Source organism: Phoca vitulina, unplaced genomic scaffold (genome assembly GCF_004348235.1).
Source record: "Phoca vitulina isolate PV1807 unplaced genomic scaffold, GSC_HSeal_1.0 scaffold23, whole genome shotgun sequence".
Taxonomy (NCBI): domain Eukaryota; kingdom Metazoa; phylum Chordata; class Mammalia; order Carnivora; family Phocidae; genus Phoca; species Phoca vitulina.
In genome coordinates, this window is record NW_022589726.1 from 2,712,944 (window position 1) to 2,835,641 (window position 122,698).

General features: G+C 36.5%; 2 protein-coding genes, 1 non-coding gene and 1 pseudogene across 4 annotated transcripts in view; 2 read left to right on the forward strand and 2 right to left on the reverse strand.

Annotated features, from left to right (window-relative positions):
* Positions 1-2,185: 2,185 nt before the first annotated feature.
* Positions 2,186-82,962, reverse strand: TBC1D15 (TBC1 domain family member 15). Of its 2 annotated transcripts, none has more exons than XM_032420388.1 (17): positions 82,752-82,962; positions 56,573-56,671; positions 55,974-56,048; positions 51,875-52,013; positions 46,442-46,652; positions 37,802-37,904; positions 36,257-36,454; positions 35,065-35,193; positions 34,428-34,531; positions 33,083-33,177; positions 19,091-19,207; positions 13,470-13,570; positions 9,100-9,199; positions 8,374-8,471; positions 5,500-5,616; positions 4,894-4,980; positions 2,186-3,613 (listed from the first exon to the last, which is right to left on the reverse strand). In XM_032420388.1, exons 1-17 carry the CDS (start codon positions 82,779-82,781, stop codon positions 3,392-3,394), a joined length of 2,025 nt encoding a protein of 674 aa, XP_032276279.1. In that variant the 5' UTR covers positions 82,782-82,962; the 3' UTR covers positions 2,186-3,391. The 2 variants fall into 2 exon arrangements, with proteins under 2 accessions (XP_032276279.1, XP_032276278.1); XM_032420387.1 differs by lacking the exon at positions 82,752-82,962 and adding an exon at positions 67,087-67,134.
* LOC116642680 lies at positions 47,418-47,520 on the forward strand. Its single transcript, XR_004301369.1, has one exon. It is a non-coding gene; the product is annotated as a U6 spliceosomal RNA (small nuclear RNA).
* LOC116642683 lies at positions 67,623-67,715 on the forward strand (annotated as a pseudogene).
* Positions 82,963-119,042: 36,080 nt separating the features above from the next.
* Positions 119,043-122,698, reverse strand: part of RAB21 (RAB21, member RAS oncogene family) — a 35,025-nt gene continuing 31,369 nt past the window's right edge. Inside the window, exon 7 of the mRNA XM_032420461.1 lies at positions 119,043-120,675. Coding sequence (XP_032276352.1) covers positions 120,533-120,675 — 143 coding nt within the window. The 3' untranslated portion in view covers positions 119,043-120,532. The remainder of the gene's footprint in view (positions 120,676-122,698) is intronic.

The window sequence follows — 122,698 nt, forward strand, 5'->3', positions numbered from 1 at the left end:
CCAGTCTAATTGCCCTACCCCATCCACCTTTGCCTCTAAGAGCAACACAATGTTTTTCCCTATGGCAAGATGGATAACCTAAAAAACAGGGCTCTATTTACAAGACAGTGAGAAAAATATTTGTAATCAGAACAATACTCAAAAATCTACAAGTTAAAACCCCCATATTATAAGAACCCAAGAGGAGAAGAGGCCGCATACATTGTATTATTCAAATGGCAGTGTATTCACATTAAAAGTACAGATAAGTATACATGTTCGGTATCAGGTAATGACACTAGATTCTGATGGAAACCTTTCAGATTCATTTTAAATTTAATCCTGTTTCATGTTTAGAAATAAAGTAACACTGGAAGTTTATCTTCAAAATGTACAATGGAGAAGGAAGTCTACATAAAATAGGCCATGACAACTGTCATCACTTTATACTAAAAATGGTGGCCCAAATAGGGCAAATCCACCTTAGAAAATCAAGAAACTACTTTTTTAAAACTCAGGGACTTGTCTACCTGACCATAAGTCAAAATGTTACCCTATGAAATACAATATATAATGGCAGTTCTCTAACTTCAGGGAGGCTCAGGAACCACCTGGATGCTTGCAGAAAATTAGAGAAACTATGTGACCTGTCCCCAAAAATACACACACAAAACTTCAAATATAGTAAGAGGTTCATACATCTTCTGAAAGTAAAGAAATCCAAGCTAGATGGACGTTACCTGGTTACACAGTGACACACAAGTCAGGTAAAGTTCTAAGTTCTTCAATAAACATTTTGGGTTACTTTATACAAACTACCTTTAATGATGGACAGAATTATATGAATTTCCCGTAAGAATTAGTCGGCATCCATAAAAATCCTTGGAAATGTCAGGTTCAGCAAGAATAACTAAGTATCCCAAAATGCTCTTTTCCTAACTTAAAAAAGCTCTAGTCATCACCAAGACTAAAGTTCCTAACATACAAAGAGATGAAGAATCCTACGCATTTGAGACATTCAAAATAGGGATGTTCTTAAATGCAAAAAGGCTTCCCACAGACTCTCATATCAGAAATGAAAATACTTTATACAGTTAAATTAGGAATTACTTAAATTTTAACATTAAATATCACATAATATAGCACATAATATTTTACATGTTATCAGGATACAAACAACATCTTGTGAAAACTGAAATAAATAAATCTTTAGGTTAGACTAACCAATTTACCTGAACTATTTTAGCAATCTCAATAGCTCAAGTTTATATAGCATTTGCTAACTGGATCTTGTAGACTCTCGTTAAGACTTTATCTAGCACTATGCTGTATTATTACTTCCCCATCAAAAATAAGCTAGATAGAAATTCAGGCTCTTCAGTATGTCTTAACAAGTAGTTTTATAATAAAACTTGACAAAAGTTCAAGTTACTAAATGTGTTAAGATTTTTTTAAACTCTGAAGTAGATATGATATTACATAGTGGGGGAAAAAAACTCCCCCAAAGCCCCTGTCCAGGAAGAACAAGAAGGACATCAAGATGTTCTAAGCAATTTCCTGAACAGCAGGAAATGAAAGGCTGGAGATCCCGAGTGTCTGATCAGTTTACTTTTTTTGTCTAAATAGGCTTACTCATTATTAACTGATGAAAGATAACACACATGTGATATTAAAAACTAAAATGTAATGGTTCTACTGTCATGATTGTCAGTTAATACTCAAGTAGGAAAAAAGTTCATTTAGTTCCCTAGTTTTCTGGAGGGAAAAAAAATCTATCTCCTGGACCATTTCAGAACTGCATAGCTTTTATTATTAACATCAATTGTAGAAGTTGCTTTCCCAAGTCAGACAATTATATCCTCCAAGACAACACTATGCCCAAGTCCGTCCTGATGAAAATTTGTTTTCGGTTATAAAAGGTCATGTTTCTTTCTCATGTCCATAACTCATTCCAATGATTGGGTTTTTTTATTGTTATGTTAATCCCCATACATTACATTAGTTTTAGATGTAGTGTTCCATGATTCATTGTTTGTGCATAACACCCAGTGCTCCATGCAAGACGTGCCCTCCTCAATACCCATCACCAGGCTAACCCATCCTCCCACCCCCCCTCCCCTCTAGAACCCTCAGTTTGTTTTTCAGAGTCCATCATCTCTCATGGTTCGTCTACCCCTCCGATTCCAATCATTGTTTCAATTACATAAAAATAGAAAATGTGCTGGGGGCCATCTTGGATTTTTTTCTTCCAATGAAGAAATAGCAGACTATTTCTAAGTGTAATTTAACTGAAAACACTACTTCAACTTCAAATTTATTTTAATGATATGTACAGGAGTTAACAAATTACAATTAAAACGGAATCAGTTATGTTAATTCCACATAACTTAAAATCATGCAACACTGCATGGTAAAAACAGCTTCATTCATATACAAAAAAGTATTATTTTGAGACTCGTGATAGTATATTGAAATTTTTGACATAAGCTTTTTGCAAAGAACATTTTATAAAAATTTAAAGACCTGATTAATCAGTTAATGCATTAGGAAAGATAATAAACACATTATTAGTAAAGTGAGATTACAAGCAATTAATTTTAAAATTACACCAGGTACAGCGTTGAATGTAGTCCCATGAAATAAATGTTTGGTTAAGAAAATAGTTTTGAAAAAGATCTCATATTGAAGCTATGTATTACTTTTGTCAAATCAGGTTATATAAATCAATAGTCAAGTTTATTCAGTTAAAGAAAATATGCCTATCCTTTCTTATACTCATAAATAAGTACTTATATAGTTTTTATATACAAGTGAAGAAAACTTCAATGTAAAAAATATACTGCCAATCCACTTATTATGGTTGAAATAGCTCTTTTTATCTACACATTAAATTGCATTGATGAAATACCCAATTTAAATCACATTCAACCAGCATAAATATTTAAGCTGAGTATTGTTGTAAACAATAGAGAAAAACAAATTTTTTATCTCATCACTTGGGTAACACAATCTACTTCTCAGCTTAGCATGCTATAGAAAGGCCCAACATTTAATTTAATCAAATCCAAAACCCACTAAACTTAGAGTAAACAAAGTGAATGTTTTTCAAAGTGCATAATTTCCAACTCTTCCACTTGTAATATTTATCCAATTCCAGTTCATCAGCAAGAAAATAAAATGTACTTGGCTATAAAAATACTAAGGAATGTTATTGAAAAGGAAAGGCTATTTGGTAGAAGTAACTACAAAAATAATTAGTTTAAATCTTTGTAAAGCTTTAATGCAAGAACATCAGTACACTTTCCATAAACCTTAAAGCATGATCAATACCAAGATTTTAAATTTCCACCTTTCAAGTACTTGAAAAAGGTTGCAACAAAGTGTCTCTTCAAAAATTAAGCAAGAAGAATGATCATGCAGGTGTTAATCTGCTAACATTTGGGGACACTGATATCTGTGTTGGGTCGTCATCTCTGGCTCCACTGGTAGCAAGTACAGGCAAGGAGTCACTCTGAAATATAGATGCAGGACAACTAGTCATGCCAACATTTTCATCTTCACCCGTGTCTGAATCTGGTGTTGTAACTTCACTGTCCTGAAGTCCCAGGATCTCACAAACTGCTTGTGGCAATTCCTGAATATGCAAAATTAAACACAAAACCATCCTTCACTATACAGGAAAAGTAATCACAAAATAACACTTCTACTTAAGACTACATTGATTCCAGAATCTGAACATTTACTCTAACAGTGTGATTGTTATGTATCTTCTCACACCTTCCTTCTCCACTCCAAATGAAATCCTAACCACTTTTTTCATAAGCGGTTCCATGATCTTCTATTCTAAATTAGTCACTCTCCACCCCACCCTACCACTCCCACAAACGTAAGTTTTCTTTCTTTCTTTCTTCTTTCTTTTCTTTCCTTCCTTCCTTCCCCCCTCCCCTCCCCTCCCTCCCTCCTTTTTCCTTTCCTTTTCTTCTTTTCTTTTTTTCTTTCTTTCTTTAAGATTTTATTTATTTATTTGACAGATAGACACAGCGAGAGAGGGAACACAAGCAGGGGGAGTGGGAGAGGGAGAAACAGGCTTCCCGCTAAGCAGGGAGCCCGATGCAGGGTTCAATCCCAGGACCCTGGGATCATGACCTGAGCCGAAGGCAGACGCTTAACTGTCTGAGCCACCCAGGCACCCCAAACATACGTTTTCTAATATTTAGCATTTATTTCATTCTACCTGTTATTATAGAATCTTAGGTATTAAATGAGATCTTATTTACACCATCTTTCTCCCTTAATGCACAAGGTTCCTTTAAGAAAGAAGTATCTGACATATTTTGAACAGAATAGCTATCAAATAAATGTTTGTAGAAGTGAACCAAAATAAGTATTTGGAACCATGAACAAATGACACAAAGACCAAATAGGAACTCTCATAAAATACATCAGAAGAATGATTTGGTTTGAATTCAGATCATAATACATCAAATTTGCCTTGTTTTTAGAAAGAACTAAGAGCCTGACTGATTCAGTTGTAAAGACACAGACTAAATACTATTCATTTAATTATTTCTGATTAGCATCTGTATTTAACATAAGATCCCAGGCTCTATTCAGACTGGATAATACATCAATACTTAAATTCTACAGCCTCGTTAGTTGTTGCAGAGACGTTTTCATTATTTTTGCCATTTTGCGGTCCTACGTTTCTTATCTAGCGTAATTAATTGACTGTTTTCAATTAAGTGCTATAAAATCCATAATGGTAAACAAAATCCTAGCTAATGCTTGGTGCCTGCCTTCAACTTGCTAAAATTGCCATTTATCTTACTTCTACGAAGAAAAATTCTTTCTTGACCTCAACCCACCAAATGCATACAAATAAAAAATCTTACAATTATTTAAAACACTGTATACCTTGCATTTTACCATCTGTAGAGAAATTGCTTCTGCCTTGCATAGTACATCTTCCACATCAATTTTCATGGACAATTCATTGATATGCTAAAATGAATCCATAAAATAAAATGATAATTGAAACTAAAAGCACTATTATATTCTACTATATAAACAATTTATTACCAGTTATATTTCACTGCAGATAAAATCCTTAAAATAAAAGTATTCACATACTACAAATAAGCAGGAAATTCAATATATCTTTCAGTTTTAAAGTTAAAGAATAACTAATAAGCTTATGGAACATTAAATCCAGCATCTGTCCCAAGTCTACTATCTCAAAGTTATAAGCAAAAGGCAATTATTTTTTTTAGAAAACTAAACTACATAAAAGAGCATTTGCTGAATTTCCTTTTCTTCCTAATTAGCCAGGTAAAAATAACTGACCAGTATGTATTCATTGAACTGTCATTCTCAGAGTCAGTTTAGTATTAAGTGTTATTGATATACTTTAAGTTTTACTCAAGGGACTCAATAAAGCTCCAAGGAAATGTTTTGTGTATTCGTACCACCAAACGAAGGAAAGAGCCAAAATATTAAAATCTAAATTAAAGGAATAACTACCTTTAGTATTTCATTAAAGCCATAATGCTTTTCCATTATTTGCTGCTTTTCTGATTCCAGAATAGCACAACAGAGAAGAAGATGGAAATTTTTACATGGCAGTTCAGTCCACATTACCTATAAAAAATAGAACTATTTAGTAAACTATATCAATTCTAAAATATTTTCCTCACAGAAACAATGCTGAACTCTGAATGACTTCTATGCAAAGCAGAAGTTGTCTAGATGGGGTAGACCACTGTTTTTCTAGTTAGGAAATGAGGAGTGGAGAAGTCTTACCTTTACCTACATAGTAACTAATATCAAGTTTAACATTATGTGAATATGATGAATTCCAAATGTGGCCCTTTAGGTAACTACAATAAGCAAATCACTGAGCCTAATTTATATGATAAATGATATTAATTAAGAAGCTTACACCCATGAGTTTAAGGTATAAGGTTAGAGGCATTTTCAGTATTTTCCTGACCTTTCAGTTTCTCACTTTTAAATCACCTTCAATCTCTGGAGAAATAAAAAAAAAAGCTAAATCGTGGATATAAAAGAAAAAAAATTCAGTTAATAGTGCATGGGATCAAAACTACCCAGAGATAGCTCTACATTATATTACATAACACAGAGTATCCCTGATTGTGACAAAAACTGAATCAACTACCCAAAATTTATATCCAAATGTATAAAACATCTGATCAATAGCTGCACTTCTTAAATAAAGATAATGACCTCAAATAATAATGTACATAACAATATCTTATCTGGAAAGCAAAAAAGACCCACATAAACAATACTATTAAAGCACACCTGAAATGTTTTTACTTCTTTCATCAAGAGTAAATCAAATTGAATAATTTTCAGACTAAATCCAATTTTTAATTACAATGCAATTAAGCTCAAAATTTTCATTAGAAGTTCAATTTATTTGGTAAACAGACTGAGGGTTATTCTAGCTATACAGTAATAATATTCTCAATTCATCCTTTAAAAAAGAAGTTGAGATACTTATTCAACCAAACTGATAAACTTTAAACTGTGATTCCACACAGAGAACAAAATGGTGGTTGTCAAAGGGAGATGGGAAGGTGGGCAAAACTGAAGGGGATTAAGAGGTACAAAATCCCAGTTATAAAATAAACAAGTCATGGGCATGTAAAATACAACACAGGGAATGTGGTCAATAGTATTGTCATAACTTTGTATGGGGACAGATGGTAACTACATGGAGAGCATCTCATGATGTATATAAATGCTGAATCACTATGTTTACATCAAACTAATAATACTGTATGTCAACTATACTCCAATTTATAAATAAATAAATTCTTTTAAAAAAATACAATGTTGTCAGCAACATATTTACTGGAAAATCAGGATGTGATAATTATTGTGCTTTTTTGCTTAATTATTAAACCACTAAGATTAAATTTTATAATGACCCCCAAAAATTAATTAACTACATTAAATGAAATAGGATTCCAGCTCAAGAACATATGAGTTTTACTTCTATTTCAAACAGAAGAAATCATCCCACAGAAAGCAATGATCCTTCAATTAGCACATCACCTTCTCTAATGGTAGCATGGTCGCCAGAAGTGTAGGAACCAATTTCCAGCTGTAAAAGCCTCAGAGGACACATGGGTTCCACTATATATGTCTATTTATTATCCAAATGGATTATTCCCCCCTTCCTTCCTTGGGAGAATTTCTGTAACCCCTTGCCTTTCTAAAGATAAGGTAGCAATCAGCAATTACACCAACATTCTCTTTTAAAAGCATACTGATCTGTTAACTTAACAATTAACATATTTTAGAAGAAAACAGTAATTTTCTGCTTTAATCAAGTTACCCTGGGTCCAAAATGAATAAAAGGATATACATTCATGAATATCCTCTAGAGTTGGGGACAGGGAAATGGGACTTGGGGTGGAGATTAAAGAAGATGTTAGCTATATCTTTAATTCTTTTTCTTGGAAAAAAGAAAAACTAGAAGTAAATATGGCAAAATGTTTACATATGTTAAATATGGATGGTGGGATATTTGTTTGTTTTTTAATCCACAATTATGTTCCATCTCCTCAACCCCAAGTAATTAGCTAAGGTAATCAGGTCAGAGTCCAAGCTGACTACAAGTGATTAAATGTGGCCTTTCCTATCTTTGGTGTGCCCATTCTGAAAAATAATCATCTCTCACCTCTTCTTGGGAATAATTTGGCAAAATCTATCAACAGACTTAAAAACTGACTAGTCTTTGATTCAGAGGTATCTAGAAATTTATTCTAAGGACATATTCAGAGGTATACATGAAAATTGGAATGTTAAGATACTTGCCTTAGTGTTAAATATGATGTTCATTGCAACATTGTTGGTGCAAACAAGCAAAATATCAGAAACTAATTAAATGGTTATATATTCACAAGATGTTTGCTGTATTATTCTTAGTCTTTTTCTCTACCTTAAAGTTCTTTAAAAAAGCAAAACACAAATCAGCTCCCTCCCAATACTTCAGACTACAAAGTGCCATCTCACCTGACTGTGTGTCAAAACTTCCTTGAACTCTATACAAATCTATACCAGAATGTGGAAGAGCCTCACATAAAGTCAAGCCTCCCAAGGAAAGAAAACAATTATGAATCATCTAGAAAAGTGGTTCTAGGAAACCCAGTGGCCCCAAATCACATGAGGATTGAGATTTATAAAAAATGCTCCAAAGACCAAATATTCAAGATCATTAAGTAAAGACCATAAAACCATCAGAATTTCATAACATACATGCTTTAGAAATTTCAGTTAGGCTATTATAATCCATTTATACTCTACAGAATAAAGTGTTTCTTTCCATAATAAATATTACATTTGTATAATAATTTAAGAACTTACCTCCCATAATCGAAGAATATCTAGAAAACTAAATTCCCTTTTAAATCTAATTAAAAGCCATCTGAAGCAAAAATAAAGGTATCCAGAGTCCTGAGATTCTATACAAAAAGGAAAAAAAAAACATATATATGGCTTACTCTTATGCTAATTATCTCAGAATACAGTAACCTATTTTAAACTCAAATTTTTCCATGCAGCTTAAGCTACTAGAAGTCCTAGAAATTTAATTGCCTTCTACTAATTCAAGGAAACAATTTAAATTTATTTAAAAGAAAACCATAAAAAAACAACAAATAATTCATTTTATGAATAAACTGTTTTAAGGCATTATACAAAGAAAGTTTCGTCCCACACTTTTATTCCTCATAGGAACTCAGGCAATAGTGATAAGGGTATATGTATCTTTAAGACAGTTCTTTACATTTTTTCTCTCTGTATATATTACCCTACAATTTGTTGGGTATATAATTTTTTTTTTTTTTAAAGATTTTATTTATTTATTTATTTGAGAGAGAGAGAGAGCAAGAGCAGGAACACAAGCAGGGGGAGTGGGAGAGGGAGAAGCAGGCTTCCCGCTGAGCAGGGAGCCTGATGCGGGGCTCGATCCCAGGACCCTGGGATCATGACCTGAGCCGAAGGCAGATGCTCAACGACTGAGCCACCCAGGCACCCCCTGAGCCACCCAGGCGCCCCTGTTGGGTATATAATTTGATTCACTAAACTTACCTAAGTAACTGCAAAATCCACTATCCAACAATCGAAGTAAGGTACTTAGTTGAATTAGCTGGGTCTTCATACCTTGCATTTGTTCTTCAAAATTTTGATGCTTTAAAGGGAAATAAATGTCACCACATAAATAATACTTAATAAATATTTTACATTACAAAATCACTGATAACCAAACCATGAGTTTAAGGACAAATGCTGGACTTATACCACACTGGTTATATTCTTAAAAATCACAACAAATTAAAAAGCTAAAGCAACATTAAAAAGGAGGGAAAGAGAATCCTTGGTCTCAAACTAAGGATTATTTTTTTCCTCTATTCATTTCACTTAAAGAAGAATGCAGAGCTATAGACTGATACACTGATTTCTTACATGAAATAAGGAAGTTGGTGAAAGAAACACACATCTGGGCAATAAACTTTTACTAAATCACTTCCATTGTTAAATATTTCTTCAAATTGTCATATAAAATAAATTTTAGCTGTAACATATATCTTATTTTGAAGAACTAATTTTAATTATTTCTTAAATTTGATGACATTAGGGAATCTCTGAAGTCAAAACCATTTCCATGACAATTCTAAAATACTGTATGCATTTTGTACTTTAAATTCTCCCACAATGGTAAAGGCTGTATGAGGAGTGCTATCGCAGTAGACTGAATACAGGGGCAGATATGAAAATCCAGCTGTCTTCCATTAAACTAGACATCAAAGAAAATGGAAAATGGAAAACAATCCCTCTTCTCAGTAAATTGTTTCTGTTTTGGAAAAGTTACTTTTCATTAAAAGATAGTATTATGTATGTTAAAGTATAAAAGGTTTATTGTTATTTTTAAATAACTAATAAATGTTTATACACTTCTCAGTATTAATTTTTCATATAGATAAACATCAAAAGATATAACCTACATAAACAAATGTTCTCAGAGTCCTCAATAATATCTAAGAGTGTGAAGGGGTCCTGAGATCACAAAGTATGACAACTGCTATGGTTTATATAATTTTAAATACTCTGCAAAGTTGAGTAGACTCCTTACCAAAACTTTAGTCAAGGGTTGTGAGATGGGTGGGGAGACCAAAATAATGTAAAGTCTCCTTAGATCATTCCAATCCCTTTTATCCATGTGCCCCAACCCCTCTATGGTAACCTACTGTGCTAATGCTTATAAAAAGCCTAAAGACAACATCTCTTCCCTCAAACTTCTATTTAAGTTTTGGAAACAAAGCATCATTCTTGGTAAAAATAAAATAACATTTTTAAAGCTACTGATTCTCGGGCGCCTGGGTGGCTCAGACGGTTGAGCGTCTGCCTTCGGCTCAGGTCATGATCCCAGGGTCCTGGGATCGAGTCCCGCATCGGGCTCCCTGCTCCTTGGGAGCCTGCTTCTCCCTCTGCTTCTCTCTCTCTCTCTGTCTCTCATGAATAAATAAATAAACTCTTTAAAAAAAAAAAAAAAAAGCTACTGATTCTCAAATAACTGATTTCTTGGGGCGCCTGAGTGGCTTAGTCGATTAAGCATCTGACTCTTGATTTCGGCTCAGGTCATGGTCTCAGGGTCATGGGATCCAGCCCTGCACAGCGGGGCGTATGCTTGAGATTTGCTTTCCTTCTCCCTCTGCCCCTCCCCCTGCACACTCTCTCTCTAAAATAAATAAACAAATCTTTAAAAAAAACCCTGATTTCTCCTTTATGCCTTAAAGAACTAGTTTACTAGACTGACACAAGCCTTTGGGATATTGTTTCTTCACATTTACCACATAGACCTGTAAGGGAAAGACAGAATCAACTCTTTGATTAACACCATCATTTTTATTATGACAGCCAAAGGTTAGAGTTGGTTTGGGAGTACCAACATGGCACGATCTGCTATAAAAAGAAGCACTCCCAAAATGACAGCTACTTTGGAAAAGTAGCTACTCTGGGAGAGGGGAAAATGAGATCAACAATGGATATACAAATGGCTTCAACTGTATTTGTAAAATAAATACATGTGTGCATACAAATACATACGTATGTGTGCATGTAACACATATACATGTATATATATAGATATATACATATATGTATATATCTATCTTTATATCTGTGTATATATACACGTGCGTATATATGTATATACACACACATATATACGGGGGAGGGAGGTGAGGAGAAGGAAGGGAAGAACTAAATTACATGGTGAAATGAATAGTGGGTATAAGAAAGTTCAGTAGATCATTTTGCTAATCGTTCCATAATATTTCTGTAATACACACATAGCCTATGCCTACACCTACATTAGATATGAGTAAATATAAAAAAAGTAAATCTATGGACATTAGATTCAGTCATCACAAAAGACATAAAAACTTACATGAAATAAAGCTGTGAAACAAAAAGGAGTCAAAGAGCAGTATAGATTTAAGGACACCAAGCCAATAGCAATGCAGTAAAAAATAATCATGCAGATTATTTTGATTGCAAAATATTGCCCTTTTATTCAAATCGAAAAAAAATGTGAGTAGACAATATATTGAGATTTTTTTAGAATAAAGACTAGAAAAATCCCCAGACTGTCCTCAATGGAAAAGGCAAACACAGAGAACATTTACAATGAAAAAGAAGAAAGAATTTGAACCTTCATACACAAAAATGACAAACAGACCGTAAAGTATATATTACAAATGTTCAGAAAAGTCTTTACATATGAGACCTAAATACATGCACAAGTATGTATGTACATATGCATGTAGGTGTACGTACATGGCATAAGCCAATTTTTTGAACATGCCAATACTGGCTCAATTTTATGAAAGTTATTATTGTAAAAATCTAAATGCAGTATGTTCATGTTAATTTTTTTGGAATACTTACTATAAGTAAAGGTCTAAACTAAGCACTGGGGAAATATTCATGTGTTTATTCTACAAAAATCTGTTGCACAAAAACCTCATGTTGGCATTAGGAAAATTCTGGAAGCATACCGGAAAACTAGTTAAACAAAGACATGACCTATCAAGAAACATACTAGCTCTAGTGAAAAGAGGATAAACAACAAAAACACAAGAAAGGCAGACAACAGTTTTTACACAATTAGTTATCAGTTGTACAGACCTTTATAACAAATGCCTCAGGTTTCTAGAGCACTTGGGAATAATTGGAACTAAGAAGGCAGGTAAAATCAATCAATCAAAAAGGTAAGGAAGACAAACTATGATATTAGCAGATTACTGCAATTAATAATCTTTCCAAAAATCTATAACATTAATTCATGTTCATGACTATGTACTCTGAATACTTATTAACAGTAAAAGATATTTTTAAACTTATCAAATCTTATCAAATATGCATTTGGAAAAGAAGTAGGAGAAGTGAGGATGAGTTGGAACCATGGATATAAGAGACTTGAAGAAATAGATAAAAGTGGGAAAAACTAGGGGGGAAAAGAAAAATTGGCAAGCAAGAGGGGAAGAACAGAAGTATGGAAAAAAGAGAAGGGTACTTCTTCTAAACTCCACATTTATATCCCAGAAAATGAATTAAACCCTGTATTACAGGGAAACCTTGCATATGATTACATATTCAAAATCTTTATCCCCTTGCAGTGAATACCCAACATCAAAGTCCAGCATCAAGTATATTAGTTTTTCTCTGAAACAGTACAGTGACCTATGTATTCAGGTCTTTGGATTTCATATGCCTTTATCTACTCTTAGCCCTCTGCTGTTTTTTTCTTTCTAACAGATTACTTGAGAAGACTATTCTATTTTGTTTCTCTGTTAATACTCTGTGCTATTGTCCCAGAATTCTGTCTCCAAGCTATTATCAATAAAATGTTCTTTGTAATAATATGTATATATAAACATAGTTCAACTCTAACAATCAAATGCTACTGAGAAAATAACAATGAATTACTAAGAAAGTGTCACTGTTACAAATAGTTCAAACAGATTCAGAAGAAAAATCAGTTACTATAATGACAAAATCCAAAATGTTCACAAAAAGTAAGGATATTACTTGGCATGACTAAGCTTTATCTCCAAAGAAGATATGAAAGTTCAACTACTTCATAAGCACTGAATTCATCTAGTCCATCAATATTCTATGACTCACAGCTCTTCTGCAGAACACAAGCATTTACTGATATTAAATCCTGATTATTCCTGTGCTACAGGCACTTACTATCTACATTTTGTATTAAAAATAATGTCCATATTTTCAAGCCCCTTGAAAAGGCTATTTAAAAAAGAAACAAACAAACAACATGGAGCAATTTTAAGTTCCACCATAATTGTCTAAATACAAACACCAATCTTATATAATAAGATTATACAACTAAAATTTTCAAAATTAGTTTGATTAAAGGAAGGAGCCCCTGTTCTTACCATTTGGTCCATATAGGAGGCAAAGCACCAAAAGGCATCCACTTCATTTTCCATCACATATAAAAGAGGGGAAAGTAAGTCACTCATTCCCTGAACATACCCTAAGAATAGGAAAAAAAAAAAAAATCATGTCTCTGAAAACCTAAGCTTTATGTATCCTTCTGTGCATATCACCACGATTTCACTTAAAATTTCATCTTTTCTTTGCTTTCAGAAACTGGTAGATAATGACGTTTACCAAGAAAAGAAAATAAACGAGGAGGAAGTCTAGCAATCAGTAAGAAAAATGAATTGTTTTAGACTGAAATGTCAAGCAGATAGACAGCTGCTATTATGTGTCTTAGTGTAGATACCATTACCAAGAGAGGGTAGTATTATTAAAAAATAATATGCAAAATTTTTATGATAAAGAGGAGAGATAAAGAGAAAACCCAGAGGAACATCAAAGGTAAGAGTATATACTCAAAGGACATTTGAGAAGGAGTAGTCAGAAGTAAGAAGGGGGGAAAAAAATCAAGGGAGAAAATTGTCATAAAAGTCAAGGGGAAAAAAATCTCAGGACCCAAGCAGCCAACAGCACCTAACTGCCATGAACAAGCCAAATAAAGTAAGAATGAAAAAGGGTCCAACTGCTTTAGCCACCAGATCATTGGTAATCTAAACCAAAAGAAGTCATAACAAAATTATGTACTTCTTTTAAGTACTCCTATCTGTGTTCTTCTTGCCTCTCTTTTCTTGTTACTCTATGCACAACTAATGCTAGCAACTGGGTTTAATCCAATTAATACTCTTTAACTGAAAATACCACTCTAACCACTTTTCTCTTGATGCTGCTATAATTTCTCAGTCATGACAATTATAGCCTATGATTAAAAAGAAAAACTGGAAAGTTAAAGACTCAGGCCCCTCACTTAAACAAAAAGTCTTGGTTTTGCTTTCCACCTGAATATGTCAAGCTTCTTATTTTTTAGTTCCACCTTATGAAACTCAATTTTCCTAACTGTTTAACAATTGATTTCAGATTTAAGACAAACATTCTTGAACCAACAAAGGGGCAAAAATTCAAACTATGCCTTCTTGCACATATTATCATTCAACTTTGGTAACTTTTATACATGTGTTAAAGTTACATAGAGGTTTTTTGTTTTTTTTTTCCAAGGTAGCTTGAAGTCATAGAAAATACAGTCTTTCATGTGTAAGTCCAAAGCTTACATTCTTATCATTCACAAAAATCAATGTGCACTGAAGCCATTAAAAGAGTATATATTTTAAAGGGGAAGAGGATATTTCTGCTAGAAATGATATGCCTCTGAAAACCACAATTCTACATCTCTCTTCCTATTTTGGAATAAAACTTTAAACTTTAACAAATGACCTCAGGAAGCATGTAGCCCAGTCTCTTGAGAAACCTCAGATTAGAGGTATAACACAGAGACAATTCAGATCACCTCAGGATCTCCCTACAAATAAAAGTTTCTCTCTATCTGTTCTGAGCCTCTGCCCCATTATCTACTGCTGTGTTCCTATCAACCTATGTCTACATGACACCCTGTGGAAAAGTATGGCTCTACTCACATTAACACGAAAGAACACTTGGGTTGCCATGGTGGGTATCCAATTATTACAGTACCAGGGATAACATTTGGAGACAAGTGCCAGAAAAAAATGGCATATGACATGATATCTAAATGTAATATTTCTACAAATTTATCACAGACTTTTTTTAAAACCATGCACACTTGTGATGATTAGTTTTATTTGTCAACTTGAGTAGGCCTCAGGATGCTCAAAGCCTGATTAAGCATTATTTCTGTGAGTGCCCTGAAGGTGTTTCTAGAAGAGATTAGCATTTGAATTGATGAACTGATGAAAGTAGATGGCTCTCCCCAGTGTGGTGGGCACCACCCAGTCCATGGAGGGCTTGAACAGAATAAAAAGATGGAGGAAGGTTGAATGTGCTCTCTGCCTGGCTTTCTGAACCGGGACACTGATCTTCTGTCTTTAGAGCTCATGGTTCTCATGCCTACAGACCTGAACTGGCATCTACACCACCGGCTCTCCTGCTCTCAGGCTTTCCTGGGTCTCCAACTTGGAGATAACAGATTGTGAGACTTCTCATTCTCAGTCTCCATAAACGTGTGAGCCAACACCTTAAAAGAATCTTTTTCTTTCTCTGTGTATCCATGTTAAAATATATTAAAAAAATATATATATATATATATATAAACAGAAATAAAAATAAATAAACATACATAACCTTAATGGTTCTGTTCCCCTGGAGAACACTGACTAATAAAAAACACTTTTAAGAAAAGAATAGGGGCACCTGGGTGGCTCAGTCAAGTGTCTGCCTTCAGCTCAGGTCATGATCTCAGGGTCCTAGGATGGAGCCCCACATTGGGCTCCCTGCTCAGCGGGGAGTCGGCTTCTCCCTCTCCCTCTGTGATCTGTCTGTCTCTCTCTCTCTCTCTCTCAAATATATAAATAAAATCCTTTAAAAAAGAATAAATAGGTTGGAAGGAAGACGAAATTGTTACCAGCACTTTTCTACATGACACTGACACAGTGAAAGCAATGACAAATATAAAGCATGAAAGAAATTTGATCTGAATTCAACAAACTGCAAACGAGTACTACTTTACTGGGTCTGACTGCATATAGTCTATAATAAAAATATTTCAAAGTATGCTATTCGAAAGATTTACAAAGCACCTTTCGTCTGGAAAAAAAGTGCTTTATTATAAAGTTATAATGAATAAAAATTTCTAAGAAACTAATTTAATCATTTAAGTCTTCAGCTTTCACATAGGATCACTACCATATTTCTTATACAAGTCTTAGCTGAAGCAAGTAGTCAAATTAATCTTCATACTCTAGTTGCTTTTAATCTTATTTTATACATGATGTTCTTTGGGGTATGTCATGAGTTGTGGGGGTGGAATTAATGTACAAATTCCTTTTAATTAAAGAAAGATTAAAGCTGTTTAAATTAGCATTCGGTGACACTAAGATCCTGCAGCAGTGCTGACTGATGCACATCTTAATCAGCACTACTACAATTTCTCAAGTAGTTCCCTAAAATTATTTTCATAGCAAGTTTGTTTCAGGGGGGAGGTATGAAAAATGAACTCCTTATCATCCTAGTGTACACTTTCTTCCACCGAAAAGAAAAATTTCACCTACATTTAGGTCAATTTCCAGGTTAACTGAAGCTTAGCCCTTAGAGTATCAAATAAAAAATAGTAATCTTAGGAGTTGGATATCATTTTTTTTTTAATTAGACATTCTCTGCCTTCTTACATACAGTATTTTGAGTATAATTTAATGTTTTATTGGTTATTTAGGATCATTATTATGTACATACACCACTTAAAAAGATTACCTCCCATAGAAACATCCTAAGTGTAAAGTCTTTGCACTAACTAAAAATTATTCTTCTTTGAGTTCTTCTTTCTGCTTTTGGTAATTTCTGTCTCCTTCCTCACTATTAATGAGATTGTATTCAATGTAAATATACCTATACCTCATCTATATGGGCTATGAAGCCAAACAACTCAATATGATATAGAATTACCTACAAGAGTAAATTTACAGCCCAGGTTACTTTGCCATGGTAAAAGACAAGAAATTTGGTGCAGTGCTTTATGAAAACTACCTTGGCTCCTCACAAGGCCAGAGTTCAGGAACCTTGGCTTATGTTTCAGATAACGTAAGTATTTGACTAGAAAGAATGAGGGATTAATATGGACAAATGAAGATAGCAATTTACCCAGTTAGCTGGTCTGGGACTATGCCCTGAAAAAACTAGCATTTAGGAACTCCAAAAAATATGCATGAATTCCTATCTCAAAATTATCACCTGAGAGTACAAGACAATGCCTCTTGTTCCCTAAGACAATGGTCCTAGTCCCTATAGTAAAATGGCAATGGGTCAGCGTGGCGGATATGTAGAGGTAAAAATGCCAGCCTGAAATAAAGACCTGGGTCTCTACCCCAGTCCAATATTTACTGCTTGTGCAACCTTGAGTCACTCTCTAAAACAATAAAACCTCACTCATAAAATTGGGATTATTTCCCCACTTCGTCAAAAGGCTGCTATTAGTAATGAGTCAAAATCAAGTATGACAGCGCTTTAACCTGTTTTCTTTTTCTTTTCTTTTCTTTTTTTTTTAAGATTTTATTTATTTATTTGACAGAGAAAGAGACAGCAAGAGAGGGAACACAAGCAGGGGGAGTGGGAGAGGGAGAAGCAGGCTTCCCGCGGGGCAGGGAGCCCGATGTGGGGCTCAATCCCAGGACCCTGGGACCATGACCTGAGCCGAAGGCAGACGCTTAATGACTGAGCCACCCAGATGCCCCTAACCTATTTTCAATGATCCAATTTGAGGTGTGATAGATAGGACTGGCTAAATTTTACATTTTAAAGAGAGATCTGTGGTTTTCAATTTACTGTCACCAAAGAGGCTGATGCCTCAAGATCCACAAAAGAGTTTATATCTTCCCCCTAACATATAAAAGAGGAAGAATTCACAAAGATACAAATGGTGAGGAAAATGTACCATAATTCAAGGTTCATTTAGGTTTAATATGCTAAATATCCAATTACCTTCTCCAAAAGCTGTCTCAAGCTCTATTAAAATAATCTGGAAAACACCTATTTCCATTATTCTCTACTTGGGAATCACTCACATGGTAGATAACTCAGAAACTTTTCCATTCCTTATACTTACTTAAAGGCTGATGCATAGAGAATTTCCTTTAAAGAAACAGCTTGAGTTCCCTTACCCCTTAAAATATTAATTCCTTATATTTTCTACTCCTTAAATCTTCATGCAATCCACTACTGCCCCTACCAGCCCGTCTTGCTATCCCATTTTGGTAGGAAACACACTTACCAAGAAAAGACAGTAAAGTTCTACATGGCCTAGATAATATTTATCTGCATGGCTTGTCCAAGATATCATCACATCAGTATTTTCCTTCACAAGGGAGGAAAGCATTTAAAACAAAGTTTCCCAAACTTTCTCAGTTCAGACTCCATAATGTCTTAGCAATTTTTTCTAAGGCACCCCTAGGCTCAAAGAAATAAACTAACATTTCCATTTATTAAGTACTTAGATCCAAACAATTTAGCAACTATTTATGTCCTATGAACGTAGCACATGTTGGGCACTGCACTACTTCTCAAATCTTAGAATCCAACTGAATACCACCATCCTCATTTCCTGTCCCTCATCTGTTTTCACACAGTACTTGCTTATCATGACAAAGCCAAAAGCCCTGCTCTGCAAAACTATAACTTCATCAGGAGGAATTTGGAGATCTAATGTTGAAACTCTGAACTACTTCAGCGAGGACTCAGAGCAGTATCCTTACAGTATCACTATCTTTCTCAAAAATTTAAAATATCCCACATTGCCCCACAGTATGCTGTGGCAACCCAGTGCTCTTCAGTGCACAATAGGGGAATCAACAGCCTTCCAAGTTTCCAGTCCAATAGAACAATCCCTATAGAAACTAGCCCACAGAGCTGTTACATATGCCTAACAGGTTAATAAATTTAAATTCTAAAATAAATATATATAAATCTTTTAAAATTAGGATATTAGAAGAGAACTTACCTAAGTCAAAATCATACATACAATAGGTCATCAAAATATCATGAAGCAAAATCAACCCTGGATTATCTTGGCCTTCATAAAACTTGTTTGTTCGATCTGTTCTGTTAACATCTTTTTCTGAGGAGGAAAATCATCATATATTTGAAAACTTTTCAAAAAAATTCATCAAATTCCATTTCAGATATGCAATAAAGTAAGATTTTCAAATATTTTTCAAAAATCAGTCCACTTCCTCATGGGTATATTTTCAAATATTTTTCAATTCTTATCTAAACATAGAAGTTTTTCAATAGTAGAAAACACTTTTAATTAATTTAAAGCAATGCCAATAATTCACATTAGTTAGCAATAAAAATGCTAGTCATGAATGCATGTGATAGGCAGTATTACCTGAAAATAGTAATAAAAAAAAGCTACTACGCAATCAAGTGTAATCAAAGAGATTTGTTTCATTCACATTTGCTTCATTCATTATCAACTTCTTTGTCATGTCCATAGTCATCTTCAGGACAAATAACTTCCTTATTCTCATATATAAACTATTCAGTTTACATATTAGTATAAACAATTTATTTTAATTTTGAAAAAATGAAAACCCACATTGTGCTAGAAATGATTTCATGATATTAAAAACAGGTTTGGAAACATCACCATGAGTGTATCCCAAGTTGTACTGACAATTCAATTCACAAACACTAATACCTATTAAATGCAGCACTCTATCGTGGAAGGCTTTACAACTAAAAAGGTATTCCCCAAACGAATCCCTCAGTAAATGAGGAAGAAATAATTTAAAGAAACTCAAAAGTGTTTAATCTACTCTATAATCAATTCTGTTTAAAAGTTATAACTGACCTCTCCCCCCCACTTTAAAATGAATAAATTGAAAACATTCTCAATACAGGTACTCCTGCTTTTCAAAAGTTTGCATTACACCACTTTATCTTTACAGAAGACCTACACTAGAACCTGTTTTCATTAACCAAAAGAAATCCAAAGATTTTCACTTTTACAAAAAAACGACAAAAAGTGAAAAGAGCATTCAGGGTTTGTTTTGCACTGAACGGTTACAGAGGCAGCACTCGCCCTGGGCAGCTAAAGGTGCCCCACCATGCTCCTTCCCCAGGACCTACACTCACACTCCTTCCCCAGGACCTACACTCAACATCTCAGCATCAAGCCACCACAGCTTTGAACCATGTCTGGGGCATCTGTGCTGTATTTTGATTGATTTTGTGTATCTGTTAGCAAAAAGCCTAAAAGAGGTTATTTTTTGAGTCTGGGAATGCTTAAAAAATCTTCCATATAAGTTAACAGTAATTATTTCTTTGCTTTACACCATTCAGACTTATGAAAGGTCTCATAGGAACACTCTACTTTCAGATAGCAGGGTAAGCCTGTACTTGTGAAGAGATGGGGAAGTATTTTACAACAGAGAAGAATCTAACAATAGAAAATGACATGAGTTTAGATTCTATAAGGGCATTTAAAAGAAAATATGAGAACAATATTATAGCTTTCTATTAAAATACACTATATTGGAGGAGCAAGATGGCGGAGGAGTAGGAGACCTAAATTTTGTCCGTCCCAGGAATTCAGCTAGGTAGGGATCAAACCATTCTGAACACCTACGAACTCAACAGGAGATCGAAGAAAAGAATAGCAACAACCCTCCGAACAGAAAAGCGACCACTTTCTGGAAGGTAGGACGTGCGGAGAAGTGAATCCAAGGCGATATTCGGGAGGATAGACGGCGGGGGAGGGGGCCTCCGTCAGCCACTAGTGGCAAGTGATAGAGCCGCAGAGCACAAAATCAGAACTTTTAGAAGTCAGCTCCGCTGAGGGACATCGCTCCAGTGGCTAAGCGGGGGGTGGAACCCTCATGGGACAGTGTGATCTCAGGACCCTCGGGGTCACAGTAAGACCAGGGGTGCCTGAGTGCGGCAGAGCTCCCAGGTATCGGAGCCAGGAAGCCGGCTGCAGAGACGGAGCCGAGGCGCGGGCTCTCAGCTCGGGGTTGCCATAAACCGTGACGCATGGCATAGTTGGGCCACTGCTCCTCCAGCAGGGACCCAACAAGCGGCAGATCCCGGGAGACTCCCCTTCCTCCCCCGGGAGAGGCGGCGCGGGAGCGCACCGCAGGGATCTGCTGGGTTTGGAGACTCCACACAGGGTCGTGTGCCAGAGATAGAAACGCTTGGTCACAGGCTGGGTGAGCACGGAGTGCAGCCGGAGACCGGGGAGACGGGAGTGACTGACTGCTTTTCTCTGGGGGTGCACTGAGGAGCAGGGCCCCGAGTTCTTGGCTCCTCCAGGACGGAGCTTGGGAGGCCGCCATTTTCACTCTCGTCCTCCAAAGCTGTACGGAAAGCTTGCAGGGAACAAAAGCTCCCGAGAGCAAACCCGAGCAGATTACTTAGCTTACTAACCAAGTGGAAATCAAAAAGGCTATTAATGAGGTGCAATCAAAAATGGAGGCCCTAACTGCTAGGATAAATGAGGCAGAAGAGAGAATTATGATATAGAAGACCAAATGACGGAAAATAAAGAAGCTGAGAAAAAGAGAGATAAACAACTACTGGATCATGAGGGCAGAATTCGACAGATAAGCGATACCATAAGACGAAACAGTATTAGAATAATTGGGATCCCAGAAGAAGAAGAAAGAGAGAGAGGGGTAGAAGGTATATTGGAGCAAATTATAGCAGAGAGCTTCCCTAATTTGAGGAAGGAAACAGGCATCAAAATCCAGGAAGCACAGAGAACCCCCCTCAAAATCAATAAAAATAGGTCAACACCCTGACATCTAATAGTAAAACTTATGAGTCTCAGAGACAAAGAGAAAATCCTGAAAGCAACTCGGGACAAGAGATCTGTAACCTACAATGGTAGAAACATTAGACTGGTAACAGACCTATCCACAGAGACCTGGCAGGCCAGAAAGGACTGGCATGATATATTCAGAGCACTAAATGAGACAAATATGCAGCCAAGAATACTATAACCAGCTAGGCTGTCATTGAAAATAGAAGGAGAGATAAAAAGCTTCCAGGACAAACAAAAACTAAAGGAATTTGCAAACACAAAACCAGCCCTACAAGAAATATTGAAAGGGGTCCTCTAAGCAAAGAGAGAGCCTAAAAGCAACATAGACCAGAAAGGAACACAGACAGTATACAGTAAGAGTCACCTTACAGGCAATACAAAGGCACTAAATTCGTATCTTTCAATAGTTACCCTGAATGTAAATGGGCTAAATGCTCCAATCAAAAGACACAGGCTATCAGATTGGATTAAAAACAAGACCCACTGATATGCTGTCTGCAAGAGACTTATTTTAGACCCAAAGACAACTCCAGATTGAAAGTGAGGGGTGGAAAACCATTTACCATGCTAATGGACACCAAAAGAAAGCTGGGGTGGCAATCCTTATATCAGACAAATTAGATTTTAAACCAAAGACTATAATAAGAGATGAGGAAGGACACTATATCATACGTAAAGGGTCTATCCAACAAGAAGATCTAACAATTGTAAATATCTATGGCCCTAACATGGGAGCAGCCAATTATATAAGCCAATTAATAACAAAAGCAAAGAAACACATCGACAACAATACAATTAATAGTGGGGGACTTTAACACCCCCCTCACTGAAATGGACAGATCATCTAAGCAAAAGATCAACAAGGAAATAAAGACTTAAATGACACACTGGACCAAATGGACTTCATAGATATATTCAGAACATTCATCCCAAAGCAACAGAATACACATTCTTCTCTACTGCCCATGGAACATTCTCCAGAATAGATCATATTCTAGGTCACAAATCAGGTCTCAACTGCTACCAAAAGATTGGGATCATACCCTGCATATTTTCAGACCACAATGCTTTGAAACTAGAACTCAATCACAAGAGGAAAGTCGGAAAGAACTCAAATACATGGAGGCTAAAGAGCATCCCATTAAAGAATGAATGGGTCAACCAGGAAATCAAAGAAGAATTAAAAAAAATTCATGGAAACAAATGAAAATGAAAACACAACTGTTCAAAATCTTTGGGATGCAGCAAAGGCAGTCCTAAGAGGAAAGTATATAGCAATACAAGCCTTTCTCAAGAAACAAGAAAGGTCTCAAATACACAACCTAACCCTACACCTAAAGGAGCGGGAGAAAGAACAGCAACTAAAGCCTAAACCCAGCAGGAGAAGCCAAATAATAAAGATCAGAGCAGAAATCAATGAAATAGAAACCAAAAGAACAGTAGAACAGATCAACGAAACTAGGAGCTGGTTCTTTGAAAGAATTAACAAGATTGATAAACCCCTGGCCAGACTTATCAAAAAGAAAAGAGAAATGACCCAAATCAACAAAATCATGAATGAAAGAGGAGAGATCACAACCAACACCAAAGAAATACAAACAACTGTAAGAACATATTATGAGCAACATATATGCCAGCAAATTAGATAATCTGGAAGAAATGGATGCATTCCTAGAGATGTATCAACTACCAAAACTGAACGAAGAAGAAACAGAAAACCTGAACAGACCTATAACCACTAAGGAAATTGAAGCAGTAATTAAAAATCTCCCAACAAACAAGAGCCCAGGGCCAGATGGCTTCCCAGGGGAATTCTACCAAACATTTAAAGAATTAATACCTATTCTTCTGAAACTGTTCCAAAAAATAGAAATGGAAGGAAAACTTCCAAACTCATTTTATAAGGCCAGCATTACCTTGATCCACAAACCAGACAAAGACCCCATCAAAAAGGAGAATTACAGACCAGTATCTCTGATGAACGGGGATGCAAAAATTCTCACCAAAATACTAGCCAATAGGATCCAACAGTACATTAAAAGGATTATTCACCACGACCAAGTGGGATTTATCCCTGGGCTGCAAGGTTGGTTCAACATCCAGAAATCAATCAATGTGATACAATACATTAATAAAAGAAAGAACAAGAACCATATGATCCTCTCAATAGAAGCAGAAAAAGCATTTGACAAAGTACAGCATCCTCTCTTGATCAAAACTCTTCAGAGTACAGGGATGGAGGGTACATACCTCAATATCATAAAAGCCACCTATGAAAAACCCACAGCGAATATCATTCTCAATGGGGAAAAACTGAGAGCTTTCCCCCTAAGGCCAGGAACATGGCAGGGATGTCCACTATCGCCACTGCTATTCAACATAGTATTGAAAGTCCTAGCCACAGCAATCAGACAACAAAAAGAAATAAAAGGCATCCAAATTGGCAAAGAAGTCAAACTCTCACTCTTTGCAGATGATATGATCCTTTATGTGGAAAACCCCAAAAGACTCCATCCCAAAACTGCTAGAACTCATACAGGAATCCAGTAAAGTGGCAGGATATAAAATCAATGCACAGAAATCAGTGGCATTTCTATACACCAACAACAAGACAGAAGAAAGAGAAATTAAGGAGTTGATCTCATTTACAATTGCACCCAAAACCATAAGATACCTAGGAATAAATCTAACCAAAGAGGCAAAGAATCTGTACTCTGAAAACTATAAAATACTCATGAAAGAAATTGAGGAAGACACAAAGAAATGGAAAAACGTTCCATGCTCACAGACTGGAAGAACAAATATGGTGAAGATGTCAATGCTACCTAGAGCAATCTACACATTTAATGCAATCCCTACCAAAATACCATCCACTTCTTTCAAAGAAATGGAACAAATAATCCTAAAGTTTGTATGGAACCAGAAAAGACCCCGAATAGCCAGAGGAATGTTGAAAAAGAAGAGCAAAGCTGGTGGCATCACAATTCCGGACTTCCAGCTCTATTACAAAGCTGTCATCATCAAGACAGTATGGTACTGGCACAAAAACAGACACATAGATCAATGGAACAGAATAGAGAGCCCAGAAATGGACCCTCAATTCTATGGTCAACTAATCTTTGACAAAGCACGAAAGAATGTCCAATGGAAAAAAGACAGTCTCTTCAACAAATGATGTTAGGAAAATTGGACAGCCATACACAGAAGGATGAAACTGGACCATTTTCTTACACCACACACAAAAATAGACTCAAAATGGTTGAAAGACCTAAATGTGAGACAGGAGGCCATCAAAATCCTAGAGGAGAACACAGGCAGCAACCTCTTCGACCTCAGCCGCAGCAACTTCTTCCTAGAAACATCGCCAAAGGCAAGGGAAGCAAAGGCAAAAATGAACTATCGGGACTTCATCAAGAGAAAAAGCTTTTGCACAGCAAAAGAAACAGTCAACAAAACCAAAAGACAACTGACAGAATGGGAGAAGATATTTGCAAATGACATATCAGATAAAGAGCTAGTATCCAAAATCTATAAAGATCTTTTTAAACTCAACACCCAAAAAAAAAATGATCCAATCAAGAAATGGGCAGAAGACATGAACAGACATTTTTCCAAAGAAGACATCCAAATGGCCAACAGACACATGAAAAAGTGCTCAACATCGCTCGGCATCAGGGAAATCCAAATCAAAACCTCAATGAGATACCACCTCACACCAGTCAGAATGGCTAAAATTAACAAGGCAGGAAATGACAGATGTTGGTGGGGATGCGGAGAAAGGGGAACCCTCCTACACTGTTGGTGGGAATGCAAGCTGGTGCAGCCACTCTGGAAAACAGTACGGAGGTTCCTCAAAAAGTTGAAAATAGAGCTACCCTACGACCCAGCAATTACACTACTGGGTATTTACCCCAAAGATACAAATGTAGTGATCCGAAGGGGTATGTGCACCCCAATGTTTACAGCAGCAATGTCCATAATAGCCAAACTATGGAAAGAGCCAAGATGTCCATCAACAGATGAATGGATAAAGAAGATGTGGTATATATATACAATGGAATATTAGGCAGCCATCAATAGGAATGAAATCTTGTCATTTGCAATGACGTGGATGGAACTGGAGGGTACTAGGCTGAGCGAAATAAGTCAATCAGAGAGAGACATGTAGCATATGATCTCACTGATATGAGGAATTCTTAATCTCAGGAAAGAAACTGAGGGTTGCTGGAGTGGTGGGGGGTAGGAGGGATGGGGTGGCTGGGTGATAGACACTGGGGAGGGTATGTGCTATGAGAGCTGTGAATTGTGTAAGACTGTTGAATCACAGACCTGTACCTCTGAAACAAATAATACATTATATGTTAAAAAAAAAAAAAAAAAGAAGATAGCAGGAAGGGAAGAATGAAGGGGGGGAAATCGGAGGGTGAGACGAACCATGAGAGACTATGGACTCTGAGAAACAAACTGAGGGTTCTAGAGGGGAGGGGGTGGGGGGATGGGTTAGCCTGGTGATGGGTATTAAAGAGGGGATGTACTGGGGCGCCTGGGTGGCTCAGTCGTTAAGCGTCTGCCTTCAGCTCAGGTCATGATCCCAGGGTCCTGGGATCGAGCCTCATATTGGACTCCCTGCCTGGCGAGAAGTCTGCTTCTCCCTCTCCCACTCCCCCTGCTTGTGTTCTGTCAAATAAATAAATAAAATCTTTAAAAAAAATAAAAATAAAGAGGGCATGTACTGCATGGAGCACTGGATGTTATACGCAAACAATGAATCATGGAACACTACATCAAAAACTAATGATGTGATGTATGGTGATTAACGTAACACAATAAAATAAATAAATAATAAAATCAGAACAAATAAAAAATAAAATACAGTACATCAGGTTCAATAAAAGCAAGTATATATCTATAGAACTGTGGATATGTTTTTCAAAGAAATAAAGAAAAGCTATATCAAAAAAAGCATAATAAATGTAAAATTTAAAAACATCAAAACATCAAAACCTGGGTGGCTCAGTTGGTTAAGCATCTGCCTTCAGCTCAGGTCATGATCTCAGAGTCCTAGGATAGAGCCCTGCGTCGGGCTCCCTGCTCAGTGGGGTGTCTGCTTCTTCCTCTCCCTCTGCCCCTCCCCCCCTTGCTCGTGCTCTCTCTCAAGTAAGATCTTTAAAATATAAAAAAAAAATAAAAATAAAAAACATCAGAATCTTTCATTCTCAAATCAGTCTTGATAAGCCGGTACATAAGTTTATTTTTTTAATTAACTCAAGCACAATTTACGTAGTCATAATGAAATACAGAATATCTGCCTTAACAGAGGTTTTAAACATGGTAAAAATTATTTGTACCCTCATGAACTATCTGCATTTCTTTCCTCTTGTAATATTTAGAAGTGTCATGTGAGGCAGAAAACAAAAAGGAATCAAAAATGATATATAAAAATATTTTACAAGGAAAGTACTTCTAGAAACTATTTCTAGAAAGAAAATTAGTACTTAAGTTCGAAAAAAAAAAAAAAAGCCCTCATTAAATCCAACTCTCCATCTAACTTGATATAGCTAAAGATGGAAGAAAACACAACCATGCCAACAGACCCCATTTTATATATGCCATCACTAACCTCAAGTGGGCCCCTAATGTTGCCTGGCAATCATGCTTTATTTTGTTCATCCATTCCTCATCCCCATTCATATAACTATTTTATATCTTTTCCTTTGTCCTCAAGCCTCCAACATGTTATCTCTTCCCAACTCTAGCTCTCAGATGAGGACCTTGCTTCCTATTTCTGAGAAAACAGAAGTTATCCAAAGAGAACTTCTACAGGATCCTGCTATTTTAACCACATAACTGCATTTGTATTCACACAGTCTCCTGTCCTATCACTCTAAAGGAGATTCCATGATGGTGGTTAAGTCTAACCCCTCCTCTGGTGCATGAAATCCACCAAGGATACTGCCCTAGTTAATTCTTGTCTCCCTCTCTAGTTTCATGAGTTTTTCTTCCTACTCGATCCATTCTCACCTAGCTTTCAACCATACTGTTGTTTCTCTCATCTTCATAAAAACCTTACTTAACCTCACTTTCCCATCTAACAGCAGCCCATTTTGTCTCCATCTGTTTAGAGTAAAACTTCAAAAAAGAGCTGTATATATTGTCTCCAAGTCCTCTCCTCCTGCTTCCTCCTGAACTCAGTCCAATCAGGTTGTCACTTCCACCACTCCACCAAAATTCCTCTCTAATCAAAATCTCCAGTGATCTCCTTATTACCTTGTGCAATAGTGAATCCAAGTCCTCAGCTCACTTGACATACTAGTCACTCCTTGAAATACTTTCTTCACTCAACTTCAAGGACAAACTCTCAGGATTTCCTCTTTTTTTCTCTGGCTCTCTTCGGAGTCTCTTTTGTGGATTTCTCCTAATTGTTCCTACTTATAAGTTAAAGTACCTCAGGGCTCAGTTCTTGGACCCACACTTTTCTAAACAGATCACTCCTTTGGCAATGTCATCTAGTCTCCCACCATCTATATGCTTAAGACCTCTAAATTTCATCTCCAGCCCCTATCTCTCCCCTGAATTCCAGCCCTATATATCTACCTCCTACTGTACATATTAATATAGGGACATCCATTAGGCATTCTCACACTTAAACATGTCCAAAACCAAGTTCCAAATATTCCCTTCCAAACTTGCTTCTCTCACAGTTTTCCATGTCTTAATAAAAAACCCACAACCCCATTCCTCCAGTTACTCACCTTAAAAACTCTGGGAGTCACTCTTGAGTCTTTGCTTCTCTTGTCTGACACTGATACACACACACACACACACACACACACACACGTTAAACTTTCAAAATACATATAGAAACCAACACTGAACTCTCCCAATCATTCACTCCATGCCACTCCTCCCATTCACTTGACTCTAGCCATACCAGTCTCCTCCTTGCTCTTCTTCAAACATATGGAGGCCCTGAGGCAGAAACAAGTCTAGACCATGCTGTTCCCCTCTGCTCAGAATGTCCTTCGTCCAGATAGCTGCATGGCATACACTGTTTCTTCAAGTTTCTATTCAAATCTCATCCACTCAACCGCTAGCTCTCTGTATCAAGCAACCATCATCTCTCACCTGAATTATAGCAATAGCCTCACATGATCTTTATATTTCCTCCCTTGCCCCCCATAGCTATTCCCCAGACAGGAGCCAGAGTGATTTTTAAAAGTCAGATTATATCACTCTCCTGCTGAAAACCCTCCAGTGGCTTCCCATCACACTCAGAGGAGAAGCTCAAGTCTTTATAATGAATTACAAGGCTCTACGTGATCTGTACCTATTCCTCTACTGTTTCTCTGACCTCATTAGTTTCTATATTCTACTCCCTAACCACATTTACCTTCCTGCTATACTTCAAACATGCAGAGACCCTGGGGTGAAAACAAGTCTAACATGCGCTGTTCCTTTCTACTTGGAATGCCCTTCACCTAGATATCAGCACAGCTCACCCTTCCCCCTTCAAGTTTCTACTCGAATATCATCTTTTCAGTAAAAGCCTTCTCAGGTCACCCAAGTTAAAACTACAACATCACATAAACTTCCTAACCATCTTGGCTGCCTTATTTTTCTATTTAGCACTTATCACTAACATACTACATATGTTACTTACCTTGTTTACTGTCTGTTCTTCCCTACAAGAATATAAGCTTCTTGAGGGTATTTTGTCTGTTTTGTTCACTAATAAATCGCCAGAGCCTAGGGGAGAGCCTAGTACATAAGAGGCACTAAGTAAATATTTATTGAATGAATGTATGAGTGTTTAAAATAATGAACATGATTTTCAAAAAGATTCCTGGTGATTCTAGCATACAGCCAAAGTTAGGAACCACTGCTCTAAAGACTGGGATTCCTGGGCCTTCTTATCTGCCTCTTTTTCCCCCCAGGTGACATTATCTATTCCCGTGGATATTTATACTGATAATACCCAAATTTATATCTCCTAACCAGACTGCTCCAGATTATTCAACTAGCCACTGGACTTTCCATTTGTAGGTGTCACCTTAAGGAATATATAAGTAACACCTAATTCAATTTCACCATACCCCATTCTCCTCATCTCCATAAGTGGAACCACCAACTGGCCAATTTCTCAAGGCAAGAAACATAGTCCCATCCTAAATTCTCTTTCCTCTTCATATCCTACATTCCATACATCAGAAAGTCTTACCAATTCTATCACCAAAATATAAGTTGAATGCATTTATTTCTCTACATCTCCATTACTACCATCTGTTGCTTATAGTTGTTCCCACTTATTGGTCTCCTTGTTCCTACTTTACCTTGACTCAATACATTTTCCGTACAGGAGAAATACTGATTTTAAAATATAAATAAAATGGTCTTACTTAAAATGCTCCAATAGTTTCTCTTCACAAAATCCAACTTCTTGGCACTAACAGCAAGATCTACAGCTTACCTGTAGTATTTTCTAATAAAGCAAATTTATACCAAAGAAAACAAACAAAAAAGCTTTTGGTAATCTTTCCAAAAAAATACTTTTGAGAAAAACTACTATAGAAAAAGAATGCTTTAAAACCAACTTATTATATATACTTCTACTGGTAGACCGCATGGTATAGTTGAAAGGCTACTGAATTAGGAATTAGACCTGATTAGGAATGAGTCTGGGCTATGAAACTACAAAGATGACTAAAGACAATTTACTAACCTTTTCTGGGCTTCAATTTTGTTATCTGCTAAAAATGAAAAAAAAAATTGGACTAAAGTATGGCTCAATTCAAATTATATTATGGGGATTTAAAACATCTACATTTTTCCTCCAAATTCCTGGCAAAGTGAGAATAGGACACAAGACAGATTGAGAATATCAGAGCCATTATCACTGCTGCCTGAGAAAAAAGGGAAGATGATATGGCATGTGGAAAGAAAAGGCTTGGGGGATGCCTGGCTGGCTCAGTCAGGCGGAGCATGCAATTTTTAATCTCCGGGTCATGAGTTCGAGCCCCACGCTGGGTGTAGAGATTACTTAAATGAATAAATAAATTAAAACTTAAAAAAAAGAAAAGGCTTAAAATACTGAATTACTTAATCTGTAAGATCCCTTCCAGTTCAAATATTTTATGTCCAAGCAGGAAAAAACAGTCCATTACCATTTTCCCTACTGAAAGAAAACAGCAGGAGACTTCAACTGGAAACTTCACTTAACCACATGCCTCAAGATTCCCAACCTTTTGCCTTAACCCGAGGAAAGACACAGTTTATTCTGGTATAATTTATTTTTCAGAAAAAAAAAAAAAGTTCTTTTACAATCAAAAGTACTGGGGCACCTGGCAGGCTCAGTCAGAGGACCATCCAACTCTTGATCTTAAGATTATGAGTTCAAGCCTTATACTGGGTATAGAGATTACTCACATGAATAAATAAAAACTTTATAATCAAAAGTACTATCACCAAAAAGATCGCATCGGGAGGGAAAAAAAACAAGACAACATCAGAGAGGAAGACAAACCATCAGAGACTCTTATTAATCATAGGAAACAAACTGAGGGTTGCTGGAGGGGAGGGGGGCCGAGGGATGGGGTAACTCGCTGATGGGCATTAAGGAGGGCAAGTGATATAATGAGCACTGGGTGTTATATAAGACTGAAGAATCACTGAACTCTACCTCTGAAACTAATACACTGTATGTTAATTAACTGAATTGAAATAAAAAAAAAACCTCATCATTTGTCTTTATGTCTACAAATGCTACCAAATTGGGGCGCCTGGGTGGCTCAGTGGGTTAAGCAGCTGACTCTCTGATTTTGGCTCAGGTCATGATCTCAGGTCCTGGGATCAAGCTCCACAATGGCCCTGAGCTCAGCAGGGAGTCTGCTTCAGGATTCTCTCTCTCCCCTGCCCCTCCCCTCACTTGCTCACGCTCTCTCTAAAATAATCTTTTAAAAGGGGGAGGGGCGCCTGGGTGGCTCAGTCAGTTAAGTGTCTGCCTTCAGCTCGGGTCCTGATCCCAGGGTCCTGGGATGGAGCCCCTCACTGGGCTCCCTGCTCAGTGGGAAGTCTGCTTCTCCCTATCCCTCTGCCTCCTCCCCACCCCCTCCACTTGTGCTCTTTCTCTCAAATAAAATCTTTTAAAAAAGAAAAAAAAAGCTACCAAACTGGTTATGTTGCACTTTCCAACTATAATTTAGAGATTTTCTTCTTCCATGGGAAGGTGGTATTGACCATGGTAGTAAAAACATCCCCCATCTTTATTTATGAAGCTATAAATAAATCCAAAAGCAATTTTCAGAATTTTAAAAATAAGTTCCACTACTATCCAAAGCTATCCTAAAATTACATAGTGGCTAGCTAACAAGATAGTTAAGAGTATTAAAACTGAATACTGCCCTTAACCATGTGATGTTGGACAAGTCACTTATGCTTTCAATGGTTCAGTTTTCTTTTGTAAAATGGAGATTATCAACAAAAACTTAGAGACACGTACAGCAGTAAATATGCATTCTCTCAATAACTTATACCAACCTGGCCTTTATCATAAGAGCTAGATAACCCAGTACTCACTCTTTGGAAATAAGTCTAATTCTTTTAATGTAAAATTCTGTCAAGCATCTCTTTTTTATGAAATAGTTATTCCTAGATAATAGTTATTCAATTCTCAAAAACACGGACAAAAATTTATTATCTGAAGTCATTTATTAAAAAAATGAAATGTATGCATATTTAGAGATGGTCTGGAGGGATATAAACCAATGTCTATTAACTATAGTTATCTCTGGATGAAAAAAAACAAAACTAAACTTTATTTTCTTCTTTTTGCTGATCTATAGTTCCTAATTTTTCTATTAATAAACACAAACTTTTTGTAATAAGGGAGACAATAATTTTTTTTAATGAAATTAATTCCATAAGCAAATAAACCTTTTTTAAATTCACATTTTGGAACTGGAAATGAAATATATCAGTACTTATACTGACTGACCTCATATTCCTATTGGAAAAGGAACCACCAAGAACATCAAACACACATTCTAATGTACTCTCCAATTCTGATTTCTCTTTTGAGCCCTATCTCTGCATATATCTTCACTTCTTCAATCTTATCAAGACTTCAGTGTAGACCCCTCTCACGCATTTCCAAAATTAGGAAAAAATTACCGATAAGACTTCTATAATCTCTTAACCTCGAATTTCTCTTCTCTTGTTCTTCGCTGACAGATTTCCACTGTAGTTTCATCCTGAAGTATTCGTCACTACAGAAAACAATTTTATACCAAAAAAAGCTATGAACACGGTATTTTTAAAAATTCTGATTGGGTTTTCCTATTAACAATATATCAAAGCATTTATGATGCTAGTGAAATGTGAGGTTATAAATATGATAGTGAAATGTTTAAAGTTACAATTCGTAAGTGAAAATAAAGGAAAAATTAAATAACCTTATACATACCATAAACTTTGCTTAAACGAATAATTTAGGTATGATTTTAAGAAAACATTCACCTCAATCCTTAATATACCTAAAATTATTCTAGTTATTAAATATTTTAATCATTAAAGTTTCTGAATAATTATAAATGCAAATCTACAAATTGCTGTTTATTTTTTTTTAATGTGACATAAGACTTCCATTTTCTAGCCAGTTTATTCACAAACTTGTTAATGTGAAATGTCTTAGAAGAACTGGCAAATTGGGGTACCTGGGTGGCTCAGTCAGTTAAGCTTCTGCCTTAGGCTCAGGTCATGTTCCCAGGGTCCTGGGATCGAGCCCTGCATCAGGCTCCTTGCTCAGGGGGGAGTCTGCTTCTCCCTCTGCCTCTCCCCTCTGGCTTGTGCTCTCTCTCTCGCTCACTCTCTTTCTCTCAAATAAATAAATAAAATAAAAAAGAACTGGCAAATGTGTTGAAAGAGAAAGGACTGTCTGGAAGTTTAAATATGCACATAATGATTCAGAGTGAGCTTTAAATCATAGGCTAGACTGATGAACTGGGAATAAGAAGGGTACCTGGAAAGTCGGTCTAAGTTTTCTTTTCAAGTCTGAGAAATTACTTAAAAATAGAACCAGTCTTCCAAAAAAAATGAAAGACTAGTTTATGTTACAAGAGCACCAGGAAAATAATTTAAAGGTAATTAACTTAAATAGTAAATATACTTATGGGACATTTTTATAATTTCATAATAAATTACAAAAATGAATAAATATGAATGATACATTTAAAAATCCCTATCTAGTTATTTTTCAAGTATGCAAAATGTTTTTACAAGGGAAGTGGAATTTTTTTTCCCCATCTTTCTATATATTCACCAACACAACTGCAGTGAGTGTTTGAAATGACTAGTTTGAGTAAGTACAGAGCTCATGATTTTTCAATTAAAAAGGTGAAAATAAAATTATTTTCCCATACCCTCATCTATTTAAAATAATCATCTAGACGCTCTATACTAATCTGTATGGGTGAGTTATCTGAATTTCGTTAATGAATACACAAAAGATCTTACTTACGTTTTTTGTTTTTGTAATTGAGTTCTTTCCTCCTTGGTACTGTCCCAAGGAAAATAACCCAAAAGAAATTTCCATGCTTGCTTTCTCAACACATGACTAAGTCCCTAAAGAAAATATGCATATTAAACACATTCGTAAAAAAGAATGCAATACTTTAAGTTCATAAAACTTGCATATAAATATACAGGGAAACTAATATTTAAGAGAGTTTTATACATAAAATAGCTCAATTCAGTGAATACTAACTTGTTTTTTACCTCTAGACTCTGAAAATGCCAGAAAGCTTAAACAATGCAGAGTATACAGATTATATAGAAGGCAGCAGGACTGATTAGTTTTTCTAAGTCCAATCCTTATTAGATAAGGCAACTACCACTGGGGTACATACATGCCTCCTTCACATTACTCACAGAACTTTAGGTAAGGAAGACTATTCTTCCCTAGGCTTAATGGTATTCAGTCCCCACCTCCCCAACCAACCTTAAGGGACATCACAAGGACCTCACACCGTCCTATAGGATTTTAAGGCATCATTCATCAAAAAGGAGTTCATTCCATGACTACCTCCACACCTCCCACAAAAAAAGAAGATTTAAATATCAGCAGTTTCAAATATCCTCCATATTAAGGTATTTACCCCTCTAAATATCATCTGCTTCATATTATCTACATTTAAAATTCTTCCTTCAGAATCAATGTTCTTAGTCCATTCTTCCAGTGATACTGGCTCTCTCCTTTGAACAATAGGTCGTTCTCCCAAATCAATCTAAAAGAAGAAGATAAGCAATAAGGAGTACACTTTTAACCAGTGAAATTAAATCAAGGTACATGGAAACCATAACTAAAATACTATTTATTACTCAGGCATGAGTTCTAACATTTCTAATATCTTCCCTTATTTTCCAATGTTTAGTTTATGAACTTTAATAGCATTCCATACATTTTCCTTCCTACTAAACATACAAATAACAGGGTTATAAATTCAGAGACAGGATTACATTTGCTATTTTGAGTTTCAATTACGTGAGTACAAAACATTCGACATGTAAATTCCATAAGAGACCCTTCAAATTAAATGGTATGCTGTATTATTTAAAAAGACAGTATTACTCCACTAATCATATTCTAAAATTAGCTTTTCTTCCAAACTACAATTTGTAGCTCTCAGAATTGATTCATGATCCACTAGCTCCACTTGGTATTTTCTACAGTTTTTTATTCAATTAACAGGTGTTGGTAATTTAAAATGCCATTTGTAAGATAAACCCTTTAAATATTACAATTCAGATATTTATAATGTTTTAACTATGTACAGCCTAGAATTGTAGCAAATTCAAAAGTCTTGCTGAGCATATATAAAGATTTGCCATAATTCAGGGCCAAGATCCATCTTACTTAAAAAAGAAAAGACTCACATGAGCATAAAAGCCCTAGAGTAGTGTCCTGACTAGCTGCCTCTGGTCCCTACTGAGAAAACATATAAATTAGGAACAGAACTAAGAACAATATGTAAGGCTCACTATTCACTCACTGCTATGCACTCAATGAAACAAACAACCTGCTCATTATTATCAAAAAGTAATCAAAGAAAAGAGATCCAACTTATTAAACAGAAAGTGTAAGTAGTAATCAATGAAGAACAACCCAAGAATTTGGTGGCAAAACAAGTATTAGTTGTTAGATACATTAGTTAGTAAAAAAGGTATAAGGATTATAAGAGGCAGATATAACCAAAATTGAGTTTCTATTTCTATAGCATTCAGTACATGTTTAAAAAGCATTTCTCCTGTTAAAATATAAAAGATATATTAATATAAATCTTCACTCACTCTTGTGATGACTTCAAATCCTGGTTCTTCTTGTTGATTTATCTTTAAACCTGGAATAGCATCACTAAGAAAATCTGCCATTTCTGAAGGCGGTCGTTGATGTGTAGAGGGATCACTGCCTCTCAAACTATCAAAAATGTAGTTTGTGACTTTGGAAAATCCTACCATAGTTGCTGTATAAGGATCCTTTTTAATTTTCTATGTAGTAAGAAGAAAAATATTAGCATTATTAATTCAAATGAAAAATAAAAATACCTTATGATGGGCAAAAGGGCCACGTTTTTTAAAGAGGGGAAATCAGAACTAAAACAGAGTGTTCTAAGATTATTTTAAAATTTTATTTTTTTTCTGGGAAGAAAAATTTATATTTTCTAAGCCATTCTTTTCATTTGGTTAAAACAGAATATTACACGGCAAGGTAATGCTACTGATTGAATTGCAGATAAACAAATGATTTGCAGGCTTTATTCAATCTGCATACATCACAAATATATGCAGTGCTTACTTTCCACTGATGAATGGCCCACAACAGCTTTCTTCTGTCTAGCAGTCCTGCCTTTATAAAAAAAAAATTTCTTCAAGTGTTCAGAACCACACTAGTCTAACAGAAAATATTCAATAGCTAAGCTTTAAAGCTCACCATATTTAAATATTAGCTGATATTTTAATCTAATTATATGATTAATAAATCATGCCAATGAGTGTAATTTGTTCTGGATGGTGCTACCCTGGAAAACAGCAAAAGGTTTTTCTATTGCTAGGGTTACTTCCAAATCCCAAACTGCCTACTTATTCATATTTAGCAAAAACAGTTACTTTTTTTAAAGGTCTTTTAATGATTATTTTCACAATAAAAACCGCTGCCTAATTTTCTACTTTAATCAGTATCTAGCTATCTTGTCCTCCTTCCTCAAAAGTTCCCCTTTTATCTTGTTATCTTCAGAACCAAGAAGAGGATACTTGGGACAGAGTAAGCACCCAAACATTTGTTGAGTGAATAAGTGAATCAATAAACAACCATTTCATTACTTTACATAAAAATTTGAGTGAAAAATAAGTTAACTTAACTTCTGCCTGTGTTAAGTGCATATTTTTAGCCAAATGTAAGAATATACTCAAATACTTTAGGGGGAATTAGATTATCATGCCCCAAATGAACCTACTTAAAATGGAAAATAAAAATTCAAACCATATTTTTGACTAAGTTTATCATTAATGAATTCAGAGTGGCTTACCCAGTGACCTTGCAACTAATCAGTAAAAGCTATGATAATAAAAATCTACTAATGTCCAATTTCAGTATTACAATAAAGGGAAACATTGCTTTAAGAGGAACTAAGAACCAAGGAAGCTTCTGAGTTTTACAAATAATATGAAACATATTATTTCTAAAAAATTACACAGAATTACAGTTCCATAAACTTTACACACAGAGACACTTGCCTTGTTCTGTATAATCTCTGAGAAAGTGAGAGAGAGGTAGGAGGTGTATGAAATAATGGTGTCAGATTAACAGATAAATACAAAATAGATTAAGAAACATACTTGTATTAAACCATATGCAGGTTCATCAAGAAGATTTTCAAAAGACTGTGAAAGACTCTTATTCTGACAATTCACAAGAAGTGTTCTTTTATCCTGTGGAGATCTGTAATAAAAGAAGGGATCCGTAGAAAATAACTAGCACACTACATCAATTACTACCTGAACGATTACTAATGCCTAGTTACTTTTCCTTAACAACAGTAACAACAACGAAAATCCCAAAACTCAAATGTCCAGTTCTAGAACTGTTTCCCATTAATACAATATTAGCAAGTACTTAGTAACTATCTTAAAGGAGCTCCAAAACTACATGAAACATGAAATACTAAATTGACAAATATAAAAGGGTTGAAGTGTATTTTTATTCTAGGTAAAGCCAAGAGGACTAAATTGTAATTAACCAAGTTTTTGTTTATAATTATAGTAGAAAAACCTTACAAATGTATCTGTCTTTATTATCATAAAAATTAAAGAAAGTTAAAGCACACTTTGGATTCATCAGTATATATAATATGTACAATACAGGAAAACACCTATTTTTTTTTTTTGTAGTTTTTAATTTTATTATATTATGTTAGTCACCATACATCATTAGTTTTTGATGTAGTGATCCACGATCCATTGTTTTCGTATAACACCCAGTGCTCCATGCAGTACGTGCCCTCCTTAATACCCAACACGGGGCTAACCAATCCCCACTCCCCCCTCCCCTCTAGAACCCTGTTTGTTTCTCAGGTCCATAGTCTCTCATGGTTCATCTCTCCCTCCAATTCCCCCCCGCCCATTTTTCCCTTCCTTCTCCTAATGTCCTCCATGTTATTCCTTATGTTCCACAAATAAGTGAAACCATATGATAATTGACTTTCTCTGCTTGACTTATTTCACTTAGCATAATCTCCTCCAGTCCCATCCATGTTGATGTAAAAGTTGGGTATTCATCTTTTCTGATGGCTGAGTAATATTCTATTGTATATATGGACCACATCTTCTTTATCCATGCATCTGTTGAAGGGCATCTCGGCTCTTTCCACAGTTTGGCTATTGCGGACATTGCTGCTATGAACATTGGGGTGCATATGGCCCTTCTTTTCACTACATCTGTGTCTTTGAGGTAAATACCCAGTAGTGCAATTGCTGGGTCACAGGGTAGCTCTATTTTTAAATTTTTGAGGAACCTCCACACTGGGAAAACACCTATTTTGAAAGAGTTTCCAACTTCATTCCACAGCTTGGTAGTATTGCAATATAAGGTATTAAAAACACAAGATAAAATAGATTATTTGTTAAAGATCATAATTATGCTAACCATAATTATAAACACACATACATGAACATATTTAACAAGGTTATAATATACCATTAAGGTAACAGTATGTTTTTAGTTCTTGCTTATTAAGCTCTAGAAGCAAGTTTTTCTTCACATTTCTTAGTAACTGCAGAATGTTTTCCAAATAGACATTTAATTTCAAGTAATCAGATGAATTATCCAGTCTTTTTTCTATTCAGTAAGTTTTATAACTTAGTAAGTTCACTATAATAAATCCACAACTTTTCTGTGTTTAAAATAAAACTTAAATGTGTTATGTTGTGGCTATCTACTTCTAGTTTATTATAAATGTTTGAGATAAGAACTTTAATAACAGTTATCTCTTCTCAATTCTAACATAACGGGATGCAACAGCAATGCTGGAGGGGATATGAACTCCAAAGCAGGATCTTATTTTTACACATTCAGAAACAACGCTTGGTCCTCAGAGACAACAGTAACTTAATAAGCCCCTTGGCTTTTTAAAAGAAGATGAGGTTGAGTCATTTGAGGTAAGAAAAACATAATGACTTTTAAAACGTTCAATTTTCATTAAATGTCATTTTTCTGAACACTTACTGGGGTTATGCTTAATATGAAGACTTATATGGTCCCACAAGGCATTTTTAATAAGTCTTTTAAATATAGCACCAGAAAAAGTAACTAATAGCAATATACACTTTCCTAGCACAGTACAGCTGGCACTGTGGTTATTATTTTATTTCTAACAAATTAAATCAAATTATTTATTTAAAATCCAAATAAAGGGGCGCCTGGGTGGCTCAGTCATTAAGCATCTGCCAGGTCATGGTCCCAGGGTCCTGGGATCGAGCCCCTGCTCAGCGGGAGGTGTGCTTCTCCCTCTCCCACTCCCCCCCCGCCCCGCCTTGTGTTCCCTCTCTTGCTGTGTCTCTCTCTGTCAAATAAATAAACAAAATCTTAATAAATAAATAAATAAATAAATAAATAAAATCCAAATAAAAATTGGTCATCAAAGTCAAAACACTGGTTATGCATGTAGAAAGGGAATAAATTTGTAACCTTTAGCTATGTGGGCTCAGATAATTATTATGGCTCCAGATTTAAAACTGTAGTCAATAAACTAGCAATGGGAAGAAGAAACAACTGCCCAACCAATAAGCAACCACGGATATTCTTTTAAGAAGAAAAGATTTAGGGGCTCCTGGGTGGCTCAGTCGATTAAGTGTCCGACTTCAGCTCAGGTCATGATCTCAGGGTCCTGGGATCGAGCCCCATGTTGGGCTCCACGCTCAGTGGGAGTCTGCTTGTCCTTCTCCCCCTTTCCTTCTGTCCCTCCCCCTGCTCATGCTCTCTGTCTCTCAAATAAATAAAAAATATCTTTTCAAAAATAAAAAATAAAAAGAAAGGATTTCACTTTTTATATCCAATGCTCTGTGATGAGGGGCTGGGGAAAGCTCTAGGAGAAAGAGAGATATAAGAAATTTAAGACTTGGGGCGCCTGGGTGGCTCAGTTGTTAAGCGTCTGCCTTCGGCTCAGGTCATGATCCCAGGGTCCAGGGATCGAGCCCCGCATCGGGCTCCCTGCTCGGCGGGAAGCCTGCTTCTCCCTCTCCCACTCCCCCTCCTTGTGTTCCCTCTCTCTCTGTGTCTCTGTCAAATAAATAAATAAAATCCTTAAAAAAAGAAATTTAAGACTTAGTTGCCCTTAGCTAAGGAAATCAACAAAAACATTTTTAAAAGGTATATGAGTCAAAGGACAAGTTGTGTATTTCTAGGTAATTGCAGAGCTCATCAAAAGGAGGGTTGGAATTCCTGAATGTTGTTACATTTCCACCTGCCAGGTTATCACAATAACTTAATTTGGAAAGATGAAATATTATGGATTTATATGTATATATTCTGGAAATATAATGGATTTTGGAAGTTGATCTCTTATGACAACATTATTCAAGACTTTCAAAGCAGCAAGACAGAACTTCTAATGATGTTTACATCAGCAATTCTATTAGAGCCTACTAAAGGGCTTAAAGAAAACCACTGTCTAATAACACAACTATACAAGTGTATCTACTGAATATTCAGAAGTATTTCCCAGGCTTTTGAGTGAGCCTTTCCCAAAGACCAGAATAAATTCAGAAATGATAACAGTTGAAGAATGGTTTGTGTGCTGAGATGTTGTGGTAACTATTTTCCATTGCTACTGAGAAGGACCAATATGGAAAGCTAAAGAAATAAAAATATCACTGCAAAGGCTGTATCAATCAAAAAAGGTTGATAAAATAAAAAAGTACAGAATATTCACAACAAAACTATATATATAATATATTCTTATTTTATACATATAACTCAAAGGGAATAAATGAGGGTTTGTAACCTAATCTTATAAATGGTGTTATATGATAGTATGAAATATCTTACTGCTTATTTATATATTAATGTAAAAAATGGCCCAATATACAAAATAATTTTAATGGAACCTTTATATCACAACCTTCATTCATATCCTAGCAACCAACTTGGTTCCAGAAAGGTGACATAAATGTATTTGTGATTCATTCTTTACCCGGGTAAAGTATCATGTTTTAAATGGTGATAAATCAAAGAAGACTAACAAACATGAACAAAAAGGACAATTTGTTTTTCCCAGAAGATAAGAAAACCATTTGAGAAATAACAAGTCTCAAGAAGCTAGCCTATTTTGCACTGCCTGATCCAGCTGGTGAGAATGAAAGACGGAACTGTGTGTGCACAGCTGGCCCAGCCTCATTCTCACTCTTATAAGGCTGCACATCCCCAGGACATTCATGATTTCTGTTCATCTGTATGGTAAGGCCTTTAATTCGTTAGGGCAGTATTAGGAAGAGAAGATGGCCACAAACACAAGCCACATCATTCAATTTAAGTTAATCAGAGAAAAAAAGAGAATGTGGTCTGACTCTCTCTGTTGGTTCTGAATTGAAAAGAAGACAAGAAGGGTGATGCTGGCATAGACTGCCTGGCACCCCAGTGAGGCTGCAGAAACCACGGTTTTCTGAACTATTCTTCTTCCTTCTAGTCTCTGCAACAATCTCTGACCACAGGAACTGACTCTGGAAACATCATTTTGCTTAAGGTAACTGCTCTGGGGACAGGAAATGAGATTGCCATGGCTGACATCTAGTAGACTGAAAAACCAAGAATATTTGGGAATTTTCATTTCTTTGGAGTTCAAATTAATTGAGAATTCCATTTATTTAGATCATAACTAATGAAATAAGGAACAAGGATCTTTACTATCTCCCTAAGAATCTGATAGAGATGGCTTATACAAATATGGAATTTCTTTAATGTCAGTGACAGTTTATTTGGAGTATCCATATTCTACCACTTAGGCTCAACATATAATCTCTAGTGAGCTCTATAGTGCAATATAACTGGGTATAATTTATGATGGTAAAGAGAACAGGAAGTGTTTATTTTCACCTTAGGGTACAGAGGGGCCTTGGAGATAAAAAATCTGACGTATTATTCTTACATATTTCAGACCATCTAGGCGGCAAAGAGTAAATTAGCCCCCAGTATCAGAGAATAATACACAGCGGAGAAGTGGCTGGTATTAGCAGTAGTTTTTGAAGGACTCACTTTAGGCTATCTCTCCCTACCATACCTCCCCCTCTCCTCCCCCCAAGAATGGCCACATCCCTCGTTGACCATAAATTGAAAGATAAAGCCCAAAAGGAAGAGGGAAAAGAACAAAGTATAGGGAGGGAGGTCAGTACCTCTGTTAGGTTCTTCTCTTTGACCAGGTCATTAAAGGTTGTGATTAATCACTGATGCTCATATCACGTCCCATTTTATCCTCCCCTTAATTTCATTCTCTCTCAGAGCTTCAATTACTACTGACACACAAAAGACTTAAAAAATATCCTATTATATGCTGTGACAGTGCTACACATCTCTTATTTGGAGTACTTATTACAGCTAAAATGCTACCTTTATTTGTATAAATAATGTTTGTTTCTCCCACAATAGTACAAACTTCATGAAGGCAGGGCCCATATCTTTTCTGATTATTGCTTTTTCCAGCAAGTTAGCACAGAGTGTCTAGGACATAAGTGGTCCTCAAAAATAAACTTGTTGAATGAAAAATTAAAAAAAAAATATATATATATATGGAAGAACACCATTCCCATGCCTTCGTGTTTTCAAATGGAAAAGATGCACTTCTATTAAACTCTCCTTCACTAGGACGTATCTGATTACTGAGATCAGGAAAGAGTAAGGTGCATGCTTGGCATAAATAACCCCTTTCAGGCTCGCTCACTTGCTCGCTCTCTCTCTCTCTCGGATTTGCCTACCAACCCATAGAAGGGGCTTTCTTGTCTGCTTTCATTCACATCATAAATAGTCTGTCCTCAACAGGAAGACCTGTAGTTGTTCAAAAATTATAACTGGGTGACTTCAAAACTACTTTGGGGTGAATTATTATGATGCTGCACATCTAAGCCTCACTAATAATGATATTTTTACCATCATGATTCCTATATTTACTCCTTACTTTGTTACCTCTTCTGTATTTGTAAAGAGGTTTCATTTACAATCCTCATTAAAACATCACCAACACACATTCAAGGTACACATACTCTTATAAGCACCTAAGTGATTGTTGAGTCTATCCTTGAACCCATCTAAGACAGAAAACTCTCTAACCCCTGAGCTACAACCCTTTTCTTCTAATTGCTTTTTGGAGCCATACAAAACAAATCTATGATATATTTCTTATAACAACTCTTTCAAAATTATTTGTAGAACTAGTTAAGTACTATGCCATTTATTCATTCAACTGAAATTTATTGTACAAATATTACGTGCCAGGCATTGTGGCTAGGAACTTAAGTGCAAATGTAAACAAAATAGATGCAATCTCTGCTTTTGTGTGCATACATTCTAGAGTAGAATATTAAAAAAGTAAAGAGATAACATTATTCTATTAAGAGTTATGAAGGAAGCAAACAAGGGAAAGAGACAATGAAAAAGAATGGGGGTGGGAACCTACATTACTTGGGAGAGGGGACATCCAGAAAAGCCACTCTGAGGAAGCGACATTAAACTGAGACGTTAGGATCAGAAAGGGAGAAGAATATTCCAGGCAAAAGAAACAGCATACATATAGGACAGGACTCTAACTCAAGAGTTTGGGGCATTTCAGGAACTGAAAGAAAACTATATGGCTAGAATATAAAAGAGAATGTCATGAGACGAGGCTTAAGAGATAAAAAGAGTTAATAAGGCAATGCAGGACTTCAATGACCATAGTAAGTTTGGATTTTATTTAATGTTGCACCAAAACTCCTCTTCAAGTTAAATCCCTATACCCTTCTAATGCTTTTCATGATACCACTCTGATCCCTCTCATTACACTGGTCATCTTTTCTATGTAGTATAGTCTAGCACATTTAAAATGCAATGTTTAAGGGGCGCCTGGGTGGCTCAGTCGGTTAAGCGTCTGCCTTCGGCTCAGGTCATGATCCCAGGGTCCTGGGATCGAGTCCCGCATCGGGCTCCCTGCTCAGCGGGAAGCCTGCTTCTCCCCCTCCCACTCTCCCTGCTTGTGTTCCCTCTCTCGCTGTCTCTCTGTCAAATAAATAAATAAAATCTTTAAAAAAAAAAAAAAAAAAAATGCAATGTTTAACACCAACCCTAGTTCTCCAAAGTAAAGACCAGTAAAGGGCAGAGAGGAACTACCACTTCATCCTAAATACTATGCTTTAATCAGTGGTCTCAAATTGAATGAACTCTTTTCTGACAGTTACTTCACAACACTGACAGATACAGAACTTGCTATGATACTAAAACCCCCAAGCCTTTAACACCTGCTATTCAACAGCCAAAACTTTTGCTCTAATCATGCCCCTCCCGAAGTCTTCTTAAACTCCCTACCCACACCCCCGGGAGGTAACCTATTCAAAGCTTCCCACTTCAAGATCCAAGACCCACATACTGCCAACGAGGCCTGACTTTCTTATGGATACTGATACTGATTTATGCCCTAGTGCCAGCCAGAGATGGTCAACATGGTAGGAAGGAGAATTTCGTATCAGAAAACACAGCCAAAATTTTCCAACTTTTGGATCACTACTAGATTTATATAATCTAAATTCAGATATTATGTTACTCTACTATAAAGTGACATTATTAACAAGGTTAACACTCATCCCTACAGTTCCCCAAGCTAAAAATCTCAACTTCTCCCTTCTTCTCACCTCCACATACCCACTCAATCACAAAATCAAACCCTAAATATTTTTCTCCAATACTCTCTCTTTCCTGTCACTCTCCTAATTCATGCCACTATAATCTCATCTACATGAATGGAACAAACAGCTAAAATGATTTACAAGATCCTCATGCTCTGGCATTTACTCAGCGCTCTGGCCTCATCTTTAAATTTGGTACCCTCTGTCCCCCAGTATGCAGACCTGTGATATTCAACTACTCTGTTCTGTGATTACATCATGTTTTACATCCTTCCATCTAAAACATCTCTCCCTCAAATATGTCCTTCTCTTTCATGCTAATGTTCACTCATTTGTCAAGTTTAACACACATACTACTTCCTCCAGAAAGTCTTCCCTGAACCCTAACCAACCCCTAGTCTGAATGAGGGACCCTTCTTCCCTTCCTGGGATCTCTCAAAGCACCTTGTACTTCATTTTAGTTCTTGAGTTTTTATTGCCATTTACTGGTTGGCATCCTTCACAAGACCATAAACTCTCAGATACCCAGGAATAGCCTGTTGTGTTCACTACTTAACTATCAAGCAACTAGCACAGTGCTCAGAACTTTGATACCCAAAATATATTTGTAGGGAGTGAAAGCAAGTAAGAGTATGTGTGTTCAAATGCACATAGGTGAATAAATATAAGACACCAGATTTTTGGAACGTGAGAAAGCCCTGTCTTCCACACCTATAATAATTTTATAAAGGCCTTAGATTTGCTGGATTTAAATATGCAACAGTACAAATAAAATTCTATCTTTAACAGACAATATGTAATAAAAGGTTAATTACATAAATATATAATCCATAGGTTATTGATGTATCATCATTCATTTAAATGTGTATAAAAAATATCAGACCACTCTTTTCTTTAGAACAGTAATAAGGTGATAAGTTGCAGATCCAAAGTACTAAAATGGCAAAATTTTATTCAATCATTCCTCCAAAGCAGTCAATATCCCAGAAAGAACAAAGTTGCTTGTGCCCTCATCTGCACACAGGTCACTGATGCCCAATGACAAGTAAAAATTGTTTGCCTTGGGACCAATACAATAATCCAGTTTCAATAAGTAGAAAATAATTTGATACTTACTCACACAATACCACATATTTTTCAAGAGAGTCAATCAGTAGTTTGCTATCTCCTTGATGAAAGTGCAGAGCAGGGAGAACGACGTCATCCTTTAGACAGAATACCAAATACGACCAGCCCATACCCTCTCTGTTTTGCTTGATTGATTTCAGGTCTGTCAAACTGAACAGGAATGACCATTTGCTTTTCCCATTTCTATGACTTGGAGCATCTTAAAAACAAGAAAGTGGGGCAAAATATTTTTGTTCACCTTTTTAAAAGGTACTGATAGCGCTCTTCATGACTGCCTAACAGATACTTGTTGAACCTAGGGAATGACTATAGCATTCATATTACTATGGTTTCTACCTGTATTAGAAATGGCAACATACATTTTCTTAAAAGAATAGTTTTGAAAATAATCATCTTATTGCATAAAGAGGGAAAAAATATTATCCCTATTTCAAATAAAAGCTTGCCCAAAAATGACTATGGCTTTGGAAGCAGGCAGGCTGGATTCAAATTACAGCATCACCATCTTACTAACTGAATGATCTAGGGCAAATAACTGAATCTCTCTGAGCCGTGGTTTCTTCATCTGTAAAAATGGAGATAATTATACTTACCTCCCAATGTTATTCTAAGAATTAAAAGAGCTAATACTTGTCACCTAACTAGTATAGTGCCAATTATATAGCAAATACTCAAAAAATGTTAATCTTTTCCACTGCCCACTCCCCACCCCCGCCAAATATGAATGACATGATGCTCTTGGAGAGTCATTAAAAATAAAACAAAAAACCTTTACTTCCTCACTTCCTTTTGCAATTATTTTTACTAGACTACACTGAGTGAAGGTAAATAACACTGGTATAAAAAAATAACATTGGAGTAAATATACCAACAGACATTTTATTTACAAAAACCCAAAGAACAGTGAGGAGTTGCGGATGAAAATATAACTTAAGTTGTGAGTGCTTCAAAGACAATGAATACAGTGCTTGCTTGAGCAACACATACACAAAATTGGAACAATACAGAGATTAGCCTGGCTCCTGTGCAAGGGTGACACGCGCATTCGTGAAGAGGTCTGTGTTTTTTTAAAAACAGAATGAATACATTCAATCTTCCTACTAAATCCATCTACTAAATACTAAAGTAAGACCTCAGTTCAACCCAAACTATAGTAACATAAAATAAAGTATTTTCTGAGGTTGTGGGCTATTTATGGAAGCTTAAAAATCCTAGGCTTGTGAACAATATCATACCTGATAACAAGCAGCATAAAAAATATATGAATAAAAATGTAAAGAACAAAGGGAAAAATATTACTTTCCCACTACTACTTATAATTTCTATCCAAAAATGCCATTTTGACCTGTTTTAACTTGGACATAAGCATGTCATGTCTCTGAAATTTTAAAAATCCATTTCTCTAATGTTATTTCCCAAGAAGTGTTGCACTATCCTGTTATTCAAGATCTTAGTTCCATTCCACGCTATCAACTCCACAAACTAAACTGCATAGAAGATATGTGCTTATAGAACTTGACCAAAGAGTAGATCAGTGTTGACCTGCATATATGTCACCCTCCTATATAGTCAAGAACACCATAGCTCCATCAGCTCCAACAAGATCTCCTAAATTGACACAAAGAAATCTACAGCTTACAGAACCTCTACCTACCAGGAATACAGGCACCATCACTATTTCATGGACACTTAAGTATCATTTGAAAGAAGTCCAGAAAGGCTAAAAAGTAATTTATCTCTACAATGACCTGCCTAGGTTCCACACCAGTTCAGATGGTGAACTCATATCTAAGGCTGATACTAGATTAAGCGCCATGTGCCAACTTGACTACCATACATCATATTTCACTAGAATTTATATCATAGAGCTCATAACACCACTAAAAGCTAATATCAAAATGAAAACAATTCTAGAATTTCAGTGTCTTCCTGAATCATTTACATGTTAATGTATTTAGGACTACTAGATTATTTGCAAAGACCAAAAATATTTTCAAAGCAACAAAAAACTAGATATAGACAATTTTTAAAATTAAATTCTTAAATTACATAGAAAGACTTAATCTAAATTAATGCATGAAAATCATATGGAGAATATAAATACATGCAAGCTATATGAATTTTCAGGAGTTTGTGCATATTCAAAAGTAAAATTTTTACACAGATTTTCCCATGTTAATGGAAGAAACACATCACATATGGAATAGAAAATGCCTTACACATTTCCTCACTTGAAGCTCTGATAAACAATGAAAGAAACATTACAAGTCAATTCTGGAAGCCCCTTTACTTGAATATAGTAAGCTTCATGAGAAAAAGAACTTTATTTTGTTCATGATTATATCCCCAATGCCTAGAAGGGTAAATAACACATAGTAGGTACTCAAAGATGCATTGAATAAATAAATAACCTAGTACCAAGTCAACATAAAAGACCTGCAATTTAATCTACTACCAATAGCTAACCAGAAATAGAAAGGGTTACACAAAGGAAACCTAATGAATCCAAGAGTTAACTCAGAATTTCCTTTTCTCTCTTAAAGAAAGGTAAATAAAACTAACTAGTTCTGGGATGCCTGGGTGGCTCAGTTGGTTGAGCAGATATCTGCCTTTGGCTCAGGTCATAATCCCAAGGTCCTGGGATCAAGCCCCACATCAGGCTCCCTGCTTAGCAGGAAGTCTGCTTCTCCCTCTCATTCTCTCTCTGTGCCCACACGCTCTCTCACTCTCTCTCTCAAATAAATTAATAAAAATCTTAAAAAAAAAACAACACATTAGTTTTGATGAATGATGTTACCAAATACACGTAAGAAGTATCCCCAACACAATGACATGGGAAAACTAACCATAATAGCATAAGTGTAAAACTAAAACAGCTCAGTAAGTCTATGTGTCTTGAATAGAATTAACACTGAGGACATGACACTTTATTTGGATGGGTGTACAGAACATGATGAGAGTTTGTTGTTCTGGTAAGAAACATTTTCAAAACATTTGATCTGCTATATAAAAACAAAGACTTCATAATAGAAACTCTTAAAAAGTATAAGGAAAGTTAAGTCTTTGATAGTTAATTTTTTAAGTTTTGTCCCAATTTCCTTTGTCGAACAAAAAAGTAAAAAGTAGGGGCGCCTGGGTGGCTCAGTCATTAAGCGTCTGCCTTCGGCTCAGGTCATGATCCCAGGGTCCTGGGATCGAGCCCCCCACCAGGCTCCCTGCTCAGCGGAAAGCCTGCTTCTCCCTCTCCCACTGCCCCCCGGCTTGTGTTCCCTCTCTCACTCTCGCTCTGTCAAAGAAAAAAAAAAAAAAAAAAAAGTAAAAGGTATAAAATGTGAAAACTATAAAATGAATAAAATTAGAAAAAAATACTTTTTAAACATATAAAAATGTTTCATAATGGCATAAATTTGAGTTTTGAAACATCAAGCTTAGAAAGTGTCCCCTTTAGGAAGAATTTTTGATGAAATATAATTGGATGAGACAGTCTGGGAGAAGAAGGGATGGGATGGGGTGGAATAGAATGCACCTACACTTGGGCGCCTGGGTGACTCAGTTGGTTAAGCGACTGCCTTTGGCTCAGGTCATGATCCTGGAGTCCCAGGATTGAGTCCCGCATCGGGCTCCCTGCTCAGCGGAGGGTCTGCTTCTCCCTCTGACCCTCTTCCCTCTCATGCCCTCTGTCTCTCATTCTCTCTCTCAAATAAATAAATAAAATCTTAAAAAAAAAAAAAAAAAGAATGCACTACACTTCATAACTCCTGTTCCATCAAATATGTGCACGTGTATGCATACTGGGCCATACTATGTTCAGTATTGTTTTCTACTGCTATACACATTCATAAAATTTTTTAAATACAGAGAAAAAAAGAAAATGTCTCCTTAACTTTCAATAATTGCTAAATAAAGGCTCTTTATAAGTCACAGTTCATGGCCAAGTCATATAAGCAGTATTTACATCTGTGGTTTTTTGCTAAACTACACAGCTACACACAGGTTCTCAGTTCTGTACATTAAAATCAACAGGACAGCATTTAAAAAATACAAATGCCCAGTTTCCATCCCCAGAGTCTGATTTAATTCATTGGGATGAAACACAGGCATTAGTATTTTTTAAAAAGCCTAACCTAACCAGGTTATTTCAATGTGCAGCCAAAGTTGAAAACCACTAATCTAAAAAGACGTTTATTGTCAGATTATGTTCTCATACACTTAATGCTTCTTTCTTTTATGAAATTCTGAAAACTCATTCCTTTGTTCTTTCCTATAGCCTGTCATTTTCATTTTCAAGGATTCAATGATACTAAGCAACAACAATCAAAAAAAAGCACAATTCACATAACTTAATCCTGAAGATCTAATCTAGAGCAGTTAAAAACCACTTCACATGCCAAATATATTAAAACCCAGTGGTCTTACCTTAATACTTTGTATTATTCTGGTAAGAACCTTCCCTTTCAATAGAAAAAGAATGCCAAAAAGGAAAAACAAACAAACAAAAAACAACACACCAGCATGAGCTGATTTTAATTCACCAAAAGCTTATGAATTACTATTAACTTCTTAACTGCCACTGTTTCCAAGAAATGATACAGTACAAAATGTAACTACTGTATATGAGAATGATTCCGCAGGCCAAATATGAAAATCAGATTCACTGGGTAACAACGCTATATAAATGTAGCATTACATATTCCAGCCAATTGTGGCCAGCTTTTCTGAATCTGGGAAATGTGGATAAATCATAAACTCAGACTAAAATGAGTAAGACATTCAATGTCTTTTTAGTTATAAAACACAAATTAATCAATAAGGAAAAAACATTTTAACTCTGTACAAGTATTTACTATTTTTAAAAGAATCACAAATCATATTTGGTGTAGTATATGTGTTCTATCAGGCTGTTAGCTTGGCTCTTTTTTGTTATCTACATGTAGATAATCATCACACAGAAACACAGATTTAAATATATACATGTAGTATATAAAGAACAGTCACTGAACATATATTGTAATGAGCTGTGAAGATCTCAGTAAGCACTGAAATTAGAACAGTATGGTTTAGTGGTATACTCCATCTCCCCCTGGTGCTTTAGGACGAAACAACATGTTGTTTTTTGTTTTTTTTTAATGCTAGAAAAATGTGCATGAGAGACATCTGAAGCAATTTTTTAAAGTGTTTCTATTTTCTGCCATGAATAACTACAAAACAGAACACGTATTTTTAAAACCTTGTTTTTTTATAAAGTCACAACCAACAACACAAAAAGAGAGATGAAGAGGGAATATAACTAAAATAGGAGTTCTATGTATTAAAGCACCAAATCATCCCTGCGACAGAGAAACACTAAAGAATTTCTTTGCACTTTTATTTTTATTATATTGTAGCAAATCAGTTTAAGATTTCAAAAGATTTAATTCATACCTCCATTGGTATGTGGCTTCTTTTTAGACAGATCTGTATTGACCATGTCCCACTCTGCTTCATAATTGTTCAGATGTTCCGATCCCCGATGACCTCTTTCCTTTGGGGCCTGCGTCCACTCTACAACTGAACTGGAGTCCTAAAAAAAGTATAACATATGAAATATTTAGGGACTAAAATTAGAATTTAATTTCAATTAACAATATATTCTCAACTTCTACATAAATTAAGTTTGGAGATTGTGACAGACATCACTGGTGGGAAAACCAACCACTATTTCCTATCCTTTTCTTTCTTGCCTATCTTTACCTGCCACCCACCCCATCCCCGCCCCCACTTCTCCACCCACCCCCCCATACCCCCCTCCACAAAAGAAAGAAAAAAAGAAAAGCCTGCCCAGATTCCCTTGCAGTTAGGGTTGTCAATGAAATAAAAGCAGAGGTCAACTGCAGGGCTCTTGGAAATGCTTTTGCTTTCCTAATAAAAAAGCCTCATCCCTTTTCCCCTTTCTCCTGCTTTGAATGTAGCTATGACGCCTAAAAATATGGCAGCCATGTTATGACTGTAAGAGAAAAAACAGGAGAATCACTCCAAACCTGTAGATTTGTAGTTATTTGAGGAAAATAACCAATGGTGGCTATTTTATTTAAGCCACCACTGGTTGCATATTTCTCAGTCAAAATTAGCTAAGAGCTACAAATAACATATCTACATGTATAATTCTAAAGAACTTAATATTTTAAAAGAGAATAAAACCAAATGTCTAAAATTCAATATTAATAATTTAAATCAAAATATTTAATTCCTATACTATAAAAAGTAGCACACCTAAGTTAAAGATAAGCAAGACTGAGTGAAAGCGTTTTCAAAATACATGGCAGACAAAAGAAAAACATCCAGAATACAAAAACAACACCTACCAAATTATTTAGAAACTGGCAAATATCAAAACAGAAAAACAAGCAAATGGTATGCACAAGCAAGTCAAAGAAGAAATATGAAGCAACAAACACATAGGAAGATGTCCAACTTCAGAAACAATCAAAGAAAAGTAAGTTAAGGGGCACCTGGGTGGCTTAGTTGGTTGTGTCTGACTCTCGGTTTCGGCTCAGATCAGGATCTCAGGATCCTTAGATGGAGCCCCACATTGGGCTCACACTCAGCGTGGAGTCTGCTCAAGATTCTCTCTCTCCTTCTCCCTCTCCTTCCTCCTCTGCCAACCCCCCTGCACATGCATGCTCTCTTTCTCTCAAATAAAATCTTCAAAAAAAAAAAAAAAAAAAAAAGGAGGCATGCCTGTGTGGCTCAGTTGGTTAAGCATCTGCCTTCGGCTCAGGTGGTGATCCCAGAGCCCTGGGATCCCGAGCCCCGCGACAGGCTCTCTGCTTCTCCTTTTCCCTCTGCCCCTTTCCCCACTCATTCTCTCTCTCAAATAAATAAAATCAAAAAAAAAAAAAAAAAGAAGAAGAAGAAAAGCAAGTTAAGATGAATTTCAATTTTTTGACCCATTCAAGTAAAAAATAAAATACGAAAGACAGTGTAAAGACCTAGTATCTCACACTGCTGATGACAGTGCTAATTACTACCGACTCCAAAAGGTCAATATAGCCATTATTTATTAAAATTCAAACTATGGGGGCGCCTGGGTGGCTCAGTCGGTTAAGCATCTGCCTTCAGCTCAGGTCATGATCCCGGGGTCCTGGGATCAAGCCTGCGTCGGGCTCCCTGCTCAGCGGGAAGCCTGCTTCTCCCTCTGCCTGCCACTCCCCCTGCTTGTGCTATCTCTCTCCCTCTCTCTCTGTCAAATAAATAAATAAAATCTTAAAAAAAAAAAATTCAAGCTATACATGTGTGTCATTACAATAACTCTCTTTATATCATCCACTCTAGAGAAATACTTACACATGTACACAAAGAAGCATATGTAAGAATTTTCATTGCAACACTGTAAAAATGAAAAACTGAAAATATCTTAATACCCATCAGTGAAGGAATGAATAAACAAACTAGGGGGTAGCCAAGGAAATACTAAGCCATAGTCTAAAAACTGATATATTTTAATATTTATTTACTCTTAAATAATAGTAAATTAAACAAAGAAGCTGCAAAACAATGTTCGCAGTATAACTACAGGCAGCATATGCAATTAGAAACAGAAAAAAACTAGGTCTAGATAGATCGATAATAAAATATGAACAGATTAAAGTCTGGAAAGATACACACTAAACAGGGACAGATGACAAGATTCTAGTCAAGCAAGACTTCAATTTCTATTGTTTCTATTATTTGAGTATTTTTATAATAATGTATTCATATATTGCTACTGTAATTCTTTTTAAAAAGGGAAAAAGGAAAATTTGTAGGAACAGAAAGATATTATAAAGGCACAAGAAAAATTAAGAAATAGAAACAGACTGAAAAATAGAGAGGAAAACTGAAGGAATGAAATCAACGAGGAGAGCTAAACAGCATCTATAGAGCCCCACCAGCACAAAAGCTTGGAACTGGTTGATCAAGTACTTCTGGAAATTAGGATAGAGGTCAAGCTAAGAAGAAGAGTACTAACAAAAGTCCAGAAGGCTGGAGGGTTATTCATTAGAGAAAATAAAACAGATTATTTCTGGATTAGGAGAAACCAAGCACACTGAGCACAGGGATAACACACTGAAAACAAGAATTAATTAAAAGTTCATCTACAGGGGCGCCTGGGTGGCTCAGTCGGTTAAGCATCTGCCTTTGGTCGGGTCATGATCTCAGGGTCCTGGGACTGAGTCCCGCATCAGGCTCCTTGCTCAGCGGGGAGCCTGCTTCTCCCTCTGTCTGCAGCTCCCCCTGCTTGTGCTCTCTGACAAATAAATACATAAAATCTTTTAAAAATAAATAGATGATAGAAAGATAGATAGACAGATATTTTGAGAAGAAATGCAGAGAACTGAGCCTGAGTTTCAGGGTGAATTAGAGATAAAACAGAAATCTCTACCTTCCACAGTGAGTCAACACACGATACAAATGGCAAATACATAGTTATCATATAACCCAACAATCCCACTCTTAGGTTTTTAAGAGAAAAATATATATCCACACAGAAACTTGTGTATGAATGTTCATGTCAGCATTATTTATATTAACCTAAAAAATGAAAACAACACAAATATCCATCAACTAATGAATAAACAAAATGTGGTACAGTAGTTCCCCCACCCCTGACCCCATATCCACGGTTTCTCTCTTTCACAGTGTGTTACCCGAAGTCTGTTACCTGCAGTCAACAATGGTCCATCCAGAAACAGATGATCCACCTTCTGACAGTACGTACATACAGTTAGTAGCCTAACACTACTTCACAATGCCTACGTCATTCACCTGCCTAATTTATAAATTAAACTTTATCATAGGTATGTATAGGAAAAAACATAATATGTATAGGGTTCAATAGTTATCTGTGGTTTCAGGCATCCATTGGGGGTCTTAGAATGTATCCCCCATGCATAAGGGGAGACTACTGTATTTCCATAAATGCAATGTTGTTCAGCAGGCAGGCAAGAAGAAAGGCAAGAAAGCAAGCAAGAGAGAGAGAGAAAGAGAAAGAAAGAGAAAGAAAGAAAAGAAAAAGGAGAAAGAAAAAGAAAAAGAACAAATGAACTGAGAGGTGTTATAACATGGATAAACCCTAAAAACAACAGGCTAAGAGAAAGAAGCCAGTCATGAAAGATCACATATTGTATGATTCCATTTAGATGAAATGTCCACAATAGGCAAATTCTCAGAGATAAAAAGTGGTTGCAAGAGGCTGAAGTTAAGTGGGAATGAGGGGTGTACTACTAAAAGGCAAAGTTTCTCTTTTAGGAGTAATGAAAATGTTCTAAAATTAGATATTGGTGATGGTTACACAGCTCAATATACTAACACCACTGAATTTATACACTTTATTTAAAGGAGTAAATTTTATGGCATATGAATTATAGCTCAAAGAAGTTGTTTTAAAAATGGCATTCCTTACACTGGAATGAATAAATGAATAAATGAATGATGAATGAACAACAAAAACAAAAAAATAAAAATGGCATTCCTTTAGCCACACCCTTTCTTTCTTAAGTACCTTTCCAGCATAGAGAATACTAGAAGAATCTAAAGCATCATCCAATGGTCTCCAGTCCACTATTACTTCAGCATCCTAGAGAAAGAAATTATGGACTATATTTACTAGTCAGCAATATCTTACATTCTTAGTTACCTATTTTTAATTCCCTGAACGCAAAATGAAAATTTTAAACCCTTAAATATTAGCATTTTAAATATGCAATATCACAAGTAAACCACTATTTGACAATAAATGTTACGTACATTTTTAAATTCTGCTTATTTTTCATGACAAAAATTTGTAATACTGAAACTTTTACATAAGTTTTTAATATTCCATGCCATTTTACGGGCTTATCTAAAGTATTATTTTCCTGGGGTGCCTGGCTGGCTCAGTTAGTGGAGTATGGGACTCTTGATATCAGGCTTGTAAGTTCGAGGCCCATACTGAGTGTAGAGATTACATATTTTTCAATATCATTTTCATGTTAAATTTATAACCACTGTTCAATTACATAATTTCACCTTACACATGAAATTCAAACTTACTGATAATGCCCCGAAGATAAACCACTGCCATAAACAATTATTAAATAAAATCACTTACTAAAAACATACCTTTTCTAACACACGTAATATTCCTGAAATCAAGCTGTCTTGGTCATTGGTCTTTCCACAAGATGAGTGAATATAGACCCCTTCCTGTTCATATATAATCTGGAACAACAAAAAAAGAATCACACCATTATTATTCAGTAAGATTTCAACATTTGTTAAAAAAAATTATGTATTTTCATATAATGCCTGAACCACATTTCTGACTATTTCATATATAAACGTATTATTTTAAAAATACCACTCAGGCTTAAGAGCACTTCAAATTAAGATAAACTGGAAGGTAGTCTGCTGTATGGAAGTTTGCTGGTTTAGTGATAATCACAATCTTGATCTTCTCCATAAACAAAGATGTCACAGTAATTGCTAATGTGTCTCAAGTGAATTCCACTTAAAATACATTTTTAACAAACGTTAAGCAAAATATTGGATTCAAACTGAAAAAGGCCATGAAAACATTCAAGAATAAGAGCAGATGAAATACAATAAGGAATCAATGCTTTCTAACTATTCCTAGAACAGTACATGTTTTACTGTAAGATCATTTCAGTGTGTTTTTGTAGCACAGTGGCATAGAAATTCAGGGAATAACATGGGAATTTTAAGGAGTAATGATGAGGACTTCTAGGAACGATTAAAGTAGTTCATGCACACAAATATTTACTGAGTGCTTCTACATGTAAAAGCATGCAAAAGACTATAGTTATATAGATATGATTAAGACATGGTCCTGAACAATATCCTGTGGGAATATAAGGGAGACTGAAGCTAATTCCTGAGTAAACTGAACCATGTAAAGTTAAGTCTTATCTTCTATTAGCAGAATATTATAAATTTAAGATTCCATTCCTGGGACCCATTTCCCAAACAATTACATTTTTTTTTCATTATGAAAATAAGAGAAATAAAATAATCACTTTGAGACCTAAGTACTTTTCACATACAGAAGTTTGGAATAGAGTGTAAGTTTCTATTTATGTAGACCTCTTTTTTTTTTTTTTAACTCCAGTATAATTAACATAGTTATATTAGTTTTAGGTGTACAACATAGTGATTCAACAATTCTATACACTACTCCGTGCTCATCATAAGTGTACTTTTTTTCTTTTTTAATTTAAATTCAATTAATTAACATATGATGTATTACTTGTTTCAGGGGTACAGGTCTGTGATTCATCAGTCTTATATAATACCCAGTGCTCATTACAACACATACCCTCTCTTAACCGTCTTCCCCTGTTTCACCCATCCCCCACCACCGGCTCTCTGGTACCCACCAGTTTGTTCTCTATATTTAAGAGCCTTGTTTTTTGTCTCTTTTTCTTTGTTCATTTGTTTTGTTTCTTAAATTCCACATATAAGTGAAATCATATGGTGTCTTTCTCTAACTGGCTTATTTCACTTAGCATTACACCCTCTAGATCCATCCATGTTGTTGCAAATGCCAAAACTTCATCTTTTTATAGCTGAGTAATATTGCATTGTGTGGGAGGGTGTATATCACATCTTTTTTTTTTTTTAGATTTTTTTATTTATTTGACAGAGAGAGATAGAGAGAGAGCACAAGCAGGGGGAGCAGCAGAGGGAGAGGGAGAAGCAGGCTCTCCGCTGAGCAGGGAGCCCAACGCATGGCTCGATCCCAGGACCCTAGGATCATGACCTGAGCCGAAGGCAGACACTTAACTGCTGGGCCACCCTGGTGCCCCCACAACTTCTTTACCCATTCATCTATCAATGGATACTTGGGATGCTTCCATATTTTGGCTATTGTAAATAATGCTGCTATAAACATAGGGATGCATGTATCCCTTTGAATTAGTGTTTTCATATTCTTTGGGTAAATACCCAGTAGTGGAATTACTGAATCTTATGGTAATTCTATCAATGTTTTGAGGAATCTCCATACTGTTTTCTACAGTGGCTGCACCAGTTTGCACTCCCACCTACAGTGCACAAGGGATCCTTTTTCTCCATATCCTCGCCAACACTTGGTGTTTCTTGTGTTGTTGATTTTAGCCATTCTGACAGGCGTGAGATAGTATCTCATCGTGATTTTGATTTGCATTTCCCTGATACATGATGATGAGCATCTTTTCATGTGTCTCCTGGCCATCTGTATGTCTTCTTTGGAGAAATGTCTATTTGTGTCTTCTGCCCATTTAATTGGATTATTTGGTTTCTTTGGTGTTGAGCTGCATAAGTTCTTTATATATTTTGGATACTAAGCCTTTATCAGATATGTCATTTGCAAATATCTTCTCCCATTCCATAGGCTGCCTTTAAGTTTTACTGATTGTTTCCTTTGCTGTGCAGAAGCTTTTTATCTTGAGGTAGTCCCAACAGTTTATTTTTGCTTTTGTTTTCCTTGCCTGAGGAAACATATCTAGAAAAATGTTTTTACAAATGATGTCTAAGAAATTACTACTATGCTTTCTTCTAGGATTTATATGGTTTCAGGTCTCATATTTAGATCTTTAAACCATTTTGGTTTTATTTTTGTGTAGATTATAAGAAAATGTGTCCAGTTTCATTCTTTTACATGTAGCTGTTAAGTTTTCCCAACACCACCTGTTGAAGACACTGCCTTTTTCCCAATGCATATTCTTGCCTCCTCTGGTGAAGCTTAATTGACATGGGTTTATTTCTGGGCTTTCTGTTCTGTTCCACCCATCTGTGTGTCTATTTTTGTGCTAGTAGTACCATACTGTTTTGATTACAACAGCTTTGCAGTACATCTTGAAATCTGAGACTGTGATATCTCCAATTTTGTTCTCTTTCAAGACTGCTTTGGCTATTCGGGGTCTTTTGCGATACCATACAAATTTTAGGATTATTTATTTTAGTTCTATGAAAAATGCTGTTGGTATTTTGATAGGAATTGCATTAAATCTGTAGACTGCTTTGAGTAGTATGGACATTTTATATTTACCATCTCACTATTCAGAATACCATGGGGACCAGCATGCAAGACAAGCACCTTCACAACCCATCACCATCACACCCTAATTATGAATGTAAATGGGTATGCATCTTCCTGTTTTTAACTAACATTTATGGAATACTTATGCACCAGGAACTCCACATGTTATAGCTTAATCCCCCTAACCCTAGACCACAGGCTCTATAACTGTATCCTACTACATCATTAGAATGGAAAGCCCATTTGTGTTAATGAAAAAACTGAAAAAGATATTAAATAACTTGCCTAAGATCGTTGATGCAAATAGTAAGGGATGGTTAAGGAGCAGTGTGGAGATTAAAATCCAGGCAGTCTGAACCCAGAGAACTGTGCTCTTAGCTACTATGTTATAAAGTACATTACTTTTACTGTTATTCCTGTGTTACGTTCGTCACTTGTGATATGAAGTTATATGTCAGGAAAAGAGTCCTTCTAGTAATCAAGATCACCAGAGAAATTCTGATCTCAAAAACCCAAGATGGCCTTCACTGAAATAGTCGTTAAGCACCAGACCAGCATTAAGCAGAAGGCAAAGACTGGGGACAGCATGAGTTGGGGAGCAGTAGAAGACAATTCTATATTGTTTGCATAAAGATAAGAACTTTTAAAGTACACAGATTTATTCACACATGTGCATAAAGATATGCTTAAAACTATTCATAGCACTATTATTTATAACATCAGGTAGGGTGAGGGAGGGAGAAAAAAAGGAAAGGGAAGTTATGAATCTAGATACCCACACAGGGGAAATGATCAAATATCTCCTGGGATAGTCATTCTATGGGGAATACTATTCAGGAATTAAGAAAGGATATGATAGATTAAATGAACAAACAAACATGGAAAAAACTGCCAATTATATATAGTATGATGACATTTATGTATTTTTAAAAGCTTCTCTAAATTGCTGTAAAATACCCAGAACAAGTTCTGGAAGGACACACTTTAAGCTGTTAACAGAGATTACTTGTGAAAGAGAATGGGATATGGAAAGGCTGAAAGAAAACTGTAACAGTCTATGTTAATGCCTCTAACATACTTGAATATTTCAAAGCTAAAATACAGTTACACATTGCTTAGTAATAAAAAATAATTTTAATAAGTAAAAAAGGAAATTGCAGAAGTATAAACTATAACCTTTCCAGACTTCAATTTATCAATTTTCAAAACAAGAGGTTAAACTAGATAATTATATGTGGGGCCACAATATGAAGTTAAGGGAAAGAAATCCGTTAAAATCTCAAGCTTTAGTGAGAAATAGATCAGAGAGACATGTCTGGAAACTACATGTTAGCATACTTTCACCTAAGTCTCAGCTAAAACAATAATCAAGAGCTTCATAGTTCTCCCGTCGCCTGGGTGGCTCTGTTGGTTAGGCCTCCGATTCTTGGTTTTAGCTCAGATTATGATCTCATGGATCAAGGGATCAAGCCCCACATCAGGCTCCCTGCTCAGTAGGGAGTCTGCTTGAAATTCTCTCCCTCTGCCCCCCCGCCCAAAAAGAGCTTCATAGTTCTCATAGTAGAAAAAAGGACACTCATTTTGCCCAGAAAAGTTTGGTATCATTAACAATGCAATCTAAAATTCTGTGATACTATTAACACTAAACAGACTCTGGAACCTTAATAAAGTAAGTGAATCCTAAAGAACCAAATAAAATACTTTACCTAACTGAAGCACCTAAGAAGAGTTCCTTACTCTTTCTTTCCCATGCATATATTGGTCAAGTGTTGCCTATTCTCGTTTTCATTTAAGAAAAAGTTGAGTTTCCTAAGTAATTTCACTGAGAAAATATTTAAAAAGCATTAAAGTACCAGGCACCTTACAAAAAAATCCAAGCTGCACTCATTCTGGGTTCTGTCCTTAACTCTTTAGCACTTTCTGAGGAACAAATTACACGTCCAAAAATCCACAACTCCAAACCCAGACTTGTACTATCTTTAGAAAGCAGTCATGTTCAGCTTTCTAATTTGAAGGGTGTGATGTTAATCAATACAAATTATTAATCCTGCCAGAAATAGAATGAAATTAATAAACTTACCTTCCTGAGCTCCTAAACCTTATGAAGTCTTATGAGACTTACAGGGACCAAACAAACTAGTTACATCAATACATAATTTACTTCAAATAGTAAACAACTAAATGATAAGTTTTAACTATTTATTGTTTTCAAAGCACTCCGATCTTATTTAATCCTCAGAGCCAAATTGAATGTCTCAGAAATAGACTTTATTTCCATCTCCATCTTACAGAAGAATAAACTGAGACACAAAGCGGTTCAGAGACTTTACTCAAGACCACATGCATACCAAAGAAAGGAGTGGATTTCAGATTTCCCAATACCTTCATCCATTAAATTTCAACCGTTATTGCCTCAAGAAACTACCAGAAAAATTTCACATGGCTTCCCTAGAGGAAAGCAGTTTCTGAAATTGCTTAGATGTACAAAATAATGCTGCTTAGGACTAAAAACAATTTTTAAATGTCTTTCATTTATAAATCAATGCAGCAGCTAACTACTTAATAATCTGGCCGTTAAACAAAAATCTTTGGTTTTCACCCCTCTGTAATTCTAAATATTATACACAAAAAGCTAGTACTCTCTTTTATATCATCTTGGTTTGAATCATTCATTTTAATATAGTCCTTCACTCTATTTTTGCGGGAATGATTTTACTTATTTTTTTATTTACAGCATATGTCCATCACTCAAGCTTCTGAGTACATGTGCCTAATAAAATACAACTCTACAGGTATCAACTACCTTCAATAGCTCAAAACACAAAAACAGAAGTCCAACTAAAATTCTGATCTTACACAATATAAAAATGGTATTTCTTCTTCATTAGACTCTATAAGTGAATTGATTCCTGAGGAGTATCTTTCTGCCATAGGACATTTTGCTTCCTATCTTCATCAATAGTAGTAATTAGAATTTGAAAAGCTATCTCCAAGCTTGTTTGATATGAAAAATTATTTCGCTACAGGGAATAATTATGATATCAGGAATTTCATCTGAGGCAATACATTTAGTAAAACAGGTTTCCAATTTCTTTACTCTGGTTTTGTTCATAATCTCTAATGCAAAATAAAAAGAAAAGTTAAAATGCTATTATCAGCATGTAATACTCTATTATGCATTACTTTACACAGCATTTGTATGTTATCACATTTGATCCTCATAACACAATTAGATATGTGTTATCATTCCCACTTTGTAACTGAGAAAAAATGCAAGGGAAGTTAAGTGATTTGATCAAGGTTCTTCCACTAGTCTGGGGTTGAGATCCAGAAATCTGTTCTGACATGTTTTATTTGTCCAAAGGGTACAAAATGACAAGCCAATCAACATAAGGTGCAGTATATAAAGACACTAGCAAAATTATTCCAGTATACTATAGCTCATATTCCAATCTGAAGAACTCAGCAATTACCAATGCTGTGAACATAAGTAGGTCCTCTGTGCTACAGGAAGCAAAGAAAGGACACCAGCAATGCCTCTCTTTCTACTACCTGAGATTTGAGACAAGATGAAGAGTTCATACGCATAATAGAAAAAAAATGTAAGTCAGAAAGAAAAACAAGAAAAAATCATACTCCAATGAGGTAAAGGGCAAATAAAACTGATGTCAGGAAGTTCGCAAATGGTATATTTGCTGCTGAAGCAAGCACAGGAAGCTGGGAATGTAGAGCTAGGAGAAGAAAAAGACTGAGACAAAAGTCTGCACTACTAGAGATGACAGCACGTTTGAGACTCCTTGAGTTATCCACACCAAGCACCCCAAATAGGAACACAATGTACAGGCAGTAAAGACATCCCATGATTGCTACCCTAAGGACAAAGGCACTGACTGAATGTAAAAATATAACAGCCTAATCATTTCTCTAGCACACATATCTGAGATACTGTAAAAAGTCTATGTCAGATTCTCCAAGCCTAATAACTCACAAATTTATGATATTCTACAACAGAACAAATTATATGGCAAAAACACATCTGTGATACATCTCTAATGAAGATACAAATGGTGCTTTCACTTCATCTTCCAGTTTATTTGGCAGGGAAAATAAAGCATGAAAACTGTACACAACAGGATATACAGTTGTCAAAATCAGGATTTGGGTGGTTTGGGGTAGTTTTGGGTTTTGGTTTTTGAACCATGATTCCTGTATGGTCCAATTTCTCGAAATCAAGAAATACCGTGTTTGGGTGGTTTGGGGTAGTTTTGGGTTTGGGTTTTTGGACCATGATTCCTGTATGGTTCAATTTCTTGAAATCAAGAAATACCGTGTTAAAATGAAACAGGAGAATAAACAAACTACCTAAGGAAAAATAAATATCACATACCATAAAAGACAAAAGGCGCAAGACTGAGGAAAAAAAAGAACTGAAAGAAGTATCCAGTAATACTAAGTAGAGAACATAAAAGAAGAATTGAAATACAAACAAAAAAAGACAGGACAGCAGTGTTTAAAAAATGCTAGTACCAATAACGAAATGCAAGAAAGTAAGTACTACAAAAGTTAGGGCAGTGGTTACTTGGGGGAAAAGGGTACATGGAAGATCTTCTGGAGTGGCTGTAAAGCTCTATTTCTTGACTGAAGTGGTGGTTACAAGGATGTCTGCCTTATGAAGTTATAGACGTACCATTTCTCTGTAAATAAGTTTTGTTTTACAACCAAAATGCTAAAAATCACTGGTAATAAAAGCAAAATGTGCAGTTTTACAAACAATTTAAACCAAATCTCATAGCTAGTGGAGGAATACTGTCAGATGGAAATCATGACATGAATTCAACAATGAAAGGACATACACTGAGGAAACTAAACAGAAGGATACATCAAGCAGATTTGAGGGAATAGCACCACCTATCACTACACATACCAGCAAAATAAAAGGAAGGAAAGGAGGGGAAAGAATGTTATCTTTACAGAGATTGTACACAGACTACCAATGAAATAGGGAAAAAAGATACTTTAATATCAATTACAAACTGGCATAAACCCACTCTTATAGAGGTGATGATGACCTTCAGCTACCCATATATCTACTGACATTCTCTAAATACTTAGCACCTGATAAAATTCTTGAATGTCTTGTTGACAACATCACCTCTCGGAAAACACAGAGCAAAAGAAAACCAATACAGATAACAAGAATGAAATGGTTATTACAAAAACTCTGGAAGAGGGGCACCTGGGTGGCTCAGTCAGTCAAGCGTCTGCCTTCGGCTCGGTTCATGATCTCAGGGTCCTGGGATAGAGCCCCATATCAGGCTCCCTGCTCAGAAAGGAGTCTGCTTCTCCCTCTTCCTCTGCCCCTCTCCACTGCTCATGTGTGCGCTCGACCTCTCTCGCTCTCTCTCTCTCAAATAAGTCTTTAAAAACAAAACAAAAACAAACAAACAAAAAAACCTCTGGAAGAAAAAGATCATCTCAGAGTTCCTAACAACCAAGGAAACAAACTTGGAACACAGTCAAATACTCAGCCTGAGCCTGAGAAAAAAAAGATACATAGCAGAAATAGGTATTAATCCCACCAAAAACAGAGGGGAAAAAACCCTATAATATACATGCAGCCAAGATAGAGCGAAAGAGACTGGATTTACCCTCTCACCAGAAAACAAAAACAAAAACAAAAAAGCAAGCAAGCCAACCAAACCTTTGAAACAGTTTGGTTTTTTTTGTTTTGTTTTTTTTATCAGGTAATGAAAGACAGTGACTGCTCAAAGGAAACAAATGAGGTGAGCCATACAACTGCGGGAGCTTACTGTCTTGAGAGAGTTTCTAGCTGGCAAAGGGAGAGAAAACCCAGACAATACCTAGTAGTCTCCTGGAGTTGAGGACACAGAGCTGGGAATTGGGGGAGGCCAAGACAGAGTTCACAGGACAGAGTTCCAGGGAAGAGAGAAGGGCACAGAGAACTCAAAAGAGATCTGCAGAGGTCCCTCCCTGAGTAGCCAGCAGAGTACTGGTCAGTGCATGTGTATCAGTAATTTACATTAAATTAACTAAGGCTAGGGGGGAAAGTCACTTGAAATTATTAGAAGAAACAATATGCAAGCTCACACAGAACTATTCCCACCAGAGTGGGAAACTTCGTAATTCCCAGGGCACTGGATAAAGTACTCAGAACAGCCTAGCCTCAGCAGTGGGGAAAAATTAGTTCCATATTAAATGCCGTGCTGTACCCATCTAACAAAGTTTAAAAACAAGACCCAAAACTGTTGGTTTCCACATAACAGGATAATACATAAATATATAAATATCTACAACCAACAAGATAAAATTCACAAGACCTAACATCTAGTAAAAAAAATTTACCAGGCACACTAACAGGAAAATTTGATCCTAATGAGCAGGAAAATCAACCAATTAAATATGACCCCAAATGACACAAAAAATAGAATTAATAGAGAAGAATATTCAAGCATTATTATAACTGAATTGGATATAGTCAAGATTCTAGAAAAAGTCAGAAATCACTAAGAAGACATCAAAAATATAAAAAACACCCAGTGAACTTCTAGAGATGAAAACTTCAATGTAAGATGAAAAATACACTAAAAGGAATAATGGCAGATTAGACATCGCAGAAGAATAATGAACCTCAAGTTACAGCAATAGAAACTATATACACACAGGAAAAAAAGACTGAGAAAAGGTGAAGAGAGCATCAGTGAGCTGCAGGAAAACTTCAAGTGGTCTAATATACATATAATTGAAGTACTTGAAGATGATGAAGGGGAGAAACAGAAAAAGATCTCTTTTGAAAAAATAACTGCAGACATTTTTCCAAATTTGATGAAGACTAATAAACCCACAGATCTAAACACCCCAATGAACTCAAAATTGCAAGAATCACAAAGAGAACTATATATAGGTACATCATAATCAAATTGTACAAAATCAGTAATATACAGAAAATCTTGAAATCAGCCAGAGGAAAAAAAAACGTTAAATATAACGAGTTCAGCAGATTTCTTTTTAGAAACAAGACTAGAAAACAATGAAGAAACACTTTTTTCTTTTTAACCATGTTACTAAGATATGACTGACATGAATTTAATGTGTACAATTTTTTTTAAAAAGATCTAATTTATTTATTTGACAAAGAGAGAGTATAAGCAGGGGGAGTGGCAGGGAGAGGGAGAAGGAGGCTCCCGCTGAGCAGAGAGCCCGATGTGGGGCTCAATCCTGGGACCCTGGGATCATGACCTGAGCCAAAGGCAGACACTTAGCCAACAGAGCCACCCAGGCACCTCTAATGTGTATGATTTTTAAAAAGATTTTATTTATTTGAGATAGAGAAGGCAAACGCACACACGCACATGCAGGAGCAGGGATGGGGTGGAGGGAGAGGGAGAAACAGGCTCCCTGGGAGCGTGGACGCGGGGCTCAGTTCCAGGACTCTGAGATCATGACCGGAGCCGAAGGCAGATGTTTAACCAACTGAGCCACCCAGGCGCCCCTTTAATGTGTATGATTTGGTAATAAGTCTGGGGATAAGTATACACCCATGAAACCATCATCATCAAGCCATAAACATATCCATCACCTCTGAATGCTTCTTCCTATCTCCTTGGAACATCTTGAAAGTACTGAAAGGAAAAAAACATTGTTAACCTATAATTCTACATGCAGAGAAAATATCTTTCAAAAGAAGAAGATAAAATACTTTTTCAGACATATAAAAGCTAAAAAAGGGGCGCCTGGGTGGCTCAGTCGTTAAGCGTCTGCCTTCAGCTCAGGTCATGATCCCGGGGTCCTGGGATCGAGTCCCACATCGGGCTCCCTTGCTCAGCAGGAAGCCTGCTTCTCCCTCTCCCACTCCCCCTGCTTGTGTTCCTGCTCTCGCTAACTCTCTCTCTGTCAAATAAATAAAATCTTTAAAAAAAAAAAAAAAAAAGCTAAAAAAAAATTCCCTCACCATCAGACCTACACTACAAAAAATGTTAAAGGAAGTCTTTCAGACAGAACAAATTATACTAGAAGGAAATCTGAATCTACACACAGAAATGAAAGCCACCCAAAATAGTTAACTATGTGGATAAACACATTTTATTTCTTGTTAATCAAATCTCTTTGTTTAAAGTGTAAGTAGAATGCAGCACATAAACTAAAATTGGAACAATACACAGAGAAGATTAGGATGACATGGAAATTCGTGAAGTGTTCCATATTTTTTCACTATATTGTACACCTGAAACTAATATAACACTTTATGTTAACCATACCAGAATTTTTTTTTTTTTTTATGTTCAGTTAGCCGACATATAGTATATCATTAGTTTTTGATGTAGTGTTCAACCATTCATTAGTGGCGTATAACACCCAGTGCTCATTGTAACATGTGCCCTCCTCAATACCCATCACCCAATTACCCCATTCCCCCCCACCCCCCTTCCCACTGCAACCCTCAGTTTGTTTCCTGGAGTCCAGAGTCTCTCATGGTTTGGCAACAAAGGAAGTAAACATGGAATAATTAAAACTACTCTGTTAATCACAAAGAAGGCAGAAATAGAAAATGAAACAAAGAAAAGATGGGGCAAATAGACAACAAATAGCAAAATGACAGATTTAAATTTAACCACATCAGTAATTGCATTAAATGTAAATCATCTAAAGACTCCAACTAAAAAGAAGCTGTCAGACTGGATAAAAAATAAAACCAAACTCTATGCTACCTAAAAATATTTTAAATATAGAGACAAACAGGTTTAAAAAAAAAGGAAAGATATATCACACTAACACAATCAAAAGAAAGCTAGAAGGGCTATATTAGTATAAGACAAAAGTAAATTTCATAGCCAAAGAAATATTAGCAGGTATAAGGATAATTTCAGAATGATAAGGTAGTCTATACATCAATACAATCTAACAACCCTAAATGTTTATGCACCTAACAACAGAATTTCAAAAATTTTAAACATAAACTGATAGAACTGCACAAATAAACAAATCCACAGTTAAGAGTCAGATTTCAATACACCTCTTTCAGTAACTCCTAAAACAGCTGACAAAATATCAGTCACAATGTAACAACTTGACCTGATTGGCACTTACAGAACACTCTACCCAACAACAGAATACACTTTCTTTTCAACTGTATACAAAACATCTACCAAGACAGATCATATTTTGGACCATAAAACAAATCTCAGTATATTTAAGAGTTCAAGTATATTATGTGACAATGATAGAATTAAATTACAAATCAGTGAATGAAATATCTTCAGAACATTCCCACATATCTAGAAATTAGTAACATCTAAATAATCCAAGGGTCAAAGAAAAAAATCAAAAGGGAAATTAGGAAAAATGTGAACTGAATGAAAATACAAACACAGGGGCACCTGGGTGGCTCAGCCGGTTAGGCGTCTGCCTTCGGCTCAGGTCATGATCTCAGGGCTCTGGGATGGAGCCCCATGTCAGGCTCCCTGCTGAGTGGGGAGGCTGCTTCTCCCTCTCCCACTGTGCCTCCCTCTCCCTCTGTGCCTCCCCCCCCCCACTCATGTTCTCTCTACCTCAAAAAAATAAATAAAAGCTTAAAAAAGAAAATGCAAACACATATAAAAATTTATGCAGTGTCAGGGTACCTGGGTGGCTCAGTCGACTGGGCGTCTGTCTTCAGCTCAGGTCATGATCCCAGGGTCCTGGGATCGAGCCCCTCATCGGGCACCCTGCTCACCAGGGATCTGCTTCTCCATCTTTCCCCTGCCTCCCACCCCGCTCGTGCTCTCTCTCTCCCAAATAAATAAATGAATAATCTTTAAAGAAAAAATTTGTGTGGTGTCACTAAGCAGTGCTTAGTGAGTGGGAAATGTATAGCACTACATGCCTTTATTAGAAAAGAAAAAAGGCCTCAAATTAATGACCTCAGCTTCTAACTTAAGATACTAGAAAAAGAATTGCAAATGAAACCCAAAGCAAGCAGAAAGAAATAACGATCAGAGTAGAAATCAATAAAAATAGAAAAAAGAAAAATGGGGGAGGGGGAAATCAATGAAACCAAAAACTACTTCTTTAAGAATAAAACTGGTAAAACTCTAGCCAGACTGATAAGGAAAAAACAAAAGACACAAATTAACCAATACTAAGAATTAGAGCGTTAACATCACTACAGATTTACACAGAAAAAAGATACCAAGAAAAAAAAGGGAAAAAAGATACTAAGAAATTTCTTGACCTTAGACTAATAAATTTGACAACTTAGAAAAAACATAAATTCCTTAAGAGACAAAGCTATCAAAGCTCACTCAAGATGAAATAGATAACCTGAGTAGCCCAGTATCAATTAAGGAAATTGAATTTGTAGTTAAAAACCTTAAGACAAAGAAAATTCCAGGCCCAGATGCTTCTACTGATGAATTTTGCCAAATATTTATAGAAGTAATACCAACCCTACACAAACTCTTTCAGAAAACTGAAGAGTAACTTCCCAACCATTCTATGAGGCCAGCATTATTACCCTGACACCAAAATGAAACTAAAACATTACAAGAATATAAAACTATAGACCAATATATCTCATGAACTTAGATGCAAAAATTCTAAACAAAATTTAGCAAACTGAATCCAACAATACGCAAAAATGAAAATACTTCATGACCAAGTGGGGTTTACCCTACTTGAGGTTGGTTTAATATTCAAAAATCAATCCCTGTAAATTCGCCATAGTGAAAAAAATTTTAAAGAATAACCATATGATCTTGGGGCACCTGGGTGGCTCAGATGGTTAACCATCTGCCTTCGGCTCGGGTCATGATCCCAGCATCCTGGGATCAAGCCCCATGTCCAGCTCCTGGCTCAGGAGGGAGCCTGCTTCTCCCTCTGCCTCTCCCCCTGCTCGTGCCCTCTCTCTCTCTCTCTCTCTCTGTATCTCTGTGTCTCGAATGAATAAATAAAATATTTTTTAAAAAATTAAAAAAAAAAGAATAACCATATGTTTTTTTTTTTTAAGATTTTATTTATTTGAGAGAGAGAGACACAGCAAAAGAGGGAACACAAGCAGGGGGAGAGGGAGAAGCAGGCTCTCTGCCGAGCAGGGAGCCTGATGCAGGGCTCGATCCCAGGACCCTGGGATCATGACCTGAGCCGAAGGCAGACGCTTAACGACTGAGCCACCCAGGCGCCCTAACCATATGATCTTAAAAGGTGCAGAAAAAGCATTCAACAAAATCCAACATCCATTTCTGACAAAAACTCTCAGCAAATTAAGAATAGAAGGAACCTTTCTCAGTCTGATAAAAGGCACCTATGAAACACTAGAGCTGATACCACATATCATATAAAGACTGAACGTTTTTTTCCTAAGATCAAGAACAAGATAAGGGTGTCCAGTCTTACTACTCTGTTCAACACTGTACTTGAGGTTTTAGATATCACAATAAAGAAAAAATAAAAGACATCTATATTGGAACAAAGAAGTAATACAACTTATTTGCAGATGACATGATTGTCTATGTAGAAAATCCAGTAGAATCTACAAAAAAGCTACTAAAACTACGTGAATTTATTATTATTTTTTTAAAGATTTATTTATTTGACAGAGAGAGACACAGCAAGAGAGGGAACACAAACAGGGGTAGTGGGAGAGGGAGAAGCAGGCTTCCCACCGAGCAGAGAGCCCGAAGCGGGGCTCGATCCCAGGACCCTGGGATCATGATCTGAGCCGAAGGCAGACGCTTAATGACTGAGCCACCCAGGCGCCCCCTAAGTGAATTTATTTACAAGAATCCAGGACTCAAGATCAATATACAAAAATCAACTACATATTAATAAATAAATATAAATATATATTAAATACAGCATTTACAATAACATCAAAAACTATCAAGTACTCAGATATAAATCTTCTTATTTAAATGCAATCAGCCAACATATAGTACATCATTAGTTTCAAATGTAGTGTTCAATAATTCAATAATTTATCAGTTTCATATAACACCCAGTGCTCATCACATCACATGCCCTCCTTAATGCCTATCACCCAATTACCCCAGCCCCCCACCTACCTCCCCTCCAGCAACCCTGTTTGTTTCCTATGTTTCCTCATGGTTTGTCTCCCTCTGATTTCTTTCCATTCCACTTTCCCTCCCTTCCCCTATGATCCTCTATGCTATTTCTTATATTCCACATATAAGTGAAACCACATGACAACTATCTTTCTCTGCTCAGTTATAAGTCTAATAGATGTGCAAGACTTCTAAACTGAAGATTATAAACGTATTTGAGAGAAATGAAAGAAGACCTAAATTACATACAAAATACACCATGTTCACGGCTCAGGAGAATCATATTGCTAAGATGTCCATTCTCCCCCAAACTGACCTCTAGATTGATTGCAATGCCAATCAAAATCCCAGCAGGTTCTTTTGGAGATATTAACAAGCTGATTCTAAATTTGGTGGAAATTCAAAGGACCTAGAATAATCAAATCAGCCTTGAAAGAGAATAATGGTGAAGCACTGACATACCTCACTATAAGACTCAATATAAATCTATAGTAATCAAGAAAATGTATTATTGGGCGCCTGGGTGGCTCAGTTGGTTAGGCGACTGCCTTCGGCTCAGGTCATGATCCTGGAGTCCCGGGATCGAGTCCCGCGTCGGGCTCCCTGCTCGGCAGGGAGTCTGCTTCTCCCTCTGACCCTCCTCCCTCTCATGCTCTCTGTCTCTCATTCTCTCTCTCTCTCAAATAAATAAAATAAAATCTTTCAAAAAAAAAAAAAAAAGAAAATGTATTATTGATGTAAAGAAAAATAAACAGACTGACAGTACAAAATAAAGAGTTCAAAAATCAACATATATATATATATGGTAAATTTATTTTTGACAAAAGCAATTCAGCAAAGAATGGTCTTTTCAATAGCACTTAAAAAACTGCTCTTCAGTGTGCAAAAAATAAACTTCAATCCATATACTGCACCACATACACAAATTAAATTGAAATGGGTCACAGGTTTAAAGGCAAAAAGTAAATCTACAGGGGCTCTTGGGTGGCACAGTCAGTTAAGCATCTGACTCTTGGTTTAGGCTCGGGTCGTGATCTCAGGGGGGTGAGATCAAGCTCCATGTCAGGCACCACACTCAGAGGGAGTCTGCTTGAAATTCTCTCTCTCCCGCTGCCCCTTCCTAAACTGTGCTTGCATGCATGTGCTCTTTCAAATAAATAAATTTTAAAAAAACAAAACAAAACAAAAACTACAAAATTGAGGAAGAAAACATAGGAGATAATCTTACGGCCTTGGTTCAGCAAAAATTTTTTAGAAATGACACCAAAAGCATAAAAGAAAAAAACTGACACATCAACAAAATTGAACACTTCTGCTCTTTAAAAGACATTATCAAGCAAATGAAAAGCCAAGGCTCAGGCAGGGAAAAGACATTTGCAAATCACATCACATATCTAATAAAGGACCTATATCCAGAACATAAGAACTCTCAAAACTCAGTAACAAGAAAATGAGTAACACAGTTTAAAATAAAATGGGGAAAAGATATGAACAGACACTTCACCAAGGAAGATATAGGGATGGCATATAACCACATGAAAAGATGCTCAACATCATTAATCATTAGGGAAATGCAAATTGAAACCATAATGAAATACTACACATCTATTACAATGGCTATAATTAAAAAGACTAACATGCCAAATGTTGACAGAGATGTTGAACAGTTGGGACTTTCATACACCACAGTGAGAATGTAAAAATGGTACATCTACTTGGGAAAATAGCTTGGCAGTTTCTTAAAATGCTAAGCGTGCAACTAACATGATCCAGCCATTCTACTCCGTGGTATTTGCCCAAGAAAACAGAAAGCATCTGTTCATACAAAGACTATACCAATTTTCGTAGAAGCTCTATTTGTAACAGCCAAAAGTAGAAAAAAATCCAATGTCTATCAACAGGTTAATGAATGAACAAATCTTGGTATACCCATACAATGGAATACTATTTGGCAATAAAAATGAATAAACTAATGATACATGCAATATTAATGAATCTTAAAATAAATATGCTGAATTTATATGAAATTCTAGAAAATGTAAACTAATCTATAGTGATAAAAAGTGATAAAAAGAAGCTCAGTGGTTGCCTATGGACAAGGTAAAAGTAGTGATAGATTACTGTGAGTCAAGAGGAAACTTTGACAGAAATATCATCATCCTGATTGTGTTGATGGGTTCACAGTATATACATGCATAAGTTATCAAATCACACACTGTATGTATAACTTATGACAATAAGTTGTAACTTATTGTCAATTGTACCTCAAACTGTATGAAAAATATTTTACATGAAAGGTCTATTGTTTTAAACTGTAAAACCCCATATCAAGGTAAATATGTAAATAGAGATAGTTCCCTTAAAAAAAAAAAGAAAGAAAAGGGAAGTTGATCCTGCCTCAAAAAAAAAATTAGATTACACCCTGTTTTCATTGCAGATTAGGTGTCCATAGGGAGCAAACAACTATCAACAAAGACTTGCCACTTAGTGGTATTAAGCTAATTATATAAAACTGATTCAAACTGAAACTTTTATTAGGCACTTACTATGTGCCAGACATCATGAAGAACAGAAAAATAAACAAGATAAAGTTCCTTGCATGTACCTGGCAATGTTATAAAAAAGGTAAAATCTTTACACAAACTAGAATATTCTAAGCACTACCCACCCTCTTGGGAGGGGGAGAAAAACAACAACGTATTAAAGTACTAAAAAAAGGATAAAAGTTGTTCATTTGGAATAAAACTGCCTCATGCCCTCCAGGATCTTATCTATTCTTAAATATTTGCTAAGATGCCTAAGCAGGTAAGTATATTTATAAAACTCTCAGTGATGATGGCCTGCTGATGGCAAAACAAACTGCACATTTTTTTCCTTTAGCAAAGGAACTCCGCCAGATATAACTTATTAAAAGAACTCTAGACCACAGCAAATGTTCTAGAATAAACTTGATGACCTCTAATTTAGCAAAAGTTAAAATTAAAAGGCAAAAATGAAGCAGGCAAACAGATAAATTCAACTTTCTAGATAAACCGAAATGTACTTGGGACTATCCAACTCAAGACCATGCTACTTTCTGACAAAAAAAGCTGGAAAAGATAAGTTGCACAACACAGCAGCAAGTAATTTTTTATATTGTTCCTACACTTGAGTGGGATGGGATTGGATTTTTATTTGTATTATTATCATAATCTTTATTTTCAAAATTTTACAATTCAACCCAGCTTTTTAAAATTCACTATTAAGCTTAGGGGTAAAATTCTTGCCCTAAGTATCTGTTTAAACATATTAATCCAACACCTACTATGCATAACATACATTCTTGAACTGTCGTAGCTATGTTAATTTTATAAGCTAAATTGAACAACAAAAAAAGTTTTAAAAATTTTCTTTAAAACCATTAAGCAGGTGGCGCCTGGGTGGCTCAGTCGTTAAGCATCTGCCTTCAGCTCAGGTCATGGTCCCAGGGTCCTGGGAGCCCCACATCGGGCTCCTGCACAGCGGGAAGCCTGCTTCTCCCTCTCCCACTCCCCCTGCTTGTGTTCCCTCTCTCACTGTCTCTCTCTCTCTGTCAAATAAATAAATAAATAATCTTTAAAACCATTAAGCATATTGAAAATTTAAACTTTGGTTAGAGAAGGTTATCCCCACAAAATACCAGAGTGAACCTAGAAATTCTAATGAACTCCACACCCAACTATCTAAGCACCTACTTGATATTTCATTTGAATAACCCACAGGCATCTTAAGCTCAGTATGTTTTACCCTATATCTGCTCTTCTGATAGTCCCAGCACTGTCAAAGACATCCCATCCACCCAGTTATCCTTTTTTTTCATCATCCCCATCCTATCTCCTAAATCCCTCAAACCTTCACCTCTGACTTTGATCCCTCATCATTTCTATCCTGAGTTGCCAAAATAACATTCTGGTCTCTCTTCTCCCAATCTAGTCACCTTTCAATAATTTGTGTAAAGTGAGTAATGTGTAAACACTGCCAAAATTGATCTTTATAAAAATGTACATCTGACCATGCCATGACTGAGCTTAAAAATCCTTCTGACTGCACTCTCTATACCTATATTTTACCTCTGCAGCTAATCAACACCTGACACTTCCCAATACATACCAACTTCCTGCCTTGGGCCACTTTGAACTCACCTGTTCCCTCAAAGCCTTGTGCCTTTTTATGTGTGCACTCTTTTATTCTCTCTTCATTACACATTCTCTCTGCAGATAACTTCTAAATCCTTCAAAAGACCAATAGCGCATCCAAACTCTTCCCACCACCCCCACTCCACCTAATCTGATTTAGAAGTTTCTTTACTCATACACTCTACACATTTATGAAGCTTCAACAAAATGCTGGGAATAAAAGATTTTGGTGGAAAAACACACACCAAAAAAAGTATCTGCCTAAACCAGTAATGTCATGTAAACCAGTAAATAAATTGCCATAGCAGAGTGTGATGGAAGTATGCACTGGCTCCTGAATGAGATGTCATTTTCAGTTATTTCTCAAAAAAATACATAATGAATGCATGCAATGTGCCAGGCACAGAGCATGTTTCTAGGTATAAATACGTAAGATTCAGTCACTGCCTTCATAGCATTTACAATCTAAGAGGGGATTAGGACAAGAAAACAGCATGAATAGGATACCACAGTAGGACCTAATAAATGATATCTAATCTAGACCTAAGGACTCGGCAGGATGAGAAATCAGAAAGACTTAATTAGAGGGACATGTAAACTGAGACCTGGAGAATGACAATTTTAACTACAAAAGGGCTTATGCTCTTGGCAAAAAGTGTATGTTCTACACAGGAAGCAGTAGTTCAGTGCATGGCTGCAATCCAGACCAGACAGTAGAGGTAAAAGAGTTTAGAGACAAGAGTAGAGACCATATCAGATCACAAAGAGTTACACAAACCACGCTCAAGAATTTGGGAGTTTGGAATTTGTCCCGAAGAAAACTCGTTGCCACTAGAAAGCCATTAAAAAGTTCTAGCAGGGGAATGCCATGGTCAGACTTGCCTTTTCTAAAGCACACACACTGGCTGCAGAGCCAAGAATGAACAGCTGCAATAATCCAGGGAGGGAGAGATTCATGGTGGCTTGAAGTACAGCAGTGGCGGTGGGGATGAAGAAAGGCAGATGGCTTAGAAATATATTTAGAAGGTCAAAATGATAGGAAGGACTTCATGACTGATTAGATGTGGGAGAGGAAGAGAAGAGAAATCAGGGACAAAACTGAGTGGATGAGGTTATTCACTGACATAGAGAATACAGAAGGAAAAAAGTAAACAGTGAGTTTTATTTGGGACAGTTAATCAGTAATGACTGTGGAACAAAAGAAATGTAGAACATAAATGGTTTTAAGAGTAACAAGTCACAGAAATTCTGGGAGTGAAGATATGGAGATGTTGAGATATTAAGGATGTTACAATTCTCAAATGGCAGGCAGCAGAACCATTATTGCTTCTTAAGGGCAACAGTGTGCCAAACAATGTCAGACAGGAGGACAGGAATAATTTAGCAGTCTGTGGAGGTACAATGAGGACTAAATGAATGACTTCTCTTATACCAAGGACTACAAATACATTACAGTGTTCCACATTAAAAGACAGTAAATAGATTTCATAAGGATTTCCTTCCACCAAAAAGTAAAAATAAAAAAGCTGGGTTATAATTTTTCATTTAGTCCCAGCAGCTATGTCCCATCAAAGACCTAACATTTTAATTCTTTCCCCCCAAAAGCCATGTTTTTATTAACCCATAAATTAACTTGTTAAATTTGCAAACTACTGTACTGTATCAAAAATAAAGTCTATGTTTAACCACTCAGTATCCAAAGAACTCAACATACAAAAGGTATTAAAATGTTTGCTAAAGAATGCCAGAAAAAGGGATGCCTGGGTGGTTCAGTCAGTTAAGCGTCTGCCTTTGGCTCAGGTCATGATCCCAGGGTCTGGGGATCGAGCCCCGCCTTGGGCTCCCTGCTCAGTGGGGAGCCTGCTTCTCCCTCTGCCTGCAGCTGTCCCGCTTGTGCACTCTCTCCCTCTCTCTCTAACAAATAAATAAAATCTAAAAAAAAAATAATAAAGAATACCAGGAAAAAAAAAAAAAAAGACATACTGTATTTTACACCAGGAAGGTATTACCATGTTATAAGATCTAGTCTAGGAAAAGAAAAGTTCTCCAGGAAAATCTAGATACTAGAATATTCTTTCCATTTCTTAAGCACAAGGGTTTTACAGAAGTATAAGCATATCTAAAGGGAATTAGAAGGGGCCAAATTCAAGTTACAAGTTATAAGGAGCCAAATTCAAGTTACATGAATTCCTACTAAGAGTGCCATCAAAGCAAACTCTTAAAAAATAACAGCTGATTTCCCAATTGTTTCATGTTTTTTTCCGATAGAACTAAATTCTAAAACAGTCACAGTAAAAACAGAGTGAAACCCAAGTGTACTAAAATAGAACTTTTTAACTCCAAAACAAGAGGACTCTTAGTGATTCCATCTCTCCCTATCTTCTTGCTCATTCCTAATCACTGAATACCTACTATGTGCCAGAATCTTGGCTAGATGCAGGTGAAACACTTCAGGCCCTGCCCTCATAATGAGTCAGTTTACTGGTCTTCAGAATACAAACATTCACTAAAAATAGCACCTACTTCAAGGACGTGAAATTCATTTTGCATTTCTTATTTAGACAAGACAAAGAGGTGGGTGTTACTGAGTATTTTCCCTCTAAAGAACTTAAGTCTTTAAGAAAGAAGGTAAGGGGCTATCTGATATACACCCAATGCCTAATATAGTGCTTGGAACAAATCAGATGCTTAATAAATATTTGTTGAATAAATGAATGAAAGTAAACTAACAATCAGAGCAGGGGGTCTAAGGCCAAAACCTACTTCAGGCTATCTCCTTTCTCCTGCCTTTTCTGTGATAGGTAAATTCAACTCATTCCATTAATTCAATTCTGTCCACCAGTTATAGAAGACACAGGATGGTCTTTACAGGCAGTGTCCCTGTTTCTCCCCTCAATATTCACAAGAGAACGTCACTTTCTCTGACTGGTTGACTGTTAAAACATATTGTTCTACAGACAGTTAAAAAAAAAACCTGAACTCTAAAAACTAATCAGGGTTTCTAATCAAACTCAAACCTATTTTCAAAAGCTCAGTTAAAAACAATATTCATGTAAAATTGAATTCATCCACATGCTGACAAAAACCTACCCTTGATTTAGTCAAATCATCAGAGACCTGAAGATGTCAAATTGGTACCCTGTATTTAGTAACTACTGAACTACCCACTGGCATAAAACTATCAGCATCCTAGAGGCATTACAGGGTCCTTTTTTCTTACCAAAAAGATACAGAGGCACCTGATGGTGCAGTCGGTTGAGCGTCCGACTTTTGGTTTCAGCTCAGGTTATGATCTCAGGGGTCATAGGATGGAGCCCCACATCAGGCTCCACATTCATTGTAGAGTCTGCATGAGTTTCTCTCTCCCTCTGCCCCTCCCCCCACAGGCTCTCGCACTATCCTCCTCCCTCATATAATCTCTAAAAAAAAAAAAAAAGATGCAATATATCACATAAGTACATACATTATATTACATAGTACAAAACCTACAGGAGACTTTATTCTCTGGTCTACCCTTCAGAAACTAGATTTTTGGGGTTTTGCTTTTGGTTTTATTTGAGTGTGGATCCTATCATCCTTATAATGGATCAGGTTCCCCTCTTTACTTTGGCTGCTAAAAAACTTAAGAGCTAAACTGTGCCCCACTAAAGCATACAGTTTATTTAATAAATATACTTCCAGTACCATTTACCTTTTTTACCCTTACTTTCCTTTTACTTTTTTTTCTAATGTATTTTACATAACTATATTGCTTTTATATTTGTGAGCAGCTTAAATCTTTGTGGAAAACGGCAGCAAAAATAAATATTTAACTATTTCCTAACCAATAATAATTTTATAATGTTTAAGAAATCTGAAAGATTTTCCTTAACAATAGTAGCAGCTAACATTTATTGAGCACTTACTTGACACCAGGCACTGTTCTGAATGCTTTGCAAATATTAACTCATTTAATCCTCTTTACAATTCCATGATGGAAATATAATTATTCCTCATTTACAAATGAGAACACTGGGCACAAGGAAGTTAAGAAATTTGCCCAAAGTATACAGCCATAAAGCAGTGGAACCAGAGTCTGAACCCAGACAATCAAACTCCATCTCCTTAACCACCGCCCAATTGGGATGATTTTTCATTCATCAAAACTACATGATTTCTGAAACAAGGTATTTTTCAATTCCTAAAGTAAAAATGAGAATCAGAGGTAGAGCTAACTTCAAAAATGGAAGTATATACCCATACCAAAACCATATTGTAAATCTTTAAAATTCTGCTATACCCAATGACTTGCAGAGAAATTGAGATTACGAATTAACACCTACACAGCATCTACCACATGCTAGGATTTCTTCTAATATATTTACTTATTGATCCTCTTCACAATCCCATAAAGTAGGTACTATATCATCCCCATATTACAAACGAGGAGACTGAAGCACAGAAAGGGTAAGTAATTTGACTGACGTCACAATAAGTGTGAAGTTAGGCAGAGGGAAAAAAAGAATCTCAAGCAGACTCCATGCTGAGTGCAGAGCAGATGCAGGGCTCCATGTCATGACCCTGAGATTGCCACCGGAGCCAAAATTAAGAATCAGATGCTTAATCAACCAAGCTACTCAGGTGCCCCAGATTTTGTTTGTTTTTTAAAGCAAGAGACAATCAGATTTGTACATTACAAAACAAACAAACAAACAAACCCTCCAGTGGTGGTGTAGAGAGGGGACTGTGGGCAAAGAAACTGCAACAAGGAGAAAAATCAGCTAAGAACTCAAGACTAGAGGCAGATTAAATGGACTAAAAACAGAGAATGAAGAGTATGCAGAAATTTAAGAAACTTCTTTAAGGTAAACTGGTAGGACTTGGTTCTTGATAAATTTTTACTGAAATGGACGTCTCCAAGTTTGTTTTACATGCAACCACTGAATGATGATACCATTAAACTAGATCTGAACTTACTGAGGGAAGAATAAGTTGGTTTTGCGCGTCATGATAGTATTATTTGGGAGAGGAGCAGGTTTTGGCATAGAAACGTAATTTAGGTGGTATGATGGTAATGGGTGTCAAATTACAATGAGTGAGAATAAATGAGATGATGAAGCACAGTTATGAAATAAAAGACTAATTTTAAGAAATCAGATTATGGGGGCACCTGGGTGGCTCAGTTGGCTGAATGCCCAACTCTTGATTCCAGCTCAGGTCCTGATCTTTGAGTCATGGCACTGAGCCCTACGTGGGGGTTCCATGCTCAGCAGGGAGTCTGCTTGAGATTCTCTCTCTCCCTCTGCCCCTGCCCCGCTCACGCTATCTCTAAAATAAAATAAATAAAATCTTTATAAAAAAGTCAGATTATGGGGCGCCTGGGTGGCTCAGTTGGTTGAGCGACTGCCTTTGGCTCAGGGCATGGTCCTGGAGTCCTGGGATTGAGTCCTGCATTTGGGACTGCTTCTCCCTCTGACCCTCCCCTCTCTTGCGCTCTCTCTCTCTCATTCTCTCTCTCAAATAAATAAAATCTTAAAAAAAAGTCAGATATGAAAGAGAGTGACTGGAAGGAAAGGGTGAAAAAAGTCTTATATTTCACAACTGGGCTTCACCATCTCAAGGGTTCTCTCAAAAACAATCCATGCCTGAAAGAGGGAAGCATAGTTCAAATGGAAAGGATCCCTTCTTGGAAAGACCTAAATTGAATCGGTCCAGGCAGAAAATCAAGCAGGATAACTTTCAAGTATGTAATGAATCAAATAGAAAATCAGCATCTGCTATGAAGACTTAAAAACTAACAAGACAATCAAAGAGCATGAATAATCAAAAAAACTATGACCAATCTATCATTTAAAATAGCCAATATGTAGAAGTATGAAATCTTTCTTAATGTTTTTATTATTTCATGTAATCCCAACAACTCCAATACAAATAACAACTGGCACCACCACTATTCTGAAGAAAAAATTTACGAAGGACAGAAAAGTCATACTTGCTCAGTTTCCCAAGGTCACACTTCAAAGTAACAGCAAAACCAAGACCTTATGTGTTATTCTGCGGCCAAGTCTAGTGGTCCATACACCAAACCACAAACGTTGTCAAATAATTCAAAATGGGATAAGGAGAGCAGCATAGAGAAAATGACTCAAACTCGATCACCAGAGGAAGCTATCGGTGACAAGTAAATACGTAGTCATTAGTTTCCCATGAGTCATCACCAGACCCAACTGTTTACGAAATACTCCCGCAATAGGAAATACTGCCTGTGGCATGTCATGACAGTCCTAAATAACAGGCATTAAGATGTGCCCTCGGAACGTATATAGGCAATATACAACGAAATCTCCTCCGCACTAATCCTAGTTCCTAACGAACTAGGAGGGAGTTAAGACAGGATCACAGATACTCCCCACGAGAACATCATAGAGACCTCTATGAAATACCGTAACTAACGCCTTCCTAAACAAGCGTGAGATGGTCTAAATCTCCTGCTCCCTGAGTGGAAACATGCCCTGCTGCTCACAAGCACCAGCCAACTCGGCAGTCTGGTAAAATGAATCCAATACACTCTTTTCTTCTACGTGCACAGCTGCACAACACCTGTTTTCAGCTCCTCCTGATGGGGGCAAAGATGCCTTCACCAGAGTGAAGCAGAGAAAGACGGGAAAGTTAGACTAACCCCTCAAAGGAAAAGAAAAAAAGACCCTGGAGTCAGAAGAGTAGATCTAAAGAACTAGAGTAAGGAAAAAGTGAACCACAAAAGAAAGGAACTAGGCAACTACCTGTCTCTTAGAAAAAGCAATACAAATTAAAGCCCCTTGCTGCGGGGCAGTGCTGAGCAGAACTGCGCCCGAGGCCTAGCTGGCCTTGGAGCAGGAGCCGGTCTCTAATTCCCGGACTGAGCCGGCAATCTCGAGAAAACAGCTGACACGACCAAGTCCTCTTCTCTTACATCCGCCACAAGCTGTTCCTGATAAAGAATGGCCTTCACATCCCTCCCCAACCGGCCTCCAAGCAACACAAGCACACCATCCCACAGAAAAGTAGGGACGTTCGCCGGGGCCGTTACTTACCTTCCCGCTCACAACACCCGCCGCCGCCATGTTTCCTTCGCGTGCCTGTGATGACGTAGCAGCGCCTCACGTGTCTCTGGGATTCACAACAACATCCGCCAAAACTAGGCTGATATCCGGGCGGGAAAGGGGCGGGGAGTGGAGGGAACAGCACGGAGCGAAGGGGCGGGTGAGAAGAACAGCCTGGCGCATGCATACTGAGTGGATCACAAGCCGCTAGGGTGGGGTCTCTGGTGCATACCGCGCATGCGCCAATTTTTTTCCAAGGAGGGACGTTAGTTTAAAGTGTTTTTGCCTTTGCGTTTTCCTGGGGACGAGACTTTGAGCCACTCACAGGCCATTTCTGTTTGGTATGATGGGAAAAACATATATTAGGAGCCAGTAAACGTGGCCCTGGCTTTGTGGCCATAGGTAAGTCACACCTTCAGCCTCTGTTTCTCATCTGAAAATCGGGATAGTAAGACTGTGGCGAAGATTAAAGGAATCCCAGCCCTCTATCCGAGCACCCACACAGAGACTTTCCCCTTCTGTTTGTGAAGTTTCTGAATTTGAGTCTGATTACGGCAACTCACACATGACCTTGAGTAAGGTATTTTGATAGGAGCTGCGATAATACCACGCCCTCGTTGCTCCGGAGTCCCAAGCACATAGCTCATAGCTCCTACACAGTTACTTAATAGCTGTGTGACTTGAAACAAGTTTCTAAATTCATCCAAGCTTCAGGATGTAAAATGATTACCCATGGAGTGGTTGTAGGGATCTCATGGGTCAGTACATGTGTGTCAAGATGATTTGTTGAGATATTAAGATAGTGTTTTGTTCTCAGGGCTGCAAAAGAATGCGGGGGGTAGGGGGTAGAGAGGAGTAGAATGCCAGAGGGTGACTGGATAGCACCCCAAAGATCTGGGACTTTCCTTGCCCCAGGGCAGAATAAATGGCCCCTTTGTGTCAAAACACCTGTACCCACTGAAGTGATTCTCTCTCCGAACAATGGAGAGAGGTTGAAGACTTAACAGGTTGGTTAAGTGGCAACCAAAGGGAGTAACAAAAGGAGGGTTGAAAGTTCTGTGAATATCAGGAACCTAATGCGAAAGGGAAGTGGCAAGACCTAGTAGTATCCATTAGGGAGGCTGCACACTAGGCATCAGAGATTCTAATCACGGCCAAGACCCCATGTCCAAGCTTGGCATTGAATCAGCAAAGCAGGTCACCATCAAAGGATAAATGAGCTGGGGAAGTGAGCGTATTAGTAACCAGCGCTGAGTGAAGACGAGGCCTTTCCCAAAAGAACTGGATTGAGTAAGACCCCTAGAACCTTCATACAATCCTAGGTATGGTGTGTAGATCCTTAATAGTGACCCACATTAAACTTTCCACCAGCTCAAAGTAATTGGGTATGGTTAGAGGAATTTTTTAACAGACATTTCTTACACCCTGTGTTTTGGAGAAAAGTTGAAGCCTAGTACACTGCCTGGAATAGAACACTCAATAAATGGCAGCTATTATTTATATAATAAGTTTGGAAATTAAAGCTTTCTCACTGTAAACTTGGCATCCTAGTTTCATCTGCTGCTTCCATGTTTTAAAGCCTCATCCTTCAGATGCCCCTTAAATGCTGGCACTGACTACCCATGGGCTATCCTTGGGTTTCTTTTACTTTTTTCCAAGCACATTCCTAGACCATTATCTTTATATATTCTGACATCACCACCTCCTATGTGCTAATGACTGAAATATCTCCAGCCCAAGTCTCTCCTAAAATTTAAGGCCTACACCTGTTGCCTGCTGGACCTTTTTACTTGAATGACCCATCACACCTCAAAAAATCCTAAATCTTTGCTCCTCAAAATGTAGTCTGCAGACCAGCAGCATCTGGAAGCTTGTTAGAAATGCAGAATCTCACATTGGGCAGGGTATGTGTTGTAATGAGCACTGAGTATTATATACGACTAGTGAATCACAGACCTGTACCCCTGAAACAAATAATACATTATATGTTAATTAATTTAAAAGGAGGGAAAAAAAAGAAATGCAGAATCTCAGGTCCCACCCCAGAACTACTGAATCAAAAGTTGCATTTTAACAAGATCTCCAGGTGATTTTTGTGCATGTTAAACTTTCAGAAGCACAGTCTTAAATTTTGCTTTTGTTCTCTGAAATTTACTACCATTTGCTGAATTAGAGATGCAGACAGAGCACAATTTCTCCAGGAAAGTGTTGCTATCATGTTACCCAGTTCTGGGTAACTCGTGGCATGAGTTTTCTGGAGAACTCATGGCAAACATCCCCACTGTGTCTCTCCTTCCTATCCCCACTACCACTCCTACAGTTGAGGTCTCTGGTTACCCCTGGTTTGCATCTTAATTCATTCCCTTGCTTTCTGCTTCATCTTCCCCCTAATAATTCATAACCCCACCAGATTTGTCTTCCCAAAGCATAAATGTGATCATGTGAACTCCCTGCTTAAAATCCTTTAATGGCTTTCCATCTCTTCAAGGAAAAAGTCCAAATTCTCCAGCATAACAAGCAAGGCCCTTCATAAACTGTTCTTGCCTATTATTTTAGCTTTATCTCGGAACCTTACCCACTCAGACCCAAGTTGCCAACCATAGCCAAATATCTGCTGTTCCCTGAATATACCATGCTGTGTCCCAAGATCCCTTGAACTGCAGCAGATTGGCTTGGCTTGGATCCCTAAACCAATCACTGTGTCCCAAAATATATAGATGTTCTAACTGGCCAGATTTGACTCACATGCCTATAGCCCCAGTCAAGTACAGAGAATGACAGGAAGGGTAATTCCCAGAGAAAAAAATCAGGAACCATTCTAGAAAAAAGAGGAGTGGTTGCTGGGCAGGCCAAAGCAGACATTAATTACAGAGGATCCATCTTTGCACTCCCATGGTATCACACTGTAAAATACCTGGTTAACTGACCTGCCTTCCTTTCCCTGCTAGGCTGTGAACTAATGGAAGGTAGGAACTACACTTTTCATTGCTATGATCATCACTCTTGGCACAAATGCCTGACCCATAGCAGATACTAAATAAAGGTTTGTTTAACAAATTAAATCAGTTCTTTACAAATGGCAGTTAGGCTTTACATTCAAGAGGAAAGAGACCATTTTCCTTTTTCAGTGATATCCTCTATATGCAAAGGGAAGAAACAAGGTCAGGATTTCAGTGTAGTTTGTTTCATGTTTTAGTTTTTTACTATATTAGAAGAAAAAAATCATAGTACACTTACATGAAACAAATGGACAGGTTTTTAAAAGCAGCATGCATATAAATTTAATGTAAATAAAGTAATGGGGCTCCCTATAACTTAAAATAATTACTGTTTTCATGGGAGTGAGTAATTTTATAGTTCCTGAGTTCACTCCCGTGAACTATATAGTCATTCGCTAATTATAACTTATCACTCAAAAAGTTATCTGATGTAAAAGAATCTTAATAAGTATCCTAAAGCGACTTTAGACCTGGGCAGAACTTTAGCATTCGTCTCCCCATGTTTTTCATTTGAAGAAATTGAGTCTCTTAAGAGATTAATGATTTGCCAAAGTCACAAGCTGCTTTATAGCTGAATTAGACTTCATTACTGATAGATGTCTTAGTCAGCTGTGCCACACTATCAGCTGAAAGTGATTACTCCCCTCTGTGAACTACAACATTTAATTACCCATTCAGTTTGATCCCCCCTCACCTCAGTTTCTGACCAAACTATTTGTCTTTCAGAGCTTATCCCATGTCACACATCATCTGTTAAGACTTCTCAACTTTGCCACTACTCATTGACCTCTACGTTTCCTGAACTCTCAGAACAGTCAGACTAAACGGGTGCCTGGGTGGCTCAGTTGGTTAAGCGACTACCTCCGGCTCAGGTCCTGGGATCGAGCCCCACATCGGGCTCCCCCTGCTCTGCGGGGAGCCTGCTTCTGCCTCTGCCTCTGCCTGCCACTCACCCTGCTTGTGCTCTCTCTGTCAAATAAGTAAATAAAATCTTTAAAAATAAATATATACCACTGAATTGTACACTTAAACAGTGGCTGAAATGGTAAATTTTATGTATATTTTATCGCAATTTTTAAATAATTGGAAAAAATAGAGGAAAATATTCAGAACGGAGGGTTAAGCAGAATTCTTAGACTTGACATCAAAATCATGATCCGTAAAGGAAAAGTGGATAGATTAGACTTTATCAAAGTTAAAAACTTTTGCTCTCCAGGTTGAAAAGGATGAAAAAAACAAGCTATAGACTAGGGTAAAACATTTGCAAACCACAAACCCAACAAAGGACTAGTACCTAACCTTTATAAGGAACTCCCAAAACTCAACATTTAAAAAACAATCCAATTAGAAAATGGGTAAAAGAAATTGCATTAATTTTCCATTGCTGCTCTAAAAAATTACTACAAATTTAGTTGCTGGAAAAAACACATCAGATGTCAACCACAGGTCTCATTGGCTTAAGATCAGGGTGTCAACAGGACTATTCCTTTCTAGAGGCTTTAGAGGAGATTCTATTTCTATGGTGTAAACCCTGAGAGTTGGGTTGTTTTTCCTTTTCTCTTTCTTCTTTTTGTAATGCAGGTGCTGACTTAAGCCTTGACTGCGGAGGCATCCAAAGAAACATCCTCTTCAGTGATGGCTATTTCAAAGAAACACATTGCCAGCCACAGGACTAGATAAAGACCCAGGTTACCTCCCCGCACTGAGTTTCCTTTGTTTTAGAGCTCTTGGTTGATTTTAATAACTGACCATTTGGGCCACTTGTTTTTTTTTCTCTTCCTGCACTTTAAATTCCTACTGTTATGTTTTATTTATTTATTTTTAAAGATTTTATTTGACAGAGACACAGTGAGAGAGGGAACACAAGCAGGGGGAGTGGGAGAGGGAGAAGCAGGCTTCCCGCTGAGCGGGGAGCCCGATGCGGGGCTCGATCCCAGGACCCTGGGATCATGACCTGAGCCGAAAGGCAGACGCTTAACGACTGAGCCACCCAGGCGCCGCATACTGTTATGTTTTAAATTTACTACTAAGGAGTGTGCCTGGAAAACCCCAGACTCTCACCCTTGATACCAGGGTATCAAAGACCAAACTTCTTGCCATATTTCTGCTCTTTCCTTTGCAGAATGTTGTCTTTTGTCTTAAAGTTTTTCACTCAGTCTCAGGATGGCTACAGCAGCCCCGTTAATCACATCCTTCTACAAAAACATGCAAAGGCCAGAAGAGATAAATTTCCTTTCATGGGTTCCTTTTGTAAGACTAATGAAAAGTCCTCAGGATTCTTTTTCTCAAATCTTACTGGCCAGAATTGCATCTCATTCTCAGTCCTAAATTAGTATGGCTCTGGGAATGCAGTAGGGCCCTGAAGTATATTTACTCAATACTAGAGAGCAGTTAGCAAAGAAGAAGGGAAAGATGCTTATTGGGTAGACAGCCTCTATGTATGCAACACCATTGTAGAGTTGGAATTGAAGTTTGTTTCATCCTTAATGCAATTGAAAAGTAATAGCTTTAGTTATCCTTTAAGGCTACTATCATCTTGCCCATGAATGACTATACCAACTTCCTTGTACTTCCTGCCTAAAGTATTGTTCTCTTCTAATCATTTCTTCACAGTGAAGCACAGTGATATCTTTTTCTTTTCCAAATAACAATGTAATTAGCCTGTTAAAATCATTCACTAATTTTTCATCCACATCGATGAGGTGAAAGCCAGGCCCCTTCCTTAGCTACTCAGCCTATTTTCTACCATTTCCTGCAGAACTTGATACTCTAATGACCCCAAACTATGGTTCTCTGAACTCCTTGCTATTTCTCCCTTTGCTTATGAAGCCCTTGTAGCCTGGCATGCCCTTGCTTTCCATTTCCAAACCTACCCATTTCAACCAGGAGATGTCTCCTCATCCTTTTAAGAATCAGCCAGGACATCAAATCTCTGGAAGGCTTCTCCACAATTCTTCTTCATAGTAGTGATAGGAGTCTCTATGAATAGAATTATAGGAGTGAGCTTGAAAAGCAAAGAGCTACTGAAACACAAACAAAAACTCCAAATCTGAGGCATGGCTATATGGAGAGAGTTTTTGAATAATCATCAATTGTTTGTATCTGTATTTATACCATATTTCTTCTCTGGTGCTGTGATGCTTTGGAAATAAAAGATCTACTAGGCAAATAATAACAAATAGCTTCCCAAACTGCTGATCATTCATAAAATGTTACATTTATCTCTGAATCATAACAGAGCTATTTTTTTTTTTAAAGATTTTATTTATTCATTTGAGACACAGGGATACAGAGAGAGAGAGAGAGAGAGTATGAGCAGGGAGAGAGGCAGAGGGAGAGGGAGAAGCAGGCTCCCCGCTGAGCAGGGAGCCCGGTGCGGGGCTTGATCCCAGGATGCTGGGATCATGACCTGAGCCGAAGGCAGACGCTTAACCATCTGAGCCACCCAGGCGCCCCAACAGAGCTAACTGTTGAGAAATGCAGTTATTGTTGAAGCCTGAGGAAGTATTCTTGTTTTCTTCTATCAAGGTACATATTACCCAATATCAAGTATTTCCTTCTCAATTTCATTGCTTACCCAGTCACATTTTTCTCTACTTTAGTATGTCATGAAACTTTATGTTAAATGCTTTTTTTTTTTTTTACTATTTATAAAATGAAGAAAGAAAACAGGAAATTTATAAGCTACTTGGGAAGAAAAGGGATTATCAATGTAACAATCATTTAAAATTATATTAGCATGAATCTACAACATTTCTCTTTCATACTCTGATGAAGCTAATGGAAAACAAAACTAGCAAATTCAAATATTTGCATAAACTGAACACTTGAAAATAACAGTTGTTGCCATCTAACTACTCCATCCAAAATTTGAGAGGTATGTTTCTGTATGAAAGCTATTTAAGCATCATATGTGAACATTTCCTACGTAACAGCACATGCATGCATAGTAAGCATACTTTCCCTTACTTCATACCCCCAACCTTGAGTCAGTATTAAACATTAAGACATATGGTATACATGGGACCTAATTCAGTCAGCCAATAGATTCAAGAATCATACCTTCTAATCCTGTTATTAAAATTTAAGAATGTTTTGGAGTGAAATTTTTTTAATTTGACAGAGAGAGAGACAGCGAGAGAGGGAACACAAGCAGGGGGGAGTGGGAGAGGGAGAAGCAGGCTTCCCGCTGAGCAGGGAGCCCAATACGGGGCTCGATCCCAGGACCCCGGGGTCATGACTTGAGCCGAAGGCAGAAGTTTAACAACTGAGCCACCCAGGCGTCCCTGGAGTGAATGTTTTAAGTGAACTATTTGATTTCCTTATTTGTAAGGGCATAAAGAATACAAGAGAAATGGGTGGGAGGATGGGTTAGCCTGGTGATGGGTATTGAGGAGGGCACATTCTGCATGGAGCACTGGGTGTTATGCACAAACAATAAATCATGGAACACTATATCTAAAACTAATGATGTAATGTATGGGGATTAACATAACAATAAAAAAATTAAAAAAAAAAAGAATACAAGAGAAAAAACAAAAAGCCCTAAGGATCTACAGTATAGATTCTACACTAAATGCCAACATCCTAGGACTGTATGAAGAATTCCATTCTCTACATTGGGCAATTTGTATTGTCTGAAATTTTATATTGCTTTTCTTCCCTCTTGCTAGAAAGGTTTTTACTGAAATTGGATTCCCTTTTGGCAGTGGAGGGTGGTAAAGAATATGGTATCTGGAGACAGTCTTGGGTGAATCCTTACCCACAATACGACAGGGCAAGTGGTTTAATCTGAAATTTGTTTCCTCAACCAGTCAGTGGTTTAATCTTTAAATGTTACGGCATACAAGTTCCTGAACTTGTGTTCCTATGGGTCAGAAGCTTGGCAACTTAACGGGAGAGCCACCAGACACCACACAAACCAGCAGGAAGTCCAAACTAGAAATCTGTATGAATTGCTGGAGGCCAACCATAGACCAACTCCAGAGTATGAAGCTCCTAAGGCTATAGCCCTGGGGCTAGGGAGTAGGGGGAGTTCCTACCTTCCACTGAATTTTCCCCCTGGAAACCCTGCCAGATTCCCATAATGTTGGAGGATGAGAAGAATCCAGAGAAAGCACCCCCTCTCCACAACACTAGCTCTATATCACTTTCAAAATCATCAAATAATCAGAATATATATATATTTTTATAATCAGAGTATTTTAAAGAGGGCACCTGGGTGGCTCAGTTGGTTAAGCGTCTGCCTTTGGCTCAGGTCATGATCCCAGCATCCTGGGATGGAGCCCACTTTGGGCTCCCTGATCAGCGGGGAGTCCGCTTCTCCCCCGACCCTGCTCCCCCCGCCCCTCTCCCTGCTACTGTTGTCTCTCTCTCTGTCTATTCTTTTATGAGGAAAATCAAGAAATTCAAGCCACAAACTTTACTCCATTTATTCTATACAAATGAAGATAAATATTTTACTTGAAGAGTGGGATATCAGTAAAAATTTCTAAATTGACTTTTTTCTCTTCCTTTAAAATGTAGATATTCAGAATGCCTGGGTGGCTCATTTGGTTAAGCATCTGCCTTCGGCTCAGGTCATGATCCCAGGGTCCTGGGATCGAGCCCCGCATCGGGCTCCCTGCTCCGTGGGAGGCCTGCTTCTCCCTCTCCCACTCCCCCCGCCCCCTGCTTGTGTTCCCTCTCTCGCTGTGTCTCTCTCTGTCAAATAAATAAAATCTTTAAAAAAAATTAAAAATTAACAATTAAATAAAAAGAAGGAATTAATCCTTCTGAACTCCCCAGAACATCACAGACCTGTTACTAAAGCAAAGCTATCAATTAGAAGTTATTTCAGTAAGAGCAGATGAATGGATAAAGAAGATGTGGTATATATATATACAGTGGAATATGATGCAGCCATCAAAAAACAAAATCTTGCCATTTGCAACAATGTGGTTGGAACTAGAAGGTATTATGCTAAGTGAAATAAGTCAATCAGAGAAAGACAAGTATCATATGATCTCACTGATATGAAGAATTTGAGAAACAAGACAGACGAGCATAGGGGAAGGGAGGGAAAAATGAAACAAGATGAAACCAGAGAGGAAGACAAACCATAAGAGACTCTTCATATCAGGAAACAAACTGAGGGTTGCTGGAGTGGTGGGGGGAGGGAGGGTTGGGGTGGCTGGGTGATGGACATTGGGGAGGGTGTGTGCTATGGTGAGTGCTGTGAATTGTGTAAGACTGATGAATCACAGACCTGTACCCTGAAACAAACAATACATTATATGTTAATAATAAATAAATAAATAAATAAATAACAACAAAAAAGATGTTATTTCAGTAAGAGAGAACACTACCTGGCTGAATTTTAGCAATGTATCAGAAAGGGGAAGTCAGAAATGGAATACTGATTGAGTTTTGGATTCTGAGTTCAGGTGGTTTAAGATGGGTCTTTCAAGGCAAGGAGATGACTGGGATCAGGCAAATATGTGTTATAATTATTTAAAATTTGGTGACAAAGAAAAAGGATCTTGAAGTGACTTTTGTTGTCACTTGTTGCAAGTGTAAATCGTGGATACCTGCAAGCTAATTGTGGAAGTGAATAGTCTACTGTCTCAGATAAATTGATCTGTGGGAATTTTCTAAAGAACTGAAATTAATTACTATTTATAGTAACATCCATTCCAGGCAAAATTTCCTTGAACAACCATCTAAGTCAAGTTGACCTAGGTGGTCTATATTGTCACACATATTCTCAATTTTTAGTGCATTTCAACTTTATGGGCATAAAATTATTGATAATATTTTTCTTGTTATCTTTCACATTTCTAATGTAACTATAGTTATGTTTTCTTTCTCATTCATGATATTGCTTAGGTGTGCTTTCCTCTTTCCTTGAAATTTTTTCCAAATGTTTTCTATTTTAAGATTTTCATAGAACCAATTTCTGAACTTATTTTTTTCTCTTTATTGTATCTTAGCTTTCTCTTTCATTGAATTCTGCTCTTATTATTTCCTTCCTTCTGCCTTCTGTTTTCTTTGGGTTTTATTCTGTTGTTCCTTTTCTAATTTAAGTGAAATCTTTATCTTATTTTTCAGCCTTCCTTCTCTAATACAAACTTTAAATCTATAAAATGCCAAAAGGACCACTTCTTCACATCCCACAGGTTTTGGTATGTAGCATTTTCACTTACCCAATTCTAAGTATTTTTTAATTTTCAATATGATTTCTTCTTTGACCCATAAGCTATTTTACATGTGTTTTTAAATGTTTTATATTCTTGGGGGTTTTATTTATTTTTATTTTTACTTCCTTCTAGCATTAGTGACATATAATTGACATATAACATTGTGTAAGTTTAAGATGTACAACATACTGATTTGATACAATATATATTGCAAAATGATTACCGCAGTAGCATTAGATAACACTTCCATCACCTCACAGAATTACCATTTCTATTTGTAGTGAGAACATTCAAGATCTACTCTCTTAGCAACCTTTTTAAGTATATAACATTGTATTATTAACTATAACTACCATGTTATACATTAGATTCACAGAACTTATTCATTATAAGTCATAATTGGAAGTTTGTACCCTTTGACCAACATCTCCCCATTTCCCCCAACATCCGGTCCCTGGTAACCACCGTCCATCTACAGATTAATGGATAAATAAAATGTAGCATATATATATATTTATATATGTAACACACACACAATATAAAATTGTTCAGCCATGATAAAGAAGGAAATCTTGCCGTTTGTGATAACATGGATGGAACTTGAGGACATTATGCTAAGTGAAATAAGCCAGACAGAGAAAGACAAATACTGTATGATATCACTTATATGTGGAATCTAGCTGAACTCTTAGAGACACATTTTTTTACAGTAATAGAAGAAAATTCTAAAATTCATATGGAAGCACAAAAGACCACATGTAACCAAACCAATCTTGAGAAAGACAACAAAACTGGAGGCTTGGAGGGGCGCCTGGGTGGCTCAGTCGTTAAGCGTCTGCCTTTGGCTCAGGTCATGATCCCAGGGTCCTGGGATCGAGCCCCACATTGGGCTCTCTGCTCAGCCGGGAGCCTGCTTCTCCCTCTCCCACTCCCCCTGCTTGTGTTCCCTCTCTAGCTGTTTCTCTCTCTGTCAAATAAATAAAATAAAATCTTTAAAAAAAAAAAAAAAAAAAAACCTGGAGGCTTGGGGCACCTGGGTGGCTCAGTAGGTTAAGCATCTGCCCTCGGCTCAGGCCATGATCCCAGGGTCCTGGGATGGAGCCCCACGTTGGGCTCCCTGTTCAGTGGGAGATTCTGCTTCTCCCCTTCCTTCTGCCCCTTACCCCCATTCATACTTTCACTCTCTCTCTCTTGCTCACTCTCTCAAATAAATTTAAAAAAAAAACAACTGGAGGCTTTACACTCTCTGATTTCAAAATATATTATAAAGCTACAGTAATCAAAACAGTATGGTACTATTAACATAAAGATAGTCATATAGACTAATAGAACAGAATAGAGAGTTCAGAAACAAATCACCACATATAAGGTCAACTCATCTTCAACAAGGGCCCCCAAGAAAACACAATTGAGAAAGTGTAGTTTCTTAAACATATGGTGATGGAAAACTGGATATCCACATGCAAAAGAATGACATTGGACTCTTACCTTACACCATACACAAAAATCAATTCAAAATGAATTAAAGACTTTATTTATTTATTTTTAAAGATTTTATTTATTTATTTGACAGAGAGAGACATAGCGAGAGCAGGAACACAAGCAGGGGGAGTGGGAGAGGGAGAAGCAGGCTTCCCGCAGAGCAGGGAGCCCGATGTGGGACTTGATCCCAGGACGCTGGGATCATGACCTGAGCCAAAGGCAGATGCTTAACGACTGAGCCACCCACACACCCGAATTAAAGACTTTAGATGTAAGACCCCAAACTAAAATTTCTAGAAGAACACAAAGGGGAAGAGCTTCATGGCATTGGTCTTGGCAATGGCTTTTATGGATATGACGTCAAAAGCATAGGCAATATAAACAAAAATAAATAAGTGGGACTACATCAAAGTAAAAGGCTTGTGAACAGCAATAGCAACAACAGAGTGAAAAGGCAGCCTATGAAATGGAAGAAAATATTTGCAAATCATATATCTGAAAAGGGGTTAATCTCCAAAATCTCCAAGGAAGTACTAGAACTCAAAAGTGAAAGAACTATTAACTATTAATTAAAAATGGTCTAAGAACTTGACCACAACTCTATGGCCAATTAATCTTAGACAAGGCAGGAAAGGATATCCAATGGGAAAAAGACAGTCTCTTCAACATATGGTGTTGGGAAAACTGGACAGCAAAAGAATGAAACTGGACCACTTTCTTACGCTATATACAAAAATCAATTCAAAATGGATTAAAGATCTAAATATGAAACCTAAAACCATAAAAATCTTAGAAGAGAACATAGGCAGTAACCTCTTTGATACCAGCCATAGCAGCTTTTTTCTAGATATGTCTCTTGAGGCAAGGAAAACAAAAGCAAAACTAAACTATTGAGACTACATCAAAATAAAAAGCTTCTGCACAGCAAAGGAAACAATCAACAAAACTAAAAGGCAACCTATGGAATGGGAGAAGATATTTTCAAATGACATATCTGATAAAGGGTTAGTATTCAAAATATATAAAGAACTTATGCAACACCAAAAAAAAAATTAAATAAATCAATTAAAAAATGGACAGAAGACATGAACAGACATTTCTCCAAAGAAGACATAGAGATGGCCAACAGACACATTAAAAATGCTCATCATCACTTAGACCATCAGGGAAATGCAAATCAAAATTACAATGAGATATCACCTCACACCTGTTAGAATGGCTAAAATCAACAACACAAGAAACAAGTGTTTGGGTAGATGTGGAGAAAAAGGAATCCTATGTACTATTGGTGGGAATGCAAACAGGTGCAGCCACTGTACAAAACAGTGTGGGGGTTCCTAAAGAAGTTAAAAAGATCTACACTATAATCCAGCAAATGCATTACTGGGTATTTACCCAAAGAATATAAAAACACTAATTCAAAGGGATACATGCATCCCTATGTTTATAGCAACATTATTTACAATAGCCAAGATATAGAAGCAGCCTAAGGGTCCATCTATTGATGAGTGGATAAAGAAGATATGTGTGTGTGTGTGTGTGTGTGTGTGTGTGTGTGTGTGTGTGTATGCGCAATGGAATATTATTTAGCCATAAAAAAGAATGAAATCTTGACATTTGCAACAACATGGATGGAGCTAGAGAGGGTAATGCTCAGTGAAATAAGTCAGTCGGAGAAAGACAAATACTATATGATTTCACTCATATATGTAATTTAAGAAACAAATCAAAAGAGTAGAAGGAAAAGAGAGAAAGTGAGAAATCAAGAAACAGACCCTATCATAGAGAACAAAATGATGGTTACCAGAGGGGAAGTGGGTGGGGGAATGGGTTAAATAAGTGATAGGGACTAAGGAGTGCACTTGTCATGATGAGTGATGTATAGAATTGTTGAATCACTATATTGTACAACTGAAACTAATATAAGACTATATGTTAATTAATTGGAATAAAAGTAAAAAAAAGCCAAAAAAAAAAATGGGATAAGAACTTGAATAGACATTTTTCCAAAGAAAACATACAAAAGGCCAACAGGCATATGAAAAAATGCTCATTGTTACTAATCATCAGGGAAATGCAAATCAAAACTACAATGAGTTATCACCTCATACCTGTCAAGATGGCTATCATCAAAAAGACAAAACACAACAAAGGTTGGCGAGGTTGTGGAGAAACTGGAACTCTTGCACAGTGTTGGTGGGAATGCAAAACAATGCATGGGAAACTATATGGAGATCCCTCAAAATATTAAAAATAGAACTATCATATGATCCAACAATCCTACTCTGGGAATTTATCCAAAGAAATTCAATCAGAATCTTATGTAGGTATTAGCACTCTTATGTTCATTGCAGCATTAGTCACAATAACCAAGATGTGGAAACAAGCTAAATGTACATTGATAGATAAATGGATAAAGAATGTGTGGCATATACATATAAGAATACTATTCAGCCTTAAAAAAGGAAATCTGAAATATGTGACAACATGGGTGAACCTTTAAGAATAGAGAAATAAGTGAAGTGAAGCTAAGTGAAATAAGCTAGTCACAGAAAAATTCTACATGATTCTACTTATATGAGGTATCTAAAATAGTCAAACTCAAAGACTCAAAGAGTGAAACAGTGGTTACCAGGGAATGGGAGGAAGGGTAAATGGGGAGTTGCTAATCAACATACATATTCAGCTAAACAAGATGAATAAACTCTAGAGATCTGGTTGTACAATATTGTACTTCTAGTCAACAATAATGTGTACTTAAAAATTTGTCAAGGAGCACCTGGGTGGCACAGTCAGTAAGCGTCTGACTCTTGGTTTCGGCTCAGGTAGTGATCTCAGGTTTGTGAGATCAAGCCCCAAGTCAGGCTCTGCGCTCAGTGCAGAGTGTGCTTAAGATTCTCTCTCCCTCTACTGGGTGTTATATGCAACTCATGAATCACTAAATTCTACCCCTGAAACTGATAATACACTACATGTTAAGTAAATTGAATTTATTTATTTTTATTTTTTTATTATTATGTTATCTTAATCACCATACGTTACATCATTAGTTTTTGATGTAGTGTTCCATGATTCATTGTTTGCGTATAACACCCAGTGCTCCATGCAGTATGTGCCCTCCTTAATACCCATCACCAGGTTAACCTATCCCCCACCCCTCTCCCCTCTAGAACCCTCACTGTTTCTGAGTCCATAGTCTCTCATGGTTCGTCTCCCCCTCCGATTTCCCCCCCTTCATTCTTCCCTTCCTGCTATCTTCTTCTTCTTCTTCTTTTTTTTTTTTTTTAACATATAATGTATTATTTGTTTCAGAGGTACAGGTCTCTGATTCAACAGTCTTACACAATTCACAGCGCTCACCATAGCACATACCCTCCCCAATGTCTATCACCCAACCACTCCATCCCTCCCACCCCCCACCACTCCAGCTGGAGTAAATTGAATTTAAATAAAAAATTTTTTTCAAAGAGAGAGGGGAAAAAAAGATTCTCTCTCCCTCTCAAATAAATAAACCTTTTTAAAAAAATTGTCGAGAGTAGATCTCATGTTAAGTGTTCTTACCAGAATTTTAAAAAGATTTTATGTATGTATGTATGTATATTAAAGAGAGTGTGACTGGGGGAAGGGGCAGAGGGAGAGAGAATCTCAAGCAGACTCCCCGCTAGTCCAACAAGGGGCTTGATTGCATGACCCTGAGGTTATGACCTTTGCTAAAATCAAGAGTTGGATCCTTAACCACCCAGGCACCCCTTACCAGAAATTTTTTTAAGTGAAATAGAAGATAGGCATACTCTGCAACCCAGAGATCCCACTACTAAATATATTCCCTAGTGAATCTTCCCCATGTTATGAAGAGTCATATATAAGAATGTTCACTGCAGCATTATTTGTAAATAGTAAAAACAATGTGAATGATCACCAAGGAAAGAATGTTGTATATGCTGTGGAATACTATACACCAATTCAAATCAATAAACTAGAGTAATTTGTATTAGTATGGGAAAATTTCAAAAATTTTTAAAATATTTTTGTAATGTTTAGATTAAAAGTGTTTTTCAAAAAATCTATGGCTCACTTATTTTTATGCACTGCTAGAAAATTGAAGTCTTTTTGTGTCTTTTTCATCCTTAAATGAATTCTCTTTACTGTCTTACCATCTCCTTCTCTTTTCATTTGTTAAGAAATAATTTTCTAGCTGTTATAATAGGAAGAACAATACATGTTTCCTGGCTTGTTACAAGATTGTATTTCCATTTGCAAATTCGTCATGGTATATTAAAACACAAATGAGGTAGCTATAATCAATGGCAGTGGAACTCTAAAATACAATTACAGTGCTTCACAATTTGACTGGAAATGACAGATTGTAATTTGGATTACAGCGTATTACAATTAATGCTAAATTGCCAATAGCGAATACATATAACCCTCCTTCACACTTGTAATCAGTCAAGCATGAGATAAAGCATATCAGAGAACACAAATCATTACAGAATAAAAAGTACTGGCACTTGCGGAAGAAATAATGCAATATCCATTTCTGTTAAAGTCAACTTTTTTAAATGCTTTTGTTTTGGAATTTAAAAGGCAATTCTCGTGGTAACCATCTCATCCAATTCACTCAAAAGAACCTGTTAATTTGAAAGGAAAAAAAGTCCAATATATTTCATGAAAATATTCTTTACAAAGAACTGGATTATAACATGTCCTTCTTTACATGGAGAGTTCTTCTATTATTGAAATGTATTTTCATAAAGAGGAAAATAACAAAAACAAGGCACCTGTGACCAATATTATATAACCTTTGATTAATAATACTTATCTGCTAATAAATCAAATGTGGTTGTTAGAATGCCTCAGGTAGTGTCAGTAGGATATGTTTATCCTGAGTCTATACTGAATCACAGAAGATTGGAAATTTCCCTTGGGAATAATAATACTACACCATTAAACTCATATACCTTCTTTCTAAGATGCTAAATTTCACTTTATGAATTTGAAATTGCATTCCAAGAATGAATTTTTCTCTGTATTGGATTTTGCCTGTTATAAAGGTTATCATTCTACATGCAATTATCCAGAATTGTTCAATATGCAAGCTCAAAACAAGGATTAAGTTAGCCTCTTCATGGTGACAAATGAACAACAGAGTACCATTTAATAAGAAGAATTAATCTATGGTAGTACCACAATCTCCTAATAGAATTCATGCTCCTCTAATTCACTTTCAGAAAGTAATTTAAGGGTTGAAAGAACTGGTTGATAATTAACCTTTTAGAAAGCTTCAAGGAAGAAGGATGGCTTTTTTGATTTTTTAGTTCTTATTAGTGTCCCATAAAATAACCATTAAGTACTTACTTGGTTTTGCTCTTATGTCCCTTCGAGTGTCTGGATCCAATTACTAGTCATGTGTATAAAATACCAGTAACAGGGACTGTCAATGGCCCAGTATTACTAAAGAGGACTTTAAGCAACCATTGGGGACATTTTGCCTCTCTCAACAGACTAACCTTCATCTTCCCTTGTAGCCTTGCCCCATTTCTCAAGGGTGACCTATTCCATTGGTTCTCAAACCTGGCTGTTAATTAGAATCACCTGAAGAATTTTAAAACTGTCTATGCTCAATCCTTAGCCCTAATTAACATTTCTGTGAATGGGGCCCAGGTATCAGTATGGAAATTCCCCAAGTGATCGGAATGTGCACTCAGTGTTCTATGTTCTCTGTTCTTTCTTTATACTTCCTTCCTTCCTCTTTTGTTTTGTTTTTTTTTTTTTTTTAGAGAGAGAGAGAGCGGGGGTAGGGGCAGAGGGAGAGGGAGAGAGAGAATCTTAAGCAGGCTCCATGCTCAGTATGGAGCCCGATGTGGGGCTCCATCTTACGACCCTGAGATCATGACCCAAGTGGAAATCAAGAGTCGGAAGCCCAACTGACTGAGCCACCCCAGTGCCCCTCCTTCCTCTGTCTTTCGTTTAAACTTATCATTTTCAAACTTATTTTAGCAGGAGAACTATTTTTTTATTAAGCTTTTTATTTTAATTCCAGTATAGTTAATATACAATGTTATATTAGTTTCAGGTATACAATATAGTGATTCAACAGTTCCATATAATATTCGGTGCTCATCATAGTAAGTACACTCTTAATCCCTTCACCTATTTCACCCATTCCTCCCACCCACCTCTCCTCTGGTAACCATCTGTTTGTTCTCTATAGCGTCTGGCTTTTGGTTTGTGTCCTCCAGATTGTGAGCCTTCTCAGTTTCTATAATCACATGAGCCAATTCCTCTTAATAAATCTCCTGATAGATAGATATTGGTCCTGTTTTTCTGGAGACCACTGACTAATACAATTTCTTTAGGCAACTTAAATCTCCATTGTTTGCAAAATCTTCATACTAACTCATTGGAGCTCTAGGACTGCAGAATAGAATTTAAAATCTGCTTTCTCAGGCCTTGGAGTATCTCCAGAAGCATTTACCGAAAATACAGGAACCATAGTGACTCCCCATGAACCCATTATATTCACACTCCCGTTTGGGCCAGGCTCTGAGCTAACAGGGCTAGTAAAGAGATAGGAGGAATGGTTCTAGTCTTCAAAGTAGCTCCTGGTCTAAAGTAGAAGACAGAAAAATAAATAATCACAATTCAGTGTTCATTCATTCAATGCATATTTAGTGAGTGCCTATGATGTTCCAGCATTATTTTAGGTGATCAGGATGTAGCAATAAGCAAAGGAGACAAATTCCTGTTCTCCCTGATTTTACATTCTAACCAGGGAAAACAGATATAAACAAAATAAATAAGTAAAAATTATACTATGTTAGAGGGGATATGAAGTGTTGAAAAAATTATAATTTTAAGGTAGTCAGGAGGCTTTGGGATACAATGGAAAAACATAGGAGAGGCATTTTGAAAATAGTTGAAAACAACTATTCTGAATGTTAACTTGGTAAAAACAATTTTGTGACATGATGGGGTCAAGTAGAAGATTGCGATAGTTTGAGGAATGAAGGGAAAATAGAAGAACATGGAGGTTCCAGTGTGGACTTTTAATAAATTTGATTATAAAATAAGAAAGAAAAAGAGATGCTCACAATTAAGGGTAGATTTTAAGTGGGAGGTTCTTGATGATGTTTATAATTCTAGAAGAAGGGCCAGTAGAGAGAATGTTGTTCAATATGCTGGTGGGAAAAATGAGATTATCTATTAAAAGATCACCAGGTGGAAGGAGGTGCGATAGAGTTGGTGGGAAATATTAGCCTTGGGTGAAATGACACAAGCAAAATCTGCTAATAGTAATAACTGCTAATATTTCTTAAGAATTTACCATCGTGGGGGTGTTCTAAGCACTTTATATGTAATAACTCATTTAATATTCTCAGCAACCTTATGAGGTACATACTATTATTATCTCTATTCTATAAATGAAGAAGCTCGGTGAAGAAAGTTAAGTAAATTGCCCAAGTCTCACCGGGAAATGCAACATAAAATTTCTAACCCAGGGGGGCGCCTGGGTGGCTCAGTTGGTTAAGCAACTGCCTTCGGCTCAGGTCATGATCCTGGAGTCCCGGGATCGAGTCCCGCATTGGACTCCCCGCTCAGCGGGGAGTCTGCTTCTCCCTCTGATCCTCCCCCTCTCATGCTGTCTCCCATTCTCTCTCTCAGATAAATAAATAAAAAATCTTAAAAAAAAAAAAAAAAATTTCTAACCCAGGCATCTGGGTTCAGTCTTCAATCTCAAACCTTATCCTATACTGATAAGTGTAAAAAGAAAGGAGGAGGGAGGGTCAAGCAGTTTGAGTGATGACTTGAATTGTTACAGAGATGGAGATGTCTAAGGATGGACAAAGGGTTAGGGGTGTTTAGAGAGTGTCAGACTAAATACATAGCCAGAATTTTGAAACAAAGGGGACCATGGAGATTGCGCACTCTGTTGAGGCCCAGAGGTGCCCACTAGACTAAGCTCTATCAGAACAGGGATCATGTCCATGCAATACCTAGCACTGGACCCGGTGAATAGCAGGCACTTATTAAAATTTCTGTTAGCTTAAATAAGATAATTGAAGTTAAATATGTGCCTTAGTTAGGTTGGTACTGGGTTGAATGTTACAAAATTACCATTTATATTAGTCTTAATTCTTCTGCAAAGCACTTACCTTTTCCTTATTTCTTCTACAGGCCCAGTGCCCCCCTGCCCCAGTCAAGTCAATTTGTTTGCTAAAATTTGCCACTTCCCATTTTCATGTCATTGCATATATCTTCCTCTTAAAATGTCTACTTTGCCCTCTATTCATGTCTCTCTTTCAAAGTCCACTATAAATATTATCTACTCTCAAGTATTCTTAAATGATTAAATCTACCTTTGTTAATTTTTAACTTTGTGATCCCTTGTGTCATTCTTAAGATGTTTCTTTGCAAAAATGTTCAGTTTTTTAGCAAATTCTGTTTATACACTTAATTTTTCTTTCTTAAGCTTTATTTATTTTCTGGAATAGGCAATATATTTGCATGGCTCCTACTTAAATAAAATACACAAAAAGGTATCCAGTAAGAAGTATGCTTCTCAGGCGTGCCTGGGTGGCTCAGTCAGTTAAGCACCTGCCTTCGACTCAGGTCATGATCCCAGGGTCCTGGGATGGAGCCCCGCATCAGGCTCCCAGCTCCCTGCTCTTAAAAAAAAAAAAAGTATGCTTCTCATCCTTTTTCCAATCCAACCCAATTTCTCTCTTCAGAGGCAACCAATATTATTAGTTTCTTATGTATCTTTTTGGAGATATTCAAGGTCTATGGAGACAAATATGCATATGGTTACTCTTTTTCTCTTTATCTTTTTCTTTAAAGATTTTATTCATTTATTTGACAGACAGAGAGAGAGCACAAGCAGGGGGAGCAGCAGAAGCAGACTCCCCACTGAGCAGGGAGCCCAATAAAGGGCTCAATCCCAGGACCCCTGGGTATCATGACCTGAGCCGAAGGCAGATGCTTAACTGACTGAGCCACCCAGGCGCCCCTCTTTTTCTTTTCAACAACAAAAAAGATCAAGAACAAGGCAAGGATGTCAATTCTAACCACTTCTATTCAACATTGTACTGGGGGTTATAGCCAGTGCAGGAAGGCAAGAAAAAGAAAAACACATCCAAATTAGAAAGAAAGAAATCTCTTTGTCTTTACTGACTGATGACATAATAATGTAAAAAAATATGTCGGGGCACCTGGATGGCTCAGTTGTTAAGCGTCTGCCTTCGGCTCAGGTCATGCCAGGGTCCTGGGATTGAGCCCCGCATTGGGCTCCCTGCTTGGCGGGAAGCCTGCTTCTCCCTCCCCCACTCCCCCTGCTTGTGTTCCTGCTCTCGCTATCTCTCTCTGTCAAATAAATAAAACCTTTAAAAAAAAATACATAATCTACAAAGAAGTTATTAGAACTAATAAGTGAGCTCAGCAAAGTTATAGGATGCAAGATCAAGAGACAGAAATAATTTGTTTCTATATGCTAGCAATAAATAATTAGACATTGAAATTTAAAATACCGTTTACAATAACATCAAAAAACATGAAAACTTAGAAAAACATCTGGCAAAAGACCTGTACACTAAATACTATAAAACATTGCTGAAAGAAATAAAGAAGACCTAAGTAAATGGACAGCTATACTATCTTTATTGGTTGAAAGATTCAATAGTTTGGTCAACTCTTCCCAAATTGATCTATAGATTCAATGCAATTGCAATCAGCATTCTAGCAAGGTTTTTAAAAATTATTTTTATAGACATTAACAAGCTGATTCTAAAATTCATATACAAATGAGTCTAAAATAGCCAAAAACAATTTTGGAAAAAAACAGACCAATACAATATCAAGACCAACTATGAAGCTGCACTAATCGGTACAGTGTGGTATTGGCATCAGGGTAGACAAATCAATGGAATAGAATGATGTTCAGAAATAGAACCACTCATCTGAGGGCCTGGGTGGCTCAGTCAGTTAAGCGTCTGTCTTCAGCTCAGGTCATGATCCCAGGGTCCTGGGATTGAGCCACATGTTAGGCTCCCTGCTCAGCGGAGAGCCTGCTTCTCCCTCTCCCTCTGCTCTCCTGCTCCTGCTCTCTTGCTATCTCAAATAAATAAATAAAATCTTAAAAAAAAAAAAAGAAAAGAAATAGAACCACTTATCTGCGGACAACTGACCTTCAACAAAGATGCAAACACAAAGCAATAAAGGAAGTCTTTTCAACAAATGGTGCTGCGGCAAAAAAAATAAAATAAAATAAAAAATAACTTCAGTATTTACCTTGTATCATATTTAAAAAAATAACTCCAAAGGAGTCATGGACCTAAAACTATAAAACTTTAAGTAGAATGCATAGGAGAAAATTGTTGTGACCATGAGCTAAGCAAAGAGCTCTTAGAAACAACACCAAAACACAATCCATAAAGGAAAAGTTGTCAGATTTCATCAGAATTTAACATTTCTCTTTGAAAGACATTAGAGAATGAAAAGATAAGTCAGACCAGGAGGAAATATTTCCAAATCGAATATCTGATAAAGAACCGGTATCCAAAATATATAAAGAAGTCTCAAAACTAAGTAACAAAAAAAATCAACAAATATGAGCAAATGATTTGAACAGACATGTCACTAAGAAGATATACAAAAGTCAAATAAACACATGAAAAATGCTCAACATCATTTGTCATTAGGGAAATGCAAATTAAAACCACAATGATAAATACATCTATTAGAATGGTTATAACTTTAAAAAATGCCCATATCAAATGTTGGCCAGAATGTGGAAGAACTGAAACTCTCATACTACTGGTGGTAATATAAAATGGTACAACTAGTTTGGAAAACACCTTGGCAGTTTCTTGAAAAGTTAAACATACACCTACCAAATAATCCAACCATTTTACTCCTAGGTAGTTTACCTAATGGGGGAGAAATAAAAGCATCTGTCTTTACAAAAACTTATATACAAATGTTTCCAAAAGCTTTATTTGTTTTTTGTTTTTAAAGATTTTATTTTTAGGGGCGCCTGGGTGGCTCAGTCGTTAAGCGTCTGCCTTCTGCTCAGGTCATGATCCCAGAGTCCTGGGATCAAGCCCCGCATCGGGCTCCCTGCTCCACAGGAAGCCTGCTTCTCCCTCTCCCACTCCCCCTGCTTGTGTTCCCTCTCTCACTGTGTCTCTCTGTCAAATAAATAAATATTTAAAAAAAAAGATTTTTAAGTAATCCCCACACCCAACGCGAGGCTCAAACTCACAACCCCAAGTTCAAGAGTCGAACACTCCACCTACTGAGTCAGTCAGCCACCCTACAGAAGCTTTATTTGTAATAGCCACAAATGGAAAACAACCCAAATGTCTACCAACAAGTGAATGAATAAACAAAAAGAAGTATATCCATACAAAGGGATAGCAATAAAAAGGAATGAGCTATTAATAAACACAACATGGATGAATCTTAACATAATTATGTAGAGTGAAAGAAGTCAGACAAAAGTATACACACTCTGATTCCATTTATATAAAATTCTAGAAAATTCAAAGTACTATAAAGGGGGGATGGGAGGAAGGGATTACAAAGAAGCATAAGAAGACTTTTGGGTAATGGGTATATTCATTATTTTGACTGTGATGATGGTTTCATGGGTCAAACTTGTCAAACTGCACACTTTAAATATGTGTGCTTTATTTTATGTCTGTTATACTTCAACAAAGCTAATTAATTTCTTTTAAAGCAGTATACACAGTTCTGCTCCCTGGCCTTTTTTTTTTTTTTTAACTTGATATGCCTTTTAATTGTTTCTTTTAAATATACAAAGCTTTCTCATTCTTTTTTACCTACCTAGGATTCTATTATATACATGCACTATATTTGATTTTATGATTCTCCTACTGATGTCAGTTGACAAACAATACATTGAAAAACCTTGTACAAACTCATTACTTTCAGATACAAGCATATCTATAGAATAAATTCTTCGAAGTAAAACTGCGAGGTCAAAAAAAATACATTTACAGTTCTGATTGCCATTGCCAAATTGATCAGTTTTCAATGCAGGAAACAGAGCCATTCTAGAGATCTTAAACAGGAAGGCACTTGTTATAGGGACTCTGGAACGTAAAAGGTCATTGAAAGGGCTGTAACAGCAGGGTTTAGGAATATAGGTTGAGCCTCCCAGAATGAATCCCACTGTGATACAGAACTGACTTACTGGGGTCTATGACCTCTGGAGTCGTTGTGGAGCCATGCTAGAAGCCAGAGACCACCACCACCTTCCCTCACTCCTGGGAAACTGGAGAAAGAAGATCTGATACCATAATCCAGGGATTAAAATGTCATTTTAAGAAGCTGGTGCCACCATCACTACTTCTCCATATTCAGGAAGTTGGAGGATAGATGATTGATCACTGCTGCATGGAAACATGTTTCCCACAATCTTGCAACATTCAAGAACCTCAAAAAGATGGCCTCTGCCTCATTTCTCTTTTCAAATCATGCGGGGAACAAATAATTGGGAAAATCTAATTAGCTTCCAGAACAGTAGCTGCACAAACAAATCTGGGAAATGTATGTATTTTCCAACCTCTCTGACTAGGAAGGAAAATTGGTGGTTGAAAGAATAAATCTGGAATAGATAGCACACCATTTTTAGTGGTTGTTCTAATTTACACCTCTACAAGCAAAAATACTTGTTCCCCAATTCTTATCAATAATATCTAGGATGTAACACAATGTCTTACAAAATTTAAAAAAATTCTCCTTGATAAAAAAAAAAAAAAATAGATTAAAAACTTGTATCTCAGTATAGTTTTTATTTTGTACTTCTCTTAACAGTGAAGTTGAACTTTTATTTTCAGTTTGTGTCATTTATATCCTTTTCTGTGAAAACTGTTTATAGTTTTGGATCTTTTTCCTTTTGGATTGTTGAATTTTTTCCTTATTAAATTCTAGGACTTCTTTATATATTAAGCAATGCATGATAGGATTTGCAATTTTTTTTTCCAAATCTCTAATTTCTCTTTGCTCCTGGTGGTTTTTGAGATGAAGAATTTATATTATCATTATTATATATTATACATTACTATAAATTTATACTGAATACCTTTTTTTTTTTTTTTAAGATTTTATTTATTTATTTGACAGAGAGAGACACAGCAAGAGAGGGAACACAGCAGGGGGAGTGAGAGAGGGAGAAGCAGGCTTCCCGCGGAGCAGGGAGCCCGATGTGGGGCTCGATCCCAGAACCCTGGGATCATGACCTGAGCCAAAGGCAGACGCTTAACAACTGAGCCACCCAGGTGCTCCCTGAATACCTTTTTTATTGTTTCTGGATTTTATACCACATTTAGAAAAGTCTTCACCACACTAAAATCTTTTAAGATTCTCCTATGATTTCTTCAAATACTTTAAACATTTCAGTTTAAAACTGGATTTTATTTTGGTATGAGGTATGACTCCAACTTTTATTTTTTCCTGCAAATAGCTACCCAGGTGTCCTAACACCTTTTAATGAACAAGCCATATTTTCCTCACTGAATTAAATGTCATCTTTATCTTGTGCTAAATTCCCATATCTGAGTCTATTTTAGACCTATTTTATTCTAATGATCTGTCTAGTCATATGCCAGTACCAAAGTGTTTTAATTTCTGCAGTTTTCTATTTTTAAAATTTTGTAAGACTAGTCTGTCCTCACTGCTTTTTTAAAGAGCTTTCCTAGCTAGTCTTATTTCTTTTTCATTGGAACTTTGGAATCGGGTTTCTAGTTTTAGAAAATCCTGATATTTTCGGAGGGGGAGATGAACCATGAGAGACTGTGGACTCTGAAAAACAAACTGAGGGTTCTAGAGGGGAGGGGGGTGGGGGGATGGGTTAGCCTGGTGATGGGTATTAAAGAGGGCACGTTCTGCATGGAGCACTGGGTGTTACACACAAACAATGAATCATGGAACACTACATCAAAAACTAATGATGTAATGTATGGTGATTAACATAACATAATATATGAAAAAAAAAGAAAATCCTGATATTTTTATTGAGATTGCATGAAATTTATAGATTAACTTACAAAGAACTGGCATGTAGATGTTGGTAAGTCTTCCCATCCAAGAATATGATATACCTCTCCATGTGTTTGTGCTTTCTTTTCAGGAGAAACAAAGCTTTCTTTCTGTGGTCTTGCATACTGTTTATTCCTAGGTATTCTTTTCTCCTTTGTTCTTTTTTTTTTTTTAAAGATCTTATTTATTTATTTTATTTGAGAGAGAGAAAGGAGAGAGAGCAAGCAGGGGGAGGGGCAAAGGGAGAGAGAATCTCAAAAGGGCTCTGCACAGAGCACGGAGCCCCATGCTGGGCTTGATCCCATGACCCTGATTATCACCGACCTGAGCTGAAACCAAGAGTGGGACGTTTAACCACCTAAGCCACCCAGGTGCCCCTCCTTTGTTCTTACTTTATTTTTTTTTAAAGATTTTATTTATTTATTTGTCAGAGAGAGCACAAACAGGGGGAGCGGCAGATGGAGAAGCAGGGTCCCCACTAAGCAAGGAGCTCGATATGGGACTCCATCCCAGAACCCTGAGATCATGACCCGAGCTGAAAGCAGACTCTTAACCAACTAAGCCATCCAGGCGTCCCCTTTGTTCTTACTTAAAAGGAGCTTTTTCTTCCATTATATCTTCTAATTGGCTATTGTTTATATAAATAAAAGCTTTTAATTTCTATGACTAATTTTATACCCAGTGACTTTATTAATTTTAAGACACGTTCAGTTGACTCTTAAGCTTTGCACTATCTTCTACAAGTACTAATTTTACTTCCTCCATTTTTAATGTCTCTAAATTCTCTTGCATCTGTTAGATAATTCTCCCCTAGGTTTTTAAGTTCCTTGAGGACATGAATTATAGTAGTACATTTTGTATATCTTTCAGAGACCAGTAAGATGCTCTACATAGAATGTTAGGAAAACAGAAACACAAAGTGCCTGCTAAATTCCGAATCTGCTTATTTATTCATATCTTTTTGTCAGGTCCCCACTCATAAAAGAACCCAAAACTGAAAACCTTTTGAAGTGTCACATACATATTTTGCAACAAAGTAGGCCTTTTAGCTACAAGTTTTTTTCTTGGATTTACCTATGAAATTGCAGGCAAAATCTAAAATTTTTAGGTTCAGTTTTGCTTAAACATTATTGGTGAAATTCATACATTGTCTATAGCACTTTTCCTAAAGCCACGTATAATTTTACTTAAAAACTACATATATGAGAGGTGCTTGGGTGGCTCAGTTGGTTAACCATCCCACTCTTGGTTTTGACTCAAATCGTCTCAGGGTGGTGGGATCAAGCCCTGCATGGACTCCATGCTCAGTGGGAGTTTGCTTGAGATTCTCTCCCTCTTCCTCCTCCCTTCCCCTCCCCCTGCTCCCACTCTCAATCTCTCTAAAATTAATAAAGAAATAAAATCTTTAAAAAAAAACTACATATGTTAGGTGAAATGTGAGGGGGGTAGAATGGCCATTAAAGCTTAAAATCAAATGCATGAAACAGAAGACTGAATTCTATACACTACACAAGAAAATCAGTCTTCAGGTGCCTGGGTGGCTCAGTCGGTAAAGCAGCTGACTCTTGGCTTAGGGTCAGGTCATGATCTCAGGGTCCTGAGATCAAGCCCTGCATTGGGCTCTGCACTCAGCACAGAGCCTGCTTGTCCATCTCCCTCTGCTCCTCCCCATGGTCTCTGTCTCTGTCTCTGTCTCTCTCGAATAAATAAATAATCTTAAAAAAAGAAAAATCAGTCTTCTTACTTCATAGGTAAGAATCTTATGTTAAAATATTTCCAAACCATACCAGTTACCTACATAGAAAGGATAAATCAGTCATGTGTGCATCTTAAAAATACTACATCAGAACAGAAGTTCCTGAGGCTCCTCAGTGGCTCAGTTGGTTAAGCATCCAACTCTTGATTTTGGCTCAGGTTGTGATCTCAGGGGCGTGAGATTGAGCCCTGCATCGGGCTATGACCTCAGCGTGCAGTCTACGTGTCCCTCTCCCTCTGCTCCTCACCCTGCTCTCTCTCTGTCAAATAAATAAATAAATAAAATCTTAAAAAAAAAAAAAAAGAAATTCCACTTGATAAAGCAAATGTTTCTTCCCCAGGCCATTTTCAAGTGTGGTAAAAAGAATTCTAAGTTCTAAACTAAACTTTTATAAGGTGCAGAAAACAACTGTGTGATACAATGAAATAAGATGAAAATTCAGGAAGTACAGATAAATAGCAGCTCTTAAAACTGCCCAGCAAAATGGATAAATATTTGTAGATTTTCCTCACAGAGTCATGAGACACTCTCCCCCAGCCTAACTCTAAAGCTTTTCTCAAACATCATGATAAGGTTCTTTCTCTAATAACTAAACCTTCCTTGTACCTTATATTGGACCTTATATCCCTTGGATCTTATATTAACTGTATTCGCCACACCCCAATTTTCAAAAACTGAGGCATAAATTTTCAAATGTGCTAGTTTTTATGATTACCATCAAAGACCATCAAAGGCAGATACAGAGATTAAAGATCTAATCAATGACTTTGTAACACCAGCACGTGAATCCTGACCACAATACTTACATAAGTACAATTAGTTTCAATTATTTATTATTCAGATAAATAAATGTCTACCTACAAGGCTAATCAGTGTGACAACCTGAGATCATGACTCAAGGTTATTTTACATTTTGTCTCTTTTCCTGTCCATTCACTGCTTAGTTCTCACCTGGGGTGCCCCATTAAGCACATGCAGAGGCTCCTTTTAGCATTTCTTGGTGAGTATGTACCTAAAGATGGCATAAAAATTCATGTGAGTTAATATGGTAAGTGTAATGATTTGCTTTGAATATCCCATCAAATGTATTGAATTAATAAGTAACTGGCACATGCAATTTTTAATTGCAAAGTAGCTAGAAAACAAAAACAGCCAAAATCATCTTGAAAAACTGAAGCTAAAAACTTTATATGTTTTTTAAAAATTTCTATTAGAGATTATGAATTTGGGGACACTAACTTATATTGTTTTCAACACTAAGGCAAAAAGGGTGGTGAACAGCTCAAGTTTTCTAGTTCAAGTTTTTCCAAAATATAACAGGCAGTGCCCGAGTCAGCTTCAAAAAAACAGAGCAAAGATGGTAAGGGAATTCAAGAACAGCTTTAGCAAAAATTGTGGCATATGAAAAATTTCGAATTCACCATACAAATGCCAAGTATCTGGAAGATTCTGTGTAATTTACTAATCACAAAGAAAGGCAGAATTTAGGGTGAGGGCTACTGACTGAAAAAGATATTAGTTAAACTTAGTGAATACAGGTTGTACAACCTATCTATCTCAATCTTCCCTAGTGATGTTAAAACCGACCTTAAATACTAACATCGTATGTCAAGTACATTCAATTAAAAATGAGTTGATTTTAAAAAATCCTAAGAACCATGAGAGACAATGGACTCTGAAAAACAAACTGAGGGTTCTAGAGGGGAGGGGGTTGGGAGGATGGGTTAGCCTGGTGATGGGTATTGAGGAGGGCACGTTCTGCATGGAGCACTGGGTGTTATGCACAAACAATGAATCATGGAACACTATATCTAAAACTAATGATGTAATGTATGGGGATTAACATAACAATAAAAAAATTTAAAAAAAAAAAGAGTTGATTTTAAAAAATCCTGACTTAAAATAATGTCAGCATAAATCATTATTAGGCTAAGGATATCCCCAAATTTCCCTATGATCATTAAATACAACATTTTTTTTAAAGCAGTGCTTAGCTTAAAGCTTCTTTCTTTTTCTTTTTCCTTCCTTCCCTCCTTCCTTCCTCACTTCCTTTCCTCCTTCCTTCCTTCTTTTTAAGCACCACTACAAATACTGTGTTCCTTTGACAATATATATTTTCTAGAGTATCTTTTGAAAAGATTTATTTATTTATTTGAGAGATGGGGGCAGAGGGAGAGAATCTCAAGCAGACTCCATGCTGAGTACAGAGCCCCACACGTCCTTGATCCCATACCCTGAGATCAAAAATCAAGAGTCGGATGCTCAACTGGCTGAGCCACCCAGGCACCCCCCGACAATATGTTTTTAAAAGGCTGTTTTTGGATTCTTGGCTTTTAATATTCTGAATCACAAATCCTTGCCAATTTTTCTTTCTCTAATTAAAGCCACCCATATCCCTATGATTCACTGTCAATAAAAAGGGACAAATAAGTTACCAGATTGAATGAAGGTCTCAATCAACACCACTCTTAAGCTTTAGCTCTTCATTTGGCATTTAAGGAAATGCCTAATTTTTTAGAATCATATCCTTGTCAAACATTCCATAGATGAGAATTTCTTACACATGGTGATTATTTTGCAAATCATTCTATATCCAGTTAATAATCTTCTAAATGTTTGATTGGAAGAGGCAGCAGCACAGCTTTGGTTCTGGCAAAGCAGTGGACTAATTGTTGGGGAATTAGGACTGCCAAATGTCAGCCTCAAAGCAACACACCAAAGAGAAATAATCAGTGAGTTAACAGTGCCCCATCTGACCATCTTCAATAAGGTTCCTCCAAAATTACGTCCTTCATAAATAAATTCCCTGTGCCACTACTGTTGGCCTTAAAATATTTGAAGGGGAGAAACTACCATGCCACTTCTTAAACACTTCTTAAACATTTTCAGGTTTTAAAATACTAATACGGGATTAGGTTGTGGTGGGGGGAGCTATTATTGGAAAGCTTTGAACAAGATGAATAATTTTGTCACCCAGGAAACAGCAAAAAGTCCTCAAAGTATCTTGTCCTTGCTATATAGTTTTTCTTTCACGGGGCTTACATTTTGAAGAACTGTCACTATTTCATTAAAATTGTTCACCTTTTGGGGCACCTGGGTGGCTCGGTCGTTAAGCATCTGTCTTCAGTTCAGGTCATGTTCCCAGGGTCCTGGAATTGACTCCCGCATCGGAATTCTTGCTCAGCAGGGAGCCTGGCGCTCCCCCTGCTTGTACTGACAAATGAATAAATAAAATCTTAAAAAAAAAAAAAATCACCTTTTGTGAATCAGTGCAGATGAATTAATACAGATGAATGTTACTTTTTTTTTTATTTGAGAGAGTGAGAGAGAGCATGAGAGGGGGGAGGGTCAGAGGGAGAAGCAGGCTCCCCGCTGAGCAGGGAGCCTGATGCGGAACTTGATCCCAGGACTCTGGGATCATGACCTGAGCCGAAGGCAGTCGCTTAACCAACTGAGCCACTCAGGCGACCCCTGAATGTTACTACTTGATAACTGGCTTGTGAAATAAAACTGATTTCACTCTTTTCTCCCAAAAAGGGCCAAGAAGGGACCTGATAATTTGAGTTAACTTTAACAATATACTGTTAATATAAAAAATATCCTTAAAGTGCATTGGAAAGATTATCAGAAAATTCAGATATTCATTAAGCTTTCTGGCTTAATCTTTCTGGTCTATGTCTTCAATTTCAGGTAGGAAAAAGGGGACTCACTTCCCATTTGAAAAGTGTATTTAGAAATACATAAATTAGGGGCCCTGGCTGGCCCAGTCAGTAGAGCATGTGACTCTTGATCCTAGAGTTAAGTTCAAGCCCCATGTAGAGCCTACATAAAAAAAAATTAAATATACAAATTATACTATGATACACTCTCCAAATGGGCCTACTATGACTTAGGAATGGACTGTATCCTGGGTTATTATCTGGTGACAAGACATCTGTCAAAAACAAAGAAAATAGTACCATTGCTTTTTAAAATGCATTTTTTTCCTAGGTTAAAAAAAGCAGCTAAGCAAAAAGCATGTTTCTTCACTGCTACTACAAAAATCTGGAAAAGCAATTTGGGCTTAAGGATCACTTAATTGTCTCCTTGAAGCTAGAAAACAAGTTATTCTATTTTAATTTGGTTTGAAAATGTATTATTTGCAAGACTCAAAATCATTCTGTCTGGTTTTACCTCAAATTCATGATGAGCTCCAACTACTGTCATTCTAATTACCTCACCTCAGAAATTTACATGTATATATCTGATCAAATATAGAATGTGAACACCTGCGCTCAGTCAACCTCATATATACAGATAAACTACTTACATCCTGGACTACAGGCAATGGTCATTTCTTCCCCATCTCTAAGCTCTAACTACGAAGGAAGCTGGTTCCCCTGCTGTATGTGCACTGGGCACAGAGCAGGTACTCAATAAATGAGTGAAACAGATAAATAGTCATGATGGGCAGAATGTTTTAAATTTCTTAAAAGACCACCCAGAAACAATTAACAAAATCATGTAAACTTGTGCTGAATTTCCCCTCTGAATTATTTTCATTAAAAGTCAAATATGAACAAATTTGTTGTTCTGGGGCACGCACAGCTACCTTTGTGTCAAGGCACTCACATGCTGAGCTATAGCCTTAACAGTGAGAAATACCTATAAAATGATTGTAGGGGACAACTGCAATGCTCAAGTAGAATATGCCAAGAATGCGGCCAACTCAGAATTATGTCACAGGTACTAGAGCACACTACCCTATTTCCACATGGTACAGAAACCAATGATTTGACTTTCCCAGAATGCTAGTTACTCTTTAAGCTTAATTTATGATAAACATAAAACATATTAAGAATCAAGTAGTTAATTTCCAGTTCAAGAACTGTCACCACTGATACAACTTTCTTTAAAGAGGTTATGATTCTGGTTTGTTCTTGGTAAATTGGTCAGTTGACTGAAGATGGAATTTGAATAGGGTTGAAGTTGATTTCAGGGAACTGAAAATTCATAAAGGACAAATATAAATAAAAACATTTATATATGAGAGATACAGACACACACCATTAACAATGGTTATCTCTTAAGAGGGATAGGGATGTGGGATGTTGGGGGAAGGGAAACCTGAAAGGGACTTTTTATTTTTTCATTAAAGGCACCGACCAACTAGAAGTTTTAATTTTTGGCAACATGAAGTCCTGTGTTAAGTAACTACTCCAGAGTTGTATAAAGACTTTACCCTGTACGCTTTCCCTATCAGCTATTCCTCCCCTCTTTCTTCTTCTCCCCTCAAATAAAAACCTAATCTGAATAAAGAATCTGCTAAATTCTTGAATTGTATATATTAATCAGTCAATAGTAGGCCAAAAGTAATGTACTTCAAATGAATTATAAGCAGATGTCTTTCTAATATCCTGATTTACATGCTTAAGGGAGACCCTGATTCTGTCTAAGCACTGGCTTGCACTTAAATTCTATGATTCTAATGAAATCCACCTAAATGACAAGATTCCTTTTGGTAAGGTTTCATGGAGAGTCAGAAGTTATTTTGAAAGGCAACCACCCCAAAGACATGTGGGAGAAAATAAAAAGAAAGTCTGCATGTACTGACATAACAGTTCCTAGACATGATGGTAAGACAAAAAAGCAGTTGCAAAACATATGCACAGTAAGACAGAATTTATGTATATAAAAATTTAAAACCCATAAAACTATGTATTTCTATAGATAAATATATATGTATATAAATGCACAGCGAAAAGGTAATTGAAGAGTATATACTACAGAGCAGTATTCTCCTTCTGGGAGGGGAGTACTTTTTATTCTTTTTCCTAGAATATATTCTCAGATAATTAAATACAAAGTGAAGAACTTTTACATTTCTAGGAAGTACTACATATGATGATTTCCTTAAAATAGTTTGCTACCGAAGATACAGTTTAGCAAATACCACTGTTGTCTATATTTCAACATTACCATATTTTATCCCTGCTGTCCCTCACCTTTCTCTCATTGGTCTACTCAGGCTCAAATTTAAGGAAGTCATTTTAGCTTTTTTTTGAGTATTTGATAATGAAGAGCTGGTACAGTTGTCAGAAGCATCAAAATCAAGGTGAGAACTGATACAATGGGAATGAAGGTAGGCAGGTTCATCTTTTGGCTTTAATGTGATGCATTTGGTATGAGCAGGCCTCTGAAGAGGACAAGATGCTTTAAGAGTAAGATTCTTACTGGGTGTGCTGTGTAACATCAACTTGCCATATTCATTTATGTACTGCAGAGAAAAAGTTGTGGTAGCAAGGTTAACATATCAAAGCACACTCAGCTTCTCAGAAGAGAGATGATGTCTAAGTCCCAGAGAGCACAAGCAGTGCTAAAAGTCTATCAAATTAAAGCGATATTTGTTTAGAAGCAAAGCATTGTTGCTTGAAACTGGAAACTCTTAAGAGTATTTCTAAATTGTTTTCATTACATATGATTAATGCTAAAATACTTGCATTTAGGAAAATTTGCTCAGAATTCTAATTTGTTTCCTTTGAAAAGGGAAAAGCCATCAAAGTCAAACATTTGTATAACATGAACTTTGGTCCACAACACCAAATATATTATTGTTTTTGTTAACTGAAAATTACAGAACAGCAACATACTAGAATCAATGCCTATTATGAAATCAAGTAAATGTATGTATTCAATGAATCCCAGCTTTTAGTTATTAAAATCTAGGTGACACATTTTGTAATTTAGAAAAGAAAAAAGATCTACTTAGTCTCTGTATCTCCAGACATTATTGTAAGGCTCCTGCTGGTTGCAACCATCTATACCCTTTTCTAGAAGAGCTCAACATCTTCAATAGTCACAGAGTATGTAGTCCCTCTCTGCCAAACTGCATCTATAAAGAAAACTATAATGGCAAACAGAAGTCAAAAGATGAATTTCAAAAGTTAAAGGCACAGATCAAACCACTTCTGGAGATAATATAAGTGGTAATTATAAGGGTAAATTCTATTTGGAGATAACATCAATGATCTAGACTCCTTGTAGCATTTATAATATAGAAAATTGCAAATTATATTAAAAGACATAGTATCACAATTCATTTTTTATATGTTCTAAATATTTGGCACAATGCATAAATTGCCTTATTTAGAAATGACTTGATAATGTATTTTCAAAACGATTATAAAAATGTCAGGTTGTAGAGTTTCATATCTACCTGATTTCCATTCTCCTCCTCACTATCCTCCTTTCACGTGTCCCAAATTTTATCTTTTCTTACTGAAAACCTGTATCATTCTTATTTCTTAATTTAATGCCAAATAAAAAGTAATCACTAATAATATACAGCTAGTACTAAAAAAAACAAAAACAAAAACAAAACCATCAATTTAGCTGTAACAGCCATAGCTTTAGGGTATTTTCAGGAGCTATCCCCAGAACAAAACAAATTCGAACACTCATATTTCATACAATAACGTGAATGCTTTTTTTTCAGATTGCTGTTTACCCCAAAACTGTTGCAATATACATTTTTAAAAACAATATTTTCCTCTATAATCACAAAGCAAAACAAGATGCAGAATACCCATCATCATTACAGAAACAATGATTGTATACTTTTAACATAATATTCAGGTATTTTTAATGACTATCTTATACCAATTTTTAATTATATATACTAAATGTATACACTTACGAGTTGAAAAATATATTGGTTCTACCTACCTACTACTTTTAATACACAATACAGTAACTTGTGTCTTCTTCCTAATAGCACAATTTATAAGGACAGGAACACAAAAGATATGTTAGAGAGGTGAAGAAAGTATCAGAGAAATTTCCTCAGCCTTAGTTTACCCTCTCTTTACCTCTCCTTTATGCACATACTGCAATTGGCTGGTCCTCTTTCATTCCTCTTTTATCCTATTCCTACCTAAATACCTCTCAGGCCTCAGGACAAGGACAAGTATTCTATTTTATTTATTGTTGCTAATGAATTAGCTTAAATTAGAGGTCAAAAAAAGAAGAAACGCTTGAGGTTAGGAAAGATACACAGAAACCAAGGGAGAGTAAAGGAAAAAAAATATGGAGAGTGGTTTTATCCCATCAATAATTATCTGGCAACTCTGGAGCAGAGGTTCCTATCTGGACTTAGTATCACTAATATAGGGTCAAAAATTAAGAGTACAACTCTCCAATTATCAGGCTTTAAGACTTTACTTTTTGGAATAAAGCTCAATTTCATCTCTAATTAGTGTAAAAAATATTTCACTCCAAAGGAGAAGAGCTTATTTCCCATCTGCACGTATACTAGTAGAAATGGCAAGGCTTTCTTTACTATCTGTGGAAGAACCAAGGGGACAAAAACAATTTTTCCTGTATTTGTACTCATGATTCCCCTTGTCTCCCCTGCTGCCCTGCATAAACACAAACTTCACAGGACACTGAGAGATTATACAGAGTACAATCATCTGATAAAAAAAAACCACCACCACCAATTTCAGCTTATCTCCCTGATTTTTCCCACCCTACCCTCCCCAAACACACACAACAGAGATCAGTGTGTTGAGTTTAGCAAGGAGAGTAACTAAAGAAGGTAAAGTGAGGGCTCACAGAACACTTAATACTAAGTTAAAATTCTAGCATCATAACATCTAGGTGTCAATTCAACTTTAAACCCATTTGGGAAAGTTTAAGCTATTAACTTAAAAATATGGTAGTACTTCTTTAGTAACTGTAACCTCTTTATATCCTCTTAATTGCTCAGGCTAACAACTTTATTGCATACTACTGCTTCTTATAAGAAGTAAATCCAGGGACCATTCCATTTTATCTTAGACATAACATTTACTAGTTTTCCAAGCATGACAGAAATGGAAAAATATATATATTAGAACAAGAACAATTTATGTTAATCTCCACAATTTGTGATCCTTCTGTGAGCAGTGTCTGATTCTATTAAAATTAACAAATTTAAGTTCAGTCCTATGCTTAAGGAAAAAAAAAAAAACCCTCTAATGAGACTAATTTACAAAGTATACAAGAATAAAATTTTATAATAAATCTTTCCAGTGTTCGCTATAACCACATTACATGAAATGTTTCCCTTCACAGAAACTCAGAAGGACAACTCTTATAAAATGGAACAAACTTCTGTGTTCGTCTCCGGCAAGCACTGAACAAATACAATTTGCTCACAAAGGGTTTAAAAGTGCTGCCCCAAGAGAATAAACTACCCGCTAACATGCTGTATGAATGAGTCTTGGCGAGTGGCAACTCTCTGGGACCTCTTCCTCTCTTCTCGTGCCAGTGAACCCATCTCACATAAAGTCTAAGAGAAAACTAAAGCCATTGCAGAAGTGAAACTCAGCATGCTCCACTCAAATACTTCTAAGGTAACCACTCCAAAGCAAAATCAGCAGAATTCATCTCTTTTATCCAAAAAAATCCCCCCAAAACAACAACAAAAAAACAAAAAACCCCAACAAACCAAAAGGCAAATGCTGTTGTTCAATCATCAGAAAGACTTATAGAGGCAAAAAATATGACAACAGCAATAATTCAAGTAAAGTATATGTGAAAATTTAAACACGCCACTTTCAAGTTAAGACAGAAGTGAAGGGGACCTATGATCTTTATATCAGAGTCAAAAAGCTTAGGCATTATCACCAAATGTTAATTCACTTTACAGTCATCAATGAGACTATTGTATATATTTTTGCACCTTGCGCTTGTAAAAGCAGATAAAATATTTAATACGTAATTTTACAATGTATTTTACCAGCTCAGCATACAGGTTGTATATAGATTATATCAAAGTAGTAGACAGTTAAGGGGCCTGTGCAAACCCTGCAAAAATAGTACTTCAGGTATCTGCTAATAAAAAAAAAAGAAACAAAAACAGTTTGCTATTTTCTAGAAGTGATACAATTCAAACTACCACAAAATACAAAGGGCTGCAAAAATGTATACCATTCCAACAACATATATAAGTTATTAAATAAAGATTTGATTTAAAAGAATATAAATGAAGCCTTTAAGTAGGTCTTTTCTACATGCATATTATTCCCTATTAAAGAAAAAAATATGTAAAAAGGCCATTGGTAATTGCTTTGTTAACATTTGTAGAAAAATGCCAATTCTCTGGTCACAAACTCCACTAAGTTTAGCACTTAAGGTCTCTGCAGTGTTATAAACGTAATTTAAAATACTGTTAATTCTATAATTCCATTGGTAAAATAATGTGACTTGGAATATGGCAGTCTTCACGTTGAGGGCAATGATCCACAGTTTGTTTAACTTCTTAAGTGTGAACAGTTATCCAGAAGAACAGCACCCTCCACCACCGCTCTGGGCTTGAGGTTCATCATCAATAATCTGTACACCTCGCCTTGCAGATCCTGGCTGACTGGAGCCATTGCCTTTTGCTCTCTCATCCACTTGTGCTGTTTCTATCATCCCTAAGAGAGGAGAAAACAGAAATTATTTAGGACCACAACCTATGAGTTTTCTCTATAATTTCAGTATACCACCATGATAGCCATTTCTGACTTTCAACCAATAAGGAAACAAAATATAATAAACATTTTGTCAGCTCACTAAATAGCTTTACCTGCAAGTTATAAATAGTTAATAGCTACTGTATTTGTCCAGTTGCATCATGGCCACAGTGACATCAATAGAGAAAAAAGTTTTTGCTTTGAACAAATAACTGTATACAAGTATAATCCTTAAGATTTTCCAAATATACTTAGCAACATGTCAAAGAAGTTCAAATTATTCCACGTGCAACTAATATTTAGGGAATAAGATTTATTCTACAACTAGTAATGTAATACTTTTAAGCAAATAATATTTGAAAGAATGAAAGAGTTTAAGATGAGGGAGGAAGAAAAAAAAAAAAAAAAAGATGAGGGAGGAAGAACAAAGCTGGAGGACTCATGCTATTTGACTTAAAGATATAGCATAAAGTTACTCCAATAAAGAGTGAGATACTGGTGAAAGGAGAGCTCTAAAGATCAATGAAAGTAATAATACACTATATATGTTAACTAATTGAATTTAAATAAAAAATAAATAAATAAAGATCAATGGAACACTGTCCAGAAATAGATCCCCCATATATGGTCACTTGATTTTTGATGTATGTGCCAAGATTATTCAATGAAGAAAGAATAACCTTTTCAAGAAACAGTATTAGAACTGGACATTTACATGTAAAAAATAAACCTTGATCTATCTATCTCTCTCACCATATGTAAAAATTAAAAAATGAATTACGGACCTATCCAGAAATTTCTAGAAGAAAACATAGGAGGAAATCTCTGTAGGAAAAAAATCTTTGTGACTCTGAATTAGGCAAAGATTTCTCATATAAGACACACAAAAAATGAATGGACAACTCTTATAAAATGGAACAAACTTCTGTGTTCGTCTCCGGCAAAGAAAAACTGACAAATCAGACCTTATTAAAATTTAGAACTTCTGCTCTGAAAGACACAGTTAAAAAATGAAAATAGAAGACACAGATTAGGAGTAAATAGTCACAAAATACATATCTGAAAAGATGAAGAAAGAAAAGAGGGAGTCCTTAGAATAATTCCTAAACTTGGGTTCAAAGACCCAATGAACAATGGTTTCCAAATTTAGGTGTACAGGAAAATCCAGTGTAAGAAAACACCACAAATTCTAATTTCTACTTATTGTTCCTTAACCTTTCAAAATTTCTAGCTTTTCATGTTTTATAAAAATGTACAAAATATATTATTTGTGTATGTTCTATACTTTTTAAATATACATGGGAAATATTCAAATTTTTTTCTATAAAGATGTGAGATTTAGGGGCATCTGGGTGGCTCAGTCAGTTAAGTGTCCCTTTCTTGATTTTGGCTGTCATGATCTCAGGGCTGTAAGACTGAGCCCTGTATTGGGCTCCATGCTCAATGCAGAGTCTGCTTGGGATTCTTTCTCTCCCTCTCCCTTCGCCCCTCCCCACCACTCGTGGGTTCATGCACCCGCTCTCTCGCTCTTTCTCAAGTAATAAAATCTTAAAAAAAAAAAAAAAAAAAAATGTGAGATTTATAACATTTCTAAGCTACAGATCTAGAACCTTGGTACTCAAAGTATGGTCTGAGGACCAGAATTATCACCACATGGATGTCTGTTAGAAATGAAAAGCTGAGGCCCACACCAGACCCACTCTATCAAATATACATTTTAACAAGATCTCCAAGTGATTGATAGGTATGTACAAGCAGTGAAAATAGAAATAAATTCTCAAATTTCAGTGTGCATCACAATCATATGGAAGGACTGTTAAAACAGATTCTAGGCACCACCTCCAGAGGTTTTGATTCAGTTGGTTTGGGTTGGGCACAAGAATCTGCATTTCTTTTTTTTTTTAATTTTTTTTATTGTTATGTTAATCCCCATACATTACATCATTAGTTTTAGATATAGTGTTCCATGATTCATTGTTTGTGC

Bases quoted from the DNA above. Each gene is read 5' to 3' on its own strand.
- TBC1D15 (XM_032420387.1), bottom strand. From the start codon at position 67,119: ATGTTCCAAGGAGATAGGAAGAAGCATTCAGAG. The intron at 56,672-67,086 runs GTGATGGATATG...TTGTTGTTCCAG, and splicing joins ATAGGAAGAAGCATTCAGAG to ATTATATATGAACAGGAAGG. The intron at 52,014-55,973 runs GTACTTAAGAAA...TACTTTTTTTAG, and splicing joins GTATTCTCTATGCTGGAAAG to GACTCCAGTTCAGTTGTAGA.